The 143,374-nt window shown below is 32.2% G+C and overlaps 15 protein-coding genes across 31 annotated transcripts; 6 read left to right on the top strand and 9 right to left on the bottom strand.

Annotated features, from left to right (window-relative positions):
- Nucleotides 1-2,355: 2,355 nt before the first annotated feature.
- LOC25502274 (DENN domain and WD repeat-containing protein SCD1) lies at nt 2,356-20,752 on the bottom strand. 3 transcript variants are annotated; one of them, XM_013591888.3, is made up of 31 exons: nt 20,275-20,751; nt 20,106-20,199; nt 18,808-19,009; nt 18,312-18,453; nt 18,126-18,226; nt 17,644-17,707; nt 17,175-17,288; nt 16,176-16,396; nt 12,483-12,537; nt 12,310-12,393; nt 11,460-11,655; nt 11,238-11,367; nt 10,175-10,217; nt 10,047-10,091; nt 9,824-9,899; nt 9,616-9,689; nt 9,486-9,536; nt 7,784-7,941; nt 7,642-7,689; nt 6,734-6,791; nt 6,538-6,621; nt 5,555-5,816; nt 5,259-5,458; nt 5,114-5,178; nt 4,895-5,018; nt 4,592-4,773; nt 4,416-4,487; nt 4,171-4,331; nt 4,002-4,043; nt 3,430-3,641; nt 2,356-2,849 (listed from the first exon to the last, which is right to left on the bottom strand). In XM_013591888.3, the coding sequence occupies exons 1-31, from the start codon at nt 20,446-20,448 to the stop codon at nt 2,754-2,756; spliced, it is 3,630 nt and encodes a 1,209-aa protein (XP_013447342.1). In that variant the 5' UTR covers nt 20,449-20,751; the 3' UTR covers nt 2,356-2,753. The 3 variants fall into 3 exon arrangements, 2 of the variants coding, with proteins under 2 accessions (XP_013447342.1, XP_013447343.1); XR_003007618.2 differs by lacking the exon at nt 2,356-2,849 and having other exon boundaries at nt 3,626-3,641; nt 4,592-4,768; nt 20,275-20,752; XM_013591889.3 differs by lacking the exons at nt 18,312-18,453; nt 18,808-19,009; nt 20,106-20,199; nt 20,275-20,751 and having other exon boundaries at nt 17,175-17,259; nt 18,126-18,195.
- A 4,676-nt stretch (nt 20,753-25,428) lies between these two features.
- LOC25502275 (cytochrome P450 71AU50) lies at nt 25,429-26,592 on the top strand. Its single transcript, XM_024771750.2, has one exon. The coding sequence runs from the start codon at nt 25,601-25,603 to the stop codon at nt 26,297-26,299; it is 699 nt and encodes a 232-aa protein (XP_024627518.1). The 5' UTR covers nt 25,429-25,600; the 3' UTR covers nt 26,300-26,592.
- Nucleotides 26,593-28,796: 2,204 nt separating this feature from the next.
- Nucleotides 28,797-37,039, top strand: LOC11410124 (cytochrome P450 CYP736A12). The gene is made up of 2 exons (XM_024772081.2): nt 28,797-29,558; nt 36,029-37,039. Exons 1-2 carry the CDS (start codon nt 28,866-28,868, stop codon nt 36,866-36,868), a joined length of 1,533 nt encoding a protein of 510 aa, XP_024627849.1. The 5' UTR covers nt 28,797-28,865; the 3' UTR covers nt 36,869-37,039.
- LOC11412382 (aluminum-activated malate transporter 9) lies at nt 36,998-48,689 on the bottom strand. 6 transcript variants are annotated; one of them, XM_003630793.4, is made up of 6 exons: nt 44,702-44,840; nt 40,293-40,659; nt 39,620-40,027; nt 38,863-39,002; nt 38,630-38,776; nt 36,998-38,126 (listed from the first exon to the last, which is right to left on the bottom strand). In XM_003630793.4, the coding sequence occupies exons 2-6, from the start codon at nt 40,648-40,650 to the stop codon at nt 37,443-37,445; spliced, it is 1,737 nt and encodes a 578-aa protein (XP_003630841.1). In that variant the 5' UTR covers nt 40,651-40,659; nt 44,702-44,840; the 3' UTR covers nt 36,998-37,442. The 6 variants fall into 6 exon arrangements, with proteins under 6 accessions (XP_003630841.1, XP_024627848.1, XP_039685369.1 ...); XM_024772077.2 differs by lacking the exons at nt 36,998-38,126; nt 38,630-38,776; nt 38,863-39,002; nt 40,293-40,659 and adding exons at nt 45,829-45,975; nt 46,062-46,201; nt 46,582-46,989; nt 48,234-48,689 and having other exon boundaries at nt 39,890-40,027; nt 44,702-45,423; XM_024772078.2 differs by lacking the exons at nt 36,998-38,126; nt 38,630-38,776; nt 38,863-39,002; nt 39,620-40,027 and adding exons at nt 45,829-45,975; nt 46,062-46,201; nt 46,582-46,989; nt 48,234-48,689 and having other exon boundaries at nt 40,522-40,659; nt 44,702-45,423.
- A 3,127-nt stretch (nt 48,690-51,816) lies between these two features.
- On the bottom strand, nt 51,817-55,369 carry LOC11417009 (aluminum-activated malate transporter 9). Its single transcript, XM_003630795.3, has 5 exons — nt 55,189-55,369; nt 53,835-54,242; nt 53,644-53,747; nt 53,404-53,550; nt 51,817-52,885 (listed from the first exon to the last, which is right to left on the bottom strand). The coding sequence occupies exons 1-5, from the start codon at nt 55,352-55,354 to the stop codon at nt 52,181-52,183; spliced, it is 1,530 nt and encodes a 509-aa protein (XP_003630843.2). The 5' UTR covers nt 55,355-55,369; the 3' UTR covers nt 51,817-52,180.
- A 5,736-nt stretch (nt 55,370-61,105) lies between these two features.
- Nucleotides 61,106-62,067, bottom strand: LOC11417010 (uncharacterized). The gene has a single exon (XM_039829484.1). The coding sequence runs from the start codon at nt 61,981-61,983 to the stop codon at nt 61,348-61,350; it is 636 nt and encodes a 211-aa protein (XP_039685418.1). The 5' UTR covers nt 61,984-62,067; the 3' UTR covers nt 61,106-61,347.
- A 22,818-nt stretch (nt 62,068-84,885) lies between these two features.
- On the top strand, nt 84,886-85,717 carry LOC112417063 (ethylene-responsive transcription factor ERF117). Its single transcript, XM_024771819.2, has 3 exons — nt 84,886-85,339; nt 85,467-85,595; nt 85,713-85,717. Exons 1-3 carry the CDS (start codon nt 84,886-84,888, stop codon nt 85,715-85,717), a joined length of 588 nt encoding a protein of 195 aa, XP_024627587.2.
- A 5,355-nt stretch (nt 85,718-91,072) lies between these two features.
- Nucleotides 91,073-93,040, top strand: LOC11411153 (zinc finger protein CONSTANS-LIKE 16). The gene is made up of 2 exons (XM_003630801.3): nt 91,073-92,222; nt 92,457-93,040. Exons 1-2 carry the CDS (start codon nt 91,224-91,226, stop codon nt 92,706-92,708), a joined length of 1,251 nt encoding a protein of 416 aa, XP_003630849.1. The 5' UTR covers nt 91,073-91,223; the 3' UTR covers nt 92,709-93,040.
- Nucleotides 93,041-99,395: 6,355 nt separating this feature from the next.
- LOC11409618 (kinesin-like protein KIN-14C) lies at nt 99,396-107,080 on the top strand. 7 transcript variants are annotated; one of them, XM_024773376.2, is made up of 22 exons: nt 99,396-99,473; nt 100,138-100,354; nt 100,450-100,607; nt 100,714-100,824; nt 100,961-101,183; nt 101,617-101,744; nt 101,875-101,958; nt 102,071-102,148; nt 102,236-102,328; nt 102,411-102,473; nt 102,584-102,922; nt 103,006-103,087; nt 103,182-103,277; nt 103,359-103,535; nt 103,716-103,822; nt 103,916-104,094; nt 104,186-104,350; nt 104,425-104,678; nt 104,776-104,930; nt 105,041-106,068; nt 106,194-106,291; nt 106,679-107,080. In XM_024773376.2, the coding sequence occupies exons 2-22, from the start codon at nt 100,237-100,239 to the stop codon at nt 106,732-106,734; spliced, it is 3,792 nt and encodes a 1,263-aa protein (XP_024629144.1). In that variant the 5' UTR covers nt 99,396-99,473; nt 100,138-100,236; the 3' UTR covers nt 106,735-107,080. The 7 variants fall into 7 exon arrangements, with proteins under 7 accessions (XP_024629144.1, XP_024629143.1, XP_024629145.1 ...); XM_024773375.2 differs by lacking the exon at nt 99,396-99,473 and having other exon boundaries at nt 99,719-100,354; XM_024773377.2 differs by lacking the exon at nt 99,396-99,473 and having other exon boundaries at nt 99,719-100,354; nt 102,426-102,473.
- Nucleotides 107,081-109,615: 2,535 nt separating this feature from the next.
- LOC11406559 (uncharacterized) lies at nt 109,616-111,347 on the bottom strand. 3 transcript variants are annotated; one of them, XM_003630803.4, is made up of 4 exons: nt 111,194-111,347; nt 110,748-110,884; nt 110,602-110,665; nt 109,616-110,316 (listed from the first exon to the last, which is right to left on the bottom strand). In XM_003630803.4, exons 2-4 carry the CDS (start codon nt 110,882-110,884, stop codon nt 110,026-110,028), a joined length of 492 nt encoding a protein of 163 aa, XP_003630851.2. In that variant the 5' UTR covers nt 111,194-111,347; the 3' UTR covers nt 109,616-110,025. The 3 variants fall into 3 exon arrangements, with proteins under 3 accessions (XP_003630851.2, XP_039684888.1, XP_003630852.2); XM_039828954.1 differs by having other exon boundaries at nt 110,760-110,924; nt 111,194-111,339; XM_003630804.4 differs by having other exon boundaries at nt 110,748-110,924; nt 111,194-111,332.
- A 5,138-nt stretch (nt 111,348-116,485) lies between these two features.
- Nucleotides 116,486-121,077, bottom strand: LOC11406028 (elongation factor G-1, mitochondrial). 2 transcript variants are annotated; one of them, XM_024773366.2, is made up of 2 exons: nt 117,318-121,077; nt 116,486-117,104 (listed from the first exon to the last, which is right to left on the bottom strand). In XM_024773366.2, the coding sequence occupies exon 1, from the start codon at nt 120,490-120,492 to the stop codon at nt 119,557-119,559; it is 936 nt and encodes a 311-aa protein (XP_024629134.1). In that variant the 5' UTR covers nt 120,493-121,077; the 3' UTR covers nt 116,486-117,104; nt 117,318-119,556. The 2 variants fall into 2 exon arrangements, with proteins under 2 accessions (XP_024629134.1, XP_024629133.1); XM_024773365.2 differs by having other exon boundaries at nt 116,486-117,135.
- Nucleotides 121,078-123,690: 2,613 nt separating this feature from the next.
- Nucleotides 123,691-129,216, bottom strand: LOC11411154 (cyclin-K). Its single transcript, XM_003630810.4, has 7 exons — nt 129,025-129,216; nt 128,864-128,941; nt 126,539-126,577; nt 125,884-126,459; nt 125,714-125,803; nt 124,122-124,307; nt 123,691-124,044 (listed from the first exon to the last, which is right to left on the bottom strand). Exons 1-7 carry the CDS (start codon nt 129,115-129,117, stop codon nt 123,919-123,921), a joined length of 1,188 nt encoding a protein of 395 aa, XP_003630858.1. The 5' UTR covers nt 129,118-129,216; the 3' UTR covers nt 123,691-123,918.
- A 1,116-nt stretch (nt 129,217-130,332) lies between these two features.
- LOC11410128 (uncharacterized) lies at nt 130,333-134,297 on the top strand. The gene is made up of 6 exons (XM_003630811.4): nt 130,333-130,735; nt 130,845-131,212; nt 131,676-132,008; nt 132,286-132,666; nt 133,115-133,329; nt 133,428-134,297. Exons 1-6 carry the CDS (start codon nt 130,590-130,592, stop codon nt 133,674-133,676), a joined length of 1,692 nt encoding a protein of 563 aa, XP_003630859.2. The 5' UTR covers nt 130,333-130,589; the 3' UTR covers nt 133,677-134,297.
- Nucleotides 134,298-134,745: 448 nt separating this feature from the next.
- Nucleotides 134,746-138,794, bottom strand: LOC11412383 (putative N6-adenosine-methyltransferase MT-A70-like). The gene is made up of 7 exons (XM_003630812.4): nt 137,421-138,794; nt 137,183-137,281; nt 136,905-136,988; nt 136,452-136,804; nt 136,074-136,290; nt 135,591-135,670; nt 134,746-135,315 (listed from the first exon to the last, which is right to left on the bottom strand). The coding sequence occupies exons 1-7, from the start codon at nt 138,570-138,572 to the stop codon at nt 135,048-135,050; spliced, it is 2,253 nt and encodes a 750-aa protein (XP_003630860.2). The 5' UTR covers nt 138,573-138,794; the 3' UTR covers nt 134,746-135,047.
- Nucleotides 138,795-141,374: 2,580 nt separating this feature from the next.
- On the bottom strand, nt 141,375-142,539 carry LOC11410129 (uncharacterized). The gene has a single exon (XM_003630813.4). The coding sequence runs from the start codon at nt 142,238-142,240 to the stop codon at nt 141,566-141,568; it is 675 nt and encodes a 224-aa protein (XP_003630861.1). The 5' UTR covers nt 142,241-142,539; the 3' UTR covers nt 141,375-141,565.
- Nucleotides 142,540-143,374: the final 835 nt, after the last annotated feature.

Raw genomic sequence — 143,374 nt, forward strand, 5'->3', positions numbered from 1 at the left:
TTGAATACATATTTTTCGCTATTTTTTATTCACAATTTCATTAACATGTAATTTTAAACTCTATTGTAAAATATGAAACAACCCAAAATAAAATTAAAATATGTGAAAAATTACTAAAAATAATAAAGCATAATTATTTTCCTTCAAAAAAATAAAATAAAGCATGGTTATTTAAAAGTTAATTCTATACTCTAAATTATAAAATCAATAGCAAAATAATTAAATTTAATTATCATTGACATTTAAATTATAAAGAAATGAATTAATTTTTCTTAAATGGTGGATCAAAATTAACATATATCATAAAAATATTTATTTATGTTAAAATAGATTAAAGTGTAGTGAATATTTATTTATTAAGGGTGGGAGTTGTAATTCAAGCATCTTATAAGGGAGGGGAGTATAAATTTTATTTTTTAAGAGAGGAAAGTGTATATTTAAACATAAGAGGGAAGTGGAGTGTAATTCAAGCATCTTTGAGGGAAGAGGAGTATAATTTACTCTTATTTTATTTATTATTTTCTCAAAAATATTGCAAGTCAATCAATTTTAGTAGTTACACATTCAAAAAAAATTAATTTAAATTATCCAAAGAACATAATTTGATAAAAATCAATTTTACATGTATTTAAAATGAACTTAAATAAGTTTACATTCAATTCACTTTGGTCCAAAATCAATTCCGTCAAAATCAATTATAACCAACACACAACAAACACACTTAATTTCCATATATTATCTGTGTAAAAACTAAAAAAAGTTAATACATCACAATCGATATTTTTTTCAAGAGTCATCACAATCAATCATGTGTATTAGAAACATGCACATCACGACACTTCTTCAAAAAAAATAATCTATCAACAACACAATATGTACTTACGAACTAATTTGAATCGTTTACTTTAAATAATTAAGTTTTCTGAGAATGAATTTATTTTTTGTGCCCAAATTTTATAACAAAAACTAGTCGTGTGGTAATATTAGTTTCTTTTTTTACAAAAGGTAATATTAGTTGTGTCACTATTATATTATTTTTGAAAAGATGTGACATACAGTAGTTTTACAAATGATGAGAGTCAACCATTTTGGGTATTTTTTTAAGGAGTCGTTTTGGGTATTTTTAAATTGTACGTAGTTATAAAATAGGCTTATATGATAATATAATATCAAAAGTTTTTTTTTGGCAAATAGGATAACACAGCTATAAATACACTGCTTAAGATGAATTAATGAGAAATTCAAATACGAACCTCAGCCCCATCATAGTATAACGTCTCTTGCCAACTGACTATCTTCACGAAAACTTATAAAATATTATTATTGGTTGTCGATAAAAAAAAAAACTATTTATATTGACTGACATTATATCTCCGTAGAGTTTAATAAAGACACAATGTCTGTAAAATAATTTTATGACACCCAAGGGAAACTTATATTGCTATGTAAAGTTTAACTCAGTTGGTATAGACAATGCATAAAATATGCAAGGTCTGAGGTTCAAACTCCGACCACCACCAAAAAAAAAAAAAAATCTTAAAAACACTATTCTCAATTTAAAATTAAACGAAAAAAATATAAAAAAAATGTTGAATTATCAGTGTACACATATGTACAAAACTTATATTCTATACAATTAAACGTTTGGTTAATTTTTTAATTAGTTAATTAATATTACCTCAAAAAAAGTAGTTACTAATATATTAGCAAAAATAGATTAATTAATACAAAAATGATATTATATTATTTCCCGAAATTATAAGTTTTTTTTCTTCCTAAAATTATAAGTTGTTTTGGTCATTTAACACAAATTAAGAAATATATCTAATTTTGTATTTGAAAGAAAATTACTAATAATTTTACACAACTATTTTTTATTAATAGTATTATGAGAAAGATAAATTAAAGAATTGAAAGAAAATGGTAATAAATAGTTTTTTTTTAGACGAAAACGGTAATAAATAGTTTTTTTTAAAAGAAAATGGTAATAAATAATTAAGAATATAATAAAAAAAATTATAATATATAAATTTACGTAAAACAGCTTATAATTTGGTGGGAGTATTATTTATCATGGATTCACGGCAATGCTCTCATATGATCCAATCGCTGTATCCACTGCCCAATGAAAATTAATTGGTAATTCTAACTTGTAGAGGATTTCTGTTAAGAACAATGTCTAAAACACGCACATGTTTATATTCCAATAATAAATCCTCTCATTTTTCATTAGTCATTTTCCTCATATTTACCACCCCACTAATTCGTACTGAACGGGGCAATGGTACTGAAATTGAAAATTCAATTCACTTGCAAGAAATATAAACGAAACCCAGAAAGGTAGTTAGCCGTAAATTAGGCAAAAGCTTTGGGGTGTTTAATAATTCCCGGTTCAACAAGCATGATAACAAAAAATCTAGATGCGCAAAAGTAAACATATGCTCATTGCAAAATATACTGGGATTAATTCTTCACAATTAACTAATTATCCACACTAACGAAAATTGTTCATCCTTGCAGTATGTACACTCAGGATACAGGAACCTCTAACCACAGTATAAAGACGTGTTTGCGGAAGAGATTGTCACACCCAAACTTGACTTTTGCTTTAGACTCCTCGGATATCTTTCGCATTCTATCTTCACCGGTAAATAAACAAAAATAGCGAAGAGAACACAGTTCAATATGTGCCTTACTTTTCACAAATATTATAACAACAATTGCAAACGTGAACATTCATATATCATTCAGGATCAAATATTGATGGTTGCATCCCATAGTCTTAGAAGCCCATTACGACCGCCACTGCATATCCTTTTCCTCTCCAAGTCTGAAGCGATGCATCTTACCTGCATGTCATAAAACAGGCAAAGTCAACCCAGATAAATAACCAATAATAATGGAGAGAAAGAGTTAAACAGGCATACGACAACATTCCCTGGCCATTTATGCTGTTATCTAGCAAAAATGTTTTTTCAAGTAATTGATGCTAATTAAAATAATCAGCAATAACTTTTAACAAGCCATGTGAATTGTCACTCCAAGGAATGATTTCACAAGAGATTTAAAGATATTTAATTTTTTAACTTAAATCCAATAGTTATTATCTAAAGGAGTGGTATGGTTACTTAAGTAACCTCAACGAACCTTTTTCAAAAATAAAAAACCAACAATAAAGGTCAAGGATAAATAAAATTCAGAAAATTGTAGTAGAGATTATGTGAAAATAGATACATTGACATGTAAACAATTATGTATTATGTATGAACTTGGTGAGTAGGTCTTCGAGGGCAAAGAATACCATAACAGAATTATATCTCAAAAATTTACCAGGAAAAAGGCTACATTTTGAACCATTCCTATTTTGGGGCATGAAAACAAAATGTATGCATATATTTGAAATTATATGACAGCCAAAAAATAGCATACCATAGCAACTGTTTTCTGTGGGGTTCTGTAAAGCTGCCAACCAGCCATCTTGGACCCGCCGGTGCCAGAAAAACTACCAAGTCTCTCTTGGGGCCGATGAAAAAGAGACAGAGAATTATCAGCTGCTCCAATACCTAACCAGTGCTCCCCGGCATTGATAGATAATATGGCAGCATTGTGAACTGTGACATTTTTTGCACACCTTATACCTCCTGCACATTTAACGAGTACGATGTTACTAGGTGACATCAAATTCCTTCCGACTTTGCACAGCAGACTGTGTGAGCATAACATGACTTCTCGAACATTATTGCATGTGACACACAGCCTTCCTATGTATTTCTATAAAGTTACTATTTTGAATTTGCAAGATTAAGACACGGTATATGTGAACTGGCAGTACCATGATAGTATTTTACAGTGAAAGGTAAGCTACAATAACAGATACTCTTTAAGGATTGGTACTTTTTGGTCAAATTGGGACGTTATATATGCTGAATAATTACCAAAAAATAACAGAAGCTAAAAGCCAGGAATCAAAATAATTTGCAAAATTAATGAGGCTGCCATACCATCGTCATTTTCCCAAAACCGCAGCAGGCCATCGGTTGACCCTGCAAAGGAAAATTAACATTTCAATAAGATAAAACACAATGAAATTATCTTCGAACAACTCTCCTCAAGAACTGACAAAATAAGGATAATCAAATGATAGCAGAGCAAAAAATTGGAGATACATACCGGTTATTATTCCTCTATCTAACGAAGAATATTCAACACATAATATTGGCCCTGCATGACATGCTAGGACAGCATCACATGTTCCACGTGAAACTGACCATATTCTTGCTGTCCAATCATCACTACCAGTAATAACAGTGTCACCGACCATTCTTAGTGACCTGCATTTTTCTATAGAATCAAATATTTGTTTACATTTTGTAAACACAAAGTATAAGAGAAGTAGAAATATAATTCTTGTTTACCTTATCCATTGTGTATGTCCTGAAAGTTTATGCATCTGCCTACTAGCACGAATGTCCCACATGTTGGCAACCCTATTGTGCATGCACCGGATTAAACTCTAGACAATTAATGTATGACAAATATCTGAATGCAAATAAAAACGTATGGGAAGTTGTATTTTTTGGGGGTAACCTACACGTCTCTTCCAGCCGCAGCCAAGATTCCCACATTGTCATCATATTCCATGCATAAAACAGCACTAGAGCAACGACCAACAGTTGCAACACATCTATCAGTTCTTACATCCCACATCTTCACAGTGCCGTCATGGGATGCAGTTAGCACACGCTCACCTGAGAGTGTGCGTACACAGCTGACCTACACAGTTGGTTTTCTAAATTAAGTTTCAATCATCCAATGTGTATACTTCTAAAAGATTCACAACATGTCTAAAATGTTCATCGCAGAACAATACGAAAAAAATTAAAATAAAGAATACCGGTCCATCATGGCCTTTAAGCTCTTCTAAAAGTTGAGTTGTCTGCTTATCCCAAACCAAAACAGACTGATCATCCGATCCCGACACCACCTTCCCCCTGTCTGAACTTATGGCACGGACAGTCCTGTATTAAAAGTGAAGCAAGGTTCGCATAACTACTCATTCAAATATGTTCACAACCATACAAGAAATTTAGAGAGCGAGAGAGAGAGAGAGAACCTCGTATGCCCTTTTAAAGTAGCCCTAAGTTCAGAACCACGAAGACTTGGGTCCCATATCTTAACCTGCATGTTTGCACAAACTTTATGAATATCACCTAGTTTTGGGTACAAAGTGATTCCATATCGAAGATAACGACACTTACAGAGCAGTCTGTACTTCCACTAATAAAGAAACCAGCATCTTCACGGTCACCCACCAAATCCCACACTTCTCTCTTTGTAACACAGTGGAGAGCAGTAATGGCACCGTTATGACCCCTAAGCATGCGAACATTAGTTTGAAGCTTCTTCTGCCCCCCAGTTGATGAATCTTGTTTGCGAGGAGTCCCATTCTCATTGGTGGCTAAAATTATATATAAGTATAGCAAAGTCATACTGGCAGTTTATTCAAGAATCAAAGAGACATAATTGCACTTATAGATTATGCTATAACAAGTACCTGAATTGCCTCCGTCAGACGTCCATCTACGAACACGACTAAATGAGCTCGATCTAGATGTTGTATTTCGGCTGAACATACTCTGCACCCAGCTTCTACCAACACCGGTTCCCTCAGTTGGTTGCTGATCCTCATCTTTGGCATTTTTTGAATGTGGGGATGGCAATGCAAGTGCTAGTGCAGACTGTGCCTTCGTTGAGGTGAATCCCCAGTATCCATTGCGTAGTTGTTGGATATGAGACAAGAATCCTCGGATTTTTATCTGAATCAACCACACGAGGAACAATTCTTTAATAATTTATGCTATGAGCTCAAACTTTCAGTTGCACAAAATCAAAATCAGGACAATAGTGACCGTTAACAATTGTGTTAGTGATCATTAACTCCAACTATACAATGAAAAATGGAACAAGGATGCAAATAGAAACATATAGATGTAGAATCTGTGATTCTTGTGGGTGTAGTATTTTGGGTTTATTGACATCAACAGCTTGTAGTTTTGATAAAGTTCCCTTGCCATTATTTATCTGTTGGATTTTAAACTAGAGTTTCTTTTGTTAGCATTTTTATTGCTTGGGAATCACCAATACTTTACCCTCTATAAAGGATTTGTTATAAACATAAGAATCCATATATATAGGGGTAATATCAAGTGAGAAAAACTTTTTGAGTGTGAGGATCACTAGTGAGCTCTTAGATGAATGAGTGAAATTAAAAGATGACTTAAGTTCCTCACGTGTTTGTTGCTTCATTTTCAAGGATAAAAGATTTAAAATTTCAAGAAGCCTGACGATATGTCTATATACTTGCAAAAGCTCTTCGCCAGATCCAGAATTACAATGTCTAGTAATTTTAATGAAGTATGATTATTCCAGTGACAACTCACCATTTCTGTATTTGGACATTAAAAAGACCAAAATGCTTTCATTTACTAAATATTCCAAACTTAAAGATATATGCAGTGAAAAATAGAATTAACTTACAAATTGTTTGGATCCGATACTGTTCCTCTCTGCAATTGTTTCGATCATATACCAAGCATCATTGTCAGGAAGTCCTAGCCCAGCCTTAATCAAGGCAAATGATCTCAATATTTAGTACAAAAAGATACAGCTCGGCTTAAATTATATTACAGAAGATAATATAAAAATTCAAGCACATGAAAAGCCAAAGCAATACCATGTGTGAAGCCAACACAACAAGCTGTGCAGTCACCAGAGATGCGTAGTTGGCGGACCTGACAAAAAACAAAAAAAAAATCATAAACAAAAGTCTATAGAACAATACAGATTATAAGATTATAGGTGCATCTAATTTTCTTCAGCATGGTTAAAGCAGTTGGATGCTAGTTCAGAAAGGAAAATATGTTGACAGAGGAAAAAATAAAATGAGAAAGCATGGTTGAGAATCTGTGTGTTTTACACATCAAAGCTGTTATATATATTGAAATTGAATTGAATCATAATAAATAAAAATATTAATGTCACGCTATATACTATATTTACATAATACTATCTATTAAATTATAAGTTAAATTTATTAGAATAACGTATCACCTAATAAAAGCACAAGAATGATAGTAAACACTACATTAAAAGTGATAAGTAAAATGATGCTCTAATACTATCAAGTCATAACTTCTTATTTACACTACATCTCTAACAGATGCATAAGTAAAAGGATACTCTAATAGTATCAAGTCATAACTTCTTATTTACACCACATCTCTAACAGATACAGATGTCCATATATAACCAGTGCTGAAATTATCATCAAAAGCGTAATTACCAGAATGAAAAACTATTACGGGATTGGAAGGATGAGGAAGGGGAGTGCAGGGTGAAAATAGTGGCGGCGAAGGAGAACATATACCACAAACATTTCTTTTATCCAATTAGCATCTAACTAATCATTACCCTCAACACTAAATACATAAAAGATACAACTTGGTTTTTTAGGTAAAAGAAGATTTTATTGAGGGAAGAAAAGATACCAGAAGAAGGTAAACAATGAGGAAAATGTTTATGAAGAAAAACATAATACAACTAAGAAAAAATTAAATGTATGCAAAAAAAGTTAAACCTTACTTGTTTGAAGATTGCTCCATTAAGAAGTCAAAATATCCTTCCCAAAACCTGCAATGGAAGTGCATGAACACTCCTTTATGACCAGCACAATACGGATTTCTGATGATAAAACCATGTAGAAATAATTACATTCAAGGCATACCGTAGCTCCTCCCAAATGGATAGAGAAATAAGATGACGTTGGACATAGTCTGGCACATTATTATTGTCTTTCTTATACATATCAGAAGAAACTTCAAGAGCATCTCTAATGGTCAACCAGTCACTTCGTGATGATGCACGATTGATAGCTGTTTTGAGCTGGAAAAAATATGAATTTGAAAGAGTCAAGTTAACAAAATCTTGGAACAAAAAAATATGAACTAAATTAGAAGTGGGAAGTTACTCTTAGAATTTGGGCTTTAGGCCTAACTCAACACCACAAAACCGACTTGTAAGGTGAAAACTTTCCAAGCCTTATAAGAACTATCTAAGACATATCTTTAGTCGATGTGAGACTCTCAGCACACACCCTCACACTTCGACTAGACATCTCAAGTATGGATAAATACAAGTTGAATAACATGGACCTCTCAATACATCACCTCACACCCAGAACAGGCTATCTGGAGTGTGGACAAATGTGGGTGGAATAATAGAGAGATCTTGGACCAATAATACTATCTTAAAATTTGGACTTAGTCTAATTCAGTAATTCATCCCCACAAAACCAGTTTGTAAGGTGAAGACTCCCTAAGCATTATCTAAGCCATATCTCTAGTCGATGTGAAATTCTCACTTGGCATATAGAAACAAGTTATTTAGGCTTCAGTATAGTTTTAGTCCCTCTGGTTTTAAAATTGCAATTTGTTGGCTCTTGTCATATAGAAACAAGTTGCTTAGGCTTAAATATAATCTTTGTCCCTTTAGGTTTATAAATTTTACAATTTGGCTCCCTAAATTCCGATTGTAGAAATTTTCTTTAAGAGTTAAAACCGAATTTGAATCCATTTGCTGATGGGTCAATTCTAATGAAAACAGAGCATTAGGAGTTGATGGTTTACACTATTTTCTGACTGCCTCACCAAAGGTGACAAGTGGCCTATTAGGAATCACTCTTTTCTTTGAATCGCCTGATTCTGAAACCACATCAAACAATTTTATGTCTTATCATTTCCTTAAGTACAAATATTACTAATTGGACTTGAATTACATCAAATTGAAGATCTGAAAGACAACATTTATGTCTTATCATTTCCTTAAGTACAAATACTGCTAATTGGACTTGAATTACATCAAATTGAAGATCTGAAAGACAACATTTCTGTAAGCAGAACCAGGGGAATTATATTGACACTTATACAATAGTAAAGGGATACAGCGTGCATTTAAGCCATATATTTTGTACCCTGAAAGCTGGATCGATTTGTACTTGAAAATAGATCATTCTATGATAGATCACAGCGAGAAAATTGAGAAACCGTTGACAAACCAGGTTTCAAATGCCAAATATAAAAACAAATCTCGTGATTTGTGGAGGCAGCAGAAAGATAGTCTTAATATCAATATTGGATAATAATCCCACCCTAGTGGTTTGGATACTTTATTGTGAGGAAGGGGAAGTCAGGAAACAGGTAGGTTATGGAGATTAATAATCAAGGAAGATGTGGCTCCTAAGTTTATAAGTTTACCTCAAGTTTGCTTGGGTGCATATCAAGATTTTTTTTTTTTGAGCAATATCAAGATTGTTATTATCGCAATAAATATCATTCACAGATTTAATAATTCCAAATTATATTTATTCTTTGCAACACAGATGGAGCATTAAAAAGCTTAACATAGAAAAAGGCTAAGCATTTGTTTACCAACTCTTTCACTGCAATAAATTGTTCTTCGGTGAGCTGACAATCCCAACCCTGATAAAAAGTTCCAGCATAAGTTTTCTTACCCCATAAAAATAAATAATTATAGTATTATCTAGATAAAGCTACTAACCGAATGCATATGCTCCCTTATACATTCAACAAATCCACTACCACCAATTCCCTCTGCATCCGATTCAATTAAAGCTGCAAACCCAACCACATAATCATATTTTGGCAATTTTTCTGACTGCTAATGAAGAGTAATTTTTCTAGTAACAAACAAGAAATATTTGATCATGTATTAGCAAGAAAGATGATATCTACTAAAAAAAAGATACCAAGTATTGTTCCATATTCAAAGGATGAGAGAGGGTCATCCGTCGATCCCAATTTAAGAAGCCGCAGCCATAAACCCTGTGTGACAAGAAAAACATAATATTAAAAGAGAGGAACAAATTAAATGAAAAAAAAAAAAATAAAGATACATTTTTGCAATTGTGCTCACAAACACAAAACACACACAGAGGGAACATATTTAATTTAAAACATCAAAGAAGCTACCTGCAGCTTAACCTTAATGTCCAGCACCATAAGCTCCCTTTCAGCCTGAAATCACAAAGTTAATAATGTTAGGGGCTATTTGCATCAATTGACGCACAAGTAGCACTATCCCGGGGATGTTAACTTACAGCTCTCTCGAGTGGGCTAAGATTGTCTGCTAAAGGATCCTTGCTGGTCAACACAGGAAAAAACGGTTAGAGATAGAAAGTACAAATAAATTCCAATGTGATAGGACAGAAAAGAAGAGGATATCAGTTAGAGACAGTAAGGTTGTTCAGCTAGTTAGTTAGAGGTAACTAGTTACGTAATAAATACAAGGATGCAAGGGTAGGGGGATCATTCAGATTTACTAGCATTGAGTAAACAAGGTCATGGAAGAGTCATAAGGTGAAATATTGTAGAAAAGATTTTTCTAATAAAACTGTTTAGTTCCTTTGATTGTTTCTACCAATTCCCTATTTCTCTTCCCTTGATTCCTAACGCAAGTCTTCTAGTCATGGAAAACTAGATAATGAATACAAGGCTCGATATTATGAATTTAATAATTAATTCAAAAGCTTTTAAGACTTATCTACTCTTATAAACAGAAATTGTCACATATTATGTACGTGCACATTGGGAAAGACTCCCTTTAAAAAAGAATTATTCCAAATTAACCAAAAAGGGCAAGTAAGAATCAATATCAACAAAAAATGGTAAACTACCCTCTCCCCCCCTTTATCTAAAACCTGCAATCCCCTACTCTGAGATATAAATATGTATTATACATTATTTTATCCTAATATAAGCCAACCTCTTATTGGTAGTGAACAACTACGAACATTCCTTCCAGTGAATTTTCTTTCCTTCTTTTACAACTTTCAATATCTCTGACAACTAATTTTGAACACTTAATTATTTATTTTAGGATTCTGGAAGATAAAATGAAGAGGATTCTAGAAGATAAAATGAAGTTCTAAATACTCATTTTATTGGCTTTCAAACTTCACGTAATATTTGATTGTTTACTCTGATGGTTAATAGTAGATGTTTGAAATTATGTTATGATACTTCGAATCAAGTATGATACTTCGAATCAAGTAGAGAAAAATAATTCCATAAAAGCTTGAAGTAATCTGAGATTCTCTTAAGGAAAAGAGGGGTTTAATTTTATAAAAAAAAGTGCATCAAACCCTTTCTGCCACTGCTTACCTTGGAGTATGTCTTCCTGAGTACTCGAAGGCATTACTAATGGTTGCAAGAATCTGCTTCCTCTTTTCTTCTTGCTCTTCGGTTCTGATGTTTGCAGGAAATCTATCATAAGTATATTTGGCACCAGACTCTGAAGACATGGGAAGTGATAACTATATCCAGTTTAGTCTATATTCACAATTTCATTCAGCTAAAAAACTTGAGAAAAAATTTTTGTTTCACCTGATATTCCTACAGCAGAATCTGATACTGTTAAAATCTCAGGCTCTACCGAGGATGAAGGAAAAACTGACATAGGGTTTTGACCCCTTCCAATTGCATCTTGTAGCTTATCAAGAACAGTATTGTTGTTTTCATCAAAACCTACCCCTCTTTCCAAGTAGTCCAAGAAACCATGGGAGTCAAGGAACTGAGCTATCTGCAAAAATCAAATTTAAAATTAGTATAAAGGCAGAAAAATTTACCATGATGCTTTTTGACATTATTAGTCATTATTGCTATTGTAATTTCGTAGCCTGTATAAACAATCTGAGACTAGTAATAAAACATGAGTATTATATGATTACTTTCTTCACAAGCCCTATAAGGACTACTTTGATCATATCTCTAGTCAATGTGAAATCTAACACACTTAAGCCCAGGACTTGGACAAATGAGGGTGGGTAATAATATCACCCCCTTGTGCCCAGGACTTAACATCTAGAGTGCAGACAAATAAGGGCAACACAAAAACCAATCTACAATAGCTCCGGTACCACCTTAGAATTTGAGCTTTAGGCAAAACTCATATTCCCGAAAGTTTGCTCAGGGGAGGGGGGGTATTGCTTAAGCCTTATATACTGACCACTTTGCCAATGTCTCGGATCGTTGTGAGATCTCAACAGATACAATTAGCATTTCACTCATAAATCAAGCAAAGCGAATCTAACCACAATGTTGAATCTTCACTATTACTTTCATGAAAGCACCACAACAACAAATAAATATAATCGTGATAAGGATCATTCAAGACATTAGTGTTTGCCATCATTGCTAATTGGAGAACATAGTCCTTGTTATGACCTAAAATTACCATGGGCTCTGACGGTTGATTGGTAGATCGAGATCGCTGCTTCAGAAAAGCTTGGGTGTTGAAGACCTGAGTAGCACTATTTTCCTGACACCAAAAAAAATGCCATGTTCATAACAAGGTGTTCTATGGAAGATGGAAACACAACATTGAATCCAGAAGTACAATATTCATACCAGAAAATTGCGGTAACCACTTAAAAATGTTGCAAAGAACTTTAGGAATATCATCCTGCAAAAAACACAATGACAATACATCAGACTAGACACTATGTATTGTGCTGGCAACATGTCTGGTTTGTTACGTATGAATGCAATGCATGTGGAAATTTATTGGTCCATCTCAATTATTGATACCTATTTTGAGGATGGACCATACACAGAATCTAACAGAAAGCACAAATCAATCAATAAATGAATAAACCATGACTTGGTGTTCATAGAAGTTTTACCACTTAAGCTCCATGAGAGTGTTATTAATCATGAGTCTAGCTTATATAGTATAAAAGGGATAACTTTCATGAGTCGCCTTTAAATAACTATTTTCCTAGTTTTAATCCCATATTACCTTAATGTAAAATTTTTTTAAAAGAAAAAACCCGTGCACCAACTTCTCCTTAATTTGAATTTGATATATAACAAACTCAAAAAGCAAAACATTGATGCAAATCAAGTCCACCCTTATGTATACAGAACCATCTCACTCCTGAACTCTAATTATCAACCATCCTTTGTCTCAAGGTGACTGAAGTTGATTTCATAAGACATAAATACAGAAATTATACTATACTGACTTCAAATGCAGAGATTCAAAAAGGAGGGAAAAAACTTCCTATTAAAGCTCGGCAACTTAGAAATAGAAAAAATAACAAAACTTATACTGCAAAGCTGGAACCCGGTAATGATACTACTATGTATTTGAATTAATATTATTTTGGGATAAAGAAAAATCTATTGCAGAGCTTTTGAAGATAAAGTCATTTCACAAAATAAACATTCCTTAAATCGACTCTGCAATGAGCAAAGTTTTAACTGTTCTGAGAAAACATTTTATTTCATTTTTAATTACAACGATATTACCATGTTTTCACTTTATTTCTTGTCTTCAAATATCTTATAGGAAATTATAGAAACATGAAATAATTGAAAGAATTGTTTTCAAATGAAATAAATTTAATTGTCACTGCTTCCTATACAAATGTTCGTAATCCTAATCAGTAAATAAATTCAAAGGAAGGAACCATTTTTGTAATTAAAAAAATAAACAGAAAATTGTCAATAGTTTAGGGTCATGCTTGGGTCACTTGTTAAGGAACCATTTTTTCCAAATTCTAAGATGGTATCAGAGCCTATCTATGACCTTGGGCCATTTGCTATCAGGTAACTGCTATTGGGCCACGCTCCAGATGTCTAGTCCTGGGCGTGACAGGGGCGGGTTAAGAGTCCCAAATCCCAATCCAAATTCTAAGAAAAACATTTTTCTCAAATCAAACAGACCCTAAGCTTTAGCACATTACAATCAAATATACAAGAAAGTCCTAAACTAAAAACAATACCCAATGGCAGGAAGACGAGGCTAGAATGAGAGGCTAGAGACCGGGATTAACACATTTGCAACAAGCCATGCGAAGACAAGATGGAATGGAGCTAATTGTGGCAATAAGAATTAAGATAGGATGTTAATGACGTGGTATTCTATTTCCTTATAATAACATAGAACTCATGTATATATTCCTTATGCTTGATCGATTCATTCAGCCCTAATTTTCTATAATTACTAACACACTTATAATAGATGGATGGAGCACAAGTTTCTGATGATAGTATTCTCTGCCAAGGATAATGTAGAAAGGGAGACCAAGATTGAGACTGTGGTAGTTAAGAAAACTGTTCAGCAAATTGAGTTGGCGGCTGTAATAATTGAGGATTGCTGAATTGTTGTTGTTGTTGAGGTTAGAAGTTGAAAGTTGAAGAAACGATGACGATGAAGTGGATAATTAGAGTAAAATTTTTAAAAACTATGATAAGATTCAGAAGCAATCATGGTCAAGTTTGTAGAAAGCTTGGAACTGCATGAATTACAGCTTCCTTTTCCTAGAAATCAACCACTTTGTTACCACAACCTTCTCCAAATCCTTGACCATGACCACCAAAAACATATTTACCAGAAATACATGGTCATTTGCATAGGGATTGTATTTTGAGCTATACACGATTGAGGAGGAGCAGTTGAGGAGTTGGATATATTGGAATACATACTGACTGACATTTGCATCGCCATTTTCTGGCAACAGTTCCTTTCAGTATTGTTTAAATGTACTTCATTAACTAATAAGAGAGCTTCAGCCTCTTCAATTTGGTGGGGTCTAAATCTACTGCCAGGGTAGTGATGTACTAAAATTCCATGGGTAAGCCATGTAAAATTACTCCCTGATGCTATTGCAGTGACACTGGATCTCCAATATCAACCAATGTCTTAATACAGATGATGCTCAGAAAGTGAACGAGAACCTTTCATCACATTAGAAAGCTCGATGTAAAGCTAAACTCCTTTAGCTTTGGTTTGCAAATGAAAGTATGTGTGAAGTTTCTTCTAACACTGGTAGGATCCCACATGAGAATGCAACTAATGATAAGGTTATTATGGGAAAACCCAAAATATGGAGGGTTTATGAAAGGAAGGCGGCTAAGTTTACCACTGAGGTGTTACATAGTAGGAATATTTTATTAGTAGCATATAATAAAAATTATCTCTGAATAATATCTTCTCTATAAAGATATTATCTGAGTTCATCTCCTTAGCAGTATTTATGAATAAGTTCTAGGGTTTTAGAGGCTATGATGGAATAACTTTCTGTTAGGGCCAGAGTAGGATACCTCTCTGTTGTTCCGGAGCTTTGCTCTGGGAGTAGTTAGAGAAACCCTCTACTACTATTATCGTTCTATTATCAATAAAAAAATACTACTCTTTATTCATTTTTATCTCTTTTCACTATTGTTTCTTTACTTGTGAACAGGCCAAAGACGCAGAAGAAGGAATGGGTGGCACAACCGAATCTGAACGTCGGTATGAATGTAGTGGAACATAGGCTATCACTGTCGCATTCCGTGTTGGGAATCTTTTTTCCATGGGCATGGGTGGGCTTGCCGAAGTCTCTAGATACAATAGAAGAGTTTCATAGTTAAGAGAGTCTGAGAGATGAAAAAGTAAAACTAGAAATTTGAACTGTTTATTTCAGATCTGATACACTGTATACATTGGTTGTGTTTATATATAGATTGTCGTTTGAGCTCTTACTAGTTTAACTAAAAGTTCAGTAAGTAACTACTCGAACTGAAATAACCAGCAAAAACTTATTACAGCAGCAAGTCAGTAGAGTATTAGTACTCTAGCACACAGAATTCGGTGTAGCCAGTATATGATATATACTCCTAGCAAAAGTAGACTCTTAATCCTAGTTGCATAATGAAGGACACGATGATAAATAGAGAAGCATAAAAATATTCCTAAGAGATCATCTAAAAGATGTATTGAAGAAATTCTAAGATACAACTATCATATTACGGGACAATACCTGGATATTATAATATGAACCATTGCTTGGTCTTTCTATCTGATAACTTTAGATATAAGGAGTGTCTAATCTTGATGTCTACAATTTTAAACTTTTGTCTATATATTAATGTAAGACGGATCTTTTTCATCTACAAACATATAAACATCGCTGACCTGTTGAATTTAAACAATAGCGGAAATTCTAAATGGCATACATCACAGTTTTCTAGTGCAATAAAATTACTTAATGAGTCTTTCAAAATGAAAAAAATAAAGCATGGAAAGTAATGAAGAAGTTGGCACCCAAACATCACCTTAGCTGAAGGTCATGATCTTCTCCCCATTGCTTAGCACTAAGTTTGGGAAAATGCTCAGATGCACTATATATACCAGCCTTCATTTCATCAATCCCAATTACGTTGGGATGTAATAACTTCATGATCTCACCACGCAAAAAGCTTAATTCTGGCTCAGGAATAGGTGGAATTTCCTCTGATGTCGTGATACGATTATACTCAAGGTCCACAACAACTACCTACACGAGGTTAAAAGACAACATTTTTTATCATAGCAAAACCATCATTTGAAACAGAGTTTGACTAACCATTGATGACATAAGAGAAAAAGTATTCTTAAGCACCAAATCAATTGCACACAATAAAATAACAGTATTAAAAAAATAGCATCCCCTATTTAGCATTTCTAAATTTGTAAAAAAGACAACAATAAGTTGATATTTAAGCAGCTTAAATTAGCATACGTTATTCTCGATCATTTAGTTTAGTTTATCAAGACTTTTCCATACATGGAGTAAAACAATTGGTCTCTGACACTGCTGTTTGAAATAACCTATAGATCATTTTCGTCTAATGTCAGGCCTCGTTGTGGACATACAGGCTACTGAATGTAGAAAGGCACTAGTCCCTGACTCTATGCTGCTAATAAAAAATGATAAATGAAATTTTCGAGAATAAAATACAAAATATTATGAAGATGTAAGCTGTAACGCACCGAAGATCAGGAACTAGTAACCAAAAAATTTATTTTCATCTTTTGAAATTAAGAACCTACAACGGTTAATTGTCGGTTACTTTTAACCATTCATAAGTATCATCATTATCCAATACAAATAGGAAATCATTAGCATTGATAGTGTAAATTTGATTAAATGAAGAATAATTTTTTTTACAGCCAACTGGTATTCAACAACTGTATCAAATACATGACAACAAGGTGAATTACTTGGTAAGAAACTGGACATTTTAGAATAAGTGTGTCGATGGTGATGAGGAACAAGAGAAGTGCAGACTTACGCCATCCATTGTTAGACCAGTGGTATCAACACCTGAATGGAGTCCCATCATATATGGTGTAGGAGCATCAATATAATCTACTCCACTGTAAAACAGCAATGGAATGTATACATGCTTGAGAGAAAGAAAGAAAAAAACAAACAAACATTAGAAGCAGGTCAGCAAAAGCTGTCAGCATTTTAGGAAAATAGCATGACAAATTACAATCAAATGTGATATGCATAAAGAGGTGGAATAAAAAACTTTAAGTGGGACTGCTAAACAGACATTTACCCACGCGATAAAAAATTTACTGGGGAGGGGGTCCATAATTTATCTATTTTAGGAGGCTTGCTTAAACAATTAGATATAGTGAATAAAGGAAAAAAAGACCATGAGCAATCAGCCATAACATTGAAGGTGGTGCTGCGATAAAAACAGGAGGGAACTGGAACTCCAGACTGGAGTACAGAAGTAAAGGATTGAATACCTGCCATCGGAATGGGTAGATTAGGTGACAAATGGCCTCTGATGCGAGAGTTAGAAGTGAATACCTGCCACAAGAAAATACAGACTAAACAATCATTTTACAACTGAGTTGAATAATATACAGTCTAAATGACAAATCACCAAACAACTGAGATAAAATTGAGGGGAAATATTGATAGAGTAAATACTCCAAATCTCAATGTAACAGACACTTTTATGTAAAGTAACAACCAGATAAGTGGTTAAATAACAAAACAAAACAAAAAATTGAGTAGTGTATAAGAGGGCCTAGACTACATAAATATTAACGTGAAAACAAACTCTCCCATTTCATCAGTATGAAGCATAGAGAAAATACAGGTGGAACCTATATAATATACAATGATATTTATGATGATGTAGATAGAAGTCAAGAAACCAGATCATTGTCGCTGGGGATATCAATGTGACTTCAATACTAATAGTCAAAAATAAGAAAGGTACTTGTTAGCCCGAAGTAAAATCCTCCTCTCAAGCAGCACTGCCGTAAAAAGATTTATTAAGTTGTCAACATCTAAACACTGTACCAGAGGCTGGAATGATATCTGCATAGAATTTAGGACGGTTGTTAATTAATGAGGCAGAGCAAGCAGCTAATAAAATCTGAAAAAGGGTTCTAGGAGACCATACATCAACATGGGGAAGTCCACAGTTTGGTGGGGCCTCTACAGAAAGCAGACAATTCTCAATAGCAAACAGAACTCGCTCCTTTCCAGGAGTAGGCAAAGGTACATTGGACACCGTATGTGCTATAATATCCCATAGCGGCTTGCTGAAATTGTTATAGAGCTGGGAACATTAAAAGCAATGGAAACACAATATAATGGATTTTCACAATTAATCTAAGGAAGCACTTTTAGTCACATTCATGAAGCATAACTAAAACAAAACTCAGCTATATGTTGATTTCAAAAGGGAAAAATTAATAAACTGACTTGTGTGTTGATATTTTAATGGGTGGAAAATGATTATTACTTTATTATCTACTGTAAAGAACATACAAAAAGGCTTTGGTAACTGTTGTGTAGAACATAAACAAAGGTTGTCAGTTGTCACAATCTCAATAGCTGTTGGATCCATAAGAAAGCTGGTTAAGTTTTTTCCGTCATGGAACACTTACACTTACCTACTTCCAGTTGGGGAGAAACATAGAACAAACAGTTCCTCAAGGGTACTCCTTAGCACACTGAAACACGGCGAGCGTGAAACTAGACAGATGCATTTGTCAGCATAGGAATTTCCCTGTATCCTGTAGGCCTCTATAACATCTTCACAAACATGATCCCGGAAAGAAATGCAGCTAACGTAGATTTTTGAACCATCACCCTCTGTATCAAACTTTTAAGTCAATGTGATATTCAGAATAATACCCACACCAGAAGATATATAGGATACAATCAACCAAAACAAACTTATTGAAATACCAAATCATGGCTCAAAATGAGGGCATCATTACAAAAGAAAAATGTAACTATAAGTGTGAAATGTTAAAATATTTTGCAGATTTGAAGGTCCAACATTACCCTTTCGAGATATTTATGTTGTTACAACCTCGTAAGGTATGAATCCATTCACTTTGGAACAGTTTCTCATATTACTTTTTTAATAAAACACAATGCCTCTATTTAATGAACCGCTCCTTTCCCCAGGATAAGCTTTGTTCATACCTATTTCTACATCTTCTAGTGCTATGCTCAAGGTTTCTTTTAAGGAGTTTCCTAATATGCAAAAAATGGAAAAAGAGCAAAACTACTTTATCCCAAAGAAGCAGTAACACCAAGGGACTATCACAACTGGAAATGCACTTATCCTTTCATAAGTTGTACTTTACTAATTTTCCTCCGGTAAAATTCCCATCAATAACAACACACTTCATGGCTATTTACTGTTGAATTCATTCATTGCGAAATATATCAAACAAACAACCTGATTATTTTAACCTAAAGTGAACATATCAACTAATACCACACTTCTCAATATAAGAATGGATCAATATACTAACAATGTCTAATCATACAATAACCGTACACCATGACCTCGTTCCTAAGGTTCACGACCAAGTAACTAGGTGTCTGCTTGAATTGGCTAATTGGAGCTTATCTGCTGGTATAAGCATTTGTCAGACTCTGAGATAGTTTGTGAAAACTACTTGACACATGATAACTTATGAAAACAACGACTTAGCTTATATGATATTGGTTTGACTTTATCTTATCTATTGTTATAAAAATAGCTTATACACAAGTGTTTACGCTATAAGCACTTAATTAAATTGGTTATCCAGAATCCAGATAGTGCCTAAGTTATTTAAACCATTTAATCTATGCAGAAAGCTTCGATAAACAATGTCTAACTTCCACATACACCAAAATTAAGTAGCAATTTAAGGTAAATTGAATAGAAAATGTAAGTAGAAAAACATACCGGTCAAAACAATAGGATAACTCCGAGGAAACGTAGAAGGATCGTTGGGATCAAATCCTGAAGCATGGAACTCAACACCAGCTGGAAGAACACACTGCAATCAACAATCACTCACATTATTACATCATCTGAACTCGAAAATGCGAAAGCTTAGGAAGAAGGTGTTTACAGTTGAAAGCTGAGGAGGTGGAGGAGGGTATAGAGAGTGAGTGGAAGGTGGAAATTGATCGAGAAGAGAAGGAAGATACATCCAACCAGGGCCATGGTAGCCTTTGTTTCCATCGATGGATCGAATCTCTGGACCGATTCCGCATACAACGAAGTATTCAAAGATTCGAGACATTTTTGGATGATGAATCGAAGAATTGCGTTTGCGATCTCTTATTCTCCTCTTTCCCCTATATGGAACCGGGAAAGAAGAGGGTGCTTCAAGATCTGCTTCGCTTTCGGTTTCTGTGAATTATGAATTTCAATGTGAATGTGAATTTGTACGCTATTTTAAGTTGAATTTGTAAAATTGACGTAGTTGTGGTTGTTAAGCATTTTTCTTGCACCAAAATGCAATTCAGGTGCTGAAGCTTTTTCTTTCCGATGAGGGATTGAATGGAAGGAAGGAATAGATGTGAAATGAATTTTTTGTCTGTGTAAGAAGAAATTGTTACAAAAAAATAAATAAATGTAATTAAACTAATTATGCAAGAAAATTTCGTATTAGTCTGTAAGAAAAATAAATGGTTAGTCTTAAATTTAATAAATAAATTGATAGATCATAAACTTTATTTTTTTTTTTCAAGTTTACCCTCTTCTTTTAAACAATTTTATCCTTTTCTAATATTATTTAAATTTTTATTTTATTTCAAAAAAATATATTATTTTAATTTTTATTTAAAAAATTGGTTAAATTGCATTAAGATATGAACAATCTACCACAACCGAAGGAATAACCCACAACAATAGAAAAAATATTTGACATTATAAAAAAATATTATTTTAACCTTATATAAAAGACATTGTGTTTTCATGCAATTTTTTTCCTTACAAAGGTAATCAAACAAAACAAAAAGAGGAAGAAAAAAAAAGACAGACAAAAAATAGAAAAACTATTCCCTAAAGAAAAGGTTTATGTTGTGTCAACCTTGAGGAGATTCAGAATATCGTTCAAAGAAGAAGAATGGATAAGGAGATCCACATTCAATAAAGCTTCAAGTTTGCCTATAAAATCCGCACACTTGTTTTCTTCCCAAAAAGTGTGGCAAATAGTGATATTGTTTTGCTCAATCAAACCTTTTATGTCTTGATAACAACTGAGCTCATTAATGCTAACTGAGCTCATTATGAGATTTATACTACGTAAGGAATCAGAATAACAATTGAGCTCGTTAATATCCAGAGTTTTAGCTAACAGAAGACCCTGATAAATAGCAATTAACTCAGCTTGGAGAATATTTGAAAAATTGTGAATATAACCCGAAAAATTTGATAAGTAAAAGCCAACATTATTTTTTAAGACCCGACTAAACTCAACTCTAATAGGGAAGTCTAGGCGGCTTCCATCAACATTAAAGATGACGCTAGAGTGATTGTTGTGATTCTACTTTATGAGTGTATCTTCCGATGCAACATTAAAAATTGGATTAAAGCAAATTTTAAAAGTTTCAACCATATTCTGAATGTTAAAAAATAGACGATTAATGGACCAAATTTCGTTGCTTAAGCACATATTATTTCGGTGCCGTCAAATCCACCAAAGAACAATCGCAAAAAGGAAAGAATTAGGACTCAAAAAACTAATCTTAAGTCAATCATGTTCAACATGATAGAAAAAAAATCTGGATAATTGAACCTTGATGTTAAATGACGTTAGTATAGATAAATTTCCCAACACCTACTAAAAAATGAGGTTTTTTTCTTACTATTTCTCAATAAAATATTTCTATTTTAACTTTATTATCAAATGCATTAAAGACACTCTTTAACATTTAAAAATAAATAAGGAAAAGTTAATTTATGCCCTTGGGGATAAGTTAAGAAGGCAAATGTAGTAAGTTTTTTATGAAACTTGTGCATTCAATGTCTCAAAAGTTGCAAATATTAAATTTTCAATATAAAATTTATTTTTTTGTAAAAAAAAAAATATAAAATTTATTTTTAATTTCCTTTTTAAGCTCTTTAACTTGTAGCCTTAGGGCACAAGTTAACATGACCCAAATAAATAAAATCTAACACACGTGCATCAAAATTTTAATAGATGTTCGCACATTAAAATTTACGAAGTCGCAATTACTTCGATCATTAAAATTTACAAAGTCTAGATACGCCCCTCGCAACACTGATGGTTCCAGCAAAGGATAATAGATATTGACGCATTAAAATTATCAAGTCTAGAAAATAACAATTACTTCGATTATTAAAATTTAGGATCATGTTAACAAGTGTCTTAAGAACACTTGTTAACACTTGTTAAGGATCCAAAAATAAGAACAATTGATAACTTTTATGTAGATAAAATTGTATTTTTAAATATTTCAATGTGTTGAATAGACAAATTTTAAGATAATATTTCTACTTAAACTTTTTATCGAGTGTCTTGAAGACATTCGTTAGCATTTTCCTAAAATTTATTATTCACGTTGGCACATTACAAATTGTTGAAAAATTACTTCATCTATCTTAGTAATAGATGTCACATTTGAAAGAGAGAAAAAAGTCTCAAAATGATTTTTTTTTTTTTTTTAACAAACTAAAATGAAATATATTATAAACACAATTAATTTACCCTGCACAAGACATGCAAAGGGTAAACCAACCAAGAATATTTACAACAACAAGATGCTGAAATTATGAAAGCACCAGCAAAAAGTTAAAACAAATTATACATGAACTCTCATACAAGGGAGTAGATGTTTCCACCCGTCATGGTAACTATAGCTAAAAGAGTTGCTTGTTTAGATTTCAGCCACAAGAAATAATTCATTTTAACTTTTTCAGCTAGAATAGAAGAATCAAAAGCCGTATTTTAGAATACACGGTTGTTTCTTTCCTTCCAAATAGTCCATGGGCAAACCCACTAATTTTTGGGTTGGGTTGGATTGGGTAATGGGTTACCCAACTTATTTTTCTATTTTTTTAATATTAAATGACTAAATGACAAGTCCTCATAATTTTGTTTTAAAATAGTACTCTACTTTTAAATTTTCTTAAAAAAATGTTTAACTTATTTTACTATAATTTTATGCATCATTAAAATATGAAATAATAAACTCCTTCATAAAATACTTGCAACAAACTAAAGTTGTATGACATAAAATTGCATCAGTATCAAAATAATCAAAAAGTGCAACATATTAAGGCTCTGTTTGGTAAAAAGAAGCTATAAGCTAGCTGATAGCTGATAGCTGAAAAGCTAGCTGATAGCTGGTAGCTGATAGCTTATAGCTGAAAAGCTTGCTTATTAAAAATAATGTGTTTGGTAAAATTAGCTGTTGAAGTGGCTGATAAATATAAAAGGACATGTTTTTTTTTAATATACATATAGACACGCACATTTTTTTTGTAATGTATTTATTTTTTAATATTTTTAATTATAGTTAAATATGTTTTTGGTCCCTATAAATATTCAAACTTTTGGTCTTAGTCTCCATAAAAAAATTCTTGACCTTTAATCCTAAAAAAAATTCACTAACAATTTTGATCTCTGCTTAATGAGTCCCAAAAATAAGAGAAATGTGGAAACAAAATGTGAGGTAGAATATATAAAATTTTACAACGTACAATAGACTAGTTATTTTTTCCTTTAAAAAAAAAATAGGCTAGTTATTTTTTGTGTGGTGTACGACAGGTTAGTTATAACAAAATATAAAGCATTTCCATAAAAAAATATTATATATATATATATATATATATATATATATATATATATATATATATATATAAAGTGCTCCTTAAAAAAAATGGCATTTTATTTAAGGGAAAAATGGGGCGGTTATAAAGATGAACATGGGTACTTGTTTAATTAAAAAAATAATTAATTAAATTAATAGGGTTAAAGTTGGAAGAAAATATAAAAAGCTACCAGCTATAAGCTAAAAAGCTACTTGAAATAGCTTTTCAAAAAACGCTATAAGCTCATGAAAAAAGCTTGTTACCAAACACGTCACGTTTTCTTCTAACGAGCTTATAAGCTAATCCAACAAGCTATAAGCTAGCTTTTTTGTGTTACCAAACACAGCCTAATTAGTAACTCTAGTATGTTTTGATTTTTAATATATAGGGTACAATGTGTATCTTTTGGAAATATATCTTTCTTCTAGCCTATGAAAATAAAGATAAAAAATATTAACATTATTGGGTAAGTGGGTTTTGGATTTGAGTCTGGTTTTACCCGAGACCCATTTATTTTTATGGGTTTTTCATTTTTAAAAACCATATCCATTCAATTACCCAATCCAACCCATTTTTTTGAATTTTTTAGGTGGGTTTGACCGGGTTTTTTGGGTTGGCCCAACCCATGAACACCCCTACCAGACGTCATAATTTTCTACATTAAATTAATTTTTTTTATTATAATATGTGTATCATTGTCAAGTTATTATATCTCAATTTGTATTTACACTAAAGGTGAATCACATACATAATAATGATAATCTGATAAAAGTATTGTTCAGTTCATTTTATTTATACAGTGTTTTTTTTATTATTATATAAAAGTGTAATGAAGAAATGTGATAATACATGTAAGATAACAAAATATTTATGCGTTTTTTTTTAATCATTCTGCTGTTGATAACAAAATATCAGGTCGTCAACCTTATGTCTGTACAAGTATGATGAGTTCGGGTATGCTTCATTTAGGCTAAACTTCATTTACTCCATTTAGAGTTTGGATGTAAGACATGTGGCAAAAAAAAAATATAACGGTTGAGATTTTAAATTAAAAAATAATAAAAGGTTGTTGGGATATGAAAGAAGAAAGAAACATGATTTGTTTGTTATTATTATGTATTTTTATTAAACAAATATTAGTTTTTTAATTTAAAATTTCAACTGTTAGATATTTTTTTGCCACATATCTTGCATCCAAACTCTAAATGGAGTAAATGGAGCTTAGCCTAAATGGAACATACCCGAACTCAAGTACGACACTTTTTTTTTTTATGAAGTACGAGTATGACGTTCAAACTCAAACTTGATATTATGACATCTCTAATAATTCCTTACCGCTTATTTGTATTACAAAATTTACGGTATGATCGAAAGATATTTATAACATAGATCATATCTATAAAATTTGAGTTTATTATACAAAAGAATTGTATATCCAATCATGACCGAAATTATCTAGCTTGTATTGTCAGGGATTAAAAAGGAAGTACAAGAGAATTGGTAAAGCAATAGACCAAGTGTTGGAGAAGATAATTAAGGAACATGAACGAAGCTCACATGTGCAAAGCGAAGGGCAGAAGCATAAGGACTTCGTAGACATTCTACTCTCACTGATGCACCAACCGATCGATCCCTCTGACGAAAAAACCCATGTCGTTGATCGAACAAACATAAAGGCTATATCCCTAGACATGATTGCCGGGGCATTTGAAACTTCCGCAACGGTTGTGGAGTGGGCTTTATCAGAGCTCATGAGGCATCCAAGAGTGATGAAAAATCTCCAACAAGAGCTAGATAACGTGGTTGGGGCGAACAAATTAGTAGAAGAAAATGATTTGTCAAAGTTAAGTTACTTGGATATTGTGATCATGGAGACCTTAAGATTATACCCTCCGGGACCACTTGTGCCACGCGAGTCAACACAAGATTCTACAGTGCATGGTTATTTCATAAAGAAAAAAACAAGAATAATTTTGAATTTATGGGCAATAGGAAGAGATTCTGCGATCTGGTCTAATAATGCTGAAGAATTTTTTCCGGAGAGATTCGTGGATAAAAGTTTAGACTACCGCGGACATGATTTCCAATTTATACCATTTGGTTTTGGTCGAAGAGGATGTCCTGGAATAAACTTGGGACTAACTACAGTTAAACTTGTTGTTGCTCAATTGGTACATTGCTTTACTTGGGAGCTTCCCTCGAATATGACTCCAAATGATTTAGACATGACTGAAAAGTTTGGTCTCTCAACCCCAAGAGCCAAACACTTGCTTGCAGTGCCAACATATCGCCTTCATGGGGAAGCAACGTGACCAATCAAGTTTATTTTAGTTCAAGGTCTGAACTAATAGAAAGTTGTAGTACTACTTAGGTGCTTGTCTCATGTCTGTATTAATATTAGCATATGCTATTACAGTATACAACTGTCAAATAGATTACTTGCGTAGTATGTAACTACTTGGCAGTTATGTTAGTTAGTTGGAGTTTGTTATGTGTTAGCTATTCCATGTAGGTGACTACAATAAGCAAACATAGATCACAATTCATGTATATATACATCTTGTACTTTCCATAATTGAGTAATGAGAATCACTTTTTCTATTTGTTTCTTTTGTTCATAATATATGCTAACAATAATGGATTAGAAATCCAAAAGTTTTATGCAATATGAACATAAGAAGAAATTCAAAAGTGTTGTACAGTATCTATAAAAAACAATAATAGGGTTATTTGAACCACCTTAGATTTTTTTCCTCAAAAGAATACCATTAAATTTTTATTGGTAGTTAGATTTTTATTTTTATTTGGATAATTGGTAGTTAGATTTATTTGGGCCATGGAAATAGTGAATACTTACAGCACTAAATTGAGTAGAGATCACTCTACAAGCATAGAAAAAATTTAGACATGAAAAAAACTTTTAGAACGTTTTTCTTTTTGCTAATGACTTTCGTCATATATTTTCATACGTAGAGTTAAAAACTGTGATATTCTCTGACATTATGATGTAAATTGAGAGATTTGTATGCATTTTAAAAATAAAATGTAAAATAGTAGATTATTGCTCTAGTTCTACATATTGCTCCTGCACTTTTCAAAACATAGATCTTGTACAGCGCAGCGACTGCGCCGGTGGAGTTACAAAAGATACGAGTTCAGTTTGTTCAAGCATCCCCAAATACTGAAAAGGTCACATTACAATACAACCTATTATTTTATCAATAACTTGAGGGATTTTACGTTAGTTCAGAATTATTATTATTTGGGAGCTCTGCCTCTTGTCATACTCCTTTTTTCAATCCTAGGATTTGAAGCAGAGGTTACCACAACTTCTTGTTCAAGGGGATCCTTGAACAACTTGGCTTTTCTTTTAAATTAGAAAGGTAGATGATATATAGTCTTTAGATAATATAAAAGGAGATGATTGCGGCTTTTCAATATTTATTGAGATGGGATTAATGAGAGATATCAAGTCTACCTCATTATTTGTAAAAAAAATATCCAGGTTTTTCTTGATAGGTTAGAAAGATATCCAGGCTTTTTATGTTGAGGTTTTTCATTATTTGTAAAAATAACATCCAGGCTTTGTGTGTATATTTGAGCCTTCAGTCTGTTAATGATGTTGTCTGAACTCCTCTATTTAACTTTGTGGTCTACGATGAACTAATTTGGAAACCATATCCATGGCGAGTATAGTCTGCGCTCAACATATTGGTTTTGCTTGACTAAGCTTGTCAAAAATACAAATTTGACAGTTATAGGAAGTTGATAGACCTTGTGGCAGCTAATTGTTCATTCGAAGGTACAACAAAGAATTGTCTGCCTACACACTCTAGATTGGTTGACATAGGGGTTAATAATATCGACACCCAATGTCCATGGTGTAATCGATGTCACCAGAATAGCAGTTTCTACATTGCGAAAAAAGTATGTAAATTTAGCAGCAACTGAGGCTATGACATCATATTTAAGCCTTTCAAGTGAAGCAATCGAATATAACGCAAAAGGTCTTCAGTATTTTGGTTGTTTTATCGAAGGAGGAGCGGTTAGAGTATATGGAGAAGTAAGAATGCATCAGTTTGGGAAAATGTGTCTGAGAGTGTAGCAGAAACAATTTATCGTGGTAATATTTTACTTAGAGAGTGGAGGGTGGTGCATCAGGAAAATGGACAGGCTGCTCGTCTACAACAGCCTGTTCAGAATGGTCAAACATGGCAGCGACACGTCTATTTCTGAGCAGCACAATTAGATTGGAATTGAGATTTGCTTAAGGGACGCATATGAAATATTTATGGGAGAAAAACTTTGTGGGTGCAACCTATCTTGAATGTTAAGGAGGTGAGGCTTCCGTCTTATTGGCAGCTAGTGGATACAAAAATTAGAGTTCAAACCAGTTATCTTTACTTTAGATTCAAAGACTGTTGTGAACGTTTTAACTTGTTAGTCAAATGATAGAATCGAGATAGGTTGCATTTTAAGTAGATGTAGTATTTTATCATCGTTCTATAACAACTTTTAGTTAGGAGAGAAACTAATATGGTTGCTCATAACCTTGTTAAGGTGACCATATACTGAAATGCATGCATTAGTTTTGTCAAGTAAAAAAAGAAAGAAAGAAAAAAAACAGAAGAGTATCACCAGTAAATGCATTAGTTTTATTTAGCTCTTTAATTTAATGCAACTGTGAGTGGACCTTAATATTATACTAATGGCAAAAAATGGAGAAACAGTGGCTGCTTTTGAACGGTTCTGGTAAAGACTAACTGGGGGCTTGAAGTTGTCAACCAATTATTAAAATGTTATCAAAACTTCTTTTCATCTTATCTACCACCACTTTGCTTATGAAAAATCAGAAGCAGCCTCATTTTCATCGAAAACATGTTTCTTTCATCCCTTCCCCTGTTTCTCATTTTCACACTCATCTTCATTCTCTCCGCCATCACCTTGTTCCTCCGTCGTAAACAACCAAAATATGACCGGAGACAACCACCAGGTCCACGGGGATATCCAGTCATCGGTAACCTCCACTTGCTGGGTACTCTCCCACACCGTGCACTCCAAGCCTTGTCCAAAAAACACGGTCCTATCATGTTACTACGTTTAGGACAAGTCCCAACAATCATTGTTTCTTCCTCTTCAGCAGCAGAACAATTCCTCAAAACACACGACGTTGTTTTCTCTTCCCGTCCAAAACTTGAAGCCACCCATTATCTTTCTTATGGTTCTAAAGGGTTGGTTTTTGCTGAATACGGTGCCTATTGGCGTAATATGAGGAAGGTTTGCACTTTGCAGCTTTTAAGTGCTTCTAAAGTTGAATCGTTTGGGCCTTTGAGGCAGAGGGAACTAAAAGTGGCTTTGGAATCGTTGAAGAAAGCTGTGAGTTTGGGTGAGGTTGTTGATGTGAGTGAGTTTGTGCATGGTGTTATAGCAGATATTGTGTATAAAATGGTGCTGGGGTGTAGTGTTGATGAGGAGTTTGATTTGAAGGGGCAAATTCAACAAGGGATGGAACTTTCTGGCACCTTTAATCTTGCTGATTATGTTCCTTTTCTTGGAGTTTTTGATCTTCAGGTATGCATGCAATTTAATTATTATAAGGCCTGGACACCGACGCTGATTGAAGGTGTGTCTTGTGTCCAATACATGTCGGTGTTGCTGACACATATCCGACACGCCACTAACATATGTGATTATATTCAATTAATTCATTTTCTTAAATTATCACCTATATTAATGTTTTCAGTGTCGATTGTCGAGTGTCAAGTCTGATCTTTGTTTTTCATAGATTATAAGGCCTAATTTAAATGAAGCTCAAATATTTGAAATTCTTAAGTTACTTTCATTTTAATTACTATGATTTGTATGGTGTTTCCGTAAAAAATAAAAATAAAAAAAAAGTTTCCAAGATATTAATTAGGTCAAATGCATTCAAAGGTCCTTTAAGTTTTTCGTTTTTCTTAAAGTGGTCCTTTAAGTTTCAAAAGTCGCAAACAAGTCCTTTTAGTTTTTGAATCGTTTCAAACAAGTCATATTGTAGATAGCATAGTTGGTAATTGCTTCCTTGAACTCATCTTTGGTACTAAATCTGGCTCCTAACACTCACTTAAAATTAGTCATCTTTTTAGGCATGGCAAATGATGGATAATGCTCTTTGTTGCTATCATCTGAATCATCACCATCATCCTCTAAAAGGACTTGTTTGAAACGATTCAAAAACTAAAAAGACTTGTTTGGGACTTTTGAAACTTAAATGACTTGTTTGGGACTTTTGAAACTTAAAAGGACTACTTTGGGAAAAATGGAAAACTTAAAAGGACATTTAGATGCATTTGACCTATTAATTATTACTCTCACACTCTTGTCTCTATTATAAGAGAAAATTTTCTTTTTAAATTCATTCAAAAGACTAAATATATTATTTATTAAATGAATCATATTTGTAAATTTTCTCTTGTAATAGAGACGAGAGTGAGTACTATGATTTGTACGGTAACTTAAAATTAGATATGGAGGGAGTAATACCTATGTAGTTGTAGGTCGGACCTACTAGGTCCGCCTCAATCAAATCAAGTACAAGTTTTGTAATTTCTCGTATACCTAAAGCTAAGGTTTGCAGTACTGTTTTCACCTAGTACTAGCATAAACTAGAATCAATGAATGTTAAAATCTCTCTATCATACACTACTGCCGATAGCGCAGAAAATCAGAAGCGGAAGCTTTGTTCAGAAGCTGTGTTCAGAAGCAGTTGTTCAGAAGCACTTGTTCAGAAGCACTTGTTCAGAAGCAGTTGTTCAGAAGCACTTGTTCAGAAGCACTTGTTCAGAAGCACTTCCTGATTCTAAGGTTTTATGTGAATAAGAGAGAATTGAGAGAGAAGAAAGTTATGATGAAATTGTAAATGATCTTTTTTTGATTCTTCATATGAATGTACAAGATAATGGTCTTATATACAAGTCTAAACGTTGCTTGAAGCACAAGCAATGTAACAAACTCTAACAACCTTATTTGCTAACCTCTAACAAACTTGTAACAAACTTCATAACAAACTAAAACAGAATGTGATTAACCACTGATTGTGATTATCACTAAACTAAACTTGAATTAAAACAAGCTAACATCCTCCCTTAATTCAAGTTTCCACTTCCTTCATTCCAATCAAGCTTCTGAGCTTGATGAATCTGTCAACCTTCAATGCCTTAGTGAATATGTCTGCAAGCTGCAGCTCAGTAGAACAATGAACAATCTGAAGTGCTCCCTTGTTCACTTGCTCCCTCAGAAAATGGAACTTGGCTTCTATATGCTTGCTTCTTCCATGCAGAACTGGATTTCTTGCTAAGCTTATAGCAGATTTGTTGTCTATGAGCAATTCTATAGGTCTGCTAACCTCTATCTCCATCTCTTTGAGTATATTTTCAAGCCATATTGCCTGACATGCTGCCATACACCCTGCAATATACTCAGATTCACAGGTTGACAATGCTACAACTGGTTGCTTCTTAGCACACCATGAAATTGGAGCATTCATAAACTTGAATAGGTACCCTGAAGTGCTCTTTCTATCTTGTCTGTCTCCACACCAATCAGCATCAGAATATACCATCAGTTCCATAGAACTATCATTCAAGCATTTAGGAAATAGAATACCATACTGCAGTGTTCCTTTGATGTATCTCATCACTCTTTTGGCTGCTAGCAGGTGAGAGACTCTTGGTTCACTCATGAATCTACTGATTATGCCAACTGCATATGCAATATCAGGCCTACTATTGCATAGATACCTCAGTGAACCAACAATTTGCTTGAACAATGTAGGATTCACAGGTTCTTCATCTTCATTCATTACCAGTTTTACATTTGTCTCAGCTGGTGATGATGATGGATTGCAGCTCATCATATTGAACCTTTTCAATATGTCAGATGCATACTTCTTTTGATGCATCACCAATCCCTCTGCAACTTCAGTAAATTCCATGCCTAGAAAGTATGTCAATTTTCCTAAATCTGACATTTCAAACTCACTCATCATCTGTGATTTGAATGCTTCTATCTCATTCATATCACTACCAGTCACTATCAAATCATCAACATAAAGACAGATGAGTAGTTGATTACCTTCACTTCCTTTCTTCACATATACACCATACTCAGACTTGCATTTAACAAATTCTTGCTTCACAAGAAAGCTGTCAATTCTCTTGTTCCAAGCTCTTGGTGCCTGTTTCAATCCATAGAGAGCTTTGTGTAATCTGTACACCATATCCTCTTTCCCTTTGATTTTGAAACCTGGTGGCTGTGTCACATACACTTCTTCATCTAAAGGACCATTTAGAAAAGCAGATTTTACATCCAAATGATGCATTGGCCAGTTTCTTCCACAAGCTATAGCAACTATCAATCTCACAGTTTCCAATCTAGCAACTGGAGCATATACTTCAAAGTAATCCATACCAGCCTTCTGCATGAATCCCCTAGCCACTAATCTTGCTTTGTACTTGGCTACTTCACCATTTGGCTTCAGTTTCAATTTGAAAACCCACTTCACATCTATTGGTTTCTTACTAGCAGGCAGTTCAATCAACTTCCATGTGTTGTTTCTGTTGATTGAATTCAACTCCTCAATCATAGCATTCTTCCATACATCTTCATTCAATGCTGCTTCATAATTGATTGGTTCTGCATCTGCTAATAGTGCAAAATGAATAAATTCCCCTTCTTCATTAACTACATTATCTGGAATGACTTCATGTCCAGCTAATCTAGTTGAAGCAAATCTCTGTCTAACTGAAGTTCTTGTGACTTGATTCTCTTCAACATGCACTTCAGGTTGAACTTCAGTATCAAGTTGAACTTGTTCAACTTGATCATCATCTTTAATTATTGTGGGAATTGTGTGACTGGAACTCTTCTCTTTCTTAGTCCAATCCCATGCTTCATTTTCACATATTTTTACATCTCTACTAATCACTATAGAGTGATTCAGAGGATGATACAATCTGTATGCACCTGTCTCATGATAGCCAACCAGTATCATAGGTTCACTCTTATCCCCCAACTTCCTTCTCTTTGCATCAGGGATATGCATATAGCACAATGAACCAAACACTCTCAAGTGTTTTGCTGACTGCTTGCATCCTAACCAAATTTCTTCAGGAATTTGATTAAGTTTCTTAGTGGGGCATCTGTTTAAGATGTATGCTGCAGTTCTTACTGCTTCTCCCCAAAATGTATTAGGCATCTTCTTCATCTTTAGCATGCTTCTGGTCATGTCAAGCAGGCTTCTATTCCTTCTTTCAGCCAAACCATTGTGTTGTGGAGTATAAGGAGCAGTGACTTCATGTACAATGCCATTGTCTTCACAAAACTTCTCAAACACCTTTGAGGTATACTCTCCACCACCATCAGTTCTTAAAATCTTAATGGATTTACCACTCTGTTTTTCAACTAAGATTTTAAACTTCTGGAACATATCAAATGCTTCACTTTTGGCCTTGATCAAATATAACCAGAGTTTTCTGCTAAACTCATCAACAAAACTGATGAAATATTTGTTTCCTCCTAATGAAGGAACCTCTAAAGGACCACACACATCTGAATATACAACATTAAGCAGCTCCTTTGATCTACTTGCTGAACTTGAACTGAATGCACTTCTTGGTTGCTTTCCCAACAAGCAAGTACCACAGACTGTGTTAGGTATCTCAATTTTAGGAACTCCCAGAATCATTTCTTTATCAACCAATTGATTAAGACCTCTAAAATTGAGATGACCAAATCTATAGTGCCATAACCAACTATCTTCATCTTTTACCATAGCAGATAAACAGTTCAGTTCTACAGCTTTCATATTGGTCTGAAAAGTTCTATTCTTTGCAAGAGGAGTTTTCAAAACTAACCTTTGATGATTATCAAACAACTTAAAGGTGTTGTCCTTCATAGTAACTGAGTATCCTTTCTGAATGAACTGACCTACACTCAGCAAATTGCACTGCATTCCAGGAACATAGAGAACTTCTTCAATTATTGCCACTTTCCCATTCTTTCCTTCAATAGCAATATTCCCCATTCCTTCTGCAACCAAGACTCTATGATCTGCAAGCTTCACCTTTGTATTTCTTCCAGGATCCACTTCTCTTAACCATGTCTTGTTTCCTGTCATGTGATTAGAACAACCAGTATCTAAGAACCAACTTTCTGAATTGCAGCTCTCATTACTAGTTGTTGTAACCATCATGAATAATGATTCAGAATCTGAATCATCTTGTGCAATTTTGGCTTCCTCTTCATCATTTTTTGATTGCTTTCCTTTACCAGACCAGCATTCAGAGGCATAGTGTCCAAATTTCTCACATTTGAAACACTGAATCTTCTTCTTATCAACTTTCTTCTTTTGATTAGAATTTCCTTCCTTTGAAGATTCACCTTTATCAGATCCATTGTTCTTGCCTTTAGACCAGTTTCCTCCCTTAGAGTTTTTCTTCCCTTTCTTGAAGTTCTTCATATCATAATCATCCTTTTTGATAGTTTGAACTTGCAGGGCTTGTTGAATTGATCTTTCATTGCTTCTTTCTGAAACCATCAATTCATGAGCTTCTAATGAACTCTGCAGCTCCTCAATCTTCAATGTCTTAACATCTTTCGATTCCTGAATTGCCACCACAATGAAATCAAACCTTGAAGATAGGGTCCTCATAATCTTTTCAACTATCTGTTGATCAGTGATTGCTTCACTACAAGCCTTCATCTGATTCACAAGATTAATGAGTTTAGAGATGTATTCAGAAATCTTCTGATCATCTTCCATTTGCATCAATTCAAATTTCCTTCTCAGAGATTGAAGCTTAATCAACTTCACTTTATCATCACCTTCATGATACTTTGAAAGAATGTCCCATGCTTCCTTTGAACTCAGTGATTTTGAGATTCTTTCAAAGTTTCCTTCATCAAGGCTTTGTTGAATCAAGAACAGAGCCTTGCAATCTTTCTTCTTCAATTCCTTGTGTGCGTTCCTTTGCACCTCAGTAGCATTCGCAGCTAATTCATGTACACCATCCTGCAAAATTTCCAACAGATCTTGTGCTCCAAACAGATTCTTCATCACTGCACTCCATCTTTCCCAATTGCGTGCTTCAAGAATTGGAAGATGTGTGTTGAAACTGCTGCTACCATTCATGGTGTTTCCTTCAGCGTTTCTTTCTACAAATTGCGTGATTGAAGATCTTGATTACCCCTTAGAACGAAACCAAAGGCTCTTGATGCCAATTTGATAGCGCAGAAAATCAGAAGCGGAAGCTTTGTTCAGAAGCTGTGTTCAGAAGCAGTTGTTCAGAAGCACTTGTTCAGAAGCAGTTGTTCAGAAGCACTTGTTCAGAAGCACTTGTTCAGAAGCACTTCCTGATTCTAAGGTTTTATGTGAATAAGAGAGAATTGAGAGAGAAGAAAGTTATGATGAAATTGTAAATGATCTTTTTTTGATTCTTCATATGAATGTACAAGATAATGGTCTTATATACAAGTCTAAACGTTGCTTGAAGCACAAGCAATGTAACAAACTCTAACAACCTTATTTGCTAACCTCTAACAAACTTGTAACAAACTTCATAACAAACTAAAACAGAATGTGATTAACCACTGATTGTGATTATCACTAAACTAAACTTGAATTAAAACAAGCTAACAACTGCCACCAGGTACATTAATATCTTGGACATGGGGTAACCCTCACTACACTCTTGATAGGAGTTAGATGCCCGCATGAATCATTTTGGAGTTATACTTGGGGTCTGTTTAGATTAGTTTATTTGAACATATTTAAGGGCATAATAGTTTATCGAAACGACTTATGATAGGTCCATAAGCTGTTTTTAGCTTATTTCCGTGACCTTCCCGAATAGCTTTTGAAAACACCTTATAGCATAAAAGCAGTTAAATTAATTTTATCTTTTGTTATAGAAATAAACTATACATAAACACTTATATGCTACAACCAATTAATTAACCTGCATATCCAATCATGGCCTAAATTATTTAGCTTTTATTGTCAGGGATTAAAAAGAAGGTACAAGAAAACTGCTAAAGCAATGGATCAAGTGTTTGAGAAGATAATTAAGGAACGTGAACAAAGTTCACATGTGCAAAATGAAGGGCAGAAACACAAAAACTTCATAGACATTCTACTCTCACTGACGCACCAGACGATTGATCCCTCTGACGAACAAAGCCATGTCATTGATCGAACAAACATAAAGGCTATAGCCTTAGACATGATCGCCGCGGCATTTGACACTTCTGCAACCATTGTGGAGTGGGCTTTATCCGAGCTCATGAGGCATCCAAGAGTAATGAAAAATCTCCAACAAGAGCTGGATAGTGTAGTTGGGATGAACAAATTAGTGGAGGAGAATGATATGGCAAAGTTAAGTTACTTAGATATTGTGATCATGGAGACCTTAAGATTATATCCTGCAGGACCACTTGTGCCGCGCGAGTCAACAGAGGATGCTACAGTTCATGGTTATTTCATAAAGAAAAAAACAAGAGTAATTGTGAATTTGTGGGCAATAGGAAGAGATTCTAAGATATGGTCTAATAATGCCGAAGAATTTTATCCAGAGAGATTTGTGGATAAAAACTTCGACTACCGTGGACATGATTTCCAATTTATACCATTTGGTTTCGGTCGAAGAGGATGTCCTGGAATAAACTTGGGACTAGCTACAGTTAAACTTGTTGTTGCTCAATTGATACATTGCTTTTCTTGGAAGCTTCCCTCAAATATGACTATAAATGATTTAGACATGACTGAAAAGTTTGGTCTCTCAATCCCAAGAGCCAAACACTTGCTTGCAGTGCCAACATATCGCCTTCATGGGGAAGCAACATGACCAATTAAGTTTGCTTTAGTTCAAGGATTGAACTAATGTAAAGTTGTACTACTACTGTGGTGTTTATCTTGTGTATGAATTATATCATAGAACAATATAATGAACTAAAATGTTGTACAAAACTTACACAAGACAATAAGAACATCATATCATTTGATATGGTTATTTGAACCTCCCTTTTTGTCTCTCAAAGAATATCATTATATTGAATTGGTAGATAGATTTTTCGGAGCCAAGGAAATAGTGAATACTTACAGCAATAAACTGTGTTTTTTCAGTCATAAAAAAGGGGAGATTTGTATAGATTTTAAAATTAAAATGTAAAAAGGTGGATTATTTGTTCTATTTCTAAAGATTACTCCAGCAGTTTTCAAAACATGGATCCTATGCCTAGACAGCACCGGTGCAGTTATTGTAGAGGATATAAGTCCCAGTTTTTGTTGAGTCTTCAACTTAATACAAAAGATGAGTCCCGTTAGTTCCAGCATCCACAAATACTGAAGAAATCACACTACAGCCTGTTATTCTATCAAGAACTTGCCTTTAATGGTAACTCATACTCCATTTTTCAATCCTAGGATTTGAAGCAGTTAAATAATCTGGTCCAAAACCCACCCGAGGTTACCACACTTTGTTGTTCAAGGGGGTCCTTAAAGTTAGCTTTCTCACCCAATTCTTCAAATGCATCCACCAAATTTTGAAGCCTTGCTACAAATTCAATCAAAAGTGATGTAAATGTAGTTAGAGACAATGAACTAGCACTTTCATAAGTTTTCGATTCTTCCTCTTTTGCTTTGTAGTAAACATGAGCTGGCCAAGACATTTGTTTCACAGACATGTTTTCATTGGCGATAGAAGGAGGCACATCATGGTTATTACCATTATTATCTGTAGTTTTTTCATCCCAATTGTTTTGAACTTCAATTGATCTGAGATCAAGTACAGCTTCACTTAGCGACTTGTACTCTAGAAATTTGCTATCTTCATCCATGTGAAAGAGGCCTTTTGGATGATCATCATTTTCGTCTCTAGGACGATTTCCGATTTCCCAGAACTCTGAATTTACAAGGAGGTACGATTTTTTATCGATCTTTTGTTGTAATTCTTCAGCTGCTTCATGTACTTCATACAACAAATCTCCCCTGTCTAGTTTCTCCATCTTCTTGACTTTGTTTCCTAGTTCGCGCAACACTTTTGCTCCTTCAAAACCTACCCTCTTCAGCTCATTGCGAAAAACCTGTCTTTTCTCAGCTGGTGCCTATATGTCAAAAAGAAAGTTTAGAAATTCTAAGATTGTTAAGGAATAAGATAAGATAGAATAAGATAATATAAGGAGGTTGAGTCGGTGTGTCTGTTTTAATGTCGAGATAATGATGTGGGAAGGTAGAAACAGACTTCTAAATCACAGTCACAAACATTATTTTTTATCTCCATTGACAAACATCTTTAATATAGTCTCAATACTTTAAGGATAATTCCATGTCAATTTCACAGTTACAAACATACAATCACAAATCATGGCTAGGATGACATTGAAAATGATTGCACATATAAGTACTAATTTAAAATGAGTGTCATGAAAAGGAACCAAAAATATATTTTAACCAACCACTTCATATAAGACACTTCCTAAAACATAAAAGTGAAATCAGCAGACTACTCATCATATGGAAAACAAACATTCTCATGTACTAAGTTGTATCTGCCCTGGACTGAGAACAAAAACAGTGTTTTGGAAAAGTTTCAAATAATTAAAAGTACCTGTATTTCAGAAAGTATGCATCCATGCATGGCCATGACCATAAATGCGCAATGTCTTAGAGCCCCACTTACTTTCACATAATTCTTCCATGGATATTTAAGACTTCTGTAGTGACCATGAGGTGGTTCCCAGACAGCAAATCCCAACTTCAATCACCAACACGTGACAGTGAGTCATTGAAATGTTAAATAAAATATTCATGAAAGAGACAGAAAACTGAAGTAGACAATACCAACGAGTCCTCGTTACTTGTAGATTCAACAGCTGATCTGTAGCCACTGTAAACCGGGTCATCCGCAGCTGCTTGGTACGTAAGAATTTTGGATGGTACCTTCTTGTATTCAACACAGTTAAGGTAGTGATTGACAACCCCTGAAAATAAGTTCAACAAAGGTGTTCAATTCATTTGACATCGTAATTTTGGATTGGCGGTGAGGTAGAAGAGTAAGGATAAGACATCGTAATTTTGCCAAATTCACCGTAGTTTCAAAAGTACTAACCAGTTGACAACTACATGTATAGTACTCCCTCCATTCTCAAAGACCTAAACTTTAATAGTTTAAATTATTTACACATAGATTAAAAAATCACTTGAAAAAAATAAGTGATTCCCTCACACCGTTGTTCAATTCATATCAAATAAGTGACTTAAACTATGTGATCACATTTTATTTGTAGTATAGTGACTTATACTATCATGTGAGGTAAGTCTTGACGCAAAAACATACCCTCACATTGTAGCTTTTGCACCAAGGTTTACCCTTACATGCTAAGAACACTCTCATTACTACACTCTCTAGCATCACTCTTTTATTGGGTAAAATAAATGTGGATTCCACACATTGGAAATGCGGATACATAAAGGCATGACCCGCATTGGTTTTACCCAATGTAAGAGTGAGTGGTTCCTAGCATTTCTCTTGTGTGTGTACACAATAAGTTAGTAACTGCAAATAAAATGTGATGATGAGGAAAATGTTATAAAATACCTTCCAAAGACGTTGCAACACCCATGAAATTTTTTACCACAAGATTATGCAGATCCTCGCCAGCCCAGATAGGATATATGCAGATATTGACTCCCAAAGACACAGCAGCACCAAGCGCAATGAGCAAAAATCTACTTATAGATGTATCAAGAAATTCGCCAGTATGATAACCAGATACCGTAATGTAGCAATAAGTGATCAAGAACACACGGAACCCATATTCATAAGGCTTCAAAGTTGGGTATAATTTTGCATAGGTAGCGCAAAATCCAACAATGAATGTACTGATTATAACTATAACTTCTTCCCATTCTCCTGCCAATGCTGATAACTCTCCCATTCCAACAGCAAGTCCTCCAGCTGAGAATGTCCCTAATCCTCTGTTAAACCCCTTGCTCAGAGTTGCCCCTGCCAAATTCCATTGCATTTTTATCATAAAATAAATTGAAAACGTTGAAGCTCAGAAATTGACTTATGCTGAATTAATGGATGCATGATGGACATAAAAAATCTACTCATGAATTGTAAAGTCTATTAAATTATTTCAAGTGGAATCCAAATATGACCGACTTATTCAAATACTTAATTTTCTTCGTACTATGTCTATATATTTTGTAATTGTAAAGAAATTAAATATAATTGCAAAAACAAAAATGAAAATAGAATTACGTACCTATACTGAATTCAAAGACTACGACAACAGTTAGAATAGCCCAAACAGAGTGACGGCTAATATCATTTTTGAAGGGTTCTTTAAGGAAAATCAAAAGGGAGATAATAGTCAAAGCAAGACCCATTTTAGCAGCAAAAATGATCTTTCTTGGATCAGAACGACCCATTTCCCATGCTTTTTCAGCAATGAGTTTCATCATCTTTTTGAACTTGACCATATTAGATTCCTCTTGTTCTTCTTCCAAACCAATTCCTATAGGAGAATAACCATGATCACCACCCTTCATGGATAGAAGTTTTTCCTTCTTCTCAGCTAAAGTGTAAAGAAATGATCCTGATTTCGCTAACTTTGGTGCCATAATTGATTGCTTTGTTCGTAAGCAAAAGAGAGAAAAGTGAGGATAGTAGGTAATTATATATGATGAACACTACACTATATGAAAGTGAGCATTTGAATTTGAACGGTGGATAATTCTAGAGAGAAGGTTGAATGGTGACTAGTCATATGATATGGCATTGCATCCGAAAAAAAAGAACATTGTAATGTAAATAATATCTCATTATCGTCGTAATCGTTTGTTTTTTTCATTACGGAACTAAAGTGGAGCAGACAGGGTTAAACATGTGACATCACCATGATAAGGTCGACATCATTTCGTCATTTTTTATAATTATTATTACTATATATACAAAAATTCATACCACATATAGGAATAAACGGTTGAGATTCTTGTCCTAAATAGGAACGAATGGCCATCCATGTAGAGGTTATGTATCGAGAAAACAATACATATGATGTTCATGCACCGTACAAGCATAGTCAAAGTATCTTTCAAAAGAAAAAAGCATAGTCAAGTCAACAACTTCAATAAATGTTTTATGTTTATATTTATCTTACGGTTTTTTTTTTTTTTTTTTTTTAAAGTTCGGCATCCGATCCAAGAATCGATTAATTTGAGGAGACCAATTCCACCGCCCACTTGCGGGGGTCCTGTTTAAAGCTAGAGCGAACTCTATATGGACTAAGGTACCGTTTGGCTAGACTTTTTTTCGGTCTAAAAGCTACTTTAAAACAAAGTTAAAATAAAGCTCTTTAAGAAAAAGGTTATAGCTGTTTGGTTTCTTTATTTTTTTGTAGTTCTAAAGTTATTTTTGAGTTAAAAGCTGTTTGACAAAATATTGTACAAAATTTTGAATTTATTATTTTTTGGTGGTGTCTGGGGTTCGAACCCGGGACCTTGCATATATTTATGCATTGTCTATAAATAAAAAAAATTTGAATTCATTATGAATTAACATAATAAATAAAAAAATGTCTAAAATATTTTTTGAAGTGAAAAAATATTTAAAATATAAAAGATATATTTTTACCAATACTATATTTACTCAATGACGTTTATTTTGTGTAACATGAATACAAATTTGTATCATCATATAAACGACTTGTTAAATATTTGAATAGGAGAAATAATTTAAGGAGGCTCAAATAATAACATAAATAATATCAAAGTAGTTTGGAAAATTAAAAACAATAATCATTTTTTTTTAAAGACATAAATCATCACAAACTCAAACATTTCTACTCTCCATCAACGCAACTCCTATTTGATTTCTAACTTTATTCATGTAGCCTCCATCTTGCACTCTTCCTGGATTATATGAACTGATTTCTTCATTTATATTGCTTTCTTCGTCACGCTCAATCATATCTATAATATGTATATGTGTGTATATATAATGAGAATAATTGGTTTTTTCTTTTCCAATTATACTCTATAACAAATTTTGTTATAACAAATTTTGTTATAAGAATACCATATTTTTAGTGTTGGTCAAAAAGATAAGAATTTATATATATAATATTATATTTGTTACATTGTTGGTGTCATTGAAAAAGATATGTTTAGTTTTTTTAATAAGAAAAAGATATGCATAGTTTGTTACAATACAAATGTGTAAATTATATATAAGTATAATTTTTTTAGACAACTACACTTGTACTTTTAATTAAAATCAAAATTTTATAAAAATAATTATACGCATTACACAACACCAACAAAAATTATACGCATTAGCAGAACAAAAAAAAAAACAGAAAGAGGAACATAAAGTATTACTCTAAACACTAATGTGTTTGTGTATTTCCGTGGTTGAAGAAAGGGAATAAAAATATTCGGTGTCATTCATTGACAGCGTGAATACAAATATTTGCGTGGTTGTGATGATCAAAAGATATTGAAATTAATATATAAGTGATAAAAAGATAATAAAATTCCTTAAAAAAATAGATAATAAACTTAAATGGAACCTCATTAAAAAATTAAATGGACCGGTTAAAAAAAATAAAATAAAATAAAATGGAAGAAAAAAGCATATTGAAAAAATAAAACAAAAGGTTGTCGGCGGGAGTTGAAGAGAGGTGCTTGTGAAATAAATTGGGGGAGAAATAGTTTTTTGAAGTAGCATTCAACAACTTTTGGTTAAAGCTCATTCCATTCAATTTTATGCATTCTAAAAAAAGCATTTTTTTTCGAAGGTACTTTATTGATATTGTGTTTGGCCTAGCTTCTCCTTAAAAACGTAGAAAAGCTGAAAAAAAGCCGGGTCAAACGATACCTTAGCCCATCAAAATTGGCACCAAAGGGAATCGAATCTGACGGAATCTTGTTAACCAATATTCTGTCATCTGGTTAAAGAAACTAAAAGTAGTAATTTTGTATTAGAAATTACAACTTTTTGACTTTTAGAAAGTTGAATTCAACATTTTTCATCATTTTTCAACAAATTATTTCTATTCATGTTCTCTTAACCAATGTCCACTCTTTAGCATTTCGCATCTGATGGATGTTCGAATATATTTATTGGAAATGCTAACAAGGAATTAAGTTTTTGTTAAAGTTCGTGTAATCAATATATTGGATATTGAAGTTTTTAATTTTTTTAAAGAATATTTGTCAAAATATAAAACTTTTTTAAAAAATAATTTATTCATTAGAACTCCTTAAAGATTGTCCTTAAGACACTCGTTTGCAAGATCCTATATTTATTTATCATTCATGTAAACTTGTGTTTAAAGGATAAATGTTAAGCAATTTAAAGGTATAAACAATCTCTTGATTAATTAAAAGTAAAATAAATTAAATTAAAAGACATTGATTACAACAAAATATTTTTATTTTTGATCCATTAACTCAGTCGCGGAGCACCACTTGGGTTGAGGTGGGCCACGGCCCACCCCCGAGTTTTTTAATTTTTTTATATATGTGTAAGTACAAATATACCACTAAATTTAAATACAATCTTCAAGTTGGCCCACCAAATTATCTTCACCTCCATGTATGCCTTGTGATTTGTTTACTTTAAGAACAAATATTATTTTGGATCTCATCAAATGGTTGATATTTCATTTATTTAAGAAGTGTATAATACGTTAATTTTCAGACATTAATTCTAAATATAACATGAATATTTATATTGAAACTTGATAGAGAAGTTAGTGTAAGTATTAGTTTTGATTCTACTTTTTCAAGTATTTTGGAATGCGTAGAGAATTATTTTAAATTTTTAATATGTGTTTAATTTTTTGATTTTTAACTTTATATTTAATGCACACTACAACGTAAATTTTGTTTTATATATTTAGTTCATTTTGGTGGCCCACCCTAAATCCTAAATATAACTTGTGTCTTTATTTATTTATTTTGGTCAAATAATCTAACAGTTATAAATTCATCATAAGTTAAATAATTGGAGAATTTGAAATTCAAACCCTAATCCCAACATACATTATGCAGTGTCCTTATCGATTAAGTCATATTCGCAACCACAAGACTTGAAATATGTTTTTACTCAGCGGTTATAAGAAAAAAGTTTATTTTTGAAATACGTTGAATGACTTTTATGTTAAGGAAATCCATTGAAAACTTATATATTTGCTCTATATTAAACATTATTCAATAAATAAAAAAAGTGAATTTTTTTCTTATAACAGGGATCTTTGTGAACACATATATTTAGGACTAAAGTTTCATTTTGATCATCCAGAAGTCCTAACTCAACTGGCAAAATGCCGAAATTGTTAGGCCGGATGCCATGATCGGGGTTCGAACCCCGGTACGTGATACAATGAATGGTCCATGTGTATTTTAAACAACTCTTTCGGTAAATCTTATAGGCTCTCCTTAAACCCCTCGTTGATTCGAGCGTCGTAGTCCTCGTGGGAAAACATTCCCTCTTATGAGCAGCCACCATCCACCGCATCCAAACAACTTAGTTCATCATCTTCAGTCCACTTCGGATCATTTTTAAAACATTTTCATAAGTCTATTTGAAGTTACTTGATGAAGTGTCAAATTGTTTCAAAAGTTTTTGAAAATTTGCGGAGTTGATTTACTCAATAAGAAAATTTACCTCTTTTCATACTCCATTTGTCAATCCTAGGATCTGAAGTAGTTAAACAATCTTGTCCAAAACCCGCCAGAGGCCACCGCGCCTTGTTTTTCAAGGGGGTCCTTAAAATTAGCTTTCTCACCCAATTCTTCAAATGAGTCCACTAAATTTTGAAGCCTTGCTACAAATTCTATCAGAAGTGATGTAAATGTCGTTAGAGACAACGAACTTGCACTTTCATAAGTTTTTGATTCTTCCTCTTTTGCTTTGACTTCTGGTTTGTAGTAAACATGAGCAGGCCAAGACATTTGTTTCACAAACATGTTTTCATTGGCAATAGGAGGCACATCATGGTTATTACTATTATCATCTGTAGTTTTTTCATCCCAATTGTTTTGAACTTCAATTGATCTAAGATCAAGTACTGCTTCACTTAGAGACTTGTACTCTAGAAATTTTCTATCTTCATCCATGTGAAATAGGCCTTTAGGATGATCATCATTACTTTCATCTCTTGGACGGTTTCCGATCTCCCAGAGCTCTGAGTTTACAAGGAGGTAAGATTTTTTATCGATCTTTTGTTGTAATTCTTCTGCTGCCTCGTGTACATCAAACAGCAAATCTCCTCTGTCTAGTTTCTCCATCTTTTTTACTTTGTTTCCAAGTTCGCGCAACACTCTTGCTCCTTCGGAACCTACCCTCTTAAGCTCATTGAGGAAAACATGTCTCTTCTCAGCTGGAGCCTATATATATCAAGAAGACAGTTCAGTATTTTCAAGATTGATAAGATAACATACGAAGCTTCAGTGCATATGTTTTAATGCCGAGATAATTTTTATGATAAAAACAAACTTTTAAAACAAAATCACAAATGTTGTATTTTTGGCCCCTATTTGTGACAACACTTCTAATATAGTCCCAATACTTTAGGATAATTCCATGTCAATTTCATAGTTTTAATCACAAATGATGGCTGGGATGATATTGAATCTATTTCTAAAATACATTTCCAAAAACTTCTTTAATGTACATTTTATCAAGTGAAAATAGAAACATGACACTAAAAATATACAGATTGTAAGTTTCATATGCTCTGCAATGAGAACCAAAACAGTGTTACAGAAAAGATTTTAGATGATTAGAAGTACCTGAATTTCAGAAAGTATGCATCCATGCATGGCCATGACCATGAATGCACAATGTCTTAGAGCCCCACTTACTTTGACATAATTCTTCCATGGATAGTTAAGCATTTTGTATTTACCATGAGGTGGTTCCCATACAGCAAATCCCAACTACAATCACAAAAACATGGCTATGAGTCATAAATATGATAGATAAAATATTCATGAAAGAGACAGAAAACTGAAGTAGACAATACCAATGAGTCCTCTTTACTTGTAGATTCAACAGCTGATCTGTAGCCACTGTAAACTGGGTCGTCAGCAGCAGCTTGGTAAGTCAAAATTTTGGATGGCACCTTCTTGTATTCTACACAATTAAGGTAGTGATTGACAACCCCTGAAAATGAAAGTTCAACAAGGTTATTCAATGCATTTGGATTGGCGGTGATTTAGCATAATAACGTTTGAGTCACCGTGATTTCGTTAAATTCTTACGATTTCAAACATTCATTAAGTAGCACAACAATTACATATAGTAATCCCCCCATTCCAAAAACCTGAAAATAGTTTATGGTATTTGTGGATAGATAAAAAATGGCAAATACAAATTAATTTAGTAGTAACTATACGCAAACTGTAATAGGATATATCCTATTACAGTAACTATCCTACACTAAATGTAATAATAACTATCCTACATCCATTGAACAATTACATGGTACTAGTATATAGCAACTACAAATTAAATGTGATCACGAGAAAAATGCAATAAAGTACCTTCCAGTGATGTTGCAACACCCGTGAAATTTTTTATCAAAAGATTATGCAAATCCTCTCCAGCCCAGATAGGATATATGCAGATATTAACTCCCAAAGATACAGCAGCACCAAGTGCAATGAGCAAAAATCTACTTATAGATGTATCAAGAAATTCGCCACTATGATAACCAGATACTGTAATGTAGCAATAAGTAATCAAGAACACACGGAACCCATATTCATAAGGCTTCAAAGTTGGGTACAATTTTGCATAGGTAATACAAAATCCAACAATGAATGTACTGATAATCACTATAACTTCTTCCCATTCTCCAGCCAATGCTGATAACTCTCCCATTCCTACAGCAAGTCCTCCGGCTGACAATGTCCCTAATCCTCTGTTAAACCCTCTGTTCAGAGTTGCTCCTGCAAAATTTCATTGCATTTTGATCAGAAATAAATTGAAAGCTTAGAAGTTACATTTTGTATTAAAGACATTTCGGGTGTTACTTACGGTCAAGATATCGACATATGTAGTTACATTTAATAATTTTTTCAAATTATTAACAATGTCCACATGTCATATACCTGTGTCTCTTTCTATATACTTCAAGATAACCCACTTCAAAACAATTACTTATGCAGAAGCAACGGATATATATATATAATTAACAAAAAAACGATCTACTAAAGTAATATTGGCTATTTAATTTTTTAATCCAAAATATTTTTTTTATAGATATATCAAGGATTAATTACACATAATAGAAGGCAAGAGGGCAAAAAGTTGCGCAACTAGGCCTTTTTAGATGACAAACCCAATTGCCGTAAACACAACATTAATGGATCTCGGAGACATGACATTGCTATGCATGACCATTTGAACTCTATGTGAAAGGTCAATAGCCTCTAATGCAAGGAAGCCAAAAGTGTCAAAAGCAAATGGTATAAAAACACACACTTTTTCATAATTGATTTCAAATATGACCTGACTCACTTAATCAAATAATTAATTTACTTTTCTTTGTACTATCTATCTATAAATCCCCTGCCCCTATCAAACAATACCGTACTTATATTCACTAATCAATGATCAAAATAAGTTGAAATCAAGTCAAATAGTGAACATGTGCTAATTTTGTATCAAGCACTTGTACAAACACATTATTGACACGGACACATCAACACTCAAAACAATACTCTATGTCCAATGTAAACATGTCACCGTAGACACAACTTATCTGAAATATGAGTTTATCTCATTTTGCACTTTTGATCCTAAACCAATTTTGACGTCAATGGATAAGTGACACCCACATCGCTTAAAATGAGGTGTTATGTGTGACTTTCTATTTTTTTAGGAAGTCAAAATTGCAAGATTGTGATACTTAGGAAGCAATTGCAATTAAGTCTAATAAATAAAGTGACGTGGGTAGCATTTATGAATTGACTTAGTCAAAAATGGTTGGGGGTTAAAAGTGCAAAATGGGGTAAATTTAGGGGCTGATTTGTTCTTATTTTTTATAGGAGACCAAAATGGTAAGATTGTGATATTTAGGGGACCATAATTGCAATTAAGCCTAGCCTAGTTAAAAAGTAAGTACATTGAAAATATGAGAGCAATGGTCTTGGGAGTTTCTGAAGCAAAAAATAATTTATAAATGACGTACCTATACTGAATTCAAAGACGACGACGACGGTGAGAATAGCCCAAACAGAATGACGGGTAAAATCGAAGGGTTCTTTAAGAAAAATCAAAAGGGAGATAAGGGCCAAAGCAAGACCCATTTTAGCAGCGAAAATGATCTTCCTTGGATCAGAACGACCCATTTCCCATGCTTTTTCAGCAACGAGTTTCATCATCTCTTTGAATTTGACCATATTAGATTCCTCTTGTTCTTGTAGCAAACCATTTCCTATATGATCACCACCCTTCATTGAGAGAAGTCTTTCCTTTTTCTCAGCTAAAGTATAACGAAATGATCCTGATTTCGCTAACTTTGGTGCCATGATTGATTGCTTTGTTGCTAAGCAAAAGAGAGAAAAGTAGAAATTTGAACACTATTAGTATATGAAAGTGAACATGGAAGAAGTGTGGATATTACGGAGGATGAAGGAATGAATGAATGAATGATATTGCATCCATATATATATATATATATATATATATATAAAGTAAATAATCTTATCATCATTTACGGAACTGAGCACACAGAGTGAAACACGTGACATCACTATCATGGAAACGACACTCACTCATACTGACTCTGATATCATTTAGTCTTTTTCTTTTCTTTCTATATATAACCATTCTTCTTATTTTTTATAATTATTATTATACACAAACTGTTGAGATTCTTGTACTGAGAAAACAATACATGTGAATCGTCTTGTTCATTCACCGTCGTAGACCCGTAGTCTAACTACAATAACCTTTTATAATGGATGTTGGAATATATTTTAATCAATAATTTTTATATATTAGTTTATATTCTTTTGACAAATATATTTCATCTAAATTATATATTAGACACATCAATTATTCAATAAATTTGAAGAAGAAGAAAAATTATCACTTATAATAAAGATCTTCATGGTCACATATATTTATAAGTAAAGTTTTATTTTGGTCCAACACAAAAAAGGAAGTGCAAATGTCATACAATGAATGATTCACGTGTATTTTTTTTTTTTAAAAAAAATGTTTAGGCCATTGCGACAACTTTTTAGGTTAATTTGGTACCTAAAAAAATCCAAAACTCAATAAATTGTCACTCGAAAAAATTGGTATCTTGAATCCTTCGGTCTATAGATTTTAGATATGGATTGAAGATTTATTTCGGTCTCTCACAAAAAATATGCTAATTATAAACATTCAAGATATGTTAATCATTCATCATATATATGTAGGGGACCATATAACATTGTTTATATCGTCGAGTCATTTCTTTTTCGTTAGGGACTAATCTTGTTCATCCATATTTTTTGTGAGAGACCAAAACATTATTTGTCAAAAAAAAAAAACTAAACACTAAACATTTTTTTTTTTTTTACTCAATCAAAACATTCAAGATACGCTAATTAAATTCATCGTCATATTATAAAGCAACAATGATATTATCCATACGAGTTTAACTCAATGGTAGAACATTGTATTATATATTGAGGGTTGGGGTTTAAAACCCGAATTCCTCATATATTCACTATAAAAGGTGAATTTCTAGTCACTGGGGTGTGTTTAGATTGAGGATTTAGGAGGGGAATGGAGGGGAGAGTTCATTTTTATTTTGTAAATTACGAACAATGTAAAATGTTTTTTCAAAATAAGTTAAGTGTTTTTGAAGTATTTTATGATCATTTATCATGTTGTTAATTCAATTTTCTAAAAATTATTTTATGAAAGCTATAATAAAAAATAAATGAATGAGCTTTAAACCACCAAAAGGAAAGTAGCTTCACTTTTTCCAAGAGTTGCACGGGGTAGTTCTCTTTACCACAAAATCATGTCGTTTCTTTCCTTCTAAATCACCCACACACAAGCAAACCAAACCAAATGCATGAGGGAGCACATAGATATGGTGCCACCAGAAACAGTACCAAACTGTTAAAAATGATCAACAATATTATAATGATCCGCATAGTAAACACAAAGTCAATTTCAAACCAGATGCCAAAGTTGACCAAAGAAGGGGAACGTCAGAAAAAGATGATTTTCTATTTCCTGAAAACCACAACCAGCCACACACATCTGAGCTTCTAATGAGATAATGCCTCAACGATACAGATTTGATTTAGTAGGCAAACGAAAACGAAACAATCGTCAAGTAAACACGATAATTTAAGATTTATTTATGCTTCAATGTACCCAAAAAATTAATTTTTTATACTGCCAAGAGAGGTGTCAGTTCAGTGGTTATAAATTCATTTTGTAATCTCAAAGGAATCAAGTTCGAATCTTAACCTCCGATAATTGTAATTTGGCCATTATTATAAAAAATATAGGGTTAATATGTCTTTATCCCCCTGTAATTTGGGCAAGTTCCGATTTAACCCCCTGTAAAAAAAAAGTTTAGATTCCAACCCTATAAAATAAGATTCTTTGATTTTAGCCCCTGACCCATGTGACTGTGCATAATTGCTGACGTGGCATGCTGACTATGCATATCTGATTATGTAGCGTGCCGACTGTATCATTAATTTTTTTCAATTTTTTTTTTTTAAATTTGTAAAAGTTAAAAAACAATTCAGGATTTTTTTTACGAAAATTCCAAAATTTATAATTTACGAAAAAAATGTATTTCAAAATATTTTAATTTTCCATAAATTTTTAAAATTTATTTCAAAAATTTATTTCTAAAAAAAATTCAAATTATTTTCGAAAATTTGGAAATATATATTTTTTGTGAAAGAAGTTTTTTAAATTTTGTCAACAAAAAAAAATCTGGAAAATATTTTTATTTTTAAAACTCTGGATACAAATTTAATTAAAAATTTAGGAAAATTCAGATTTTTTTTTTTAAATTGAGGGCATTTTTGAAAAGAAACAGCAAGTCCAAAAGTGCTGAAAGGGATTGTTTTCTTTATATATATATTTCCCAAAAAATTATATATAAAATAAAAAAATTCATAAACTTATTGTATTTTGAAACTTTTGAAAAAAAATTAAAAAATCCAAATTAAATTAAAATTTTAAAAATATTCGAAAAAACTAATATAAGCTAATTTTTGAATGTTTTGGTAAAAAATATTAATTTTTTTCTGATTTTTTTTTTTTGAAAAAAATCCAAAGTTGATTTTTTTTTCTTATTTTTAAATTTTTGAAAATTAATTCAGTTTTAAAAAAAATTATAATAATTACACAGTGGCGTGCCACGTCGGTGTCCATTACTCATGTTTAAAAAAAAATAAAAATAATTACACATATTAACCCAAATTAGAGGGGGTAAAGACATATTAACCCAAAAAAAAATATATATATATATATATTCTTTTAAAAAATAAGTTTATTTATAGCAAGTTATTGCCTATTTCTTGTTGATTTTACTCGAGGAGTAACTGAGTTAAGATCGTTCAATTTTTTTTGAGTAAAGGTATTATGCTTATTAATTCAGGATAAATGTTAAAATTCTTAAATACAGTCATTGATTATTGTCATATTAAGGATCAATGGTAGTGCAGAGAATCAAATTCTCGTGATCAAATATGAACCTCTAATGACAATCACATGACCACTGTGATTCCCTCAGATATATTGGAACATCGTAACCATTTCAGACCTAGAGTCCATTATACCACATTTATATAAAGGACCCTCGTCCCATGTGAAATTTATGTTTTCTCTTTCGGTTGATCTTATAGACTTTCTTGAATGCCTTGTTGATTTGAGCGTTGTAGTCCTTGTAGGAATAACATTCCCTCTAATGAGCAGTCGCCATCCTCCGCTGCATCCAACCAACTTTGCCGTCGTCTTTAGGTTCACTTCTGATCATTTTTAAAACATTTTTATGAGTCCATTTGATGTCACATGATGAAATATCAAATAGTTTCAAAACTTTATGGAAATTTCTGGAGTTGATCTACTTGTTAAGAAAATTTACCTCTTTTCATACTCCATTTGTCAATCCTGGGATATAAAGCAGTTAAACAATCTCCTCCTAAACCAGCCAGATGCTATGGCACCTTGTTGTTCAAGGGGGTCCTTAAAGTTAGCTTTCTCACCCAATTCTTCAAATGAATCCACTAAATTTTGAAGCCTTGCTACAAATTCAATCAATAGTGATGTAAATGTCGTTAGAGACAACGAACTTGCACTTTCATAAGTTTTTGATACTTCCTCTTTTGCTTTGACTTCTGGTTTGTAGTAAACATGAGCAGGCCAAGATGTTTGTTTCACGAACATGTTTTCATTGGCGATAGAAGGAGGCACATCATGGTTATTACTATTATTATCTCTAGTTATTTCATCCCAATTGTTTTGAACTTCAATTGATCTGAGATCAAGTGCTGCTTCACTTAGAGACTTGTACTCTAGAAATTGTTTGTCTTCATCCATGTTAATGTGGCCTTCAGGAAGATCATCATTAGTTTCCTCTCTAGAATGGTTTCCAATTTCCCAGAGCTCTGAATTGACAAGAAGGTAAGATTTTTTATCGATCTTTAGTTGCAATTCTTCGGCTGCCTCGTGCACTTTGTGCAACAAATCTCTCCTGTCCAGCTTCTCCATCTTCTGGACTTTGTTTCCAAGTTCGCGCAACACTTGTGCTCCTTCGGAACATACCCTCTTAAGCTCTTTGTGAAAAACCTGTCTCTTATCAGCCGGGGCCTATATATGTGTGTATATATATATATATCAAGAAGAAAGTTTAGTATTTCTAAGATTGTTAAGGAATAAGATAAGATAAGAAGATTATGTGATGTGGGTTTAAGGTGGAGCAAACTTCTAAATCAGTCACAAACATTATATTTTTGGTGCCTATTTGTGACAAGCATTTTTAACATAGTTCCGATCGATACTTTAGGGTATGTCCATCTCACAGCTTTAATCACAAATGATAGTTAGGATGACATTGAAATTGATTGCACATATAGGAACAAAAATTAAAATGAGTTCACAAATAAACTAGTTAAGACACTTTATAAAACATAAAAGAGAACTGAACTTAGTAAACTACTAGTAAGGAAAACAAATATTCTGGTTTACTTTCTAACTATATTTTTATGTTTCATTTTAACTTTATGTAGTCTACTTTTGAAATGACATTTGGCTATGGATTTTATAAGTAAGTTTGATATGCTATACACTAAGAACCAAAAAAGTGTTACATAAAAGGTTTGAAGTACCTGAATTTCAGAAAGTATGCATCCATGCATGGCCATAACCACAAACGCGCAATACCTAAGAGCCTCGCTTACTTTGACATAATTCTTCCATGGATATTTAAGCATTTTGTATTTACCATGAGGTGGTTCCCATACAGCAAATCCCAACTACAATCACAAACACATGGGAATGAGCTATTAAAATGGCAAATAAGTATTGATGAAAGTTAATTAGAGACGGAAAAGTGAAGTGGACAATACCAATGTTTCCTCGTTACTTTTAGATTCAACTGCTGATCTGTAGCCACTGTAAACTGGGTCATCAGCAGCTGCTTGGTAAGTCAGAAGGTAGTGATTGACAACCCCTGAAAACAAGTTCAACAAAGTTATTCAATCAATTCACTGTAATTTCATAGTATATAGTAAATACAAGTTAAATGTTATAAAAATACCTTCTAGAGATGTTGCAACGCCCATGAAATTTTTTATCACAAGATTATACAAATCTTCTCCGGCCCAAATAGGATATATGCAGATATTGACTCCCAAAGAGACAGCAGCACCAAGTGCAATGAGCAAAAATCTACTTATAGATGTATCAAGAAACTCACCAGTATGATAACCAGATACTGTAATGTAGCAATAAGTGATCAAGAACACACGGAAACCATATTCATAAGGCTTTAAAGTTGGATAGAGTTTTGCATAAGTAGCACAGAATCCAACAATGAATGTAGTGATAATAACTATAATTTCTTCCCATTCTCCAGCCAATGCTGATAACTCTCCCACTCCAACAGCAAGTCCTCCAGCTGACAATGTCCCTAATCCTCTGTTAAACCCCTTGCTCAGAGTTGCCCCTGCAAAATTCCATTGCATTTTTATCATAAAATAAATTGAAAGCATTGAAGATCCGACATTTCATATTAAAGACATCCCATGTGTCCAATATAGACAAGAACAAATTGAAAGCATTCAAAAATATATATATTTACCATGTCATGTATGTTTCAAATTTCAAAACCACCTCAGAAAATTACTTATGCTTAAGCAATTAATATGTAATTAACAAAACAACTATCTACAAAATTATTTCAAGTGAATTTGAATGGACTTCGATTTGTTGCAATCAGCAAATCGCGGAAGTCAGGCATCATAGGTCATTTGATCTTAATCGGAACCGTACATATGACTTTAAATATTTTGAGATTAAATCGACAAAATCCAGGTCTGAATTCAAATATGACCAACTTAGGCTTACTAGGGGATAACTTTGAGGAGCATGTAAAAAAAAAATATAGGACTTTGTGATGGGAGTGTTTTAGGAGTTTTGTTTTCTTCAAAATACAAAATTTATCTCGTCTAAGGAACTCAAAATTTGCATTGAACCAGGGTTTTTGAGGGTTTATACCAATTCTTCAAACTAAATCTATGTTATTATAATATTTTTTAAATTAAAAATATATCAATTGCATTAATTAATCATTCTCTAAAAAAATAATCTTTCAAAAAATGTAGGAGATTTACCCTAAAGAAGAAAGTTTTCTCTAAAATTTCCAAATCCTTAAAGCCACATCATCTCCTCCCTCCAAACAAAGCCTTAGTCAACAATGTATATATATAGTGCTTATAAATAATCATTCATCAAAATGGTTTCAAATCAAAACCAATAGTTCTAATTTCAAATCAAGTGATCAACATACTTCGTAATTTCTCATCTACGAAAAATAACTTATTTCTATTTTGTAAGTTGAAAAAAACGTAAATATTACTCTTGCATAATAAATGAAAAATATGACTACGTACCTATACTGAATTCAAAGACAACTACAACGGTGAGAATAGCCCAAACAGAGTTACGACCAATATCTTTGTTGAAGGGTTCTTTGAGAAAAATCAAAAGGGAGATAATAGTCAAAGCAAGACCCATTTTTGCGGCAAATATAATCTTCCTTGGATCAGACCGACCCATTTGACATGCCTTGTTAGCAATACCCTCCATTGTCTTCAAACACTTCATCATCATTGATGTTTCCACTTGTTCTTCATTCAAACAAATTCCTATATGAGAATAATCATGATCAACCTTCACGGAGAGAAGTTTCTCTTCATCCTCAGCTAAGCCGTTATTTACCAACTTTGTAGCCATGCCAAGCAATGAGAGAGAAAAGTGATGAACATGTATACAAGGTGTCGTACATGTTATTATATATACACGTAAAATAACCTAATGGAATAGGAACAGATTTACCAATATTATCGGAACATCGTAACAAACTTAAGCTGTATACGTAATAAGTTATATGAATTCCACTATTATATGTGTGTAGAGTCAGTGAGGTAAAATAGATATTTCTGTTTTTTTTTTTTTTTCAGTGACCGAGGTTTGAATCCTAACTTTATATATATATTTGGCATTGCATCCGCAAGAAGAAAAAAAAAACATTGTAAACGCAAAAAATAAAATATCTTTGTCGTGTTTTGTTTTCTTTCTGAGCAGGCAGGGTTAAACACTTCACATCGCTATGATACAAACACACCCATGAGCAAGTCTTCCATATCTATATTTATACTATTTATAATTTATACTTATATACTATATATATATAAAGAAAACTACTTCTTTCAACACTTTTAGACTGAATTTTTCTTTTCAATTTTCAATACAAACAACACATGTGACAAATAGATAAGAATAAATTTAAATATTAAAACAAATGTAACAAACACGGTATAAATTCTTTTTTTTTTTTTTTTATCAAGATGGAATAGACTGGCACTCTTGACTGTATGAACGCTAGTATATATAAAGTCTAATGTTTGTGAGAATGTAAGTTCGCTACTAAGTTAGGGAGCAATGTTTGATGAAGGAACCTTGAGTTGTAACACATATAAGACTTACTTGTTAGATGTTGTGAGCATAATCCTCAAACAGTATTTAGTATTAGAAACTTACTTGACCCACGGAGAGAGAGGGAGGGAGGGAGACGGAGAGGAAGAGAGAGGTCCTAATTGCCTTCGTCATTCACCGTATTTTTACTTTTTTGTTAATGAAACAAGAAGTCTTCGCAATTTCTTCAATTTCATGTTTTTAATTAAATTTTGTTTAATTACTAAGTCGAAAACAACAATTTGTAGAGACAATAACTTACTATTTTATTGCTTGAAACAATTTGATGCACTTCTAAAATTTATCATCAAATATCATCAACAAATGATAAATATGCATCTCCTTTGACTAACCAATAAATAAACGAGCCTCCATCATAGCTTTTATCAAAACATTCAGCCATATTATGCACCTATTAAAAATAAATGAGAGAGTGGATCACATTGACGCTAACTCTTTCCAATTTAAAATCATTAGTTGGTTTCTCATTCATAAAAGCCTAAAACAACTTTTATTGTAAGACTTTTAAAGATAAATAAAATGAACTTGACTTTATCTACATATAAAGAGAATATATGGTTTTGGATGTGAATTTTTTACTTTCAATTTATACCCTTAACAAGTTTTTCATAGATATATTGTTGGTGTCATTCAAAAAGATAAGAATTAATTTATATTGTATTTATTATATTATTGGTGTCATTAAAATTAAGTATAATTTATTACAATAAAAAGTATATAATTTATAGACCTATGATATTAATAAAAATCAAAATTTCATAAAAAATTATCGTTCGTAAATTATATGCATTAATTCAATAAAAAGTGCAGACATATCGACAAACAAAATAAAAAAAAAAATCTAAATTTTATAATACCAAGAGTTGAACCTGGACAAGGGGTTATACGGGTCCTTTATGTTTACGAACTCAACTAGAGAAACATTTTTTTTTTCGAAAAAAGCAAGACGATATTCATCCAATCAAATTGATAGAATACATCAAAGACAATAACATGATCAATATCGCTAAAAAAGTAAATGGTGAATCTGCAAACAAACTCACAGCACCCAAGTTAATAGCATACAACGGCAAAATGCCTACAAATAATATGATAAAAACTAAATCACCAGAATACTCATGCTTCTAGATCTGCAACGTTGACGTCTAAATCATTGATTGAATTTGTGATTGTCTGAAGTTAATCTTCAATAGGAACCAAACGAATACCGCACAGTTAGATATGAAATCAAAAAATGCCACACAAGACGGGGAACAACACAACGCGGCACTTAGACGATGAAATTACGAAAAAAACACAAAAGGACACTTGATATATGTGGATATCACTTATTTAGATTGAAAGAAAAAGGGGAAAAAAAGATGTGTAGGGTGTTTCTTGGTAAAAAATCTCAACTAGAGAAACATATAAAACTATGTTGCCATGTATGATATTTTTAATGAATCAAGTGATTAAACTAAAGTGGTTAATGTAACAAAAAAAAAAAAAAAAAACTATAGTGGTTAATGGCTTCACCGAAAGATAAATTATCCGGGAGAACCTGAATTCGATTTATTATTACCAATTTTTTTGTTTGACTCAAATTTTTTAAGCCCAAAGCTCTAGTTTGGACCTTCGTTGTACACATTTCATAATCTATTGAACTATGCTCTTCTCCTAACAAATTTTTCTCCCACCCAACTAAAATACCCCTACTTGAGATAACTAATGCACGTGTTAATCCTGCTTTAGTTAACTCTCATAACATGCCTTAAGTCACGCAAGAGTACATATATGCATTAGTTAACTCACGCAACAATTAGCACATGTGTATGTTAAACTGGTTTGATTAATACACAACTTTATTCGAATTTGTTTAATACGTAATTTTTATTCGAATTCACGCTGAGTTTAATTAGTCTTTATTCGAATTTATTTATTCAATACGCAATGATAAAATAAATGCAAAAATTAACAAAAATAAAGGAACAAAAATGATAGATATAAAATCTCATTTTATTAATATAATTCTTATTACATTTATAATGGGGTAAAACTAAATTTACGGGAGAAAAAAAAAAACCACAATAAAACCTACCTTTATGTAGTAAAACTAAAAGAAATTCACAAAAAAATCAGCCTTCATATGGTAAAACAAAACAAAAACCGCAAGAAAACCAACCTTCTTGGGGTAAAACTAAATCTGCTTCTTTTTACCCCAAGAAAGCTGCTCACGAATCATCTTTTTACCCCAAGATTGGCCTCTTTTTACACCAAAATAAAGACTAAAAAAAGAAGGAAAAGAAGAAGATTCATAGGGGGGGAGAGTGAGGAGGAGAGTGAGAATGTTAGATGGTGTGAAGAAATGGGGAAGTTTGCAAAGGTATTTATAGGTGAGAATGGTAACATATGTTTTAACTACAATAAATGTAGTAAAAAAAACGTGTAAAACTTGTAAAAAATCGTGTAGAATCAAGGTTGAAAACCTAACCACCGTCCAAAAAACGTGTGTTCTTGAGCTCAGGCTACCGACCAACCTACATGAATTAACTCGCGCACAGACCGGTGGTGCGTGACTTAAGTCACGCTGAGCTCTATTAGGTGTGTGAGTTAAGTCCTGCTGCGTGACTTAACTCACGCAAGATATATTTGGAAATTCAGTTGGACACGAGTGTTTTGTGTTGGGTAAATAGCAAAATTCTAATCTCCACCATACCTCACAAAATTTGAAAATTCATCTTCTCCATGATGGGATAAAACCGCAAGTGTACGGTTCTATCGAAGTAGTAAAAAGAGAGTATCGTTCCGACAGAGAGTTGTTTAATTCAATTAACTTTAATTGATGATTAAAAGAGAATTAAGTTGCAAAGTTGGGGTTTTCAAACGGTTGAAAGATAATATAATAAAAAAGTCTTGGGATCATTGGTCCATCATAGTGACAAATCCTTCGCAAATCAAACTATTAAACCTAGAACCTTATGTTAGACCTAACTTCTAAAGACAGTTTCTCTTGTGTTCCTCTAGCAATCAAACCTATTTCGCTAACTTGATTACTATTAGATTTTGGTTTCTTTAGCAACCAAGCCTATTTTGCTGACTTGATTACTATTAGAATCCTTGAAGTTCGAAACTTATATGTCTCAAAGATTGCAAAGACTATTTCACTCCCTTTACAATCCTTGTCTAAATTCACTTGTTCGAATATCAAAGATACACTTTCGTTTTATTAATTGATATTTGAGATGATGGATTAACAATTATCAAACCCTTCACTTTCGTTTCCACAGTTTGATAATGGTTAATTCATGTTAAAACGGTGAATTTAGATTAGAAATTGGAGTTAAAGCTTGGTTTGATTAGGATTATGTCATTAGACTTATCCAACAATCCCAAGACAAAAGAAGTCTACTCACTCATGTTCATCGTAGACATGGAGAAGAAGAAGAAAATCATAAAAGTAAATAACAAGAAAGTAAAGGAAAAGAAAAGAACTTTTATTAAGAAAGACAATTGTCACTTATTGAATTCCAATAATAAAAGATGAATATTTGTGATGGCTAACTACTCTATTTATAGTTTACATTCGACTTAGAATCTAAGCAATTGCATCACTAGAATGTTCCACAAGAAATTGCGGGCTTTTTTGTAAAACTAAAAATAGAGTAGCTTAAAATCTAAGCAAAAGCAGCAAAAGGTGGTCCTAGGAGGTGGCACGGCCGTGCCAAGCTTCTGACTTGGGGTAGACATATTTTTGTCTCCGAATCAGCTCCAAACCCCTTTCTTTTGCTCTAAGACTCAATCCATCAAATATTCATTCCTGAAATATAATAATATACAATTGAAGTAAAATAGCTCTAAAAGAAAATAATATTTAAATAAAATAAACTTAAATCTAAATAAAACGAAACTAAACATTATATTAAAACAATTAATTATATTGACTCGTCACTCCACTAGAACTCCAAATACTCTGATTCTGTTATTTACACGTTAGAAAAATCAGATTAGATTTCTAAAAAATTGACAGTGGAATTGCATGAATCTTTATACTTATTTCCAAAATACTTCCTCTAGACTTCGGTCCTATATATGAAGAAAAAAAGAATTATTCTAATTATAAGAAAATATTACAATTTTTAAGGTGTAATTAGTACGTAAAAGATTTTTCTGCCCCATTTTTTATGTTTTTGTTTTTTATATTAATAGATGTATTTAATGCTTCATAACTTTTTATGGGAATATATGTTGGATTATAATTAAGAATTAATTATGGTTTTTACGTAAATTTGAGTCTGGCCTTTTATTTTCTTTATTTTTTTTTTGACAAATTTTATTTTCTTTATGTTAAGTTATTGTGGTCATAAGTCTATAAATAAACATGTGTCTAAAATCCAATATATTGAATAAAAAAATTATTATGCAATATCATATAAATTTTTAAAAAAAAAAAGTATTTAGAGATAAAAAATATAGTTGCATATATGTATAAAGATCGTGGCCATTGTTCATTGCTGATCCTCCTCTGGCTCCATATCTGTCTATAAGAATCAAAAGGTTGACCTAAAAAAATGATATTAAAAAATGAAAATGATGTTCTTTTCTATGATGATGGCTGGAATTTAAACTATAAATTTTACATATATTATATATTGTTGTTACCTACTGAGCTAAGTTCACTAGCATTATAAAAAATATGATCTCATATTAGAGCTCTCCTTCATTGGTAAGGAACTAAATTAAATATTCATATAAATTTATTATTTTGATAGAAAATTCTTTTCATGAATATAAACAACCAAGTAAATATATGTTTTGACAGAGAAATTTTGAATCTGGAATCAACGACTTCACCATATGTCTCTTTCTTTAATCATTTTTTAAAATATGTCTAGATTCACATTCACATATTAAAACACAATTTTTCAGAACAAAAAATAATTATCGAACAAGTCAGGGGCCTATTCAACAAATTTTCATAATTCTAAAATTTTCACATCTACCCTCCTACGTCATCATATGTTCTTCCTAAAACATTCCGGCGACGGCGTCACAAAATTTCACCGTGCCGGACAGTTCTACATAGCCTGTAACGTCTCCGACCGCCACAAAAGATCACCGGGGTCAGCATAATCAAACAGTCCGTCAATCGTTACATAACCGCCACCGTTATCATCGGCGACGGCGTCATAACCCATGAACCCAAACGCTTCATTGTTACGAATATCTTCTTCAAACCAAAAGAACCCGCTTAAATCAACTCCATCTGGACCAACCCGACCCGAATCGTTGATTTGAGGCAACTCTTTTTCCTCGTTTGGCGTCACCGTCGGTGGTAAACCAAGTTCATCATCAGAAGCTTCCAGTAGATATCCTAGGTTCGGGTTTAAATTGTCAGAGACGGGTACATGGGTCGGGTTCAAATCTTGACCCGGAGCAAGTATTTCTTCTTCAAAGCTCTTGATGACAGAGTCAAGACCCTGCACGGTTGTGACATTTTCTGTCTCGTCGAGAATGTTCAAAATATCGTCTTTTATCTCGTTAACCTCATACGAATCGGGTTCAACTTGAACGGGTTCGGACCCGTCTGAGTCAACACACGAGCCGGACGAGTTATCATCTAAACCTGAGTGAACTCGCTTTGATTCGTAAGAGTCGGCATCCGAGTCGTCGTCACGAACTCGTTTCCTGGTATCATTTTTGAAGTCTTCCATTCGTATTATTATTTGGAAAGAGGAGAAGGAAGAGAGTGAGAGTGTAGAGAGAGAAAATGAAAGTGTAATTGTGGAGGGAGAAAGAAAGAATGGAGGGTATAAATAATGGTTGGAAAAAGGTAGGTTAGATATAAAATAGGGTTACGTTACGTTAGTTAGTTAGTTTAATTGAATAAACGGCAGAAAGAGACAGGCGCGTGTGTAGCAGAAAAAATCGCATCCTGTATCTTCAATTCAGCATATAATAAGATAATCCAATAATAATATTTTGACCGGAAGTTAGCTACTTCAATTCATGCCTGCTTTCTTTGCTATTAAGAATGAGAAAGATAGATTTGTTATGCACCGTTTTACATTGACCGTACGTACAACAAATTGTTATTTGATGTGTAAATGCATAATTATTACTATTTTTATTTGTCAAATTTTACCAACTAAAAAAAACTGTTTATTGTCTTAAACTAGTAGTATATTTATACATGTTAAGAGGAAAAATTATTAATTTTAATAAAGTACTATCTTTTCCATGTGAGCTGTCATCATGTCTCTGTGGACCTGGATTTCAATTTATGAGTGTCTCAAATATTTGTACAATAGGGTTCTAATTGTTGGGGTGAAGGATAAAACAAGATAAATTTTTTCACTAAATGTCATTTTTCTATAATTAAATGTATGGAAGATAACAATTTTACCATCAATTATTCATTCTTTATAGGTAAGTGTTTCTTTGTTTGTATGTAAAAGCGTAAAAGTTATGTTTGAACCAATTTATGGTGTTGAATTATTATTAAAATAAAAATTGTCAAGATTACAACCGAACCTCTAAATTGTCGAAGACGGCCCTGATCGTCATTTACGTACTTAGTTTCTTTTATTTCGCCTACTAAAAAGAGGTGATTCAAATCAACTTTTGACTCAAAATATCCATCTAAATTGTTTTATACTTCTCATTTATTTGAATAAGTGATTTTCATATATATTTGGTTTTTTCTTTTATGATTGTGTCATTTTAGTGTGACACATTTTTTTCGTCATTTTAATGCAACATTGTTTGTATTTCATGTCTTACTACAATGTTTATTAGATTGAGACTCTCATGTCAGTTTTAATCCACTAAAGACCCAATCAATGACTTTGATGTTGTCGACGTTGTAGATCAATAACATGGTTATTCTAGACACTTAAATATAATCATATTTGTAAACTTATATTAGTGGTTGATAAAATATATGCTAATAAAATAAAGTAATGGTTAATAAAATATATGTTAAACAAGTGATTAGTATCATACATTTTAGTGGTTGATAAAGTATTGTAAGTGTCTTCGTGAGTTTAACTTAATTGATAATAGACAATACAATAAGCAGTGGCTAGAGTTTAAACTCAAGATTTTCGCTTATTCGCTTTAAGAGATAGAGTTTTGATCACTAAACTGAAAAGTATTCCAAGTGTTTCATAACACAAATCATATTTGTGTTACGATGAAAGTATCATTCATCGTATAACACATTCAATATCTACGAGTAACACTGGTGTATTTTTACGATTAAATTCAAAGTTGATGTGAAATGACAATAAAAAATTCTTTTAAGAACCCAACTCTAAATAAATATTATTTAAGTATGTTCGCATAAAACTATCAAAATGAAATAAAAAATGTCCAACCACAATAATTGATATATTATAATTTTATTTTACTATAAATTTTTCTTAATTTTATTATATAATCAAATATTTTTATTTAAATTTATACCCAACCAAGTGTGCCTCCTGAAATAGATCTATTATAAGTCATAATAATTATGATTAAGACAGCAGAATAAATAATTGACAATATTAAAATAATTCGGTTAATTTTGTCTGTGGGATCCGCTGTCATTATTGCGGGGCAATGAGGCAAGATTTTTATGATGTCGATAATAGCAATTAAACTAAATTTGAATGGAGTTTGAAGTCCGTGGGTGTGTGCCCCACCTTCGTTGCAGGAATCATGTGGTTGGTTTTCCTAAAAAAATCATTATTTAATGGTTTTTCGTTTTCTTTTTCTTTTGGGGGTTTGGAATTTTTGGTGTGGTCCCACCGACGGAGGAGCGCTGTTGTTGGATTCTTTGTTTTACTTTCTTGTCTTTTTTTATTCTTTTTTATTTTTAGACATGAGATATTTTTTTGGTTTTGACAATTTCTACCTAATTTCTTTTTTTTATCTTTTCTTTTTCAAACGGACGTTACTGTTATGGGTTGTCGTAATCTCAGATCCACGTATTTGTGGCCGTAAATCACTTATTCTAATTTTATTTTTGTCTCTTTTGACTACTACTTGTATTGCGTATTCCATATTTGTTTTTGGGTGAACCATATCCATTCTCCACAACCTTTCACCCATTCTCCGCAACAATTATCACAAAATTAAAAAACAATCATTTTAGTTTTTGAGTGTCTTTGACGTTGTCGATAATAATGTTTCAAAGTCTTTTTAACGAGTGTATGTAAAATACTCTTTAAAAATTGTAAATTAAGTAATTATTCTTTAAAAATATTAAATTTTTCAATTTTTAATATATTGATTACACAAATTTTTACAAAAAATTACTGTATCATTTAAAATCCTTGACTAATGCATCGAAGACACTTGTTAACATTTTCGTACTTTATTAAATAAAGTTTTATAAAATGTCACTCTCTTCGGTTGATTAATTAATTGATCCAGTAACATTTATGAGTTAGATACATTAATTATTAAATGTATTTAAAATATTATTTTTTGCTTATAAAGATCATAGGAGGGAGTATCATTTAAGATTCTTAACTAGTATCCTGGAAGGTACAAGTTAACATTCTTTAAATATAATTTCTCAACTTATAAATCAGACTAAAAATGCTTGAAAATCAAGAGAAATGTAAATAGGATGGTGTCGGTTAAGTAATAAGAAATATATTTTGAGAAGAAGAATAAAAAATTCTTATTCGATGCGTGCATGGCATCGTCTGTTTGAAAGGCAACCGAAATTGTCGCCTATAGTAATAAAGCTGGATCTTTGAGATTTTTTTTCTTCTTTTCTTTTTGGGTACAATTTGAGAATTTTTTATTATGAGATGTACTTTTGAAATTAGGTTGGAGCTGGACTCCGTTAACTTTGAATTTATCAAATTTAATTATAAACAAATTCAAACCGTGGATCTCATATGTTAACTGTCGTATATTTAATATTTAATTTTAAAGCGCATTTTCTCTAAAAATTGAAGAGTTAATACTAAAATAGAAATGTAAAATAAATTTTTTAAACAAACATACAACAATAATATTATTAGGAAACTTCTACGGTACACTCATAAAATAAGGTGTATTGGTACTCTTTCTTCATAATTTTATAAATTAACGATCATTTTTTATAAAATAAATAATTATTTATCAATATTTATATTTTATAGAATATCATTTCATAAGAAAAAACATCAGTTTATTGTTTTAAGAATCATAGTAATTTTTTTATATATTATCGTAAAATATAATCAATAATCTCAATTATGAGTGCTAAAAATTCAAAAAAAATTAATTTTATTTCGTTAACACTTTTAATGAATAAGATTTAGTTATTATAAATATAAATGATAGAAAATAATATTTTTCTTAAAAAATACAATTCATTTAATAATTAATTTAAAGAATGAGTGTAACGGTACACTCAAATATATTAGATGTACCATATAATTTGCCATATTATTAACGTACAACAGTAAAACACTTATATATTTCTTCTCATTAGTGTTATGATAAAATTTTATCTTTTAAATTCATATGAGTTGGTTTGGTTATATTAACTTGAAATCTGAGAGTATGTTGCTTCTCGAAGTCTTATGTTTGATTTTCTTCAGAATCAATTTAAATGAGTTAATTAAATTTTTTCAAAATGTCTTTAAATTTATATCAAAGTGATCAAAATATACATTTCTTTAAATTTAGAGTTATGTTAACTTGTATCCTAAGACACATGTTAGGATTTTCAACGAAAAAAAAATATTTATTGAAAAAAAATCAATCTTTTAAAAAATAAATTGGTGCAATTTCTAATATAAAATTTCTTTCTTTGATATCTTGACATGCACTCTTATGACACAAGTTAACATTTCTTTTAAATTTATATCAAAAATAATTTCTTCATAAATTTTTTATAAAATAAATTAGTTTTCGTCGTACGGTTTTCACTAAAGAAATATCTTTGGCTGACAAGATGTTGCATCCTCACCAAACATGACAGCTTTTATTGAAGGAGAACAATAAGGTTACTGACCTCACTAGAATCCATAATAGCTGTTTACGAGGCTGCCACTTGTTTATTACCGACGAGCCTGTTTCGTGTTTCATTGTTTTGTCAACCTCAGTTTCTGACCTCCCCAGCCCACGAGTTCAACTCCAAAAATTACAATAAAATAAAATTTAAAAGGTCATGCTAGTAAAGACACTAAGACCATCCACATAAGTAGAATCTTTACCATTTAAAATACTTCATCCGTCCTTATATGAAAGTATCATTTGCCTATAATAAAATTATGTTTAGATATTGGAACGGAGGCAGGGGTGGAGCCACCCTCCATCTAGCCTGGCACTAGCCCGGGCTCAACTTCTACTTTCTTTGTAGCAAGGTCAGCCATTACTAGAAACTAGGACTTTTCTTGCAGATTTTGTCAAGAATTTTGGTCCTGTAAATGTAATACCTTCGTGGGTAATAAACAAGTGGCAGCCTCGTAAATAGGAATGTGCAATTTTTACCCAGGATTTTGGTCCTTAGGATTTTAGGATCCGCAGGAAATGTGCAATTATTCGCAGAAATGAATTAACGTTATATGAGAAATCTATAAAATTATCAACAAAAAATGTGCAATTTTTATCCAAACTCTATAAAATTTCTGGCTTCGCTACCGGACGGAGGGAATATATCATATTCAAGTTGAAGTTTCAAAAGGATTTTCGATAAGTTCATGATTGTTGATCGTTACACATCATCAAGTTGTGTGATACGTCATATCTTTTTCAAGTTATTTCTTTTTAGAAATAGACCAAATCTAGGTGATTTTAAAATGGAGTAACCAATTTCCCCAAGTGGGCAAAAATAAGGGAAAATAAATAGTTACTGTGCTTATATTTAAGCTAGCGTTTTTGTTTCTGTCTTTATTTATTGCGGTAAAACGTGTAAATTATAAAAAAAATCTAATGTAAATTCATACTTTTCTTTAGGTAACAAAAAACGTGTATACTTTAAAATAGTTAGTTAATTATATTTAAGTCATTTTTAAATTTCACTTCAATCTATTAAGTTATGGACATTATATACTTTAATCATTTAAGTTTTTTTTTTATCCCTTAAATTATAGATATTAGATATTTTGATCCCTTAAATTATAAGTACTAGATTAGATACTTCAATCTCTCTATTTTTTTTATTCAAAATACTTCGATCTCTTAAATTATGAATGTCTAATATTTACAAATTAAAACTTTGAAATGACCAATATTTATAACTTAACATTTTTTTTAACTGAGTATTCGACTCAAGGACAAATCAATTTGATGGAGTTAATTTTACCATTCATTTTTAGAGGGTCTCTTTGAAGCTAAATCATAGCTCTCTACGAATTTAACCTATTAAAATTGACACTAAAAAAAATCAAACCCAAAATTATAAAAAAAAATACACTTTACGGTATCAATTCAACAACATTAAATTTTTTTTTTTTTTTGAATAAAAACATTAAAAATTGAAATGGGTTTATAACTTAATGGTAATAGTTATAGTTTATTAAGAGATCAAATTCAAGTAAAAAAAGAAATTAAAAGTATGTGTTTAATGTTTACAATTAAAAGACCAATAACGTTATTTGGGTGAAGAAGAAAACGACCATGTTTTTCCCTACAAAAGAGAAAATGACGGGTAACATTTGGATGACATAGAGTTGGGTGATATTGATGATATTGGTTAATCATAATGTCAGGATGCTTGTGAGAGAGAGAAACACAAGCATTGTGACATTGTGATTGATCAATATCACCAATGTCATCCAACTCTATGTCACCCAATTGCTATCCGAAAAGGACCATGTTTCATGTTTTGTCATCATCTTTGTATTTATGGCAAAAACAATACTCCCTCCGTCCCATTTTAATTGAGTTTTTTGATCATTTCACACATACTCCCTCCGTTTTTAAATATAAGCAAAATTGGTTTTTTAGATTCATTCAACTAATGACGTATATGGTTCATTAATTGAGTGAACCTGAAAAGTAAATTTTGCTTATATTTAGAAACGGATGGAGTATTAAGAAAAAAATGTATAAGTAAAAGAGAGAGAAAAATGGTTTTGAGACCTTTGTCAAGTATTGGTATACTCTTCTTTATCATAAATGTAAAGTAAAATATAATTAATTGGAGTTGTTAAAGTAGAATTAATTAGAGTTATAATTGGAAAAAAAAGTAATTAATATTGTATTGAAAAGTGATATGAGTCAATTTTTATGGGACAATATTTTCTTATAAATGACTCAATTATTATGGAACAGATGGAGTAGTTAATACAGTACAATTCTTTTGGCATCGTTCATGACATTTGAAAAATGCTCACAAATATCCCGTGTTGCAACACTTGTTAAGAAAATTAATAAAAGTATTAAATTTTTTGAAATTGACATTGCTTTTTTAATACATTTGATCTATAAAAATATAATAAGTATTCGCCTCTCTTTGGCCGCTGGTGAGTGCTTGGATTGGTTTTGATGGTGTCGACACACATGTTTTTTTTTTTTTTTGGAGAAGCGTCGACATGCATGTTATTCATGATCATTTCTGCCAATTTATTTATGACATAGGTGGTCTAAAAGCGCGACAGAATTTTCTTCAGCTCATATGACTTTTGTGCTCTTGAATCTTGTGGAATGAAAGAAATAATAGATTGTTTAATAATCAGGAATGCACTAGTTATCAGTTACTTGAAAAAGTAAAATATCATTTTTTGTGGTGGCTGAAAGCTAGGCATGTTTCTTTTGTTTTTGGTACTCATGTGTGGTGGTTGAATCCCCTTACGTGTTTGGGTATCGGCTAACACCGTTTTGTTGTTACTCACTTGATTGTTGTACATTTAGTAGTCCTTTTGGGACGCCTAGTGCTGAAGAGATTGATTTGGTTTGTTAATATAATTCATTTTAACTTGTAAAAAAAAATATAATAAGTAATTTCTAAATTATTTTTAATAAATTTACATAGTCCATGAATTATCGTCACTTGTTATATTTACGTAGTTCAATAACTAAATTGGAGATAAAGTTTTCTAAAGATTAAATTGACGGTCTATTGTTATATTTTATTTTCATGCGTATTTGTTTGGAAGGAACATGTGATGCACACAATGTATGTTTGAATAAAAGACTTAATCAAATGCTTACAACATAATCTATCCTTAGAAGTTTATGAAAATTACAACATAATCTATCCTTAGAAGTTTATGAAAATAAACCAAAATTAGTTTATGAACATATCATAAGCTTAATTCATAAACTCTTCAAAATAAACTCACAAGTTCTTAATCTTGTAGATAAGTTTAAATAATTCAATTCAAATGGATCCAATATGGCGGTAAATTTATAATAATGTTTTATATGCTTGTTTGAGAATGAGAATTGGGGTGAGAATTACAATTGTACCATTTGAAATGCGATTATTATAGAAATGATGCACTTCTTCCATCTGTTTTTGTTCACTCCCGTTAAAATAGTCGAGCGTGAGTTAACTCACGCATGTATATTCTCAGCAAGAGTTAACTCACGCAGGTGTATTTTTCAAATGGGAGAAGACCAATTCTCGATTATTATTAGCACATGTAACCCAACTACCTGTGCTTCAAGAACGGCCGACACATTTCTCAGCCGTGTACCTCTTTGATTTCTTCTATGACCACCTTTGCTTTGCTTCTAGAGATAATGTCCAAACTAACTTGTACATATGCCTTCAATGCTTTTGATGTATTGCTGCAGCTGTGAGTAAACTATCTGAGCTACTGCATCACAACATAATAATATGAATTTGGATTCCTTCAAATGAAAATCTTAGCGAGATCTCAACTACTCTGTCCATTTCAAGTACTATTTTATTAATTTCAAAGTTTAATTTCAATTTTTAGATGATGTTGAAGGTGATTTTGAAATGAGAGAATGAAGATTGAGCCTCTATTAAACTAATTTAGTGTTTGCGAGTTTTGTTTTTCTTTTTCCCCTAAAATACGTCATTCATTCACTGAAATTGGTAGACTACATCAATAGACTAAAACAAAACGGAAGAAAGTTGATCAAGTAAAAAATGTAATGGACGTTTATTTTCTTAAAAATATGGATGTAAAGAACATGACCAATCGTCCCTGTGAGCTTGGCTCAGTTGACAGGAACATTGCATAATTTATGCAGGGGTCGATGTTCGAACCCTGGACACCCCACTTCTCCACATTTAATTGTGTGAGCTCTAGCCACTAGGCTACTAGACAAAAAAACAAAAAGAACATGACCAATCAATGAAGTGTTAACCAAAATTAGTTGATTTTGGTTTGCAACTAATCAACCTTGGAGAAATATGAGTTGACTATGGACACCATCTCCACACTTTAGTATTTTGGAAATTTTGAGTTTGCACTCGATTACCCTAAGTTTGAAATTTTATTACACAAATATTGTCCATTGTCACCCCTTAAACCAAACTCAAACCATGCATCCCATTATGTATTAGAGTTTTATCGGTTTAGACAATAGGTTCAGTCGCAAACACCCCTTATAATAATCATTCTTCTTCCCTCAAAAAAAAAAAAAAATCATTCTTCTTTCTCTTCTTATCCCCTCCAACGAAAGACACTTAAAATTAGAATAAAAATCTTTTGTACTTGACATATAACTGCACAATAATATATCAAATAAGTAATAAGACATATGACTGATATACTCAAATAAGCTAATGAACAAATAGTTCTATTAAAGTTATATTTTTAGATTTTACATAATATTTAGAGTATGAGTTACGAATTATGACAATTAAGTAAATATGTACAGAGAATAATGCTCAAATACAATTTTTTTTTTTTTTTTTAGGGGAGATAGACTAGAGAATCATATATAAAAGAGGGTTATGTTGTCTCGTGAGCATAGCTCAGTTGGTAGGACAATGCATTATTATATGCAGGGGCCGGGGTTCGAACCCCGAACACCCCACTTATAAGATGAATTTTAGTCACTATGCTACCTGACAAAAAAAAAAAAAAAAAAAAGAGGGTTATGTTCATTATAAGTTCTTTTGCAAAACTATACCCACTTCAATGGTTAAAGTGATTTTGCTCGGTTTAAAAAAATTTGGACAACTTTTTTAAATTTTGTTGAACCGGTAGTTTAAATTGTCTAATCAAACAAGATTTATCATGTCGATTTGACTATAAAAACACCATGAAGTATGAAACTTTGATAAAATAGTAAGGCTCTGTTTGGTAAAAATAGCGGATAGCTGATAGCTGATTTTATTTTTTTTTGCTAAGCCAGGAGATTGGACAGGCATCAAGGGGAAGCAACAACATCCCAACTAGGTTGGCACCCCGCAGAACCCTCATCCTATGCCGCCAATCTCAGATAAAAAATTTATTAAAAAAAAGGGAAAAAAGTACATGAGGAGGGACTAAGCCAAAACCCTAAAAAAACAAAGCAGAAACAGAAAAGGAACATAAAACAGAAAGAAAACAGGAGACATAAAAAGAAACATCTGTCTACAGGAACCTAGGGCGAGGGAACCCTCTCCAGTCCAAGAAGAAGTCAGTCTGAAGAGTCTGAGGCAACACCGATAACCAAACCTTGCCTTGTATCAAATGACCCAAATTCGCTAGAAAGTCCGCACAGGTTCCCAAAAGATGGAACCTGTGCAAATGTTACCATTGGCTCCGCCAAAAATAATAAAAGAAATATAAAATTCATTTATCACCTGAATTTGATCCTGAAGCTGAAACTGATGACTGATAGCTTATAGCTGATAGCTTATAAGCTAATTAAAGTGTTTGGTAAAAATAGCGGTTGAACTAGCTGATAAATACAAAATTACATAAAAGGACATTATTAATTCATATAAAATTTATACTACTATAAATTAATATTTAAGATATTTGATAATTTAAATATTTTAAATATAATAAATGTTTATATAAATTATTGTTTTTCGGTAAAAATTTATTTTCAATTTATTCCGATTCAGTTTCCAGTTATTATACATTAATAAAAAAACTAAAGTATACAAATTTATTTTAAGAATAAAATAAAAAATAATCAATTCATAAGATTGAAAAAAAACATTTGTTAAAAAATACAAAGGATAAAACAAAACAAAAATACGTATACATACATACCCAGTAGTAGTACAATTGAAAATAAAAATTACATTGCACAATTAAAAGGACAACAACAATAGAAAAAAAAATTGTATGTATCTTATATTGAACAATGGTTTCGTGGTAGAGATTCAACCATTGTAAGCTTAATCGTGTGTACATGTAGATGTAGCATCGTTTTTGTTTTGTTTTAAATTATAATAAAATTAATTATTAAGGGTAAACATGGGTTTTGGTTAAAGTGGTAAGGGTATAAATGGAATAAAACATGATAAGCTATAAGCTATAAGCTCAAACGCTACTTGTAATAGCATCTGAAAAATAGCTTATAAGCTCATAAAATAAGCTATAAGCTCGTTGTAAAAAATTGTTACCAAACAGAGCTTTTTTTGTCAAACGAGCTTATAAGTTATAAGCTCATTAAATGGGCTTACCAAACAGACCCTAAGTTTTCAAATTCATTAGTTTTGTGTTTTTATGGGACACGATTTAAATTCCAACTGAGATATTTATAAAATAACTATTGGTGTCACCGTTAAATAAAATAAATAATTTAAAAACATATAAGAAAAGCTGTCCAAAAGGGAAAACAGTTATATATTTTAAATAGTTTTTAGATTTTTTTTTTTCAAATTTTTATAACAAATAAATAATCTTTTCAAAGAGTTTGAACATTTTACAAATGAAAAAGTGTGTTTGTGTGTTTCAATTGATTCACACCTCTGTGATAGTTGACAAAACCAATTGAGAAATTGTTTAAAGAGATATTGGTACTCAAAAGAGATCAGTGTATAACAATATTTTTATTTAATTATTCTAAACATTTGAGATCTCTCATGTAAATGAAGTCGTTGATCATTTCTCATTAGAAATGAAGACGACATCAAATATAACAAAATTATACAATTCATTCAAAATGAAATACAAATGAAAAGGATTTATTAAGTCAAATGTGTTTAGTTCAAATTTTAAACCAAAGACATTTAAATTTTTAGATTGTTTTTAATATTTCTTACATTTGAGAGGAAGTACATAATAATATTATTATTATTTTTGTTAAAGAAAATAATGACTTAATACTCACAAAGTGATCATGATTATCTATTAGTTATTTCTTCTTTGATGAGAAAGAAGAATGGACAATCAAGATCAATTTGTTGAATATTAAATCACTCAACAAACAAAAAATCTCGTTATTTTTCTTAATCCTAATAATTCTATCATGTAATTGCTCTTGAATGAAATATTAAAAAGCAAACTAAAAAGTCAAATGTATTTGGTTTAAAACTTGAAATTAATACATCAACATTTATTTATCTCCTTCACTTATATTTTATTTCAAATGATTGTATATTGTTAGGGTTGAGATCGTTTTCATTACTATCGAGAAAATAATAACGATTTCAGAAATGAGAAGAAAATATAAATTTTAAATTGTCTGATCAAACATGACTGATCCTGCCGATTTGGCTATAAAAACACTAAAATATGAACCTTTGATAAAATAGTAATTTTTCAAATTCATTAGTTTTGTGTTTTTAAAAGACACAATTTAAATTTCAACTGAGATATTTATAAAATAACTATTAGTGTCACCGTTAAATAAAATAAATAATTTTAAAATAAAAATATCTATTGTTTATTTGCCATTACAAGAATTACTTGTCAGAACAATTGTACCAATTTTTAAGAAAAGCTGTCCAAAAGTAAAAACAGCTATATATTTTAAATAGTTTTTATATTTTTTCGAATTTTGATAACAAACAAATAATCTTTTCAAGAGTTTGAACATTATACAAATGAAAAAGTGTGTGTGTCTCAATTGATTCACACCTTTGTGATAGTTGACAAAATCAATTGAAAAATTGTTTAAAGGGAGATATTGATACTCAAAAGAGATCGGTGCATAACAATTTTTTATTTTTTTTTAATTATTCTAAATATTTGAGATCTCTCATGTAAATGAAGTCATCGATCATTTCTCATTACAATGAAGACGATCTCAAATCTAACAAAATTATACAATCCATTCAAAATGAAATACAAGTGAAAAGGATTTACTAAGTCAAATGTATTTAGTTCAAATTTTAAACCAAAGACATTTGAATTTTTAGATTGTTGTTAATATTTCTTTCATTTGAGAGAAAGTACATAATAATATTATTATTATTTTTGTTAAAGAAAATAATGATGTTTTAGATTTGTCTATTGACTTAATACTCACAAAGTGACCATGATTATCTATTGATTATTTCTTCTTTGATCAGAAAGAAGAATGGACAATCAAGATCAATTTGTTGAATATCAAATCACTCGACCAACACAAAATCTCATTATTTTTCTTAATCCAAATAATTCTATCATGTAATTGCTCTTGAATGAAATATTAAAAAGCAAATTAAAAAGTCAAATGTATTTGGTTCAAAATTTAAGTCTAATACATTAACTTTTATTTATCTCTTTCACTTATATTTTATTCCAAATGATTATATATTGTTAGGTTTGAGATCTTCTTCATTACTATCCAGAAAATAATAACAATTTTATAAATGAGAAAAAAATATAAATGTTTAAAAAAACAATTAATTAAAACAATAATTCCCTATTTTTTTTAATTAAAACAATAATTTAAACATCAATCTCTTTCAAATATCAATCGATCTTGTAACAAAAAAAATATCAATCGATCTATGTTAAACAAACTCCTCATATTAAAATAAACATAAAAAAATAAATGGGTAAATACCTCTTTTCGTCCCTGTAATATTAGCGAATTCCGGTTTTAGTCCCTGTAAACAAAAGATTTAGATTTTGTCCCTGTAATTTCAGATTCTTCCACTTTTGATCCCTCATTCCACCACATCAGCAGAATCTGCATACATGACACGTAAAATGAGGGATCAAAAGTGGAGGAATATGAAATTACAGGGACCAAAAGTGGGAGGAATCTGAAATTACAAGGACGTAATTGATGCAAATTTTGCTGACGTGATGAAAGGAGGGACAAAAAGTGGAAGAATCTTGAATTACAGAGACAAAAAGAGGTATTTACCCAAAAATAATAGTCACGTTATTGAATGTGTAGCACACATACATACATACCTTTTTTTTTTTTTTTTTTAACTTAAACTCTTTCTTTTTCTTTAATTCCCTTGTTTGGGAAAAACCAAACAAAGACTTAGCTAAAGCAATTGTGACGCAAACCTGTTAAAAGATGGTTACTTGCTGGGGGCAACAGGGATATCATTTGTCACGAACAAGGTTTTCCTCTTGGTTCTGCTACAACTTGGAGATGTCGATTTGGATAGAATTGACAGGAACATGTAAAGTTATGAACTTGTCCTAAAATATAAGTGCCACAAAAAAAAAAAAAAACATGCATATGTTTACGATAAGAGAGATAAACACAAATATTTAAAATGATAATTAATTAAAACAAAAATTGATACATCATCTCTTCCAAATATCACTTTATCTATGCATGTTAAACAAGTCCTCAATTGTCATTGAACATGCATAAAAAATTATAGTCCCGGTATTAAAATTGTAGTTAGATGAAAATACTCCGAGTCGTAGATTGCATGCAATGGACGATAAAGAATGAACATAGTTCAAGAAATAAAAAAAAACAAGAGATATTTTTTTTTGAAATAACAAAAACAAGAGAATGAAGAGAGAGAAAAAAATTAAGCCATGGATCTACTTCACATCTAGGCACTATATATATATAAAAAAGTACATTGACAATTTAAGTAAAAAAATTAGCATCATAAAGAATTTCTTTATTTTTTTACAAAATATAGAATCTGTTTTTTTTTTTTTGGTCAAATATAGAATCTGTTTTTATATATCCTGTTTCGCGAAAAAAGAATTCGTCAGACAAGGAATATTTGATAACATTTTCAAAATAAATGAATACTCATTAAAAAATCCCCATAAAAATCAATATTACTAAGTATATGGATGTACCATACGTACTCAAAAGGATACAAATTATTCAATAATCACCATAAATAAAACATAGGTATGTGAATATTTTTTATTTAGAATTTGTTTCCTTTAGGAAAAAAAAACAATCAAGATATTGCCGAAAAAATAAATAACCAATAAAAAAACTAAAATAAATTGTAAGGTATCAAATCACTGTCAAGTGGTGAATTATAAATCTTATAGGAAAATAAGGCCAATTGGATGAATTATCTAACTGATCAATATTCTTTCCCTTGATTTTGTTGTTAGGGTTGGAATAGGTCAGATCGTACACAAGCTTTCGATCTGACTCGTTTAGGTCTAGCTGTTTATTAAAAAAGTTAAGCTTATGTTTTTGAAAATATATATTTAAGTAAATAGGTCAGATTTAGACTATCAAAAAAACCTACAAATTCTGATAAGCTGACATATTTATGCATATTAATATTAAAATTTAATTTTTATTTATATTAAAGTATAATTTATATTAAATATAAAAATCAAGAATTAACTCAAATAATTGACTTTTTAAATAAGTTTGAAGGCCTTATTGTGAAATATGCTTTTAAGGTCTTATAGTTCTAGATATGCCTTACAATGAAATAGACTTTAAGGTCGATTTAACATATTTAAAAGTAGTTAAAATAGATTAGTTAATAACTTTAATATGATTTCCTTCAAAAAAATAACTTTAAAATGAAATAGATCCGTAAATAAGCTTTAAGTCAAACAATGCCAAAAAAAAAAAAAAAGCCTACGAAAGGGCATGGACCAAACTTGAATTTTTTTTTCTTAGATTAGGCTCAACCCTTTTAAAGTTTGACCTGACGTATTTCCACCCTACTTGCCCTACTTTAGATTCACACTTTGTTTTGTTTTTGTTCTTTAGTGTTTGCATTAAATATTCTTATGTATACTCTTCACGGTACAAACTTTTTTTTGTATCAATACATAATTTGGATTTCATAGATCTCAGTAAGAGTCACTATTTCGTGATTTAATCTCTACCAATTTATTTTAGAATTTTTTTATTGTTTTTTATTTTATAATATCTTGATTGTTTTTTTCCCCTAAAAGAAACAATTCCAAATAAAAAACTATTAACATATTTATATTTTATTTTATGTCCATGATTAATATGTATTCTTTTGAGTGAGTATGATTAAGGGTGACAATATAATCTATGAGATCCATATCCATCTACTATAAAATTCATTCATCAAACAAAATTTTTGTTAATGGATTGGTTTAGATCCATCCATTTAAAATTATGGATTGATTTGATCCATCCACCTTATTGATAACAAACAAATAAGCTGACATATATGTCTTATAGGTCAGATTTAGACTATCAAAAAAGCCTACGAATTCTGATAAGCCGACATATTTATGCATATTACTATTAAAATTTAACTTTTATTTATATTAAAGTATAATTTATATTAAATATAAAAATCAAGAATTAACTCAAATAATTGACTTTTTAAATAGGTTTGAAGGCCTTATAGTGAAATATGTTTTTAAGGCCTTATAGTTCTAGATATGCCTTACAATGAAATAGACTTTAAGGTCGATTTAACATATTTAAAAGTAGTTAAAATAGATTAGTTAATAACTTTAATATGATTTCCTTCAAAAAAACAACTTTAATATGAAGTAGATCCGTAAATAAACTTTAAGTCAAACAATGCCAAAAAAAAAAAGCCTACAAAAGGGCATAGGCCAAACTTGAATTTTTTTCTTAGATTAGGCTCAAACCTTTTAAAGTTCGACCTGACGTATTTCCACCCTACTTGCACTACTTTAGACTCACACTTTGTTTTGTTTTTGTTCTTTAGTGTGCATTAAATGTTCTTATGTATACTCTTCACGGTACAAACTTTTTGTGTATCAATACATAATTTGGATTCCATAGATCCCAGTAAGAGTCACAATTTCGTGATTTAATCTCTACCAATTTATTTTAGAATTTTTTTATTGTTTTTTATTTTATAATATCTTGATTGTTTTTTTCTCCTAAAAGAAACAATTGCAAATAAAAAACTATTAACATATTTATATTTTATTTTACGGCCATGATTAATATGTATTCTTTTGAGTGAGTCTGATTAGGGGTGGCAAAATGATCTATGAGATCCATATCCATCTACTATAAAATTCATTCATCGAACAAGAATTTTGTTAATGGATTGGTTTAGATCCATCTATTTAAAACTATGGATTGATTTGATCCATCCACCTTATTTCTAAAATTCATTGGCTCACCTCCTTAAAAAAATAAAGTCCAATGGATAATTTAAAATAATATTAAACTATTTTTATTTTAATAATTAAATACTTGATAAAATAAAAATAATTTAATAAAAAACTGATAGAAAAAAAGGAAAAAAATAGTTTTTTAATATTTAAATATTATTTTATTATAGGTGGTGGTCAAAGCCGGAGTTGGACCGATCAACGTTGGAGCTCCACCGTCGACCACCGTAAATCGCCAGAGCACCACCGTGCGTCACCTTGGGTCGTCTGAAGACCACCGTGGTCAACGGCGGCGACAGTCAGTTGAACACCAGCGGCCATCCCTGACCATCCTATTATTTTAAATTATTTAATTATTAGTTTTTAATATTTCTTTAACTTATTTGGGCTTATTCAAAAGTATTATTGGGCTAGTTAGATAGAATTTATTTGGATTGAATATGCTACCAAAACCCTTTAATAATTAATACACCTCTAAAAAAAATATACACTTAAAAATAAAATAATACACTTTGATTTATGGATTGAATGGATTATCCATCCATTAAAATCTAATTCTGGATGGATTATATTTATCGACGAGTGATCTTTTGGTCTTTAAAAACCGGTCACTTGTTCTGGTTTTACTCCGTAATCGCTGGCATAATGTTTGCAACCAAGGAATTCAAATTATCTCATCTCACATCTTTAGGGAAGGGAACTGTTGTGCAAATTTTATGGCTAATATGGGACACATGACCCAAGGCAACGTTTGGTTATCGGTTTTGCCTCAGACTATTCAGACTGACTTCTTCTTGGACCAGAGTGGGTTCCTTCGTTCTAGGCTCCCGTAGTCAGTTGTTGCTTTTTCTTTCTGTTTTATTTATGTTTCTGTTTCTTTTCCCGTTTTCTTTTCATGAGGGTTTTGGCCTAGTCCCCCCCCCTCTTGTAACCTTTTTCCATTTTTTTAATAAAATTTTTTATGAGTTTGGCGGCACAGGATGGAGGTTCTGCGGGGTGCCAACCTAGTTGGGATGTCGTTACTTCCCCTTGATGCCTGTTCAATCTCCCGGCTTAGAAAAAAAAAAAATGGACATAATATCCAATTGATGGATTGGATGGTTTTTTTTTTTTTTTTTTTATATAACAAAAAAATAGTGGATTTTAATGGACCAATGAATTTTTTTTTTTTTTGGTCAAGTCGCCTAGTGGTTAGAGCTCTCACAATTAAATTGTGGAGAAGTGGAGTGTCCGGGGTTCGAACCCCGGCCCCTGCATATAAAATGCAATATCCCTACCAACTGAGTTAAGCTCACGGGGTGGACCAATGAATTTTTATTATCTATCAATTGGTATCCAAATCCATATCCATCCATTTTGCCGCCCCTAGGTCCGGTACATACATTTACCCATTGATATTGATTTTGATGGGGTTTTCTTAATGAATTTGTTAAAATTTTGTAAATTTCCTTGCTTTTTGAAAATTAGATTCTATATGTTTGTTCGTTTATTTCCTTCGGAAATTATCACTATATTTTTTTATATATGCTGGCTAGCTTTCATGGAGATCTATGTCATGATATATTCTCTTTAATTATCATTATCTTGTTTTTGTTTACTTTCTTGAACTCCCTTCATTCTTCAATCTCGTGCTTTGCATGCAACTTGATTAAAGACATTTATTGAGAGGAAAAAAGGTCCTTTCGTCCAATTTTACATTGAATATTGTGAATGTAGTTATTATTATTATTATTTTTTAATGTTTCACACCTCGTTATAGTTGACAAAATGGCCAATTGAGAGCTTGTTTAAGAGAGAGATTGATATATAGATCAGAGATCGATCTATCAATTTATTTTTATTTAATTATTTTAAACGTTATGTAGTCATAGATGGAAAGTCTTTTTTCCATCTATCAATAGAAATGAAGACAATCTCAGCTCTAATAAAATTATATACTCATTCTAAAAGAAAAGTCTTTTTTCAATAGAAATGAAGACAATCTGAACTCTAGTTATATTATGTACTCATTCCAAATTGAAATGTAAACAAAAAAGAACTAAAGAGTCAAACTTATTTACTGTAAAATTTAGACTAAATACACTTGAATTTTTTATAATTCTAAATTGGTTTTAGCAGTCTTATTATTTGGGTTAATGAAAATGATTTGATACTTAAGAAATGACTTTTGATTATCTATTTATTTTTCTTTGATCAGATATAAAAAATGGTTAGGAGAAAATCTACCAATTGAAAATAAAGAAAGCATCAAGCTAAATAGTTGATGTTATTCAAAATTGACCGGTAAGCCAAACTGTTATATTTGATTGGTTTAAATGTGTCATTGGTCCCTGCACTTTCATCAAATTTTGACATTGGTTCCTGCATTTTATTTTGTTTGGCATTGGTCTCTGTACTTTGTAAAAATATTGGTATTGGTCCCTCTGTTGAAAAAAAACACAAAACCAACGGTGTGCCACATGGCCCAATCATTTCACGCCACGTGGCACCAATATCAATATTTTTACAAAGTGCAGAGACCAATACCAATATTTTTACAAAGTGCAGGGACCAATACCAATAGTTTTGTGTTTTTTTTTTTTTAACAGAAAGTTAATAGAGGGACCAATACTAATATTTTTACAAAGTGCAGGGACCAATTCCAAACAAAAAAAAGTGTAGGGACCAATGCCAAAATCTGATGAAAGTGCAAGGACTAAATGCATATTTAAACCTATTTGATTCAAAAGAGGGTCACCTACTGCCGCACCCCAAGGATATATATAAAAAGAAAATAAAGTACAAAAAAGAGGGGGGACATAAACGAAAACACTCAGAGAAACAAAAAATTATAGAAAGAGAAATTAGAGCTTCAATTGAAAACCTTTAGAAGTACTTACCCTAAGCTTGGTAGGGTAAGGCCCTTTGCTAGCTTCTGCCTGTTGCTTATGATGCTTCTTCTTTTTCTTTGAGACAACCATTTGAAATTGTTGATTGGCATCAACTTCAGCCATATTATCCCATGATTGTCTAAGAAAATCCACATCTCTTTGAAATGCAGCAGGAATAGGTGGAACACCTAGAGCAAGTTACCTCCTATCAGATCCAAAATCTTGCTCAAGATCATCGGTGGTGGAATCTCGACAGTAATCTATATCAGTCACAACATCACACCAAGTACCAATTATACACATATCAAGAAAGTGTTGGTCCCTGTTATGTTCCTCAGTCATCTGATAAACATGAGCTAAAGAGACAGAGCTGCTCAGTAGGGTGGTGCCGCACAGGTTGTGACTCATTGAACTCTTAAGTCTTCATCTCATCATCTTAGTTGGAGTCTGCCACAAATTCAGAGCAATGTGGACTATTGTCTTCAGTTTCATTTCTACTGATTTGTGCAATTGCTTCTAATTCCGAGTTGACTTCATTTTCAAGTAACTTTTCTGCATCAACCATTGTGTTTCTGATATCATCCTGATGTTCCACCTTAGCACATATTGAAGCATCAAAACTATTCTTTTGCATTAGTTCAGGTGCATGTGCAATTGTGCTAGTACCTGCTAAGTCTGTTTGTTGAAATGTAGCTTTCCCTTTATCAGCAAGAGTAGCATTTATATTTCCTTCAACATTCTCATTAACAATAATAGGGTTCTCAACATTACCACCCTGTTTTGTCCTTCTATCCTTCACTTGTACATAACCTTTCCTTTCTTCCTTGGTGTTCTTCTTTTGATTTTCTACTTCAGTATTGTTGACAGAATTATTAGCAAACTTGCATATTTCAATATAGTGTCCAATTTTGTTATAGTGAGTACCAAAATCAAGTAAGTTTTCGTACTCAAAGTTAACAAAAAATGCATAATTTTTTCTTTCCACTAACACTTTGTATCTCAAGTTTTGTGACAAATCCATGTCCACCAGAACCCTAGCAAATTGTTCAAATGTTCTTTCAACCATTGGTTTGGATAATGCAGCATCAATGCATATTGGTGTACCTACACCATTAGCTATGGCAAACAAAATCTTGGGTCTCCAATATTCTTGTGACAGGGCATGTATCCGTACCCAAACTTGTGCTGATGAACTGTTTTGCACACTAGGGCTAAAGTCATTTGTCCATGTGAACAATTTTAACAAACCAAGGTTTAGATTCCATGAGGCAATAGATCTAACCTTTTTGACATTTTCCAAACAAGAAAATGAGAATTCATAAAATCCTTTACTTAAAGACATGACTCCCCAGACGCTTAAGTTCTTCCACATCTCTGAGTGTTTGGTGCGCAAAGCCAGAGCAGTGAGAGGAGTGGAACCTTTGGTCCAGATGACCCTGGCATGGAGGTTGTGCTTGCAAGTCTTCATCTCTGCATCATACTCTTCTTCAGGTATATCAATAGCAAACTTATCACTCTTGAGGACCGGTTGGAAAGTTAAGAAGAGGGTATGTCACAAAGGTCATTCAGGGCTTGAACAACAATTTTTGCTTAATTTTGCAAAGCAGGGGGTTTTTTTTTTTTAAGTTGATATGAGGATGAATTTTCATTTTGGAGACATTTCCAAGAGATTATGTCTGGTTTGTTGGTTGGTTTTGGAAGATTAGAGATATCACCATGAGGGTTAGGGTTTGTGTTGTCTGATGAATCTTTAGTGGAGTTTTTGTTTAGATCTTGTTGTGGTGGGTCTTCATAGAGACAAGACCAAGGGATTATGACAGTTTTCACGATGATCGGAACCGGAAAAGACTAAGATGACGGTGGTTGAAGGGTTATCTGGACAATCGTATTCATATCGCCACCTCAGCTCATATCCCTTTTTGGCTATCTTTTTTATAGTCATTACTAGAAGGTTTCTTATTGTAATTTATATATTTGTTTGATTTGCTAGTATAATCTTTCTACTATTATATTACACTTTACATTTATGATACATGAACTAATATTTGACTACAATAATAACTTTAATTAATTTTTAATATTTTTCAGCACCCATTGTTTTTTTTAAAAGGTACTGGTAAACTAATTTATTTTCGTGATATATTTGACCAAATATATTTGACATTTAATAAAAGAAATATTAATTTATTGTTATTCAAAATTGACCAGTAAACTAATTGTTTATATTTTAATTTTTTATTTCATTCTACTTCATTAGTCTTATCTTAAAAATTGTATCGGATTTATGTATTTTTAGTCATTAGTATGATGTTTCTTATTGTAATTTATATATTTGTTTTAATTGGCAATATAATTTTTCTACTTTTTTATTACACTTTACATTTATGATGATGATGATGAATATAACTAATTTTTGACTAGAATATATAACTTTAATTAATTGAGAATATTTTCCCCCACCCATTGTTTTAAAAATACCGGAACTAAATATGAGCAATTGGCCTCACTTATAAAGCCAAATGTGAGTTAGAGTTTTTATATCCGATGCAAGCTCAAGCAAATAAACAAACCAAAGTTAGAGTGTGATTGAGTGTACAAACCAATGTAAGATTCTTTCTCAACTCACCTCTTTTAGTTTTCATGCTTGTTTATTTTTTGCTTCTAAATGAAACAAATTTCAAATAAAAAATGTTTTATTTTATGGATTGATTTGTAACCTTTGATCGGTGCGCATGTATGATACCCGCTTGCATTTACCTAGTAATGTATTGATTTTATTTTTGTTCTGGTGTATATTAATTAGTTGTGTATTGGTTTTGATTACAATTATTTATTAAGATTTTTGTCAAATATTGCTAACTTTTTATTTATTTTTGACCGAAGAATATATGTGTCTTGATTTCTTCTTCTCTATCTCCAATTACTTGTTTTTGTGTATAGCTCTCTTGAACTCCATTCATTCTTGTATATATATCGTCGTTTGCATGTAATTTTTGAATACTACACACTATTTCATTGTTGTTGATATGTTTCACACCTTAATTTGCTTTACTTGACAGTTAAATTCAATTGAGGATTTAATTTGTGAGAGATTGATATTTATAAGTGGATCGGTGTATCCATTTTTCTATTTAGTTTAGTTATTTTAACATGTAAGACCATCTCTCATAAATGAAGTTGTTATTTATTTCTCAAGAGAAATGAATATGATCTCAACTCTAATAAAATTATGCACTCTCTCGGGCTTTGGCCCTCTTAGTAATAAAAAATAAAATAAAATTATGCACTCTCTTTAAAAATGAAATATAAACTAAAAAAGATCCAAAATCAAATTAGGCCTTTAATTAACAAAATTGATCTTGTTCATCTCTCTTTGTTCATCTTCTTTGATTAGATTTGGAGTTGTAACTTGAAAATGGCGCCAAAAAAGAGAAAATCAACGAAAGAAAAAGAAAAGGTTGACGCAACAAGCGAAGATGAATTTTATTATCAAACAGTTCGAATTGTGGCTAACGATCCCGATGCAACAGAGAGTTCAAGTGATGAACAAGTTCAAAAACCTAATCCCTCAAAACCATTACTACCTAAGAGAATTTTGTGTGAGTTTGTGCAACCAAATCCAGAAATAGTTAAAAAGCTTCCTCAAAAACAAGGATTGTGGAGAAGGTTTTCCACAAGCATTTACAAAGGTGTTCGGCGCCTCCGTGGGAACAAGGAAAGATATGCAGCTCAGATTAGAAATCCATTTGAAAAGACAACTGAGTACCTTGGTACTCATGATACCGAGTATGAAGCTGCTTTGGCTTATCGCAGAAAGACTAAGGAGTTCCATAAAAGAAAGTTAGCTGATTCGAACAAGGACAAACAAGGTTTGGCTCATTCATCTCTTGAATTAATCATTAGTACTTTGCTTAATTATTATCATTAATTACTACTAACGTATCAAATTTATGAAGATGATGTTGATTATGATTAGTGTATTGTTAATTTGTTAAGGAGAGGAGGCAGTTGCACCTGTTCTTAATCAATATTGCAAGGAACAAGGGAAAGGGTATGATCCCTCTGACGACGATGATGATGACGAGGACGATGACATTGGAGGTAGAAATGTTAATGATGTTGCAGGTAGAAATTAATTAACAATATTATGATCCTTGTACTTAAAAAACATTCTTTAGATGTCATGGAATTAGCATGGATCGATGAAAATTAATTTGAATAATGTTGATTGTACTTTTGCAGTTTGATGAAACTAGCTAGCTGTTCAGGCATGCATGCAGAGATTGACCAGCCTTTAATCCACATGCAGCTGCTTACAAGATTTTAATTTGTTTGGCATGTTAGATTAGTTATCTATGATAACAAAATTTTATGGAATTATAACTTTGTTTAACTTTTTCATGGTCTTCGAGAAATTTTAGTTTTTTTTTTAATATTTTTAAATATAATAAAAAATAGCTGGACTTGCGTGTGATGAAATTCTATGAAAATTGTCCGTCTTTGTATATGCTTTCATTTTGTGTGTGTTGCATATTATATAGTAAATTCTAGGTGACGGTAACATTAGTGGCAGTTCAAATTTGCTTAACAATTTGCTGATCGTGGATTTTATTTAATTATATAATCATAATTTAATTAGTTTGACTTGAATTTTTAGACTAAGATTATTAGTTTTATTCCTTCAAGTTTTTATAAGAAAATACAAACAGAAGAGATCTAAAATGTTAAATAATTTTGGTCTAAATTTTAGATCATATATATACATTCGACCTTTTTTTTTATTTTTTATTTTATTTTAAAACAAGTATTAACTTTATGTGATTCAAAATTGACCACTGAACCTGACTGTTACATCATTGTTTTATCTTAAAAATAATAAAATAATACTTATGTATTTTTAATCATTGCTTGTATGTACTACTATTATTTTTCTTATTTTAATTTATGTATTTGTTTTAATTGCTGGTGTAAAATAATATTACTACTATATGTGAGTCACTTTTAAGTCATTATTACACTTTTCATTTATAATAATGTTGAATATGAACCTATACTTTTTGACCAAATGAACATATATACACTTGAAAACAATAAGTTGATAATACTATCTTTCCATTTATTTTACTTTTAAATTTGTGTGAAGCAAGCAAATGTGTAGTTATTGACTGGAATTGAGTTGAGTGTCCAAAAAATACCGATTCGGTCTGGGTTCGTGGCAGTATATATTTTCTTGTTATCATAAATTAGTGGAAAGATTTATATGTTAAAACACAATCGATTTTAGATAATAAAATTATAATAAAATGAAAGCAGAAAGAGAAAGAAACAATATTTTCTCATGAAGGGAACATTATTCACTTTCTTATGATTGAAAAATATTTTCACCACCAAAGAATACAAAAAAAAAGAAGAAGACATAGAGACCAAAACAATTGCATATAAGTATAAAAAACATTAAAGAAATCCACATAATGGATTTTGGTATGTTTTCCTACTCTTTTATAGAAATTCATATCATAGTGAGAATCATGATATCAAAATCTTAAATAAAATTTTGCTTAACACTCTTGCCCTGCAAAAACCCCGAGCCAAAGAGACCCTTATGTTACACCTCCTCTCCATTACCGGTAATCAATCCAAAACCATTAAAATTTTGCACTTCAATATTTTTTCACATAAATAAGTATCATAACAAATTTGGACATGGATCAATTTTAAATTCCAAATGGGATAATTGTGGAAAACATAAATAAGGATAGCGTTGAAGAATCTACGACTTCTATTTACATTAACTTGTTGTTTCCTTTTCAAGAAAGGTGTGCATGGTTTTCAACAATACAATAATTTGACTGTTACAACTTACAAAAATTTCTATTGATGTTTCAATTTTTGTTAACTAAGCATTGAGTTTGAGAAGATATTTTCTACAAAATCTATGTTGGATATTTTAGTATGATGAACACTTCTAACCTTTAGTGTCTGGGTAAATTACTAGTAACTTTCTCAACTTTGTTTCTTAGTTGCAGTTGCAAATGGTCGAAGTGGACCCGTGAGTATGGGTTCGTCATTTGTTATGTGTGGAGAAAATATCTCATATTGTCTATTGAAGACTAATATTTAAAAATCTTTGATTAAAATTGTTTTCATAATTAAGGATAGAAATGATGACTTAATCGGTGTCGATTTGACAAAAAAATAGCAGGTCAGTACCTCAAAAATAAATTTATAATTATATTTATTTTGTTGTTGTCAAATCAACATGAATGAAGTGATTGTATCAAATGTAAAGATGTGGAAGACTCTTAACTTATAATCAAAGTTGACGAGGTTGGTCTTTTCAATTTTTTTTTAGCAATTTTTAGATATTGATCCACAATTACACTATGCATCCAAACCAAATTCACTCTTGGCCGTTGCTGGTTTCTTGCAATCTAAATATAACCCTTACAATATTTTTGGGGTAAATTCAAGGTGTCATGGATCAGGAGGTGGGAAAATTCTTTGAGGGATCTCTTTCAACAATTGCTCTTTCATATGCAAAAACATGAAATTGAACTCTTCACGACATCGTTAAGAAACTCAATTATCTATCAACTATGTGCGCGGCACCATATCTATAATAACGAGTTTGTATGTCTAGTCTAGTCCTTTTCTGAGTATGTTACATGTTAAGTGGTCTATGGAGTGTGACCTTGACCTTACCCTATCCATATGCTTTTTTTCATTTACTAACTTGACCTACATGCCTAACTTTTTTTGACATGCCTAACTAGTTATCCATGTGTCTGTGTAAAAGTTACTACATCTTTGCAAACAAAATTTCAATTTCAAATTAAGGATAGTAGCAACTAGCAAAGACACATTATTTAACAAAAAATTAAGAAAACTGTTACTGGATTGTTACTCAACATTTTGAGGACTAGTTGGTGAAATTAAAGGCACCCATCGTACGCAAAACTTTTAAATTTGATGTTAAATTTTACAACTTAAATTTGTGTCTATTGTATCCGTTTCTTATATATATTTTTTTAAAACAAACCAAATATTAAATCTCAAGGTAACTTTGTTTAATAATAAGCTGCAGTATTCTTTTTTGGGTCAAGTACAAATAAGTACAAAACTTCAATCTAAGAAGAAAAATATCATTGATAAATATATAAAAAATCTGATAGTAAGCAGAAACTATAAGCAAACGTTTTATCTAAGTGATAGCTATGGATCATAGGATTAACCAAGAACTGATTTTGGAATGAATATCTGATTCTGATCGATCAGTTATATTCACCATGATGTCATAGAACTCAAAACAGGTGTCATGATATAACTTGAAGTTTTTAAAATACAATAATCAGGTTGATATTAACAATGTACTATATAAAAAAAATAAGATTCTTCAAATTTAAGGCTTTTAGCCACATGGCACGAGTTATTAATAATATTTGTTCTTTCTATATGCATTTGTCCCCTATTATGGATAAACTGTTGGTGGCAGTAGCATCAGCGATAGAGAATGTAGTGATACTTGATAGGAAAGCTGTGGCATTATGGTACTGAAGATGGCTGTCAGTAATGGGAAGAGGATGAAGAGATTTCATAAGGTCTAACTCATATCATTTAAGATTCTTAACTAATGTTTCGAAGTACTGATTAATATTTATCCATCATTAACTTAATCAGTATCCCGAAACATTAGTAAACAACTAGTAGTATTTTAGGGATCGATTTAACATTTTTTGTATCTTCATCCATCATTAACTTAATCACTGTATCATGTAAAAAAAAAAAAACTTAATCACTGTATAACATCTTTTTTTAGTTATAAGCTCTTTTAAAGCCTAATCTCTTTTTCAATGGGTGAGATTTGATAATTCTGTAATAATTACTATTTATGATTTTGCAAAACCAATAAAAACAAAAATATCACCTCTAGCAATATCTATCATCTATATATGCAAAAACCAGTGCAATTTATGGTTTTGGTATATATGCAATTTTACCTGGCCCAAAAAATATATAAAATCCTATGGTGAACTATTCTTTGGACTGATTCCTAGAATGTCAACACCCGGGGTTGTTTTGCATAAGCAATAGCTATCTACTTTCTCTTACCCAATGGGAAGCAATCCATCCATTTCCCTCTTGACAAGATTTTTTTTTTTTTTTTTGTCAAGTTGACAAGAATTTATCTATATACACCAATCTCAATTATCACCTTTTGTTTTGTCCACAAATTAAATGTGGGATATGTTAACATGTTTCCCGGAACACTGGTTAAGGAAACAAAAAAAAAGTTTTAAATTAAAAGAAATATTTTTTAGACTTTTAATGGGTTGACTGCACAAGTTCCCAATGTGATGTTACTATATTTGTTTCCTTAACCAGTACTCCGGGAGTATCGGTTAACATTACTCATTAAATGTTTACATATCATATGAAATCCACATAATTTAATGCAAGCAGTTGATATGGAGTGTGTGAATGTCGTAAAATCCAAGTACCAAGTTCGATTCCTCTCAGAATTTATTTATAGTACATGATAAAGATTAATAACAAACCAATGAGAAATTTGGTAAGGTTTGAATTTGATGATAAAATAATATTAGCCACTAGTGTACTCAAGGTCTCAAGTTCGATTATGTCTGGTGCTAATTTGGGTGGACTAATTTAGTTTCTTAAAAAACATAGGCTTAAATATGTCTTTCGTCCCTGCAAATATAGGCCATTTGAATTTTCGTCCCTGAAATTACTAATTCTTCCAATATGCCCCTGCAAATATTAATCATTTGACTTTTGGTCCTAATTACATCTGATTAGTAACTTCAGGGATGAAAATTCAAATGACCTATATTTGCAGGGATGAAAGACTTATTTAAGCAAACCACCTCACCCAATCATCACTTGCCACATGGGCACCACGCCGCTAATGACAGCCCACCTCAGCAAAAAAACCTAATTAGGACCAAAAGTCAAATGATTAATATTTGCAGGGGCAGATTGAAAGGATTAGTAACTTCATGGACGAAAATTCAAATGGTCTATATTTGCAGGGACGAAAAACATATTTAAGCCAAAAACATATTAGCCACTGGTGTAATGTAAGATAAAAGACAGAAAAACAAGGCAAGTACCCAAATACCAAATTTAACTAAATTTGGACACCATCAATATCAAGTAATGCTTAGCACAAAACAAAGGTAAAAGCTGAGATACTGTACAAAAATTAGTTAACCAGAATGATAAACATTATTGAAACACTACTATACCCCCCGCATGTAATGGTTGATGAATTACAAAAAGAAGAGAGGACAACAGAGAGAGAATATGGGTAGAATACCACAGCCGGTGAGATGAAAGCAACCTAAGGAGAGGGGACCTCAAATAGCAGACATTATTGAATTATTATACATGTAACACAACAAATATGTCTTACTCAAAAATTTAATGCACAAACCCTAATGGGTCCATAAGAAATCCTATAATTAAAAAGACAACCAATTAGAATTCAGAGAATAAGATTAACTTCAACTCTCTAGCCAATCAACACTAAGATCATACCAATTGGTGGGTCCCATTAACCTCCATTAATATTCCTGTAGCAAATTACCAAAAGTGCATGGGCAGAGAGAAAAAAAAAAAAAAAAGTACCTACTGACACTAGTGTGTCTCCTTCATCACATTGTCTAGTTTCAACAAACACAAACCATTAATTGAATCATTTTTTTGACATAAAACAATATAGTTTAGTTATATTCTATGATTATAGACATGAAAGGTGATGCAGATGCAGGTGCCTTGGGAGCCAAGACAGCAAGAGCATGTGATAGCTGTTTAAGAAGAAGAGCACGTTGGTTTTGTGCTGCAGATGATGCTTTCCTTTGTCATGGTTGTGACAATTTGGTTCACTCTGCAAATCTATTAGCAAGTAGACACGAAAGGGTTCGCCTTCAAACCGCGTCTGCTAAGGTAACAACAACAGCACAAGCATGGCACAGTGGATTCACAAGGAAAGCAAGAACTCCCCGCCACAACAAAAATTCGTCGATTCAACAACAACAGCAACGTCTCAAGGAAAAAGTTCTCTTCAATACTAGTTTTCTTCCACTTGTTCCTGAACTCGGAGGTGAAGAAGAACAAGGACAAGAACTACTTGTTGATATTGATGAGGCTGATGAGGAGCAGTTGCTGTGTCGTGTGCCAGTTTTCGATGCCAACCCTTTTGATTTAGAGACTTGTACTGTGAAAAATGATGCTGTTGATTTTGAGGAAATGTGTGACTTGGATAGTTTCTGTGAGTTTGATGTTGATCTTGCTGAATTTGCAGCTAATGTTGAAAGTTTACTTGGTGTTGGGAGTAGTGAGATTCAAGAGAATTCATCAGGACAAGTGTTTGATTATAAACAAGAGAATGAAATGGATGCATCCAAAAGTGAAATGTTAAAGGTTAAGGATGAAGAACTTGATGATTTGGAATCAGTTTTTGACATGACAAGTGATGATGTTTTTCATTGGAATATTGATAATAATGATGTATCACTAGCACAACAAGAGAAAGAGTATATGCCTTTGAGTAATAGTAGTGTTGGTTATAGTGAGAGCGTTATTACTAAAGAAGAAACAAAGAGAGAGAGATTTTTGAGACTAAACTATGAAGAGGTTATTACTGAATGGAGCAGGCAAGGTTCTCCTTCTCCATGGACTACTGCAAACCCTCCTAAGTTCAATTGTGATGATGATTCATGGCAAAACTTATTGGTACTTCAACTTTTCATTTTTTTTCTCAATCATCTCTTTTACACTATACTAAACAAGACATTAAATTAGCAACAAAAATTTAGTGATAACATAATTTAGATATTTTATTTTTTCCATATGTAATTGAAACGACTAGGGTTGAATCTCAGTAGATCGTGGCAGCAAGGTCACTCTACCACTTAGTTGTAATTTAATACATGTATATGATATTTGACATGTGAATATTGATTTCAGGGTTCAAGTGGTGTAGAAGGAGAAGTAAGAAGCTTAAGGGGGCAATTAATGGGAAGTGGTGGAGATGGAGGAAGAGAAGCAAGAGTATCAAGGTACAGAGAGAAAAGAAGAACACGTTTGTTTGCAAAGAAGATAAGATATGAAGTAAGGAAATTGAATGCAGAAAAGAGACCAAGAATGAAAGGTCGTTTTGTTAAGAGGACAGCATGTTTTGCTGGAGGAGCAACTTCTTTTCCAACTAATTACCACTGACATGAATATCATCAACTGGTTATTAATTAACTTCCATGTTTGCTTTTCTGCAAATTTGGATTGATTAATATTTGGTGCATGTGGCTGTGTATAGTATGTATTATAATAATAATAATGTTTATTAATTACTTTACTAGAGTTAATGTTGCTTGGGATGTTTCAATCTATCTCTAGCTTCAGGTTTAATTAGTAATACTAATGGTAACCCTTCAATTATGAGCTAGTTGATGATTTGGCTGTTGGTTTTTGTAAGCCTATTATTATTGTTCCTTACTAGAAGTTCACATTCAAATGTTGATGCTATGCTATTTAACATTAGATTGAAATGGTTATTAATTGTTGTAATGTTGAAATACTTGATTGCAACGAGTGTATACTCTTCAACTAGACGTGGTTTTTTTAACTAAGCTACTTATTAATAATAATTAACTTGTAACCATTCTTCGTGCATGTTTTATATCATGGTGGTATACCAAAATCACGGTGACCCAATGTGATTTTGCATAAGCTATGGTGTAATTTTTAAAAATCACTGACATCTTCACTGTGTGTGATACCAAAGATAAGGTTAAACGGTATTCAACTAATTATAACAATGGGTAGAAAAAGCTACCATTATAGAAAATGCTATTTTTGACATGTTTTAAAGTTTGAACATATTTTAATTTCCTGGTAAGTTTGTGTTCTACGTACTGATAAATTTACTAGCCTTGTAAAATAATCACTTTTTTTTATAAAATTCAACTGAATTTTCAAAGAATGAACCAGGGATCGATATTGTTCAAGTGTCTGTCAAGAATATCTAGTGTTAGAATTCCTATTGGGCAGTACCTTTTCTGTTTAGACCCTACTTACAGGTGCAAACAATTCAATTAAACTGTCGCACTCACACAACTATTATGGGCTATGTCTAACGTTCACAATTTAGTGGATTCCTTTTTTTCCAGGAATTAATGGAAGTCAAGAAAATAGAATTAATCTTGTCAATCTAGCTAACAAATATTAAGTTGGTCAGAGTGAAACTCAACTTAGGTTTGTTAAGCAAGATTTTGTGTTCATGCCTTGTAGATGGAAAAAAAATTGTGCTTAAAACGAGAGACCTCATTAAAGGTGGTTATATAGTCGACGAAAATTAGTCATCGATATAATAAGAATAAGTCACTGCTGGTAAAGTTAGAAAATACTTCACACCGATAACAAGGTTAAAAATATCTGTCAATTCAGCTCTATGGTTTCATAAAACCATACAATACAAGGCTAAAAGACATGCTAGTATGTTACTACAATTGTCAAGTCAAATATAGTTGGAATCTCTTCCAATGAGTGCATGAAAATTGATTCACTGATATTTTAATAATCTGCAAGAAATTTTTTAATTATAGAAGTAATAGGTACTTGTAATGACACGAGAGTCAAAAATAGAAGGTTTTATCTACAACCACATGATGATAATTAATATTAATGAACTCTTCTTATAAGGAGAAAAAAACCTCAAGATGATGTGTAAGTTTATGTCTTTATGATATCCCAAGAGGTACAGAAGCGACAGATCCTGAAATGCAAGTTTTGTTCTCTTTTCTATAAAAGCATTGTGGTCCAAAAATTTGGGGTTAATGGGCCAGACTTTGTGAAAATGAAATAACAGAAAGAAACTTCAAAAAAGTGATGGCACAGAGCAAAAACTCAACATGGCTGATGGGGCCATCATACAACATTTAATCCTCATCATCGTGTCATCCTTTATCAGGTCCAGGTCATCAGACACTACTTGGTTCCTATACCTAACTTAATATTTTATCTTTATCTAAATTTTGATATATTTTTTTTAAAAAAAAGTAGATGATAGTCTGAGTCAAAAAAAAGAAGTATGATAGTCTCCTGCAAATATTTCCCACCAAAGTTGATGGTATTTATGTAAATATATATATATACTTACAATTTAAAGATTTAATACTCGTATATATCTAAGGAAAATTCAAATATCAAATGAGTTCAAAACTTTTTATCCACATATCTCATTATAAGTATCATTAACCACTATTATTTCAAATGAAATCAACTCGACTCATTTAATTTGTAAGATTGCAAGATCCTTTTGAATTCACAAGGTGCTAGATGATCCAAATTAACGTCTTACTAAGACAAAATAGGATATCAACTTTTATGCAAGCAGCTAGCCATAGAAGATCATTACTTGGAAGCCAAGTAAATTGCAAGATACATCAAATTAGCCCTAGATCAAGTCCTCATGTTTCTTCAGCATCAAAACTATATATATATATATTTGAAGAATTTAGTGATTCTTATTGGGCTACATGCCCTACAACCAGAAAAAGCCTTTTTTTATTTTTTGTTATGATCTTACAGATCAATCTTTATGACCTCAACTTCTTGATGTTCTTTAGATTGGTCTAGAATCCATGTATTATCACGTTGCATACCAATTTTAATATGATATTTTTCACTTGTAATGTTTTGTTTATACATATGGTCACCAGCTGTTTTATTAATATTAATTAGAAAATATCTGCTTAGATTGTGTGTTTATTTTACAGGTTCTAGTATCTATAAGAAGAGCATATATCCAATGTAACACATAAAATTGAAAAGACCGTATCTATTTTATTCTTTCATGTATTCTAAAATGATCTCTAAATTTATAATATGTTAATTAGGTTTGTCCGGAATATCTTATCATTCACTTATGTTTGTTTCAAGTTATAATTATAGATTCTTGGAAATAAAATCATAAAAACATACATGCCTATGTTTGTTACAAGTTTGTTAAATTTTATTCCCGGGTATAAAATGTTCCTGGGAATATAAATATTTTTTCAAAGAAATTGGTAGGAATAAAGTTCATATGGAGATGGGAATAAAATCACGTATAATTACCTATTATAATCCCTATTTTTGAGGTTCCTTGAAACATTATAATGTTAACCAAACATCTTTTTTCTAAATACCTTGGAATAAAATTTACATCTATATATTTCAAGGAATGTTATTCCTAGAAATAAATTTGGCAAACTTGAAACAAACACACCCTTAATTTTAAGAGGAATGTTATCAACACTCTCTCTAACATTCACTTGCATGAAAATAATGTATATGTTCTACCACTTTATATGAGTTTCATTTTTAAAGTGCATGTCTCATATTCATGGGTGGCCCTGAGGCGGCAACACAGGGTACTGTATTTTTAGGGGCATCCATATTATTATTTTTACTTAGTAGTCAATACAATATAGATATATTATTTTATATTTTTTTGACAAAGATATATTTCTTCTTAATTTGCTTTCATTAATTCTATTGTAAATATATTTTTAAAGAACTTTGATTATAAATGAATCTTGTGCAACAAAAAATACAAAAAGAAAAATATTAGAATAATTAAAAGGGTACAATTTTTTCCTTTTGTATAGGGCACCAAAATTTTTAGGACCTACCCTACCCATATTGATTTAGTCCAATAAAAAAACTGAGTGTTAGAGAGAGCGTTGAAAAGAGAGTTTATCACCGTTATTATTTACTTAATTTTAAATGCATTTTCATCATTATCCACTTAAAATTCTAACAATGGGACAGATATGATTAAATTGTTAGTAAGAAAATTGATAGAATATATATTGTTATAATTTTAGGAATCATTTTGAAATATTAATTAATTATATTGAGACAACTGATTCGATCGAACAATTTCAAAATGTTTTAGACTTATTCTCACTTACCTTTTCATTTGTGTCATTGAATCTTGCTTATTTTTCATATTCAGCATCAGTTTGCAGCTATGATCATAGTCATTTCCAAACTTGATATGATTGTCTAGGATTTGTTGGGAAACTACACAGTCCCATTATCGAATAAAGTAAGAAAATATAAGTACACATAACAAGTCCAATATATTTAAGTACTAATTTCAAAAGGTTTGTGGATATTTGATTATTTGAACCGATAACTGATTAAATATCAAATTTTTTAAACAAGAAAAGTAATTAAAAATCAACGTGAACGTGTGGAACCACACCAGAAAGAAGAGAAAAATATAATAAAAATGGTTAGAAATATATAATTTGAAAGCGTAAATACATAATTTTTTTTGGACAGAAAGTTATATACATATTTATTTTTGGTGACAATATACATTTGTTATTCAAATAGCTTAATGGTTATAAATTCATCTTTTTAAGAGATGTTCCATAGTTCGAACCTCAATCATTGCACAAATTATACAATATACCTACTAACACGATGGGTTATACTTCAAAATGAGTTAAAAAAAACTTCTTTAAATTCCAAAAGAACACCATAAATAAATAAAAAGAGTAGTGATATTTGAACAATCATTTTTGACAACTTCTTTTTCCTCTCTTTCTATTAGTTAAAAATAATGGAGAGAGAAAAAGGAGGAAAGAGAATAAAAACATAATGTGAGTATGAAAGAGAGAGTTGTCAAAAAATTGTCACAAAATGGTTGTACAAATATCATTTCTCATAAAAAAAAATTACATGGTTATTGAATTAAACCGGTGATTCAAAAATTAATCTTTATACTTTTAAAATTTCTTCAAAACACCTCCAAATTATTCATTTAACTATCGCTAACTACTACTCAGAAGACTTTTTAATCGGTTAAACAAGTTTAAAAATGATTGATCCAATCTAAAAAGTATCAAATGACACTTAGGCTGTGTTTGGTACCACAAAAAAGCTAGTTTATAGCTTGTTGAACTAGCTTATAAGCTTGTTTTGATAAAATGAGATGTGTTTGGTAAAAAACTTTTTTCACTAGCTTTTAGTGTTTTTTAAGAAGCTAATCCAAGTAGCTTTTTAGCTTATAGCTGTAGCTTTTTATACTTTCTTCCCATTTTAACCTTTTCTTAATTTTATTTTATTTTATTATAATAAAAAAAATTATCCCACTATCTTCTTAAACTAACCATGTTTACCATGTATGGCTTTTTAAATTTTCTTGTCCACTTTTTTTTTTACTTTGCTCATAATTCATATAATATATAATTTTATATAGAATTTATAATAGTGAAGCAAGTTTAGTTAAATAAAATTCATAAAAAAAAAAAAATGGTTAAATAAAAAAATTCGATTGAATTCATAAATACATTTATTATTTTGGAGATGAAAATAATTTGAAATATATTTAAATATTTAAAAATAAATGTGTTAAGTAATAAAAATTATATATATGATATTAAAAAAAAATTAAACAAGCATGTGTTTTTATGTCATTTTATATTTATAGTCACTTCAACAGCTAATTTTACCAAACACTTTTAATTTTAATCAGCTAACTTTTCAGTTATAGGCTATCATCTATCAGCTAGCTTTTCAGCTATCAGCTATCAGCTAACTTATAGCTTTGTTTTTACCAAACACACCCTTAGGCTATGTTTGGTAAAGCCAATAGACTACCTTACAACTTATTAGACTAGTTTATAAGCTTGTTTTAAAAAATAAAATGTGTTTGGTAACAAGCTTATCTCACTTTTTGAGATGCTATTTTAACTAGCTTTTAAGCTTATAACTTGTAGTTTTTCACATTTTCTTCCATTTATAACCTTTAACATTATTTTTATTTAAAAAAAAAAAAACTGCCCACTCAAAGAAATTAACTTTCCACGTTCTGCTAATTTTTGTTTGACAGTTGCCTTGTATTTTTTTTTTTTGTCAAGTAGCCTAGTTGTTAGAATTCACCTTATAAGGTGAATAAGTGGGGTGTCTGGTGTTCGAACCTCAGCCCCTACATATAATAATGCATTGTCCTATCAACTGAGTTATGCTCATGGAACCCTTGTATTCCTTTCTATTTGAATTTTTTTATTGCTTAGATGGTTGAAATATTGTTGTTCAGATGTGACTTTTTTTTATACGCTCTCTTTCATTTTTGAAAGATATATGTTTTTTTTTGTTTAAGTAGCATAGTGGCTAGAGCTCGCACATTTTAAATGTGGAGAAGTATGGTGTTTAGGGTTCGAACCCCAACCCTGTATATATTATGCGATATTCATACCAATTGAGTTAAGCTCACCGAAACATATATGGTCTCTTTCTATTAAATTCATATGTACATATTTACGATTAATTTTATCTTTGAACATATTTACCAATTTAAATAAAAAGAAATAATTTTCCATAAAACAAATAAGAATATATGATAAAGAAGTCAAACAAATTTTGTTAAAGATAAACTCCATTAAATTCATATATCAAATTTATTATTTTAAAAAAATACTTTTAAATTATTAAAATAAATATAAATGTCTATAAATATAATTCATAACATATTAAACATAGGTGTACTTTATGTCATTTTATATTTACGAGTCGCTTCAAATTTCAATTAGCTAATTTTTCATTTACCAAACACACACTTAATTATCACCGAAGATAGTGTCTTTCCATCGATGCCAATTGCAAAAATGAGAAATTTTGAAAGTGTAAACAAAAAACACACAGTTGGATCTCTTCAAGTTAACAACACTTGGCATTGCACCTCAGACCCTATTCTATTCTTTTTTGTCGCTGGCGGGAAATGATTCATTGTGACGCACGGAGTCTTTCTCGGACCACTCTCTTTCCTTCCAAAATTACCTAACACACTAACTTCTTTTTTAAAAATTATTTTATTAACTAATTAATTAATTAATTTAAATAATTACGTACAAAATCTTATGGATGCCATGTTTTCTTGATTCTCCTTAATCTCCCCAACTACCATTCTTCATTCTACGTCAACATTCCCAGGTTTTAATGTTTTTATTTTTTTTATTTTTATCATTCTTTAGATTCTTTTCTTTTTATGTTTTCCTTTATTTTGTTTGAGGGATATTTTAATTTTAATAATGTAACATTCTTCAAACGTAGACAAGTCAAATTTCAACATGAATGTTTTGTTCCTTCCTGGTAATTTGAATATTCATTTAGAATATTTTATAAATAAATTGCATGCAAACAAAATAGTCCTCTTTACCCCGGAAATTTCTATGACCCGTTTTTCAAGTTTTATTCTTTTGGACGTTTCTTTTGTTTTTGTCACAAAACATTGATCAATTACGTTACAATACAAAAATTGTACATTTTCTGTTCTTAAGGGTTCTTTGTTTAATCTTCTTTAGCTATCTAGTCCTTCCTTACTTGCTAATCTGACATGGATGGCTTCTTTAACCAATGAAAGGAATTGAGATTAAAAAAAAAGTTTTTGTTGGTGGTAACTGCATGTTGGTGATTATGAGTACTGTCGAATAGCAGTTATAGCGTAGCGGATTTTGACCTAGTCGATATTGTTTTATGATACGCTATTTAGTACAGAGTGTTGTCAAATAGGGCTTCTAACTGTTGCGTAGCATAGTTTGAACATACACAATTGAAGAAACTGATTCAGAGTACCGTGAATTGATATGAATTTCAGGCTTTGAAGAGTTCTTTGGGTGATATGACACAAAGGGAATTTCTTTGAAATGTATCTTTGTGGAAATCTTAGGTTGCTTGTCCCACTAGGAACCTAGTAATGAATCCCCCATCTGGTATAAAGATTACAGTACCCAGAGAATTGGGTAGTCCAAAGGACATTTTCAATGGAATTGATAGAGTTGGGCATGTAGTAAACACTCAATGTGAGGTGGAAGGTATGGAGATCATTGGACTTAAACTCTCTTTGTAATTTGCATGTTATTCATTTATGTGTTGAATTTGAATTAATCTTCTTTATGAATATTTTCAGCTAAACATCGATCGGTTTTGGTTCAATGGTTAAATAGTCTTCTTCCTTCATTGGACTTCTCAACAAATGTCACAGATGGTGAATTAAGAGCATGCTTGAGCAGTGGTACAGTTTTGTGCCAGATACTAAACAAACTACGACCTGGTCCCGTAACTATGGTAATACTTTCTTAACTTTCAGAGTTTCAGTTAACTTCAGCAATAAATTTGACAATTTTACTTTCAGAATTCAGGTATACCTTTCAATCTGGATTATTTTTTGTAGGTCAGTGAATCTGATCATTCTCTGCCATCACAATCAGAAAATGTTAAAACATTTCTGAAAGCTTTGGATGGATTGGGATTGCCAAGGTTTGAAATATCAGACCTAGAGAAGGTATAAGATACCTAGCATCTATTTTTTTGTACCGTGATTTTATGCATAGCATTATTGTATCTGTTGATAATTTAAGATCTTCACGAGCTTATTGCACGCTCCTTGTTGGGTTGCCACTGTCTCTTTTGTTGTTTAGGGATCTATGAAGCCTGTTGTGGATTGTCTTTTAATACTCAGAGCGAAAAGTTTGATGAATTCTTTGGGAGATAATGCTTCTTTAAGTAATTCCAATGCATCAAGCCCTCGTGGGTATGGATCTTCGAGTTTTCATTCTTCCCCACCATTTGGTGTGGACAACAGGAAGCTTACATCTGAGTCAAGGTTTCAACGTGTTATGAGTTTTAGCCCTTCTATGGCGGGTCCGGTGAATTTTATTAAACTCATCCCCTTCTTTCTGTATGTGCTTGTTGTACATAAGGAGATAATAAAATCCAATTTCATAAACACTGTGACATGTTAATGAGAAAACTTATCTAGGATGTATGTAATTTGAATTCCCTAAGCAATGTTATTTGGGAAGTTCTAACTTGTACTATAAAAACTAAACATTTATTTTTGTAAGACACTTTTTCTTTGAACTTTAAATTCTTAATTATATATACGTGTGTGACTATCTTTTTTCATTTAAATCCTTCTTTAGAAGAAGAGAGGAACAGAGGTGGTTATTTTCCCTTTGTGAAGGACATTTGTAGTGCTTGAAAGTTAAACATCTATGTTGATATTCATTAGACCAATTATATTGCGTTCTTGTATTTATAAGTGATTGGTTCTGTTCATTTGAATCTTGTGCAGAACCATCAGCTTCATTAATATACCAGGTTGGTCATAAGTTCCACGAGGTTTTTCAAATTAAACCTGGAAGCTATTCAGATCTTCCTGCCGCAAAAATATCAGAAATGATGAAATCAAACAGTTTAGATGTAAGTTCCTGAATTCAACCTTCAGATACATGTATTCAGATTAAAAAAAAATTGTGTACATGTGTATATAGATATGCGTGTATTCTTTGTTTGATTCATGACTGATTTATTTTATTGCCTGTTGTTGCAGAATGCTCCCACTCAATCGCTATTAAGTGTTGTCAATGGTATTCTTGAAGAAAGCGTCGAGAGAAGAAACGGAGAAATACCTCATGTATGGCTTGCAAATGAAAATACAAGTATATATCCATATGAGTGACTTGCACCTCAAGCTCAAGTAATCCATACAGTTTCATAAATATTGTTTGTTATTTTTGTTTGTTTAGCGGGTGGCATGCTTGTTGAGAAAGGTTTCACAGGAGATCGAACGCCGCATATCGACACAAGCAGAACACATACGAACTGTATGTCCGTTACATTGTTCTTAACATCTATGTAATTTTGCTTTTCTCAGTCAGTTTCCTCATGTCACTTTCTTACACTGTATTCAGCAAAGTAATCTTTTTAAGGCCCGGGAAGAAAAATATCAGTCGAGAATAAGAGTACTCGAGGCACTTGCATCTGGAACTAGAGAAGAGAGTGAGGTATCTCAAAATATCATTGTCTAGTCATATTTTTAAAAGTGGATCCTTATATATTCCTTCAAATTTTGAAAATTGGTACAAGTTCTCTACTTATCAGAGCGAACTTTTGCAACAGATGATTTCTAGCCAGCTTCAACAGTTGAAGGTAATGATTTCATACTTTGCATCATAAGAAATATATTGATATACTATAGACACGGGATAATACAAGAGGCTTTAATTAGATTATTTTCATGTTCCGACTCTTCAATATAGGATGAGAAGGTCACAGAGGAAGAAAAGAAGGAAAATGAAAAAGAAATAATTAGGTTGACGAAAATGCTAGAGGACAAAAATTTGGAAATTTCAGAATTGAAACAAAAACTGGAAGCAACCAAAAAAACATATGAAGCGAAATGCTCACAGTTGGAAGAAGAAACCAGGGATGCTAAAGCAGAATTGAGACAGAAGTCTCAAGAATATGAGTATCGACTCGAAGAACTGAGGAACGCAGTTAAGGAGATTGAGGATTCTTCGGATTCAAAATATCAGGAGTGGAGAGTGAAAGAGAACCAATTGCAGACTGTTATAAATTGTCAATTTAGTTCCCTGCAGGTACACTTAAAAATGTGTCAATGTCAATGTTATAATTGTGGTGCCAAACATTACAATTTTGTGCTTGATTTGCAAACATCCAGAAACTGAAATCATCGTGGGAGTCCATTAAGCAAGATGCTATGAAAGGGAAAACCGTTTATGTAGAGGAGTGTAATCGATTACGTAAGCCTTTGTCGTTAGAATGTCATTTTAGTGCTCCCTTTCATATTCTTCTACCGGGATTTAACCTTTAATCATTTGAATGTAATTTGTTCAGGTGTAAATCTCAAACCACTCATACATGCATCTCAGAACTATCAAGCCGTCCTTGCTGAAAATAAAAAAATGTTTAATGAAGTTCAAGAATTAAAAGGTAGCATTATCCATGTCTTTTTTCTCGCTTTTGTATATTATGTAAGTGTAATATGAATTCACACATTGTTTTATGATACAGGAAATATCAGAGTATTTTGTCGAATTAGACCATTCCTTATAGACAAAAAGGAAAAACAGTCTATTGTAGAAGACATAGGTGAAAGTGATTTGGTTGTGGTAAATCCCTCCAAAGAAGGGAAAGATGTACATCGATCATTTAAGTTCAACAAGATTTTCGGCCCTGCCGCAACTCAAGGTTTATTTATATATTCTATTCCATTTTTGAGATTAGGCTATGGAGAAGTATTCCTTATATCCAGAGATGAAAATTTTGCATCATTATTCATGTGTATCGATATTACAGTTTTTACTTAGTTTTAGTTGTAATGTTTATATTCTGACGTTGTCCCGTGATTCTACTTTGAATGATGCACAGGAGATGTATACGCTGACATTCAACCTTTTGTAAGATCGGTACTCGATGGATATAATGTATGTATATTCGCTTATGGCCAAACCGGGTCCGGAAAAACTTACACAATGGTATAAACCCTCTTGACATATTGATTTTATATTTTTCTTAATGCTATTAAAGAAAGGCCTTATTGTACTGTACAAATTACCTTCTTTTCTCAGACTGGTCCAAATGGAGCAACAAGTGAGAAACTCGGTGTTAATTATCGAGCTCTAAATGACCTCTTCAGAATTTCCACAAGCAGAGGAAGCCTCATAGACTATGAGATTTGGGTTCAAATGGTTGAGATATATAACGAGCAAGTTCGTGACTTGTTATCAACTGAGGAATCTCCAAAGAGATATCCTTTTTTAAAAATATCTTTAGACAATTTTTTTGCATTAACTTTCCCTTATTAGTTTTTTCTTCTCTGGTTTCCTTGATTTGCACACACTTGGGATTTTGACTCAATCTCAATCATACGGTATAGCAGTACCAGATGCTAGCATGTTCCCCGTAAAATCACCTTCAGATGTCATTAAGTTGATGGACATTGGACTTAAAAATAGAGCAATCGGTTCGACTGCTATGAATGAAAGAAGTAGCCGTTCTCACAGGTTAAATCATTTTTTTCTTTCCCTGAAATGAAAGCTTTTTATTATGATGACATGTATAAACTTTACGTGCACAGTGTGGTCTCAATTCATGTTCGTGGAAAGGATTTCAAGTCTGGTTCTACTATGCATGGTAATCTTCATTTGGTAGATTTGGCCGGAAGTGAAAGAGTAGATCGATCTGATGTAACCGGGGATAGACTTAAGGAAGCACAACATATAAACAAATCACTTTCTGCCCTCGGAGATGTAATCTTTGCCCTTTCTCAAAAGAGTCCCCATGTACCATATAGAAACAGCAAGCTTACTCAACTTCTGCAAACGTCTCTTGGTAAATCAATGTTCATCTGCTTAACTTTCGGTTTAGAATCTCTTTCAAGCTTCTACTAGATTTTGATTGGAATATTGTCTTTGATTTTACTGCACAGGCGGTCAAGCAAAGACTCTCATGTTTGTCCAGATTAACTCGGACGTCAGTTCGTATTCTGAAACTTTGAGTACTTTAAAGTTTGCTGAGAGAGTTTCCTCAGTTGAACTAGGAGCTGCACGAAATAACAAGGAGACGAGAGAATTATCTGAACAGGTAATTTACCTTGTTCATGTAAATTGAATACGTCGGTGTGGTTATGCGGTGTGCTTTTCTTTTGTTTCATGTACTCTGACAAGTATTTTCTACTTTGTCTTACTTTGAAGGTGACTTCTATGAAGAACACTATTTTGAAAAAAGATGAGGAGATTGAAAGGCTTAAATCACTGAACGCATCCATTGGTGGTATTTCTAAGCAAATTCAAAAAGTATCAAGTGGAAGTTTTAAGCACCTTGTTGAAGGTGATATCAAACAACAAATGGATGACCATAAAACTGAGTATCTCCGTTCGCCTGAAAAGGCTAGGCGAGTAACTCAAGGAGTCTCAGCTACAGATTTTCAACAAAAATCAAGTGATTTTTCTGACAACAAGGAGTCTCGGCTTAAATCACTGAACAAGTCCGTCAGTGGTATTTCTAAGCAAATTCAAAAAGTATCAAGTGGAAGTTTTAAGCACCTTGTTGAAGGTGATATCAAACAACAAATGGATGACCATAAAACTGAGTATTTCCGTTCGCCTGAAAAGGCTAGGCGAGTAACTCAAGGAGTCTCAGCTACAGATTTTCAACAAAAATCAAGTGATTTTTCTGACAACAAGGAGTCTCGGCTTAAATCACTGAACAAGTCCGTTAGTGGTATTTCTAAGCACATTCAAAAAGTATCAAGTGGAAGTTTTAAGCACCTTGTTGAAGGTGATATCAAACAACGAATGGATGACCATAAAACTGAGTTTCTCCGTTCGCCTGAAAAAGCTAGGCAAGTAACTCGAGGAGTCTCGGCTACAGATTTTCAACAAAAATCAAGTGATTTTTCTGACAACAAGGAGTCTCGGCTTAAATCATTGAACAAGTCCGTCAGTGGTATTTCTAAGCAAATTCAAAAAGTATCAAGTGGAAGTTTTAAGCACCTTGTTGAAGGTGATACCAAACAACGAATGGATGACCATAAAACTGAGTTTCTCCATTCGCCTGAAAAGGCTAGGCGAGTAACTCAAGGAGTCTCAGCTACATATTTTCAACAAAGATCAAGTGATTTTTCTGACAACAATAGTCTTGCTCTCGGCACAGAAACTGATGGTTCTTCTGATAGTTCCAGTATGAGTGAAGCCAAAAAGACTTCAGATAAGTCGAAGACGTGAGTAGTGCTTATGCTATTACAGCATATTTGCAGAGGAACAACATATGCATCGCTTAGAAGTCAAGTCTAAAATTAATGTATATGTGATATTTATGGTTAAAATTTTGATCTGTGTTTTGCAGGTCCAAAGTAATATCCAGAACTGTTCAAGCGGTAAGGAAATTTGGCCGAATCTCATCTACCACAGCTGTAGCAAAGGACCCCTCAAAGAAATCATCAGGTATATGCAAGTTAAAATGAAATTCTCTCGATTTATGCTGTATCTGTTATCCTTGCTCAGAGGTCATGCTATTCTTCACTTTGCTTTTAGTAGAGCATATGAATATTATACTAACCATGAATTTAACTCCTCTAAAGGAACAGATATTATACTAACAATGAATTTAACTCCTCTAAAGGAAAATATATCTGTAGTTAATGAATCATCGGTTAGTATTTAATTCGCATACATAACAAATTATAAATAGATTCAAATATCAACTGATGGTTCTCATCAATGATTCAAATATCTTAAAGTGATAATTTACTATATAGGTGTCAAACTAAGTAATCATTAACTTCTTAAAATGTTTAGATTTTTCAACTTTCTTCACAAATTTAATTTCAGGTACCATAAAAAGCCCCAGTATTGGCACACCTAAAGCTCCAAAACGGTGGCAGTAAAATAGGAGGCAGTACTTGTAGCTACAATTAAATTGCATAGTCTTCAAAATTTGGCACGTGCTATGTAAATAGGGATTCAGATTCCATGCAGCAACTGCGAGAGGGAGTTACTAATCTTGATTGTTCGAACTCAAATCAATGATGAAGATTATTTGAAGATATGTTGGTGAAGGTGTGTAATGTATGTCAGCCGATCTCAAATCGATTGTCGAGATCAATTAATGTGTATAACTGTGTCTTTTTTACTGCACTGAATCCAGATTCATGTAAATATAATAAAGTCATTGGTATGTTGGAACTTCTAATACTTGAATTCTTAGTCACATTGGTGACATTTTGTGGATAATATTGTAACATATTTTGTATTCATAATCATATGAAAAGAAAAACAAATTTTATAACAGAAGTTCAACAAATCGATGTGCTCAAGGTAGTGCTGAACTGTAAGAGCTTGGGCCAAAAGCTTAAGAGAATCTGTACTTAGCTTAATGTTTATCAATAATATCAATGAGGTCAATGACATTTTTTAAAATAATAATCATACACAGAGACTTATTTATCTATTTGTGACTCATTTTATTAAAGTTGTAGGATCATTTTTTTTAATTCAATTGGGCTAATATCACAATTTATAATTAAATTTTATAAAACTTCAAAAGAAAATGATGGTGTGTGCAAGAGTTCTTAAACTAGTATTGTACCAACATGTTAAAAGTTAATTTTTAATTGATACTTTGATGTGAACCAAGAGATATGACTGCCACACTTATTACCTCAGAAAAAGTTAGAAGACATCTTTACCATGAATAACAGTTATTTTGTACAATCACATTCATTTTCTAATTCACAGGAAAGTTCATATCTCCAACAGTACAAATGATTTTAAGCTAGTAAATAAGTGTATTGAACATCAAGATTCAGCTGCAACGATTAATTTACAACTTGTGAACTCCAATTTTGGTTTCAGATGAAGAAATAAACCATCATTGAAGCAACCACAATAGTAGTGTCTTTATCAAAGTCTGTTTACATGTGACTTTGAAAGATAACAATCAATTTGTACTCTAGATTAGTACTCAATTTAGTCTCTAAACCTATATAAATATAATAATAAGTAGTCATTAAACTATCTAAAATCCATCAATTTAGTTTCTACTGCTAAGATATTGGAGATTAAATTTACGAATTTCCGTATACTTTAACAAATGAGTTAGTGTTGTATTGTTGGTCACAACAATCAAAACAATGTCATGGGAATTTGCATCTTATACATAATGCAAACTCGCAAGTTGTGATTCACGTCATTAGATTTAACAGAAGAAACATGTTTGACGATTTACAATTTAATCGATGTATTTATCTTTTCTCATATTTTAAAGCCCCAATTTTATTATTTTTTATTTTAACATAATATACTACATGTTGTTTCCTGTTATTTCCGCCAAAGTGAGTCAGCAACCGCCGCTTTGATCCACCAGCCAGCCAGTATGTAAAGAGTATGATGTTATCAGTGAGATTCTTTCCTTTTTCAAAATGAAATGCGTCTGTAAATCGTGGAATTCTATTATTTCTGATCCTAAATTTGTTAAACTTCACCTTAACCTTTTTAGTATTGACATTGACACTATAAGTAGTTGAGGAGGGGTAATTGGTAAATGGTGATATGGAAAACCTGTTCTTAGTTGATGTTGTCCTGATGGACTTATCAAATGCTAATAAAAGTCTTAGATGATATAGTGGTTTAGTTGGTTTGTGTAATGCCTGTTAGCTAAATTCATTAGCGGATTATTAGCTATTTATGCCTCTTCTTTTGTTAACGAGTGAGTGTTCGAGACATTCTCCAAGAATTTCAAAAAAATACTTCAAATTTCAATGCATATGATATACAAATTTTCATAAAAAATTACCATTTAAGTTCTTAAAGAGTGCTCTAAAACACTCATTATCAATTCCCTTGTGTGAATAATGAATTAGCTTTCATATTTGAGTTGCTCTGATATAAGGAAAAGACAGACATATGTTGTCCCATGAAACATGAGAAGCTGTGTCACTAGATATTGATACATTTTACTCAAAACTTGGTAATAATAATAATAGAAGAATGAGAAATGGGAAAACTAAAACAAACAAAATTAACACAATGTAAGAACGAACGTGCTGTAACTAAAACTGGAATTAACCGTTTCTTGTACTTTTTTATTTGAGGGGCTGTCTTGTACTTGATGCAATTTAGTCCTTAAGTTAAGTCCTTTTCCTAATTATAGCTTTTCACGTTGCAACCGGCAAGTGCAAGTGGCTGCTATTTATGTCACAATTTGGCATTGCAGGCCAACTTGTCTGCTACTGAGTGTTATATGCTGTGAATGAAAAAGCCTTACGCAACTTCGCATCTCAACTTCACATGGTCCCATTAATCAATAATAATAATAATAATAATATATCATGTTACAAGATCAACCACCAACACATTTTGTGTTCTCCTCCACACTCTCTCCTTCACATGCATTTCAGACATTGCTGACTCATCATCTCATCTTCAACTCACTTTATTTTATACCCTTTCACATCACCAAAAATACTCTAATCCTCTTTTTCAAACAATTCAATCAACCACATAAAATTAAAATTAAAGTAAAATACAAACAAAGACCAAGCCCCCCTCAAATCTTACCACAAAATACGCTTTGATGCTTCCTAAGATCCACCTAAACCAATAGAATTTATTTTTATTTATTTTTTATTTCCTTATGTCTTTCTCTTTAGAACACAATCATGGAACACTAATAAACAATCAAACATCATAGATTTTTTTTGAGTGGTGGAATACATTTTATACAGAAACTTGTCTTTGAGATTATCAAATCAAATAGGCAACACCACCTTCAAAAAGGGCATCCACAAAAACAGATGATGGTAATAATACTAATATAATGTACAAAATTCCAAACATTTATCCTCAATTTCCTCCAGATTACAATTACATGGGAAGAATATGAGTGACAAACACATAACAACTTTAAACTCTCCACAAAACCTAATAACAAGACAGAAGAAAGTGGCTATTTTTTGCCTTGTTCTTTACCCTGCCTTGTCCTATTTTATTGATGACTGACGCCAAACTCATTCATGAGCAACAACTTGAACATCGCAGCTATTTACATCATACAGTAACTCTAACAACAGTGAATTATTAAGATTAGATCCTCTTTCCAAAGGAAACAAAAAAACTCCTCTGCTGATTCTTGGTATTGAGTTCTCTCTATTATCTATTATCTGTTCTTCAAAATTGCATTAGGCAACAGCAGAGATACTACAGTTGCTCCTCCTATCTCTTCTAAGACAGTCAAAACCTTCAATCCTAACAGCAGCTGGGGTGTTGCCGAATTTCATCGGAACTCCACATCCTCGAGCCGATGGCGAAGGCGACGCCACCATGGTAAATGGACTACTAAAATTCCCATTACCAAATTGCTCATCTTGGATTACAGGGTTAGAGGCCCTGCTTGGTGGAGATCCAATGAAATATGGAGGCGACGATGCCAACAAATTAGCCGCTGCCGATCTCTCTGGATAGCAACTTGCCTGTAAACAAATCAAATAAAATACGAACTATTAGGATAGACTCTTTAAAAAAGATAAAATTCATAGACTTTGATAATATAAATTATCACCAAAATTTGAGTATCAAAAGATATCAACATGAACTATTAGGCAAAATTTGAGTTATCACAAGAAATCAACATAATTTATGTATACTAATTTGTTTCATAGGAAAATATTAGCAGTAAGATAAATATGAAGATTGCATAAAAAGTAAAACACACACACATGTATATAAAGGATGTGAAAATTGATATAGGAATTAACCTTGGGATGGATGATTTCAAGAAGTTCTGCCCCAACTCCTGAATCTTCAATTTCAGATTGGTAGCTGATTTTCAAGAAACAAAATAGTAAGAAAGACATGATTTTTATTTAAAAAAATAAAAATAAAAAAAAAATAAGAAAAGTACCTAATGGGGCACCTCAAGGGTCTGATATGGTTGTTGATGGAAGATTGATGATGGTTTGATAGACCCAACCTACGTGGCTTAGGACAAACCACTGGTTCCATCCTCACCTCCTCATAGCTACTTGTCATTGTGTTCATCTGTGGATATCCATAGTAGCAATTCATCTTCACTTCAGATCTTAACAAACACACAATTCTTTGGTTTGGTAATTGAAATCAGACCAATAAAATCATAATTAATTTTTTTGATTTTGACCCACCTTGTTAAACCCTTTTCAACAGTTGAAAAAATATGAATTAACGCTTCAAAATTTAAAACTTTTTTCAACTACACATACACAAGTAGTTAAATTAAAAATTTATGAGACTCATGCTATGTTATAAAGTGTGTGCAAAGTACAAACACATAGATAATAAAAAAAAAAAAAACAGAGAGATAGAGTTTACCTAAGAAAGAAGAAAGGAGAGGTTGAAAGAGAAAGAGGATAGTTGGGTGCTTGGTGGGTATTCATAGTCATAGATAGAGGAAGAAGAATATGCTACAGTGAGTACATAGTAAGTGATGTAAGACCGCACTTGTTGTGTTGAGATCTGATGAGATTCTTATGAGTCAACGTCTGATCAACACGTTGAAGTGAATTGTGATTGGTCCTTTCCTTTGTCTGTTTATATGATTTCTCCCTTTTACCCTTTTCAGAGTCAGAGTGACACTCTGTCAAAAACCATCGTGTTCGTGTCGTTGCATGCTTCATAACGTGAAGCTATTTATTGTGCCTCAAACTGCGACACTATTCAATTTTTGAAATGTTAACATTAATCTCTCTTTTCCTCCGTTGTTTAATTTTTAAAATGTTAACTAATGTTCATGTTCATGGGACACTTATTAATGAATTATAAAAGAAAAAAAAAAGTTTTTTAATATAAAATTGGACTTTTCTTTTTACTTTTAGTTTGTTAACTAGTATTTTGGGTGCATCAAATAACAGACCCTTTAATTTTAAGCATTATTATTTTTCTTTTTACATAAATTAAAATAACTTACTAATATATATTAAAAAGAGGTTTATATTTGGAGACAAATTTTTAGTCAAAAGTGTGTTTAAATATATCGACGGAGGGAGGGAGTAGGAACATAAACTATCTAATAATAATAGACAATGGTTAACTAACTAAACCATATAGACTTAACTAAATTAGGGGTTAAAAACAGTAATAGACTCAGTTGTACTCTCTGCAACAAAAACAAAAATTGAGACAAAAAAAACATAAACATAAATATGAAAAAGATTAATGAATCTTCAAGTTCAAACGAGATCACTAAAATTGGCTGAAATTATTTGGAAAACTAAAAGTTGCTGAATTTTTTTTGAGAAACTTAAAACGAAATTTGAGATTTTTAATGGAAGCAAAAAATTATTTCACCCTAATTAGAATATATGCGGTAATGACCATCATCGAGTGAAGGTGGAATTGTCGATATAAGGTAGGGGTTTGATTTTGGATAAGACATGGTAAAGAAATATGTGTGCGCGCGCGAAAAGTTGTTGCTTTTTGTCTATAATCAAGTAATAGAATAATTAATCACATCTTATTAAAATATTTTACTTTATATGATCAAGACAATAGGATAGATAAAATCCTTAAGGGTTAATGGTGCTTTACTCCTGTAATATAGGTCATTTTTTATTTTTCTCTGTAAAATATTTTTTTTGATTCTGCAAAAAAAAAAAAATCGTTTTTTTATGACCTATATTACAGGGGTAAAGCACCATTAACCCAAACCTTAACTGGTAACGTAGAAAATGCATGCTTTTAAGAACTATATGCATGTTTGGGTAATGCCTATTCCATACTCATACTGTAAGAATTGCCTATTCCATACTCATACTGTAAGAATTAAAGGATGAATTATCCCAAATAGGCAGTGAACAATTAAGGGTAATTAATGCCTATTACATACTAGAAAATGTATTCTTTTAAGAATCATAGGCAGTGAAGAACAACAGAAGAAGAAGAAGCATTGGTTTAACAGAGGAAGAAGAAGAATAGGACTAAGAATCAAAGGAGAAGAAGAAGAAGCTCCAGCCTCCAGGTATGTTTTGTCAGACAATTCCAAAATGTGATTTATATAACTTCATTCTTCTACTGCTTTTGCAAATTATGTTCTTCAATTTAGAGGTAGACTTTGTTTTATAGGAGTCATGTAATTTTTTGTGAGGAGGGTTGAAAGGGTCAAATTTATGTCATTGTAAAAGTTAAATAGTTTTGATGCTCCTTGTGTTATTATGGTCTGAGAAAAAAAAAACAAATTTGGAACTGATTCTATCGTTAAAATGTGAATTGATAGTCCTGATTAAAATTCTAGAAATTATGTCATGTGTAACTCTTGCTAATTAAATCAAGAGTATTTAGATGAAAACATAGTATGAGATGATCCTTTAAATCTAATATTTTATGTTTCATGGTGATGATGTCTTGATAATTTTTTATGATTTTTCTGTATTTGATTGCTAATGAATTTACATAACTAGGAGAAGTGTGTTTGAGGGTGCAATACCTATTCATCGACTGAATTATTAATTATTTTTTTACAAAAACAAAATGATATTCATTCATTTAAATTGAGAGATTACATTATTCAACAATGCTAAAAACGTAAAGGATGAATCTGCAAACAAAATCACAGCATCCAAGTTAATAGCATATAACGGCATAATGCCTACAAAAATATATGATGAAATTAAAGTGACCGGAATATCCATTGCCTCCGGATCTGCAACGTTGACGCCCAAATCTTTGATTGAACAATCGATCTTTCAAAATGAATCAAATGAACACCGTACGAAGACGGGAAATCAAATAACGTCGCACAAGACGACGAACAACAAATCACCATACTTAGATGATGAAATTACAAAGAAAAAAAATCTAGATCTATGTCAAAATCACTTATTTAGATTGAATTAAAGAGAAAAAGATGAAGAGGGGTGATTTCAGGTCAAAAAATGATCCAAAACCACCCCTCAATGAAGAAATTGTAAGAGAAAACCTAGAGAGAGAAAACTAGGGCCGACTTATTGGATTTTGGTCAATATAATTGCCAAAATTAAGAAAATGTCAAAATGATTCATGAAATAAAAAAAAATCAATTACATTAATCAGTTCTTTTAGTTTGGTCAATTTAATGCATTTTTTTTTCTTCAGAGTGTACGTAATGTGGCTGATACTTTCAATTTTAGGGATAAAAAAATGATGTACAAGTCGTCTGTTGATGATGACGACGATGGTGCTCCATCAGGTTGGTAGCTATTGTAAGTTTGTTAGTTTTACTTTAGGTTGCATTCCAAATATATAATATAATTGTATTAGAAGGTATAGAGTTCGTCGAGCTCAATATATAGCTCGTCGAACTCTATATATGGATCGTCTTACGAGGGTGAGAGAGTCAACATATGATTCATCTCACCCCACTCGATTTGGAGAAACTAGTTGTGTGGTGTGTTTGCATGATTTTACAAACACACAAACACTTCTTAGTTTACCATGTGAACATATATTCAGTAAAGAATGTATCTCCACATACATATTTAGATATAAATTGTTTGTTGGAAAAATATTTTGAATTAGTTTTTTTAAATTTTTAAATTAGATAGTTTGTTGGACAAATGTGACACTAGCTGTGTCATGTTTGTATGGAAGATATACATGCCCTGTTTATGCCATTATGTAATACAAAAATCAGAAATGATATTTGGACACATAATTTTAGCCACAATACCGACACTGTATACCATATTTTCCTTCTTTTTTTCTTCTTCTCTTTTTCCCCTTCTTCCTCTCCATCTTCTGCAACTCTCTCTCTCCATCTTCAATTCTCCGCTCTCCTTCTTCTTCTCTTACTCAACTCTGCAACTCACCAGAAAGAATGAATTTTTACTGAGAACCATGATTTCGCTCACGATGTGCCGTCACTACGAGATCAGAGTCGGGTTGTGCGACGGAGGAGGTCGCCGACGTGAACGAATCAGTGACGGCGTGAAGGAGAAAAAGAGGTCGTCGGTGGCGACGACGGTGGTGTGGATCTTAGTGGTGAAGAAGAAGAACGTCGTTGTGAGGCAGAAGAAGAGGCCTCCTCGACACCGTGAGTTCCAGATCTTAACAGATCTGAAGGGGGAAAGACGATGGTGGAGAATGGAGGGTGCAGTGGGGAGGACGGTGGTTGGTGGTGAGGACATGGAGGATGGCAGGAGAGTTAGAGAGAAGACGCAGAGAAGAGAGGAAGAAGGAAGAGGAAAGACTGTGGTATTTTTACAGAATTGCCCTTATTTTTAAGTTTGAAATGTCCAATTTACCCATGATGTCTGTATTGTGTCCAAAATTATGTGTTCAGTTATCATTGCTGTACAAAAATATTATGCAAGGCATCTATAAAAATGGTATTAAGTAAAAATTAGATAGTCATATCTAATCTTCAGTTTGTCACTCCCATTAAGAAGCATTTTCTTAACTAACATGGTATTAAGGTATTATGATGCAAATTATTGAAGAATATTAGTTTTTCTTAAAAACAAAAGGGTTAAGGATGGTATGGTGTGAATAGTAGTAATTTATTTTATATAGTACAGCGCGTTAAATGACGATTAAGTAATTTAGGTTCCCTAAAAAAAATGTAATTTAGGTGATTACTGCAACTAACAAAAAAAAAGTAATTTAAGTAATATAAAGACTAGAACACATAGCGCAGGCACGCTCACGCGTGTGCACTTTCTATTTATACCAATGCTTAATCATCAAAACAATCAAGATTCAAGAAACCTTCGAAATACATTTTAGCCTACATTTTATGTGAATAGTTTTTACAATCTAGCCTATCAATTTTTTTATTAGAAAGGCTCGTTATAACTATGAAATCGCTAAGAACGTGGCTCTGTAGGCTTTGTATATATGTGGTTTTCTTCAGTATTAAGAAAAATAATTGACAGTCAGAGCATTTTAAGCAGTAATAATTTTGGTCAAGAAAAGATTTCTGTTGATGTACTCTTTATTTTATGAGGCACTACTTGTCCTTTTTCATAATCTAACCATTTAAACCGGGTGCCTCTTTGAATTGTGCTTTTTGTGGTGGTGATGTGACGACGAAATTAGTATTAAGAAATTATGTGATTTTGTTTTTTAGGACAAGCTTTCCATTTGAGTTTTACATTAGTATCATCAAATTTTTTTGCATTGGATCTATAATATGGTGGAGAATTCTTGACATCCACTCTTCAAAACTTGTTTATTTGACTGCTTAAGGTAGGCTTGTAAGAATTTAAAAAAATTAGCTTGTTTTTTTTATATAAGACGGATAATGATTTTATTAACTTGATCTCATAGTGAGTTTATGTGTTTTATATTGTAACTTTTTAACTTGTAAACAAATACATCCGTTTGATGCGTGTGCTTCTAATGTGTTGGGGTAATTTTTTGTGCATGAAAGCAAGTATTTGTTAACGCAAGTTGTTAGAGCAATTCATATGTAAAGAACTAAAGATAAAAAACACCACCAGTTCAATAATAAGGAAAACCTTCATGGCCAATTTTTTTAGAGTAAAAGAATTTTATTAAAAAAATAATAAAAGAATGTCCGACTTGTTCAAAAAAAAATAAAAGCATGTCCGACACAACATCAATGTAGACACACTATTCTCAACTTTTATGAACGATTTACACTAGAACAAGGAGCATGTTTCCCGTGAATTTTCTTGGTTAAAAGTTGATGCTTCAACCTTGAGGTTCTCCGTTCGAATTTTTTGCCAATCACAAAAAACATGGATTAATGTGTTTAGACAACCGAAACAATTACAAGGACACAAGTTCTCAAGACCCTATACTAGAAGAGGCTCTCTACAAAATAAACTGAGCCAAAAGACTACTACTAAAACACCCTAAAAGCACACATGAACACCACAAAATGGTGGAGTAGGTTATCCTATCTACCATCCTGCCATCACCCTACCTCTAAATAATCCACACCTTTTACCAAAAATACACACCTACACTAGACACACACAAGAGCACAACACCACCACCATATAATAAGTAACTAGAAGAGATACATCTGCAACAAACCAGTAGCCACTAATTAGGATATGTGTTCCTTAGGTCCTTCTTTTGATCCTTATTGCACTTTTTCAAAGGTAGGAGAATAAGCAATTAAAAAGTTCCAACCCATTAGTACCAAAACACCAAAATAGCTCATCATGCAGAACCACTTGAGACCGAGGCCACATCCACAACAACACAATATCAGTGAGCATACTACTTGAGATTCTTCAGGCTAGTGCACAATGTGTTGCAACTAACACCATCTGTCCATCTGCCATTTCCAATACAAATAGTTCATCATCCTGCAACAAGGAAATCTCACATACATAGAAATTAAGGTAAAAACTAGAATACTCCTCACCATCCACCCCCTTTAATTCAAATATTCAGTACATCAAATCAAAATTATGAACAACTCATACTCTCATGAAGACTTCGTAAAGTGCACATATGCAGTTTCTTTACACTCTAGTCATGGCAATACCTGATTTTTCATTCTTCACTATATTAACACCTAAACAACAGAGGGAGCAGCATCACGAAGGCATTACCAGCACATAGCTGCATAAACTAAGGCCATAAAGCTTGTGTCAATCACACACCAACACCTTATAATGAAAGCAACACTATTGAAGCATCTATGCAGTCTAATTTGGAGCAAATTAACAACACTAGAGCATGGTAAATAATAGATTAGAAGCTAAAAAAATCAATGCTAAATAAACTTAAGCATAATCAATTTCATACACCACCAGATGCTAATCTACCTGCAGAATATTAACACAGAATCATATTAATTCAAGACCAAATACTTAGATACACCTGAACCTCCACTCCCATAATTTCATCAAACACCGAGGAATGACCCATTGCAGCACAATCACAAAATAGGAAACAAAATATAATGCATTGAAATCGTTATTGAATGAGAGGTGAAATATTTTATTAGAGTTTGATTTAACAATTTCATATAAAAAGGTGTATTTAGATTTCACACAATTGGATTTTCAAACATTGGTCTCAATTATCAAAGGCAGATCCTCTAATCAAAATCAAATGACTCGCATTTAACCGCGTGTATTATATGTTAAAATACAATGTTCGAATGTGAGTCATCTAATTTGAACAAAGAGTATGTGATCAATAAAAGCGGCAAATCCATGAAAATTTCAAGGTCCACATGGTGGTGCACTTCGCCAACTTCCTTTCAATGATATTTAGTTTGCAAAATCTTAAGAACGCAAAAACTATAAAATGGAAGGAAAAAAATTAAAATATAGACTGCATAATAAGTAGCAAAAATTATGTGTTTTAATGAGAATTATTCGTGTTTTAAATTAAAAAAAAAATACTAAAATTTAAAATTCGCTGCAACATTGCCCGTGTTCTATTTAGGTGCACCAGTATCAACTCCCTAAACAGTTGCAAAATCACAAATATTTGATATTTCCCTCTAAGATTACCTTCATTCACCAAATAATGATAAAAGCCCAGATCATGCATATATTTTCAGATTAAAACAAAAACTATCCGATATTGAAAACAATGAGTGGTTACCAAGCAAGTAGTTTTGTCAATTGCAGATCACTGAAAATAACGGTTTGTTTGAATTCCGTTAAGCAACAGTGCTATAGCCTATAGCGACGCTATTTCACAATATTTTGTACTAACAGCGTATCTTGGGAAAATAACAATTTTTTTCAAATTCCGTTCTAAAATGGAGCTATAGCGCTGCTATTTAAAAACATTGCAAGCAAGCTGAGACAGATAAAAGCAATCATCAGAATTAGTATTAACAACAAATAACAAAAATAAAAAGAACAAATCTTCATTTGCCTCTAAATTATCTTAATCCCATTTTGCTTTAGTATGGGGACATAATAACCTGGCATTTACACTGACCGTCAAACTTTGAATCGCATAGATATTCTTGACAGCAGAGATAGTATCAATTGTTAAATGCAGACAGAACATGATAAAAAGTACTAGTAACTAATCATCCGTGATCAAATAATTAAGAAAAAAATAAGTTATGAACCAAATCCAAAATAATACAAGTAACAAACCAAAGGCTTATCAGAAAAGGAAAACAAAAGTAACAATCCAAAGAAAGCTAATAAGCCAAACCAACTGGGAAAGTAGGATCCTTTCTTTGAAAACCATTCAAAGCAGTTGAAAATTGCCCTCCAGAATCTTTTGAGACCGAACAAGTAAGAATATTGACAGAGGTCATTGAATATCTAACAGACCCATCAGCAAAAGTATCTCCAGATTCACACTCAGCACCAAACACAGCAACAATTTGTCCAGAGTTATTAACAACAAACAAATAAGAAAAGATAAATATGTTATTTTGCCTCTGTAAGTTGTTTTCCGTTTTTTTATTAGTGTGGGGATCAAGTCTTAACATGACATTTGCACTAAATGTTAAACTTATGAATCACATAGACAATCTTGACGGCAGAGATAGGATCAGGTGTTAAATGCAGAACACAATAAAAAATTTAGTAACTACTAAATAATCAGAGATCAATAATTAAGCAACAAATTCCCCAGAAAAAGTAAATTATATATCCAATCCAATGGTTATGCATAATATTAATATTAATATATAAATAAGCAACAAACCATAGCAAAGCTAACAAGCCAAAGCAACTGGGTAAGTAGGATCACTTCCCTAGAATGAATCCATCCACACCATTTGAAAATTTCTCTCCAGAATCTTATGAGATAGAATAATCAGGAACATCGGCAGAAGTCATTGTATATCTAACAGACCCATCAGTGAAAGTATCTCCAGATTTAAGAATAGCATCTAACACAATAATAATCTCTCCAGCATGAGCTTCATCAACTTCCTCAATCTTATCATCATGTCTCTTAAACAAACGAGGAATCTGAATCTTCTTACCAGTGTTAACATTTGTAATAAAATCACCCTTCTTAATAACACCCTGATAGATTCTTAGATAAGTTACTAATCCATCATTCCTAATCACATTTGTGAAAACCTTTGCAACAAATGGCGCATCAATGCTTCCAGACAATTCAACTTTCTCACCATTCCTATTTTGATCAAGAGCATAATTACTAACATCGATTGGACCCGGCAAATACCTAATTACACCCTCCATAAGTAGTTCTAACCCATCATGTCTCTCATCACAGATAACACCCATGAAAATTGGTACAAATTTCATTGATATAGTTGCCCTACGAATTGCATCATCGAGAACAGATTCTGAAATTTGGCTGCCACCGTGAAAAGCTTCAGAAAGTTTATCATCAACCTCTGAGACGATTTCAATGAGTTCGCTTCTTTTCTTCAACACAAAGGCTTGCATATCTTCAGGTACTTCACTTACTTCTACATGCTTATAATAAGGTGTTTCAGAGCGAAAAAAGTAGGCCTTTAACTTGTTGACAAGATCAAAAAGTCTAACAAACATTTTAAGGCGAAAATAGTAGGCCTTCATCTTGACAAGAACAACAAATCCAAAACACCAATTGTCAAAGTATATTGGAACTTGAATTGCAGCACAACGATGATTAAGCTTAGATATTACTTGATCAAGATTAGATTTTACTTGATCTACTATTTCCCGTTCCCAATTAATGTCTTCGATAAATATAAGCCTTGGAAATTGAAATCTTGTCATTTGTTGATCATTTTCAACACCATCAAAAAAGAGAAAGAACAAGAATTGAACTGTCGAAAATATGTGAAGCTATTTCAGCATCAACAATGGAATCAACTTCGATTAGGGTTATGTTTTTATTGTCTATTTCGCATACAACACGTGGGTCGACGTAGCGCAGTTGGCCTCGACTTTGTTTGGATCGTAGTATTTCCCAGTCCGCCCACATCGTAAGGTCAGGGTCACCGTATCTAGAAAGACAGACGTTGCGCAGATGCTCCACTGAATTGTTGGAGAAGTGACGGAGGTGGAGAGGGAAGGCTGAGAAAGAGAGGAGGCAGAGGAGAGAAGGCGTGGTATGGAGGACCTTGAAAAGAAACGATTCATGGCGGCGGCAAGAAGGGGTTTGATGGAAGGAAGCTGCAGAGTAGTAAGAATGGTGAACGGAGCTTAAACCCTAAAAGTAACATCCATCAACGCCTTCATCGCAATTTCAACAAAAAAGAAGACAAACTACCATTCAATGCAACCGACCGAATCGTTCTCCGAATTCGCAATTTAAAGGGGAAATGATTGAATCATTAGTTTTATAGTGTCCCAAAAGAGGTATAATAACATTTCATTATCATGCCAAATTATAAGTACGATGTGGTTGGTATATAATTAAAATTGGGTTAATAGTGTTTTTCACCCTTGTAATATAGGCCATTTCCGGTTTTCGCCCTTATAAAATTTTCGGTTTGATTTCTGTCCTTGTAAAATTTTTTTTTTCCCGGAATACCCCCCTCCTCCCTCCAACTCAGCAAATCAGCCTATGTGGCGCTGACATGGAATTTATTTATTTTTTTTTTTTTTTTTCACTTGCCACGTGTATAATTCGTTTTTTTTTTTAAATTGTGAAATTTTAATTTTAAAAAACTCAATTTTTGTTTTAATTGTTTTATTTTTTAAAATATTTGAAAATTAATTTTCAAAAATAAAAAAAAAATATTCAGATTTTTTTCCGAATATTAATTTCAAAAATGATTTTATAAAAAAAAATTCAAATATTAAAAATATGATTTTTTAGAATTTTTAAAATTTTAGAAAATGATTTTTTTTTTAAATTTTAATTTCAAAAATGATTTTATAAAAATCTAGAATAAAATTTTCGAAAATAAAATCTGAATTTTTAAAAAAATCTGTATCCAGATTATTAAAAATAAAATATTTTCCATAAAAAAAAATATGACTTTTTTTAAAAAATTTCGAATTTGTTTCTTCTAATTTAATTTTTTTTTAATTTTGAAAATTAAACTCCAGAATCTTTAAAAAAAATTAATTTCGAAAAAAAACCGAATATTTTTTCTGATTTTTTTAATATTCGAATTTAATATAAAATCGAAAAATTCAAAAAAAATCTTATCGTTTTTTCTGATTTTTTTAATATTTGAATTTTTTCTTTTTCGATTTTTAAATTTTTTGGAAAAAAATCTGAATATTTTTTTTTATTTTTGAAAATTAATTTTCAAATATTTTAAAAAATAAAATCTGATGTAGATAATTAAAAAAAATTGAGTTTTTTAAAATTAAAATTTCACAATTTTTTAAAAAAAAAACGAATTATACACGTGGCAAGTGAAAAAAAAAATCAAAAATAAAAAAAAATTCCATGTCAGCGCCACATAGGCTGATTTGCTGAGTTGGAGGGAGGAGGGGGGTATTCCGGAAAAAAAAAAATTTGCAAGGACAGAAATCAAACCGAAAATTTTATAAGGGCGAAAACCGAAAATGGCCTATATTACAAGGGTGAAAAACACTATTAACCCATTAAAATTTGATTTCCAATGTTAAAGTGGCATGGGAAGAATAACTTGACCACACGGTTGTGCCTCTAGTGAGGTAAATTATTGACAAGAGAATAAGAACGATGATTGTGAAAAAGAGGAATGATATATCAACATTATTTGTGTTCAATGTTATAAAGAAAAAGAGGAATGATATATGAATATTATTTGTGTACAACCAACAACTTCTTTGCTATTTTTTAATATTTTTTTTATTGATTTTGATTTGCGTGCTCCTTACAGTATTAAAGGGTGTTGCATTAGTTGTTCAATTTTGGTTGTACAAATAACATAGCTCAAAGAAAAAAGGTTCTTTATCCAAAGATAAATAAAAATCGAACAGGTTTTAAACTAGTTGAACCAATTACGGTGAAAACCTGGTTGAGAAACATCTAATTTAGTCTGATTTTAAAAACATTGGTCGTAAGTCTTTAGATATTTACTTATACGTGGTGTATTGATATGTTTACTTCATGTGCAAGTTTTATAAGCTTTAGATATTTACTTATACGTAGTGTATTGATATGTTTACTTCATGTGCAAGTTAGCATAGATACTTGTCCATTTATAAGCTTTAGATATTTACTTATACGTAGTGTATTGATATGTTTACTTCATGTGCAAGTTAGCATAGATACTTGTCCATTTATAAGCTTTTCAGAAAAGAACTACCGTGCTTATGAATAAATGTGCACACATTCTAAAATTTGGGGAAGGAGGAGGAAAGAGAAAAAGAGCAACTTGCATAATCAGTAATCCAAATCACTAGATAGAGAATGAAATTTGGCATTTGCTCAAAACATAGGCTCCTCAAACATTTTGATGGGAAAAATTCGGGAGATAGTTACTGCACTTGAGATATACATAATCTTAAAATACTTTTTCTAGGATATCATTCTAGAATCTTAAAATATTTTGATTATGGATATCCTAGAAATTCGGAAGATAGTTACTGCACTTTGGATATCCTAAAAAAAAGATATTTTAAGATCATGAATATCCATAATCTTAAAAAGCCAGTAAGGATAACCACCCTAAAATTTGCTTGCTTTTTTTTCAGAAAGGTTATCAAATACCAACTCTCAACCAGCTTCGTTTCAAAAGCACTCTACAAGAGCTTCATTTGAACTCTTAATGAAAAACTATTTTTGTACTAGTCTCTTTCATCAATCTTTCTCATCCTTATCCTCTTCGGATGATAATCAAAATTTGATGTTAGAAACAATCCGATACTCTTAAGATACTGAAGGGTATTTGACCAAATGGATAGATACATACGGTTAATCGAATTCATCATTTGTGGTCTTTTGGCTAATCTTATGCATCAAAATGGACGGGGAGCTTTGAGCATAATATATAAATCTTCAATGAGATTGGTGTTTAACCCTTGACCTTTGTATGAGGAAGTCCCCTCTAATCTAAATTTTTGTTCATAAAAATTACAACCTGTGATTTAATTGCAGTCAACATCTAGAAAGACTAGTATAGTTACAATTTATTACACAATTTTTGTATCACCTTCTACAAAACTTCATCACATACAACCACTTTGGGCATCAATAATAGAAGAATCTACACCAAATTGAAAGGATTAGGAGATTCAGTGTCTTTACATGCTGCATCATTTACGCAACATCAGCTGCAGTTGCAGCACTTGATTTCTTTGTTCCGGAGGTAGGAGATTTATCTGCTCCGGTGTGAGACTCATGACCTGCTGAAGCAATGCCTTCTCCATATCTGGTGTCAACTGCATGCAAGCAAGAAGTGAATATCAATAGGCTGCAGGACAATTTCAAGGGACTATTGCTAATTCACAATAATTACCGCAGGAGGCCGAGGAGGCTGATTAGCAGCACCGATCTGACCAGAAACCATAGATGATGGTCCCTGAGGACCAGAATGCTGTGCTAGATTCTCCGAGGGACCAGGCATCCAAGAAGACCCTCTTTCAATTTGCATTGCATTTCCAGCTTGACTGCTGAAATCAGACCCAAATGGTATATTTCCAACCTGACACAAAAAGCATGACTTAGCACCTAAATAATCAATTACTATCAAAACAAAGTGTTGCTACTCATCATGACAGATGCTGCTTTTCAAGCCATTTTACTTAGATTTACTTGTTTACTTCTTACAGTTAAAATTAATGAAATTGGAGGCCTAACTCATCCTTAAAAACCGGTTCATAAGGTGAGGATTGTCTCCTCTATATAAACTCTTATCAAGAGTCTTATCTATCCGATGTGGGACATGGGTTTTTCCCAATACAATGACTAGTGGAGTTAAAACTAAATAGTCACAACTTTTCAATATCTCCACTAAGTACTTATTAAATATTCTAACAAAAATCACCAAAATCAACTTGGACTGAGGTCAAAATCCAGCATGCTAGTTAATTAAACAAAACTGACTAACTCAATTGTGAAATAGAAATGCAGCAATGACAAATTTGTCAGGAATAATAGTGTATATTTTTCTCCTCCTTCCGTTGTTAATTGGTTTCAACCTTCAGACTCATCAATACAATATGACAGCGGAAGAGCCCATAATCTTCACATTGACAAAAACCCATCAATACCCCATTTCTGATCTATGCAACTCATCATTTTCTTCTTATCCTTGTGATTTACCTTCTTTTTGTTTGACAGAAATCACATAGAATTTCTGTTACCTGTGATAGCTTTATTTCTGATGGCAGACTCTACCACCTGCATATTTCGCTGACAACTACGGCAATTCACAACCCACTCCTTTGCATCATCACAACAAACCTTGGTCTCAATTCTTTGGTCCATTTTTTTTTCCACTGTCTACTTCACAGTTTATGTTGTGAAAAATATATTTCTCTGTTCACATATTTTTAATTTCAGCTGTTTGTAGTCTTTAATTTGGGGTAATTCTGTATTTTTGAATATATTTAAATATAAGTTTAGTATAAATAATTTATCTTCAATATATATTTTTGACATGGCAGACATCCCATTATGGATCCATGTAGCCGACATAAGGCTTGGTTGTTGTTTGTTGTTTGTTGCAGACATCCAATTATCTGTCATTCCACTATAGCATTTTTGGAATGAGCCACCAGGAGCAGCAACTCAAGATAAAAAAATATGGTTTCAACATTTCACCGTGCATCTAAAAGGTACTTTCCATGTAAACCAAAGATAATTTTGTTTGTATAAGCGCTACAATATAAGATGCTCCTAACAAGTGTCGCAACTATTGGGCATTAACAGATAGACAAAAGGATTCTGCTGCAGAAAAGCTAGGATTGAACAAGTCATTGAATTTATGAATCCAAAACTCATGATGGTATAAAGCCAATAATATATTTTGATGCCACAGAGCATGACAAACACCCATGGTACCAACATAGTTTTCAAGTCTAAACCAACAGTTGTAGCACAACATACCTGATAAGATGACTGAGATGATTGTTGACTTGGTAGTAGTGCCTGCCCTGGTGGGAACGTAGATCCAACACTAGGAGGTTTTGCACCAGCCTGAAAATTTCATCAATAAATACTGTTACAGTTCAACATGTCATTAGATCATAAATTGTAAACTGAAATATTTGGCTTACATGAAACATGGGCGGAGGAAGGTTGTGAGAAGCACCACCAGCATGTTGAAAACCTAAATTGGCACCAATCGGTGGGGGATATTGGGGATGGAAGGTTTGCACTGAAGGTGGTCTGGGCTGTGGTGGCAATGGTGGTTGCAGAGGCATATGTGAAAATCCAGGAGTCTGCAATGGTTGATGCGCCTGACTCGAGGCAGTTGGCATTTGAGTTGGATGAAGTGGCTGTGAAGATGAATGAACAGAGGGTGGAGGTATATGTGGAAGTTGTGATGATTGTGGAACAGATGCTGGAGCTACTTGGGGAGTCAGATGCCCTTTAGGCTGTTGTGGCATTTGCAACGAATGTGCAGCTGTGGGTTGAGATTGATGACTCGTTGCAGGAACAGCAGCATATGAAACTGGCACTGAAGGCTGATTTTGGTGTTTCCTGGGAGGAATTTGAGTTTGAGATACACCTGCTTGATCTTGTATGCCACCTTGTGCAGGCAATATTGGAGCAGGCTGAACACTTGGTCTTTGTGTCGGCTGTACTGATTGCTGATTGTTTTGAGGAGCTATTGGTTGAACTTTTGGTACCTAGAAGTAACCGTTTATTAGCATGCAAATCTCTACCAAAGGTTGTGAAAATGACAGCAAAATAAAGAGAGGAAAATACCGCTTGTTGCGACTGCACCATTCCAAGCATGATTTGCGCCTGATTAGACAAAACAAAATGGACAAAAATCTCAAAGTTAAACAAATAACTCATGAAACTGAAATATTTAAATGAGAATAAATTTAAAATAAAAACAATTAAAATACACACACTACTCTGTTCATCAAAACAGTCTAAAAAAGTGAACAACTTTATTCGCATACAGTTGCATATATCAATAAGACAGACTATAATATAAAAAACAAGACAGCATACAGATTTGAAATCTGATTTATCCCTTATACAACTCAAATGACTCCTACTCTTCCAAAGTGTGCAATTCAATTGAGGGGGTCAAATAAGGAATCTTAATCATTGATAAAAAATCAACTGTTGATATGCATAAATAAGACAAACTATAGTATAAAAACAAGACAGCATACAGACTTGAAATCAGATTTATCCCTATATAACTCAAATGACTCCTACTATTCCAAAGTGTGCAATTCACTTTAGGGGGTCAAGTAAGGAATCTTAATCATTGATAAAAAATCAACTTTTGATATGCATACACATGTATAAAGAATTGCAGATGAGTTAAAATTTCATCAATAGTTGATATGTCTTACTTTACCGTCTAAAGTAAAATTCAGAGGGGCTAAATCCGACTGAAAGAGCGTCCGTGAAATAGATCGAAACATTAGGAAATGGGGCAGCCTAAATAAATCTTCATGTGTACAACAAATATTTTTGTTTTTGCAGAGGCAAAGAGAATAGCTCATTATAGCTCATTGAAGATAAATCCACAGCACAAGATGTGCACAAATGGAGACAAAGTACAACAACCAAGCCTTATCCCACTAAGTGAGGTCGGCACAAATGGAGACAAAGTATATAAGAGATTTTAACATTACAATACGACCCACCGAAAACATAACACAATCAACCGAATCCACCCAATCAAACTTCCATCAATATATTACCTCGTTACTGCATAATATTGCAGGAAAATTCATAGTCACAGCCCCTCAACCTAAATGTTATACATAGACTACCACAGCCCCTTTCTAGCAACACCTTTTTGCAACCATACCTTGCAGTCCATGGTAGAAAATAGCGGCCAATAGCGGCGCTATAGCGGCCGCGCGGTGCGGTGCCGGAGCGCTACGCAACAAGCCATAGCGTTGCGGTGTGAGATAGCGGCACAACACTTTGTAGCGGTTTTGCGGTTTAGAACCGCTATTTCATTTTAAGAGAAAATACAAAATTGTCCTTGGTTTTAAAAAAAAAGAGAGGGTATTTTTGACATTTTCATCAAACCCTAAAAAGTTCAGCTTCTCTCTTCCTTCTTTCATTCTTACGCAAAACGGCGTTTATCTGCAAAATGCAAAACGCATCTTCTCTCTGCTGTTCTGTGAAACTTCTTCACCTCTGCTGTAAATCTTCCTCTACTTTGTCGTGTTCGCTCAGTTATCCTGTTATTTTTTTGTTTAACAATCTCAAACTCCTGTTACTTTTTTGTTCTAGTTTTCTTTGTTATTATTGATTCCAAACTCCATTCTGCTTTCTCTGTTTCTGTTTGTAGTTTGTACAAACAATCCTGATAGTATTTCTAGGTCGGCTACATGGATCAAATTACGCCATAATGTTCTATCATAAACCATATTTAGATCCAACTCATTAATCTCTAAATCTCTCATAACCGTTTCTCTTATAGTATTTCTAGGTCTTCCTGTACCTCTTGTAATTTGACTATCCTCCATCTGATCTATTCTTCTTACTACAACATCTATAGGTCTTCTCTCTACATGTCCAAACCACCTAAGCTTATTATTTTCCTCCATCTTTTCTACTATAGATGCTACGCCAATACCTCTCTAATGTTGTCATTTTTTATCCTATTTCATCTAGTCTTACCGCAACATCCTCATCTCCACTACGGTTAATTTCTAGATACAAAGTTGGGAAAATGAGCAAAGTATCACAGACATATAGATACAAAACAGCAAAACAACAACAAAGCTAATCCAAACTATAACAATAATACAACTAAACTACATCATCAATGAATAACAAAAACACAGCCTAAGCTTAATTGCTACTAACAAACAAACACAGGAAAATAATTAAGTCCTGCAATCCACGCAAAAGTTGCATAATTGTTATGATTTATGAGCACCTTTACACGTAAGGTGGAAATAATAATGATTCTACAATAGCAATCCTTGTGTTATGAATTCTTTCACAAAATTAAATTTAGGGTTTTATGATCTCAACATCTATGAAATAAAATTGGGAATGCAGTGCAATGAATTAAGTTAGAAGTAGGAAACCCTGGAAAGAAACCTGGAAAAGTGCTTTGGTTAACATAGGGTTTTGGATGAGGATCTGTTTGGCTTGTTGCTGGTTCTGTTCGATCAAATTCTGAATAGAGAAAAACGAAAGGGTTAGCAATAGCAATAAGGGGGGTGAGAAAGAGAGAAAGAGGATAATTGATTAAATGTTACCTTCATCTGAGACATTATATCGTAAAGTTGATTCTTCGACATTCCAGCCAGGTTCGCTGATAAACCCTCGCCGCTAACTTGTTTTCCGGCCATTGCAACGTTGTCGTTGTCGCCGCCGCCTCTGCCGTCGTAAACCTGATTTGCCGATTCACGGTCCCTCCCGCTTCGTGCGTGCGATTCTTATGTTATTTTAATCTGTAGTTTTTTTAACTAATTTTTAATCTGTAAAGCTCTACAGCCACTGGATTAATCCAAGGGCTTAAAATAGTTAAGTAGAAATTGCAGTAGGTATTACATATGCTCACTTCAAAATTTTCAAGACTATATATTTTCAAATTCTACAATCAGTATGTGTAAAATAAAAAAAATAAAAAAAAATTGTTTATACCTCTGGATTTTATAATTCAGATGTGTAGAATGATATCTTTAAAATAATCTAGATTTTAATATTACACGTTATTCATAAATATGGGCTTTCATAATATTGTTATAACTTGGTCTTAATAGGTATGCTTGAGAGTTTGGAGGGGAAGAGATGACTTTAGAGGGAGGGGTTCAGAGAAAATTATTAAAAAATCTTACATCTTTTTTATGGTGTATTTTTGTATAGAAAGATAATTAATATAATTTTTTTATAGAATATATTTTTAATGTTAAGAATATTATAACGATATAAATTTCATCCAATATCTTGCAAAGTTTTTCTAAAATACATTTTTTACTTGGTTTGATTTAGGAGAATTCCTACAAATCTCTCATCTTCAAAACACTCTCTTTCTTCCATGACTTCATTACTTTTTATGAAAATCCTCCCCTCCAAATCCATCAAATTAGAAGATAAACATATAAGCGGTGCAGACCAACTTGCAAATAATAATAAATTATAAAAATATGACTTAATTATTGCTTCTGGACAACACTTGTCTGTAATCTGCAATCTTAGTAACCACGTTAAAGACAAGGATCAATAAAAGACCCAAAACTATCTCTTTTTTCAGGTGGACTCTTTATTCCATCAGCAGGAAAGGAATACATTCAAGCTTCTAAATAGAGGGATTTTGAGTCATAAGATTCATGTTTCAAAAACAAAACCTTGTCATGTTTCAACTTGTTCTACAAGAATGTCATGCAATTCCTTTATAGAAAGTGAAGTTTGTGTTTGTCTACCTATGCGTGTGGCTTGGTTTTGGTCTATTTCTTTTTTGCTTTTAGCTCAAATAGGAAAAAATCACACTGTTAACAATGTTAGACAACAAAATTATAGCGTCCCATTGTTAACCTTAATAATAATACATACAATATAGATATAGATAAGCACATAGATGCTATAGTAAGAAAGAAGCCAAGATTCATTAAAAAAAATAAAACCAAGATTGTCTAATCTTGGTGCTTAATTAAAGTACTTAACAATGGTGCAAACCATTTAGGGATATTAGAGATTTTGACATTTTAAACAATGTGGACTAACATCGATAAATATCATGAAAGCAACTTAAGCTAACTTTTTTTTTCTTTGTTTAGTGGTGGAGTCCTCTAATGTTCACTTTGTAACAACCACAAACAAAATGCCATGTCCTAAAGAACAAGCTCTTCTTAAACTCTTCAACAATGTCTCAACTTCTTTGCAGCTTCTTTTCTTAGTCCTATTTTCCATTGCCATTTTTCTTGTCACATTCTTAACCTTCACTGGTAGATTCCCCTTAATCCAAAGGTCTTGCTAATGCTCTTCTTTTTCTATCTACACCTCCCATTCAACTAGCACATTCATTTTTCCCATAACATGTATTTAAATTACAACATTCTATTTGTATCTATTGCAGAGATCAACAGTATGAATATGTGTATTCTGATGATGAAGAAGATGAAGAAGACGAAGAAGCCCCAGAAGAGTATTCTTGTGTCCATTCTTCTGATAAGGAAGAGCGTCAAAGGACTCATTCTGAAGAATTCATTAGCCCACGAGAGAGCTTTGTGGAAGGATCAGAAGAAAATGATTGTTCCGAAACATTGTCTATGCATCAATCGCCGCAAGTTTCTGACTTCGAAAATAAAGAGGTGGGAGCGTTTCAAGAAAACTTTCAATCAAGAAATGTTGTTGATTCTGTTCCAAATTATGTTGAATTTGAAAGCAGCCCCACCTCTTCCATGATCAACCTGAACCTATATAAAAGTAACAGACACCATAACGGTATTTCACACCGTATCTCATTTTATAATCTATACTATAGGCCTATTTTGATTAACTCATTTGAGTTTATCTATTGACATAAACACTTGACATAGCTTATGAAAACAATTTGACTTTATTTTATCTTTTACGCTAGAAATAACTTGTATGTAACCACTTATATGATAAACATTTATGATATAAGGGTTTAATTAAGATGTTTATCCAAATGATCTCTATATGGTACTATAGTGAAACACTGATTTAGTCATGAAATTGTAATGATTAGAGAGTTTAGTCTTGAAATTAACGAAATTCTAAAATGATCCTCAATCACATTTGTACTTTAGGACTTCAAGACTAAATTGATTGATCCAAAAATACTAATTGAAGATTTTTAATTTCACTCATTATGGTAATTGATATTATTCAAATGCAGATCAACACTTCTAGTTCAACTATGTGACACTACTTTATTATGCAGATGATCAAGTTGGTCATGGAATTATTAAAAATAAAAAGGTGCAAGAAACAAGCCACTCAAGGGATGAGAGATTCTTTGTTTTTGCTTCTAAACAATTGAACAGTAAAAAGTTGATTGTTGATGAAGAGAAAGATGATGTTGATGACTTTGTCTACTCCTCTTCTGAATGTAGAAGTTCCACTCATTGCAGGGAATCAGAAACTGAAGATGAATTTTCTACCTCATCTAGAAGAAGTTGTCCCAAGTGGGAATCATATACTTTGTTCCAAAGATATGATGAAGATAATGCATTCTTAGAAAGAATTAGTGCACGAAACAAACGTCATGAAACTGGTAACTAACCCTTTTATAATACTTAGTGAATTATATTAGCCTGTTTAGCTTGACTTATTTGAATTTGTCTACTGAGTGACATAAGCACTTGTGAAACTGTTTGAGAGAGTTTAAGAAAACAGCTTATGCCGTGTCAATAAGATGTTTTAACCCTACTTCCATAACCTCTACAAGATAGCTTATTGAAACAACTTTATTTTATCTTTTGTTATAGAAATACTAACAAATACATAAGCACTTATATGATAAAACACTTATTTTGTAACCACATTTTCAGAGTCTTTAAGATCAATTCAAATGTCACCAAGATCAATATCAGAGCGAATTGCGAACAAGCTTTCAAGTATAAACAAAAAGCCAACTGATGTAGGTCACAATCCATATAGTGAACTAGAGGCTGCATATGTTGCACAAATTTGCTTAACATGGGAAGCACTTAGCTGGAACTACACAAATTTCCGTTATAAACATGCGTCACAATCGCGCCACGATTTTGATATCGGTTGTCCGGCCACCATTGCACAACAATTCCAGCAGTTTCAGGTTTTGTTGCAGAGATATGTAGAGAATGAGCCCTATGAGCATGGCAGGAGACCTGAAATTTATGCAAGAATGAGGCTTCTAGCACCAAAGTTGCTCCTAGTACCGGAATATCACGGTAAGATAATGATAATTACATTTTCTCCCTCTCTTTTAGAAGAAGATTTCACATCAAAACTTATAAGTTCAAATTAAAATCCATGTAGTAACCAGCTACAAATCATGGACTTGTAGTTAGGTTAAAACTACAATCACAATCGCAATATTTAGGTTAAAACTAGATATAAACCTATTTTAAAATATATCAATAATGATGAAGAGATACTCCAAGATGGATTAAAACTTATTTATACCATAGTGTACATATCCTCTATCCTTGTTTTCAATTAGTATTATTGACAAAACAAGACATTGTGCAAAAGGAATTCTAAAGGTAATAAAATATGTTGGATAATAATGTAGCATAGTTGTGCTTTAGAAGGAGAAAAAGGGTACAAAATTCATTACTCTAAAAATGAATACACAACATTGTTTTAATTAATAATTTTCTTGTTTTTGTTACAAAGATTCAGAGGAAGATCAGATGGATAGTGATTTTCACAGTAAGATATCCTCAGCTTCATTCCTTAAGATAATGGAAGGTGGGATCAGAACATTCATGAATTTTCTAAAGACTGATAAAGAAAAATCATGTCAGATCCTAACATATTACTTTAGGAGAAACAAAAGAGGCATGGTTGATCCAACACTACTCAAGCTAATGAAGAAAGTTAATCAAAAGGTATGTTGCAAATTTTAAATTAACTTTTCTGGAATATTTTTCAGATCATTTAAATTTAATTCATTCTCCTAACACAAATACAATGTATATATATGCAGAAGAGAGTGAAGGTTAAGGATCTTAGCCATTTAGGAAAAGGCTTGAGAAAGAGAAAGTTAAAGGTAGAAGAAGAGATTGAAATATTAATGGGCCTAATAGACCTAAAAGTGGTGTCAAGGGTTTTAAGAATGAAAGAGTTAAGTGAACAACAATTGCATTGGTGTGAAAAAAAAATGAGCAAAGTGAGAGTTGTGGAAGGGAAACTTTGTAGAGATTATTCAACTCCACTTTTCTTCCCCTCAAGTTGATTGAACAATCACTTTGTATTATTTGATGACTGGATTATGTGCATGACAGCACACAAAAAAAGAATATGATTATATGAATATATAACACTCATCAAATAACAAACATGTGGAAGCATAGACCTTTGGATCCTTAATTACAATGAAAAGGAGGGATAAAGATGAATATTTATGTTACTGTGAAGCATTTTGGAAGTGAAAGAGCAAGAGTCCAGAGCCAGAAAATATGACATGAAGATACTAGACTAGTGAACTAGCTTGTTTTACCTAGGAGATTATGTCAAATTTGAGCTGAATAAAGACAAGCATGGACAAGATGAAGCTGAATAATATTGGGGAATAAAATACACTCCAAGAATAACAAGCTGATTATTTATTATTTTACTTATTTTGTTTGGTATAGAAACACAATTTTTGCATATTTTCTGTTTTAGAACTTAATCTAAGAAGAGTTGAATTTTAATGGAATATGTTGTAAACTACTTTCATGTTCCTAAAGTATGGTGCATAGTACATTTTTATCATCTATATTATTTTGGTTTAAGTTTCAAGCATCAATAGATATTACACGATTACACAATTATTTTTACAAAGAGAGTGATTAGTAGATATTTAGACGATTACACAATTAGTTTCAAGCATTAATAGATCACATATTGGTCATCGTGAGCTTAACTCAGTTGGTAGCGACAATGCATAATATAAGCAAATTATAGAGTTCAAATCGTGGCCACCACAAAAAAAAAAAAATAGATCACACATTGAACTTGTTCTTATTTTGCAAAATTATTTAAATAGTTATTATTTTAAATAATAAATATATAAGTGTTAAATTTATATAATTTAAAAATATTTCATAAAAGATTATCTACCTTACAAATTTCTTCTATTCTTCTATTATTTATATAGAGGTATTGCCCCACGATCATCGTTGAGCCCATCCAATCAAATAATTTCAATTAATTAGTTTAATATCAAAACAGAAAGAAAAAATTATATTGGCACCCGTGATCAATTGTCCGAGTGGAGTTACTCTCTCTCTCTCTGCATTTTTTGGAACGACTCACCCTTCTTTTCCGTTACCTTGTCCATCTCTTTTATTATACCAATAACTCAAGTTTCATAATTGTGTGGAGAATTCAGTATTTTTTCTAATTTCAGTCTCAACAGTTTTGGGACTTTGAGGATGAAGTTTATGTTAAGAGAGAGAGAGAGACTACTATTACAACATTATTAATTTTACATGCCACAAAAGGAAAGAACAACGAGAAAATAGCAAACTAAAGAATGGTAGAAAAAGTCAAAATACTGCTTTTTTTCCCTTCAGCTTTATAAAGTTCCATACCAAAATCATAAGATTAAATTGGTAGAAACTTAGTTAGTGTCCACATCAATGGCCATCGCCTTCTCCTCTGAAGCAGAGGTAGTTACTGGAGCTGAAGGCTCAGCAGTGGACTTTGATTCTGTGCTGGCAAATGGACTCCTTGTTTGAACAGCAACACTGGAGTCTACCTCCATAGCAGAAGCTCTGGGAGGTGATGCTGGCTGCACCTCCACATCTGGATAAGCTGCCTTAAACCTTGCCCGCAGCCCTTCATCCACTAACCTTACACCACTCAATTGATTACCCAGAGACATCCACCTGATGGAACAATGGAGAATATTATAACAGCTTAAGATTACTTTGGATGAATTCAAATATCAAATAATGAAGAACACCATAAAAATCAGTTTATGATTTCTATGGGTGAATTTTTTTGCCCTATACCTACAACTACAACCAGATTAGGTTTTTAGTCCAAGAAATCATTTAATTGATATAGAACATTATCAAGAAATAATCCACCCCAATCAAACAATTTTAAGAATAGCGTTAAAAATTCCCAATAAAAAAAGTCATGAAAATTGAAAACCAACCCCGCATGAGTATTGTGCATGCGAGCAAACAACTCCAGCTTTCTTGTTCTTGGACTTATTCTCTCCAACAAAGGATACATCTGTAGGAATAAATTGACAATTTTGAAATTGTTAAGCATATGAAAGACTAAAATTCGAACACTCATATGATAGAATAACTTTAGTACCGTACTAGGCATAGTTAAACTATTTAAAAGATGGAACATTCAAGCTTAACAATCACGAATGTGGGGAGGAAAAGTGAAAATATATATCATGCAAATGGCTGTTAGCAAGTTCTTTTTGTTTTAGCTAGGCTTATTATAATGTAAAACCACCTTTTTGGATAAAGATGAAAATTGATGATAGAGAACATGACATAACCTCGAAAACAGAAAATTATAGATACAAATCGATGACTACTATTGACCCCCGTTTTTAAAGTCGGCCAAAGCATTGAGGGGCACAATTAACTATCAAAACTTTGTTGAATATGATACAAACCTCATCGGGCTTTCGGCTTGTTTCCCGGACTTCAGCAACAATAACATCGGTGTCAATGTTTCTGTTTACTTCAGGACTACCCTTTATCCCAACGAGACAATGTTCCTTGCTGTGATTGAGCCAATGGCCCGTACGTCCAGTTCTAATTATTCGCTGAAGTTGATTTGTTTTCACCCAAATGATCTCCTCAACACGTTTATATCCCCAAAGTTCTAAGCTGCAGAGCACAATACGGAATATGTGCAAGCCAAATGCAGATTATTAGTAAAAAGAAGCCTCAATGTTTTTTTTTGGTTATGCTAATCAGAATATCAGATGAATATTTTTTTCTTAACGAAAACAAAAAATTAGCATATGACCAAATACAAGTGCAAATACCATTCTCGTCCAAGTTCCATCGCACGCCCAGTGACCCATAGAAAAATAAGCCCGTGAGTTTGCAGAGCAGGGACATTAAGAGTGCGCATTTCATCATCCGCCATTGTTCCATAAGGAAGCTCCATGTGAATGTCCCACGGTGGATCAGCCATTATTACTCCAAACTTACCTAATATGTCCATTCTAAAGTTACGTATATCACAGTTGATCCATTGTGGTTCACCAAGTTCCACTTCAGAACAATACTCAGCACGCTGCTGTTTTAGTGGTTTGGGAGGAGGAGTAAGAGCACCCGTCATTGTTGGAGGCAAATCAGGTGTAGGGTCATACTCATAGTGAACATATTTACATGTCTATCAAAGGACAAAAAAGAGAGCAGAACTCAAACTTAGGACAAATTAACTAAAATGAAGAGAAAAATCCAACATAAGAACTCCGAGGTAAAAACCGTACCTTCATGTGCCGGCAAGTATCTAGAAAAGAACAGTCTCCCAGATTAATGTCAGTGTGAAGAGCAATGATTCGTCTAAAATGAACCTGCCAAGAAAAGGATTACAAATGCACTTCAACAAAAGGCTAAATAAAAATGTCCATACCAATTTTTAAAGTTTGATTAGTTGAAAACCACATGTATTAGTATACCAGCTAAAACCAAAATAGATAGTGAATAAGTTGAAATGAAACCAGAGAAACAAAATAACTAGTAATAAAATATTGTTCTTGTCATTAACCTTATTACATGCTACAAAGGAACCGGTCTGGCGCCGACAATCTTCTTTTGTCAGTAAGTCACAATATTGTTTCACCTGAGAACCACCTTTAGTTTTGAACTGAAAAATAATACATTTAAACAAGCAGAATTAGATTAAACTGTACGAAATGCCAGAGTATAGTAAAAGCTGTGAATAATCACAATTCAAAACAGAAATTTGAGTGTATAGCCTATCAAAGTAAGCAGTGAATTTGAACCTTAGCAGCTACAGCAGCCTCCCTTGCAGTCGGTTTCTGAATTAAATCCAAAAGCTCCTTACCAGTTTTGGATTTTTGCATCTCCCTAAACGATTTCTTATTAATTATAGCCTCAAATTCCTTCAAATCCTCCTTCAAATCCTCATCATATGTTTTTGGTTTCTGTGGCATTGCATTAATATTACTCCCTGATGCATTTGGCCCCATTGGGAGTCTATGCATCGACGGAATAACTATACCTCTCTGTGCAGACACCATTCCCATTAGTCCTGGTGCTACCCTTGGTCCACCACCAGAAAATATTTGTTGTAACCCTGGCATGTGAGGGTCACCATGTGACATCCACATATTATCAGATATTGGCCTCAAAACTGGCCTTCCCATCGGACCCATAACGCCATTCACATTGGTACTACCGGTAACAATTTGTTGCTGATTTTGATTCATATTACCATCTCCAAGACTCGATTCATTTTGTTGCTGATGATGATGTGCAGTTTCAGGAAATTCTCTCAAGAGACGGGCCCTTTCTATATTCAAAACCATAATTCTTGATTTCCCACTTACAACAAACTCTTCCAATTCAACAGCACCGTTATCATCTGCCATTGACCTCAAAGCTATCTCGACTGCAAGCGTTGGCCCTCCTGAATCTCCACCAAGCTCTTGAAGTGCGGCTTTGTCTTGTGGCATAACCGTTTGATCGTTCTCCAATTTCCACAATAAAGTGGAAGAATCAATAGGTGAAAAAGGTACTCGACTTAAAAGACAAACAGCAACCATTGATCGAACAATGGACAAAGAACTAACTTTCTCAGATTCTGGATTTTTAGTAACAAGAGAGATTTTAGGGTTTTGAAGATTATTATTATTGTTATTAAAAGGGTTTTGAGGTAGTTGTTGGAGAGATGATTTGGAAGGGTTGAAATTGGTTAGAGGAGGAGGGAGAGGGGGTGTAGGAGCAAAAGGACGGTGGTTGAAAGAAGAGAGAACTTTCAGAGAAAGGTCAAGAGAAGAAACAAGATTAGGTATAACGGATTGTACAGAAGAAAGCATGTCCATGTGTGACTTGTGTTGGGTTTCTATGCGAGCTTCAAGTTGTTGCCTTATATCTTTAATACTGTTTAAACCTTCATCTGTCTCCATGTTCATGGATGATGAATGATGGATTTCAAGTTGTTGCAATGCGCAATCTTCAGGTTGCTGGTACGGAAGCGGATACGACGAAGTTTCTGGCAGGTTGTACGGCGGCGAGGAGGAACTCCGGTTGGGTTTTCTGGCGAGTTGAGTTATCTTCGTTTTTCTGATGCAATTTGTTGATTTAGGGTTTTGACTTTATTTTTTCAAATCAATTTTGTATTTCTTTTTTTTAGTGAATGGTGATGGTCCGGTTCTTAAGGTAGTGCATTGGGCTTGTAGGTCCACCAAAAGTTCCGCACATTTTCTTTTTGAATTCAAGTCTAATTTTACCGATAAATATTTCGTCAACAGTCCTTTAAAAAAACGTTTATAAATCAAGTACCCCTAAAAAAATTATTGTAAATTAAATAATCGATCAATTTCGTTTTTTTTCTTAAAAAAATGGTTTAAATTTCAAGACTAAATAATACACAAATGAACTCTAGTTTTAAGAGGAGTGAATTTGGGCATGCTAACTTAACATTAATCGTACACATACACACTATTTAACATAATTTGATGAAAATAGAATAATGGTGTAGATATTTTATGACTTAAAGAACCAATTTATAACAAAAAAACGTAAAAAAAAATAAAAAAATAATAATAATAATTTGTTACAATCATCTAACTTTAAAGATCGTGTATGATATTTGGCCTAAGCAGTGGCTGAACTGGGGTGGCAAGGAGGAGCCACCGCCACCCATTATTTACAGGAAATTACTATTATACCCTTCAGTAATATGAGTATTTCCAATTCTACTTCATTTTCCTTTTTCCCTTTCTCTTTCATCAGAAACGCGATTTTCTTTTTCTTCTCCCAGACCACCGTACCGCTCTCCATTCACCACACCACCACCGCCGCGACCACTCTCATTTCCTTCTCCATCCATCACCGTCGCATCCTCCTCTATTTTCTGTGTTGATTCTTCAGTTTAGAGAGCTATCTCCATCTCTCTCCATAAACCCTGATTGTTGTAAATTGTAAGGAAATGTGAATTTTAATGTAATTTCCTTCAAATCTGATTCTTCTTTAACGATTGCATGTTATTTAGTTGATTGCCATGAGTTTTCCATCTGTTGTTGTTAAACCTAGTTGATTAGTGATTACATGTCTTGTTTGCTGTATGAAATGTTCTGTGAAATGGGTCATAAATTTTTTTATGAAAGTTTGTGTCTTTATGCTAAAATGGTGGTTGGAAAGTGATTTAGTGTACAATTTGTTTCATGAGTTTTGCATTTGATTTAACTATGTTATGTTTTTGTTTTAGTACTATGTTGTGTTTTTCAATGTTCTTGGTTTAGGAACAATAACAAATGCTGTTTATTCAAAGCAGTTTGATGAAAAACCTCTTTTTTCCTTTGCATTGAATCAAAGCATGTTGTTTTGGGTAACAAAAGAGGGTTTTCTAATGCATGAATGTTTATTCAGAGGTAAATTGTTAGTGAAAGCAAACCAAGTCTCATTGTTTCTGCAAATAATGAAAATAGCACCGCTCCTGCTAGCAAGTAAGTAGGGTGGTGTGAATTGGCATTAGAGTTTACCGCAAGGTTTTAAATTTAGGACATGTTACAATTTTTGATACTGCTAAACAAATGTTGTTGATGTAGCCTGAATCGTAGTTACTTACAAATGCGGCGATATCAAAAGCCATGATGTCGTAGCTCATATTGCGGTTAAATAATGGCTGCGTTTCAATTTTTTTATTTTGATGGCAGGATGGCGGCCACCCCAAATATTTTTGTCTGACTCTGCCACTGGGCCTAAGAGACAACTAAACTTACAATACATAATCAAACTTCATTATATCATCATCCCCCTTATTAAAATAGTCAGTAACTTTTTTGAATCGAGTACAAAATCATAGTTGTCAAGATGTAAGTCATAGATCTAATGGAGAGCATAAAATAGCCCAATAGTTTCCCCTAAATCCACATTTCAAACATGTGATAGATACATGGTCTTGGCAAGAACAAACACACATTCATCACCTTTGATACACGGACTGATTCGAACATGATAAGATATGGAAAAGTTGCATCAATATTGCATTTCTATCTACCTCTTTGTGGTTTCTGCCATCACAAAATGTTTAAATTTGTTTATTTAACCTCTAATACTCGTCGATGCAACATATGTTTGCATTGTGGAATTAATTATGTGTTTGTGATGGATCACATATTGCCATAGACCAATCCTCGAGTAAACAAACGATTCGATCTAAAATATGTGCGCTCATTTTTTAACCACATCTTTTTGTGTTTTTTTATCTCAAGTATAATTAATAACAAAAATATGAAAATAAATAAAAACATTAATCAAATCAAGTATTATAGTTATCGAGCTGGTAGGGAGGATCGTAGTTTGACATAACATAACAAATTATTGCTAGGAGAATGCTAACCAGTGCATTAAGGATATTGGTTAAGCATCCAAAACAAGTAAATTTTTATAAAAAAATTGTGTAATTATTATTTGATTAAAAGTAACGCCTTATATTTTCAAGACAAAAATTTTATTTGTAGATTCTTTAATCATTATCCGAAGACACCGATTAACAAAACATTTATCATTATTCTGTCTCCAAAGCTTTTGGTCTTTTGGCCTTTTTATTTGCTTAATGATTTCCACTTCTTTTAATCTCTCCTTAAATTATACAATACATAATAAACTTCATCAAATGTCATGCTAGTTAACCTCTATTACTCCTCTCCAAAGAAAAAACCTCTATTACTTCTCCCTTTCTAGTTTTTGACCAGTCTAAACAAAAATGATTATGATAAATTAGGATTAACCATTGTCCATTAACATTGATAATAATTCAAAAAAGTAAAATAAAATAAAAAATGTAACTACACATGTTTGATGTCCAGCACGACACGTCTTCAATATAAAATGTTGGTACTACATATATTTTTTTGTGGAATTGGTACTATTGAAAACATTGATATCATTTTTGAAATAATCAATTACTATTCTTCTTAGCCTTCCCAACACGCAAAAATGAACCGAACCCAAATAAACTTAAACTTCCTTTCGAAAAACAAGGAGTTGGTACATTCAAAACAGGACTAAACCTTAGGCCATTACCATAACTCTTACCTGAACAAGACTTCTGCACAGGATACAAATTATTTAAGGTAGAACATGATGAAGATAGTGATGACTGTTGTCTATTCGAACTCGTTCTCTTTAGATTTGGCGCTGAACCGGTTGAGTTGCTTCGTGACAAAGGAGGAGAAAAACATACAAAATTTTTATTTGTATCACAATTGAGACTTTTGCTTTTTTTGAATCCTATAAAAGAACTAGATCGAGTATTTGTTTCTTGAACTTCTTTGTTGATCTCTTTCTTTGTTTTAGTCGAAAATGGTCGAGGCGGAAGATTCATATATCTAGGTTGTTCCTTATAAGACGCAGTGTTGTTTTTCTTGTCATGTATCTGCAATGGAAGTATAACTCCATTAGAGAAAAGTTCATCAGCTGAAGATGTTCCAAATTCAATGTTTTTGCTAGTGATGAATTCAAAATCAGTATTTGATTCAAGAAGCAGTGTGTCTCTACAAGAAACAACATCATGTTTCATTGGTGAAACATCATTGGAGAAAGAAAAACGAGGTGAAGATGTTTGAGAACACATAACTGAAAACAGGTTCACTTTCAAAATCAGAAAAGGTTGAAACAAAAGAAGGTGCAAAGGAATTTTTGTATATTGTTGGAAAATAGTAGAAACGAAAAAAGGAAGATGAATTAAATAGAGAAAAGGGTATCTCTGAAAGTTTGGAAATTATTGTGTAATATTAGATTTGGAGGTACGTAAATGTAACCATTTTCTAGTTCTGCTGAACTGAAGGAAGAATCTGACCGGTTCGGTTCTATAAGATATATATGGACTTTGAGGGGTTTCTATCCTAACCACTTGCGATGATTATTCTCCTTTTCCACCATCACATATTTATGTATATTTTTATGGTTAGACCAAGAACATTGTCCTATTTTTTATTTTCCCTTGTAAATACCATTATGATAACTACCGAAGATAATAACATTGTCTTATTTATCTCTAATATTATGAAGTATCACTAGTAAAATGTTATTTAGATGACAAAGTCACGTCAAATACCACATTTATAATGAATTATAGGTAAAATTACCCTTGAGTTTTTTTTAGCATATTAACCGCTTGAGTCAAATTAATTGGTTTAAAAATAACTATTTTTATATGCTATAAATAAATATGTATATATCGGGTAAGCTTAGCTAATCTTTCATCATTTTCTATTTAATAACAAAAATAATTTTTTAACCAATAAACTACTTAAAAAAAGAAAAAGGACATAGATTAAAGAAGTCGCCTTTCTTTCATAATATTTTGTTTCCTATTAATATCACAGGATAATAATTTCTTAATGGCATCGTTAGTAGAATAGTATGGTTGTCCTCGTGAGCTTAATTCAGTTGGTTGGACAATACATGATATATGTAAGGTCCGTGGTTCAAACCCCGCCACCACAAAAAAAAAAAAAAAAAAAAAAAAAAAAAAGTAGAATAATATGGTTGGATAATCCTATAACACTTGGATAGACAAGGCTGCAAACACATTTGGGTTTATCACCATATTACTAAAAATTTAATCGCTATGTACATCTTTTTAAGAAGGAAATCACAATACAGTATTATTTACCATTATTTCACCAAAATAACGCAATAAATAAAAAAAGTCTGCATGTATTTTAAGCATTGTATAAAAAATGAAATTGATGAAATGAAAGAA

This window comes from Medicago truncatula, chromosome 8 (genome assembly GCF_003473485.1).
Source record: "Medicago truncatula cultivar Jemalong A17 chromosome 8, MtrunA17r5.0-ANR, whole genome shotgun sequence".
NCBI classification, from domain to species: domain Eukaryota; kingdom Viridiplantae; phylum Streptophyta; class Magnoliopsida; order Fabales; family Fabaceae; genus Medicago; species Medicago truncatula.

Coding starts and splice junctions, on each gene's coding strand:
- LOC25502274 (XM_013591888.3), bottom strand. CDS start 20,448: ATGTCTCGAATCTTTGAATACTTCGTTGTATGCGGAATCGGTCCAGAG. Junction 16,397..17,174: donor CTGGTCTAACAATGGATGGC/GTAAGTCTGCAC, acceptor AACCTCGTGTAG/GTAGTTGTTGTGGACCTTGA. Junction 5,817..6,537: donor GTATCGGATCCAAACAATTT/GTAAGTTAATTC, acceptor TGGTTGATTCAG/ATAAAAATCCGAGGATTCTT.
- LOC25502275 (XM_024771750.2), top strand. CDS start 25,601: ATGCACCAACCGATCGATCCCTCTGACGAAAAAACCCATGTCGTTGAT.
- LOC11410124 (XM_024772081.2), top strand. CDS start 28,866: ATGTTTCTTTCATCCCTTCCCCTGTTTCTCATTTTCACACTCATCTTC. Junction 29,559..36,028: donor TTGGAGTTTTTGATCTTCAG/GTATGCATGCAA, acceptor TTTTATTGTCAG/GGATTAAAAAGAAGGTACAA.
- LOC11412382 (XM_003630793.4), bottom strand. CDS start 40,650: ATGGCACCAAAGTTAGCGAAATCAGGATCATTTCTTTACACTTTAGCT. Junction 40,028..40,292: donor AGTCTTTGAATTCAGTATAG/GTACGTAATTCT, acceptor GGAATTTGGCAG/GGGCAACTCTGAGCAAGGGG. Junction 38,127..38,629: donor GCATACTTTCTGAAATACAG/GTACTTTTAATT, acceptor TTTGACATATAG/GCACCAGCTGAGAAAAGACA.
- LOC11417009 (XM_003630795.3), bottom strand. CDS start 55,354: ATGGGTCGGTCTGATCCAAGGAAGATTATATTTGCCGCAAAAATGGGT. Junction 54,243..55,188: donor TGTCTTTGAATTCAGTATAG/GTACGTAGTCAT, acceptor GGAATTTTGCAG/GGGCAACTCTGAGCAAGGGG. Junction 53,748..53,834: donor CGTTGCAACATCTCTAGAAG/GTATTTTTATAA, acceptor ACTTGTTTTCAG/GGGTTGTCAATCACTACCTT.
- LOC11417010 (XM_039829484.1), bottom strand. CDS start 61,983: ATGGAAGACTTCAAAAATGATACCAGGAAACGAGTTCGTGACGACGAC.
- LOC112417063 (XM_024771819.2), top strand. CDS start 84,886: ATGGCGCCAAAAAAGAGAAAATCAACGAAAGAAAAAGAAAAGGTTGAC. Junction 85,340..85,466: donor TTCGAACAAGGACAAACAAG/GTTTGGCTCATT, acceptor TAATTTGTTAAG/GAGAGGAGGCAGTTGCACCT.
- LOC11411153 (XM_003630801.3), top strand. CDS start 91,224: ATGATTATAGACATGAAAGGTGATGCAGATGCAGGTGCCTTGGGAGCC. Junction 92,223..92,456: donor ATTCATGGCAAAACTTATTG/GTACTTCAACTT, acceptor TATTGATTTCAG/GGTTCAAGTGGTGTAGAAGG.
- LOC11409618 (XM_024773376.2), top strand. CDS start 100,237: ATGAATCCCCCATCTGGTATAAAGATTACAGTACCCAGAGAATTGGGT. Junction 100,825..100,960: donor AAATATCAGACCTAGAGAAG/GTATAAGATACC, acceptor TTTGTTGTTTAG/GGATCTATGAAGCCTGTTGT. Junction 104,095..104,185: donor ACTGAGGAATCTCCAAAGAG/ATATCCTTTTTT, acceptor TGATTTGCACAC/ACTTGGGATTTTGACTCAAT.
- LOC11406559 (XM_003630804.4), bottom strand. CDS start 111,264: ATGACTATGAATACCCACCAAGCACCCAACTATCCTCTTTCTCTTTCA. Junction 110,666..110,747: donor CCCTTGAGGTGCCCCATTAG/GTACTTTTCTTA, acceptor CTTGAAAATCAG/CTACCAATCTGAAATTGAAG. Junction 110,317..110,601: donor TTGAAATCATCCATCCCAAG/GTTAATTCCTAT, acceptor ATTTGTTTACAG/GCAAGTTGCTATCCAGAGAG.
- LOC11406028 (XM_024773366.2), bottom strand. CDS start 120,492: ATGACAAGATTTCAATTTCCAAGGCTTATATTTATCGAAGACATTAAT.
- LOC11411154 (XM_003630810.4), bottom strand. CDS start 129,117: ATGGCCGGAAAACAAGTTAGCGGCGAGGGTTTATCAGCGAACCTGGCT. Junction 128,942..129,024: donor ATATAATGTCTCAGATGAAG/GTAACATTTAAT, acceptor TTCTCTATTCAG/AATTTGATCGAACAGAACCA. Junction 124,308..125,713: donor CATCTCAGTCATCTTATCAG/GTATGTTGTGCT, acceptor TTTTTGTGTCAG/GTTGGAAATATACCATTTGG.
- LOC11410128 (XM_003630811.4), top strand. CDS start 130,590: ATGCCATGTCCTAAAGAACAAGCTCTTCTTAAACTCTTCAACAATGTC. Junction 131,213..131,675: donor AAGTAACAGACACCATAACG/GTATTTCACACC, acceptor TTTATTATGCAG/ATGATCAAGTTGGTCATGGA. Junction 132,667..133,114: donor CCTAGTACCGGAATATCACG/GTAAGATAATGA, acceptor TTTGTTACAAAG/ATTCAGAGGAAGATCAGATG.
- LOC11412383 (XM_003630812.4), bottom strand. CDS start 138,572: ATGAACATGGAGACAGATGAAGGTTTAAACAGTATTAAAGATATAAGG. Junction 137,282..137,420: donor AGGCTGCTGTAGCTGCTAAG/GTTCAAATTCAC, acceptor ATTATTTTTCAG/TTCAAAACTAAAGGTGGTTC. Junction 136,291..136,451: donor ATGGAACTTGGACGAGAATG/GTATTTGCACTT, acceptor TGTGCTCTGCAG/CTTAGAACTTTGGGGATATA.
- LOC11410129 (XM_003630813.4), bottom strand. CDS start 142,240: ATGTGTTCTCAAACATCTTCACCTCGTTTTTCTTTCTCCAATGATGTT.